The sequence below is a fragment of the Heterodontus francisci genome, chromosome 1 (genome assembly GCF_036365525.1).
Source record: "Heterodontus francisci isolate sHetFra1 chromosome 1, sHetFra1.hap1, whole genome shotgun sequence".
Classification (NCBI taxonomy): Eukaryota; Metazoa; Chordata; class Chondrichthyes; order Heterodontiformes; family Heterodontidae; genus Heterodontus; species Heterodontus francisci.
Window position 1 is genome coordinate 199091929 of NC_090371.1, and position 144179 is coordinate 199236107.

General features: G+C 44.9%; 1 protein-coding gene across 1 annotated transcript; it reads left to right on the forward strand.

Annotated features, from left to right (window-relative positions):
• The first annotated feature begins 58157 nt into the window (after window positions 1-58157).
• On the forward strand, window positions 58158-86896 carry LOC137370235 (uncharacterized). The gene is made up of 5 exons (XM_068032635.1): window positions 58158-58175; window positions 59091-59255; window positions 81576-81737; window positions 83786-84760; window positions 86780-86896. Exons 1-5 carry the CDS (start codon window positions 58158-58160, stop codon window positions 86894-86896), a joined length of 1437 nt encoding a protein of 478 aa, XP_067888736.1.
• The last annotated feature ends 57283 nt before the right edge of the window (window positions 86897-144179 follow it).

Sequence of the window (144179 nt, forward strand, 5' to 3'; positions counted from 1 at the left end):
ATGTTAGGCTGACTGGCCTATAGTTTCCTACTTTTTGTCTCCCGCCCTTCTTGAACAGGGGCGTCACATTAGTGGTTTTCCAATCCGCTGGGACCCTCCCAGATTCCAGTGAGTTCTGGAATATTTCAACCAATGCTTTCACTGTCTCTGCAGCCACTTCCTTTAAAACCCTTGGATGCAGGCCATCAGGTCCTGGCGACTTATCTGCCTTTAGTCCTATTAGTTTGTCAAATATTTTGTCCCTCGTGATAGAGATTGTTACAAGATCTTTCCTCCCATTAGCTCCTTGGTTATCTGATATCTGTGGCATGTTTACAGTGTCCTCCACCATGAAGACTGATGCAAAATATTAGTTTAAATTATCTGCCATTTCCCTGTTTTCCATTATCAATTCTCCAGTCACATCCTCCAAGGGTCCCACGCTCACTTTAGCTACTCTCTTTTTATACACCCATAGAAGATCTTGCTGTTTTTTTAAATATTTCTTGCCAATTTACTTTCATAATCAATTTTCTCCCTCTTTATTAACTTTTTAGTCATCCGTTGCTGGTTCCTAAAAAATTCCCACTCCTCTGGCCTGCCACTAGTTTTTGCCGCTTTGTATGCCTCAGTTTTTGATTGGATACTCTCCTTGACCACTTTTGTTAACCACGGGTGGCTTTTTGACTGGGATAAATTTTTGCTGAGCATTATGAAATATCTGCTTAAATGTCTGCCACTGCTCATCCACTGACCTTCCCCTTAGTCTATTTTGCCAGCCTGCTTTAGACAACTCTTTCTTCATACCTCCGTAATTGCCCTTGTTTAAGTTGAGGACACTGGTTTGAGACCCGAGTTGCTCGCCCTCAAACTGAATTTGAAATTCTACCATGTTGTGATCGTTATCCCCGAGAGGATCCTTAACTACGATATTTCTTATTAATCCTACCTTGGTACACATTACTAGATCTAAAATAGCCTGTTCCCAGGTAGGTTCTGCAATGTATTGCTCTAAGTAACAATCCCTGATGCACTCTACAAATTCGTCTTCCATGTTGCCTCTGCCAATCTGATTTGCCCAGTCAATATGCAGATGAAAATCACCCATGACAATTGTGGCGCCCTTCTTACACACCTCCATTATTTCCCGATTTATACTTTGTCCTACAGTGAGGCAACACTTTGGGGACCTATAGACGACTCCCACTCGTGACTTCTTCCCCTTGCTATTCCTTATTTCAAGCTAAACTGATTCCACATCACGATCTATTGCACCTATATGACTACTCACCACCGCATTGATACCTTCCTTTGTTAACAAAGCTACCCCACCTCCTTTTCCTTTCTGCCTATTTTTCTGGAATGTCGAATACCCTTGAATATTGAGTTCCCAGTCTTGGTCACCCTGCAACCACCTCTCTGTATTAGCTATCAAGTCATATTCATTTATTTCTATTTGTGCCGTCAACTCATCTATCTTGTTACAAATGCTGCTGGCATTCAGATAAAGAGCCTTAAGCTTTGACTTTTTACCATTATTACTCTTTCTGGTTCTAATTTCTGCTGCACTCTTCTGCTTAAATTTTCTGCCTGTCACACTTTGATTCCCATTCGCCTCTTCACTACCCTGCAACTCTGCACTCTTGTTTCTTTTTGATTTTTTAAAATTCCCTTCAATTGAACCCTCCCCCCCACTAATTAGTTTAAAGTCCTATCTACAACCCTAGTTATACGATTCGCCAGGACACTGGTTCCAACATGGTTCAAATGAAGCCTGTTCCAACAGAACAGCTCTCTCTTTCTGCAGTACTGCTGCCAGTGCCCTATGAATGGGAGCCCATTTGTCCCACACCAATCTTTGAGCCACGTGTTTACCTGTCTAATCTTATTTATCCTAAACCAATATTTACGTGGCTCGGGTAGTAATCCGGAGATTATTACCTTTGAGGTTCTGCTTTTTAATTTAGCCCCGAGCTGCTCATAGTCGCTCAGCAGAACCTCTTTCCCAGTCCTACCTATGTCGTTGGTATCTACGTGAACCACGACAACTGGATCCTTCCCCTCCCACTCCAAGTTCTTCTCCAGCCCACAGGAGATGTCCTTAACCTTGGCACCAGGTAGACAAGGCAGCCTTCGGGACTCCCTGTCTTTGCTGCAGAGAACAGTATCTATTCCCCTAACTATGCTATCCCCTCTTACTACTACAATTCTCTTATCTCCCCCCACTTGAATAGCACTCTGAATCACAGTGCTGTGGTTAGTTTGCTCATCCTCCCTACAGTCTGTGCCCTCGTCCACACCAGGTGCAAGAATCTCGTACCTATTGGATAAGGGCATTGCTGAGGCTCCTCCAAAGCTAAATTCTGGATCCCCATACCTGCCTCACTCGCAGTCACACCTTTCTGTCCCTGACCACTGTCCAAATTTGATGTAATTAATCTAAGGGGTGTGACTGTCTCCTGAAACACAGTGTCCAGGTAACTCTCCCCCTCCCTGATGTGTCGCAGTGTCCGCAGCTCGGACTCCAGCTCATCAACTCTGAGCTGAAGTTCCTCGAGCAGCCAACACTTGCTGCAGATGTGGTCACCGTGGATCACACCGGCGTCCACCAGCTCCCACATACTACAGCTACAACACATCGCCTGCCCAGCCATCTCTATTCGATTTAATTAATTAATTTGGATGTTAAATATTTGGATGTTTGATGCTATGTTTGATTTAAATTAAACTAAAAGTACCTGTTTAAAAAATCAATTGTAATTAATACTACTAGTCCTGCTCTGTGTTTATACTCTTATTATAACACTTCCTGTTACACTGCCACGATTAAAAAATTTTAATTACCCAGCTCCTAATTTGAACAATACCTCCCTGCTGGTCCCTCTATATATATATGGTAAATTATAAAATCCGCCTTAGTTTTTAGTTTTTATACCAATGAATCAATCAAGTCTTATTTTATATTTGATTAACTTAGATTAAATTAAAAGCTTTTTGGTATACTCACCCCGGCCTGCTTTCTGTTTCCCCGCACTCTCTGTTGATTGTGACATCAGTTTTTGATTTTTGATTTGCCTTCGGACCTCCCGCTCCTCTCCCGCTGCTTCTCTCCGAATCTCCGAGATTCTGGTGTGCTTTTTGAATGCTTTCCTCTCCCACTACTTCTCTCCATATGCATATGCTGGACAGTCCGCTCCCCCCCCCCCCCCCAATCATGTGGCAGGGGTGGGCTCTGCGATGCCAGCAAAAGTGTCAGCTGCCTCTGCGCAGGCTTGGTGCCATTTTTAAAGGGCTGCCAGACCTGCACAGTTCAAGCCCGTACCCCTGCCCCAATACACAGAAAATAAATGGCTGCCCTGCTCCCCCCACAACAAAACATTTACATTTACTATCTGACCTTCCCCCCTCCAACTGCACAAAGTGCAGAGGTCACTCCTTCCCCCCCCTTCCCCTACATTACACATGCAGATTTGACCCCGTCCCACCCCCTACTGCACTAAAAATCCTAAGCTCCCCCCTTCCCCACCTCGGTGGCACCAGCTTTCCCTGGACAGGAAAGTGAAGGCACACGAGTGCCAGGCGCCACATGCAAGGTTGTGGACAGACGGCAAGATTGCAGTGACAGATATGTTCATTTATTCATGTCCTTTACTTAAATATTTAAAGTTGGGTCCCATCGCCGAGCAGTGGGGGCACTGCCACAGAGCCTCACCACCACTGGGAAGATCAGGCTCAGCAATCCCAGCGTCAGGCTCCGTGGGGGAACCACTGCCTCAGTGATCTTCTGCCTCCCCCCCGCATCCCCCTCAATGGAGCCCGACATCAGGAGCTCAACAAAATTCATCCCCTAGTCTGGATGTTTTCACATCTGTTCCACTACAGTAGTGTACTAGGTCTTTATGTTGAGAAAGATCAGGCATACCAGCCAGCTTATAGGCAGAAGTAGGGACAACCAAAAGGGTCTAGACTTGGGACACAGCCTAGACCCACAAAAAACTCAAGTGAAAACTGAAGTTATTTTGCCCCCCATAAGATAATTCTACGGTGGTGGAGGGGGGGTGGTGGTGGTGCAGGTAGGAATGGCCCCTACAGTCACCGGGATTCCCCACCTTCTTTGTCCGATGGGCAATACAGATGAATTCCGGTGGTACAGATGCTCACCACTAATATCTAGGTTAAAGCTTGATTCCCCTGACTCCATGACCTTTGGCAGGATCAGTGCTGGAGGTCATGAGTGAGCGCTTTCCTGGAACTTATGCAGAGATGTAGGCTTGAGGGGTTTTTAGCCCTAGTACCTTCAATTGAGGAATAAAATCATTGGAGGAAAAATGTTTTCCTGAAATATTTTCCTAATATAAAGAAAATATTACTTGTTCCTCTACTGGCCTGGAAAGAATCTCTTAGCCTCGGGGGCTTATGATTTCCAAGAAAATTTCAAGATATAGATACAGACTTAGATATAGCAGCTCCTGCTGCTAGATCATGTTGGGTGGATGGAATTTCCAATGGTATGGGAAGCTTTGAACTGGAATGGCAGCTCAGCATTGACTTGATATTATTTTTGAGGCTTTTTTCCACACAGATTTGGGACAATTGGGCACTGGACTGCATTACGAAAGTACTTCCATTTTTTGTTAAATTTTGAGGACCTGTGTTTTAAAACTGAAAAAAGAATTCCATAGATGCGGGACTTTGTGTTTTTTAAAAAACGAGTTCGTAATAAGGTCTTTTGGACTTGGTTTGTAAACAACATGTACTGGAAGTCACCTGTCTTCAGATAAATACCCAACAGGGGCTTTTTGACTTGCAGCAGATGTTTACAGAGAAGTGACAGGTCAGGATTTCAGTGTCCGTCCAAGGCCCACCAGCCAACTGAGGGAGTAGTGCTTGGAGGTACAGTGTGAAGCATGCATTCCTGTTCCCTGCTCAACAAGCAGGAGAGAAGTAACATTTAGTTTAGAGATACAGCACTGAAACAGGCCCTTCGGCCCACCGAGTCTGTGCCTACCATCAACCACCCACTTATACTAATCCTACACTAATCCCATATCCCTACCACATCCCCACCTGTTCCTATATTTCCCTACCACCTACCTATACTAGGGGCAATTTATAATGGCCAATTAACCTATCAACCAGCAAGTCTTTGGCATGTGGGAGGAAACCAGAGCACCCGGAGGAAACCCACGCAGACACAGGGAGAACTTGCAAACTCCACACAGGCAGTACCCGGAATTGAACCCGTGTGGCTGGAGCTGTGAGGCTGCGGTGCTAACCACTGCGCCACTGTGCCGCCTTCCTGACCCAAAGCTGGTTACAATCAAGTGGTTATAATTAACTAGAAATGTCCCAATTTCCAAGTCATTTTGGGCTAGCAGTTGAGTTCAATGCTCATCTCGGCAGTGCTGGATGCTACAAAGTTACAGAAACAAAAATTTGCTAAAATGGACTCTTTGTGCTTAGGTTCCCAGCCCAAACCTGAAAAGAAAGAACAAGTACTTGACGGGAATACACAATAATATGGAGACAGAAATTCATTACGTGGCTTCTACCACTCAGGGAGCACGGGAAACCCTGCCGAGGTACTGTATCCTGTGACATGTTTGCTATCTTGTGACATGCTTTCCATTTGAGAGTTCCTGTACAAATCAAGGTCCTGGGAAGTGCTAATGATTTAAGATACTGTGTCATTCAGTGCATCTGTCTCTGTGTGCATCTTGTGACATATCTTGCCCCAACAGAATGATTATTTATATCCTTTACTTGATATTCTGATCCCAAGTAATTGAGCTATAGGAAGTTCTTTGTGAAATTACCAAAGGTCTTAATCGGGCACCACAGTTCCTTACTATACGCTTGATATACGGTAACTGTAAAGCATTTCAATTGACAATTGTTTTCTACCCCTGCACAAGAGCAGTTTTTTCACTGCAATGACCTGTTATGAGTGAGCATCCTCAATAAATTCAGTCGAATTGTTTCTATTACCAACGGTTTTAGCTAACTAGTTTTCTCTTGTATTACCTTACGCAGCCCACATTGTGAGCTGGATTTTATGGCCCTCACCAATGGCGGGGGCGGCTGGAAAATACTTCCGGGAGAGGCCAGCCACGGGCCCTGACACCGAGAAGGCCCAACCCAATATTGCTGGCAGTGGCGAGGCCTCGTGGTGGCAACCCCTGCGCCCCCTGCCGCTCGGCGATGGGACCAAAATTTACATAGGCAAATTTATTAAAATAAATTAATTAATGAGTTACCTGCTTCCGCCAACTGTCCCGGGACGATATTGCTGCCAGTGGCCGGCACTCCCGCGCCTTCGGATACTCGTTCGGAGATCTGATGCGGGAGACTGGTGGGGAGGAGGGAGCAGGTAAGTATTTCAGTGTGGGGTAGGGGGCGGGTGCCAGGGTCAACCTAATCTGATTGGTGTAGGGGATGGTGGAAAGGAGTAAAATTAAAAGTTTGTGAACTTTTGCAGGGAGTAGATCAGGTACACAAGGTATGTATTTTAAGGCAGGCAGGGCAAGGAATGAGTGTATGGTTTTGGGGGCGGGGGGAGAGGGGCTAGAAACATGTATTTAATTTTTTGAATAAATTTAATGCACTATCGCTTTAAAACTTTAAATTGTAATGTAGGGCTCGAAGCCCTTTAAAAATGGGGTCGCGCCTGCGCTGTGGAAACTGATGCCATTGCCAGGGATGGACTGCCCACCCCCTCCACATCATCGATGGGGGGGGGAGGTCGGGGGAAACGGTCCGCCCCGGCCATTTAAGAGAGCCGCTGCACTGAATATCGCAGCGGCTCTGCGATGTCCGGTCTGCATGGGCGGTCTGCCATTTTTGAAACTCGCTGCCAAGATTGGCGTGATTAGATCAAGCCCTGTAAGTGTAATCTGAATATAAATTATTGCACATTTTATTTTATACTTGTTTTTAATTCAAACTATGAAAAAAGTCATCTTCCCTGGTGGATTAGTGGGTAAGTGTGGGTAGTGTGGTAACTGAGCTATCTAGGCCAGAGACCTCCCAGGTTTGATCCTTTGTGCAGAGTCAGCTGATCTCAGCCAGAGGTAACTTTTGGAGCACTCCAATTGGCCACAGTGGCCTTAGTTTAGAGAAATTCTAAAAAACCCAGCAGATTATCCAGTCCTGATCACTGTCCGGTGACCCCCCACCCCCCTCTGTGCACATTACAACATCAGATGAGGAGCTCTGGCCCAACTGTGATGCTGCTGGCATCGAGCATCCTCTGAATTACAGTTCAGTCAAATGTTGGACTGGTTTGTTTACTGCCATTTTGTTTTGATGCGTAAGGTTTGTTTGCCTACATGATGACGCAAACTTTTGGTTGTTTTTTTTTTGATTCGGTCATAATCATAAAAGTAAAAGAAAGCCTTAGCAGTTATATAAGGGTTGATTCCATGCTTCCAGCAGGGGGCAGTGCTCATCACAGGAGAACACTACATTAATCTTCCATCCATTCAAATCTACAGGAGAATGACAGGCTGACCACACACTCATTCCTGTGATATGCTCCTTGGAAGCTCAGGGAGCATGGCACAGAATCTGCCCCTTAGTGCCTTGTCATATTTAAAAACATTTCACATATAATGTATTACTTTGAAGTGCAGGAACTGTCGTTATGTATGGGAAGCAGAAAAACTGTGGCCGGAATTTTGCGGCCCCCCAACGAGCGGGCTGGTGGCTGGGGGAAGGGGGCGTAAAATTGAGTGGGACGTGCGGGGGTGGGGTGGGGGAGTGGGGTGGGGGAGGCGGGTGGTGGGGGGGGGGGGGTCCGCTCCCAACCCCCTCCCACCCCCGCTGCAATTTTACATGAGGTGGTGGCAGCAAGAAATGGCCCGCCCGCCCCAGACCAATCCAGGCCCTTAAGTAGCCAATTAACTGCCACTTAAGGGCCTCCTCTCGCCACCGCGGGTATTTTATCTTCGATGGTCAGAGGCAAAGGCCCCAAGAACCCTGCTTGGTAAAACCAGGCAGCCTTCTTGCGGGCTGGGGGGCCCTCCTGATTGGGCACACTGTGCCCCATAGAGGGCCACCCCTGAAGCCCCAACTACCCCCAACACACAACACTCCCCCCTTGCAACTGATCCCCCCTTGCCTTGCCGGGGCCTGGCCGATTGTCCCTGGTGAGGCCCCAAAACCTTACCTTCGTTCTGGGGAGTTCTTCATCTTGCCTCCGATGGCTGGGCGTTGTCCCAGCAGTGGCCACTGCTCCTGGTGGTGGTGCTGGGACTGAGCTGCCATCTCACTGATTGGCCGGCAGGAGGTGGAAGTCCCGCCCTAGATTAATTAAGGGCCTGGGGAGCGAAAAATCCCCACCTGGCTCCCCTGGCCAGGCGGAGGTGGGCTCGCCACCGACTTTTCGGCCGCTGCACTGCCCAATGTAAAATTCCGGCCTATGTTTCTCTAGTCACAGACAATTTGCACTCACATTATCCCAAGTGTACAATGCAGGCTTTGGGCTAAAAGTTCGATTAAGCATCCTTGCAGGCACAGTGATCATGATGTGTGATTACCTTGTACCTGGTCAAGTTGAGGTAGGCAGCTCCCAAACTTCATGCTGCCTGTTCATTTCGATGATTTTGGTAAAATGTGCTGCTGACTGGCTGCATGTGCAGCAGGGAGCCCAGGAATGTGCCTGGCTAGCACAATGTACAGTTACCCTGCATTTCTTAAAGGCTGCCTGCCCCTCTTAAAGGGGAGGTGTATTCATGCTACAGCAACTACTGGAATTATGCTAGAAAGTCTCTGGAGGAAGGAAGGGGACTCAAATAAAGCAACAAACCAGAGACAGGACTCTCAGATTCTCTGATGTGGCACTGGATGCTATAGTGCAGGAGGTCATGAGAAGGAGAGAGAGGGACAGGAGGCCCTCAAGCCATAGCCTCCAAAGGGAAAGGGAGCAGGTAGCCACAGAAGTCAATTGCTGGCATCTGGTCCTGAGGACATGGCAGCAGTGCCAGAAAAATTTCAATGAGCTCACAAGAGTGGTCAAGGTCAGTGAATGCATCTTCAAATGACATCTGCTACCAACTGTACCACCAACCCCGCACATTGCTCAATTCACTACACCCTCATCACTCAGCCATCAGTATTTAGAACTCATGCTGAACATTCAAATGCTTCACCTAACCCTTTACACAGCCACATCACTCATACTTCTAGCTATTCAGTTTTGGCAGGCACATCACCCAAACACATTGTAACACAATCAATAACATTCTTCCCTCTCTCTTGCAGTACAAGATTGAATATAACCACAGGCAGCACCAGAAAAACTCCATCCAGACATGGTACAGCCACGTTCACCATTGACAGAACCTCCTGGGAGAAGCAAATAAACACAGAAAAAATGGTCAGGCCAGTTTAGGAAAAATTCTGGGGCATTCCCTTCAACTCCCTAACGTAATCCAACAAAACTCCAGGAGACCACAGTAACCCATAAATCTTTTGATTTACAGCTAGCGCACAACTCACAATAATGCTGCAGTGCTATAAAGCAAAAGTACATCCATTTAAAAAAAAATATTCATTGTCTCTATCAGCCAGTAGGAATGATTTTGTTGGTAACAAGTTGCTGACTATTGCTATCTTTATGCTGCTGCATTGTTTAAGGAGCAGTGTGTGCAGTTACCATTACTGGTAATGAAGGGAGACAGAAGCAGAGATCCATGCATATGGAGCACAATTTACCAGTTTCAACTATCGCTGACTTGAAAATAGCTGATAAGACAGTCAGCTCTTTTATGACATTTGAAAATAGAGGGCGGCCTCCAATTAAGAAAATAGTCAAGAGAAAACCTTCATGACAGTTAGTTATACCGTAGCAACTAAAGCAAAATGAATGTAGAACAACTTCTAATTTACAAAATGTAATCTCATTTACATTGATGAGATGTCTATAATTGCTATTACATTTTACTATTATTTTGTAAAGGAAACCAATAAAGAAGGTGGTTAATTGATTCGAATGGGTGGGTTGCAGATAGAGGAGGAGGACCTTTGTTGTTGCACCAAAATGTGCCGGAGTTTGATAAACCTGAGACTGATCATTCAATATAGCTTCAGTCAACACCACTTAGCCCTATTTTTCCACCTCTAGACCTTGATTCTACATTGACTGATTGGACTGCAGTTTAATCAATGAGCTGTCATGTTATCAGGCTAATCCATACATTACTCAGCCAGCAGCTTATCAGCAGAAAATACAAATGCAAACAGAGGTTTGATTGCATTTGTAGTTGTTACATCCTGTCCTCCTAAACATTGCCACAGTGATATGTTTGATGGTTGTTTGTTTTGCCGGTTGATCGATCAAGGATTTATCATATCCAGGTCAAATACTCAATCTGAGCAGAATGGAAACTGCTTGGGATTAAGTGTCTCCCAGAGGTTAGAGCTACTTAGATGTATCACTTGATTTTATTGCTTAATGAAGCTTAAATAGTTTAATATGAGAACTTTGAAAAGCTTATATCATATAAGCAATATAAATTGTGTGAGATTATGTGTAGGATAAGGTATTGCAAGTTGCCACCTTAATATTTAACAAATATCCTAAATTTAATGTAAATCCTATTTTATGTGTAATATCCTTATTTTGTCATATACCTTTCAGCAGGAAAGAAGAAAGACTTGCATTTATATAGCCCCATTCATAACCAGAGGAAATCCCAAAGCACTTTACAGCCAATGAAGAACTTTTGAAGTGTAGTCACTGTTATATGTAGGACATGCAGCAACCAATTTGTGCACAGCAAGCTCCCACAAACAGCAATGTGGTAATGACCAGATAATGTTTTTGTAAGATGTACAATTAATATGGAATATCAAAGGAATTGAATCAGCTATTATTTCATGATTGAAATATCTAAGTGTTATTATAAGTGAAATAGAAATTAGAATTCTTCATCTGATTGTTTTACACATATGTCTTCTTTAGCCTCCTTGTCTCGAGAGACAATGGGTAAGCGCCTAGAGGTGGTCAGTGATTTGTGCAGCAGTGCCTGGAGTGGCTGTAAAGGTCAATTCTAGAGTGACAGACTCTTCCACAGGTGCTACAGATAAAATTGGTTGTCGGGGCTGTTACACAGTTGGCTCTCTCCTTGTGCTTCTATCTTTTATCCTGCCAACTGCTAAGTCTCTTCGACTCGCTACTCTTTAGCCCCGCCTTTACGACTGTCCACCAGCTCTGGCGATCACTGGCAACTGACTCCCACGACTTGTGGTCAATGTTACAGGACTTCATGTCGCGTTTGCAGACGTTTTTAAAGCGGAGACATGGACAGTCGGTGCGTCTGATACCAGTGACGAGCTCGCTGTACAATGTGTCCTTGGGGATCCTGCCATCTTCAATGTAGCTCACATGGCCAAGCCATCTCAAGCGTCGCTGGCTCAATAGGGTGTATAAGCTGGGGATGTTGGCTGCCTCGAGGACTTCTATGTTGGAAATACGGTCCTGCCACCTGATGCCAAGGATTCTCCGGAGGCAGCGAAGATGGAATGAGTTGAGACGTCGCTCTTGGCTGACATACTTTGTCCAGGCCTCACTGCCATAGAGCAAGGTACTGAGGACACAGGCTTGATACACTCGGACTTTTGTGTTCGATGTCAGTGCGCTATTTTCCCACACTCTCTTGGCCAGTCTAGACATAGCAGCGGATACCATTCCCATGCGCTTGTTGATTTCTGCACATATGTGATAAATTATAAAGAGAGAAATGATTATACATGGACAAATATAGATATCCTGACTCTTCTCATCATGAAGTGTTTTTGAGAACAATATTTGCTGTATGAGCAGGTTTTCCTCAAATTCCTGTTCAGTTGGTCTCTATGTCTTATGAATAACATTTTCTATTTTAAATTGAGCACTTAGTTGATCTCAAGTGCTTTCGCAGCCTTTAATGTTGTACTGATGATATTAATTAATATGTGATAAAAATTTCCTTTTACTTCTCGGCCCTGGGATTCCTCAAGGTTTGGAATCCTGTATGAATTCAATGGGATTCATGCCAACCCTCAGTTGGCATCAGTTCTGCTGAGGCCTATGGAAGGGGTAATGGGAATAATGTTCCATAAAAGCACAGGAACTCCCATAGACAAGGCCCCTCTCTGCCGGATATTAAATGGTCACTGAAAATTAGGTGGAATTCTGGTGGAAACCATATTCCTTTTCCACCCAGGCCCTTTTTGTCCCCAAGAAACACCAGGCCATCATATGGAACCTGCACTTGCTGTGATAATGTGTTTCGTGGCACATGGCTCTTCCCTTTCCATTGTAGAAAGCACTTTACTAAAGACATCTAATATTATATTCAATACGTAGTTTATCGAATACAAGGTTCAATATTGTCACTTATGTTTTTGAATGCCAAACACTAAATGCATGCTTATTGAACTTTGATGTCCTACTTCCATGTACTGTACAATATCTGGAGCAGGGGCAGTTCTTCCTTTAAAAGTAAAGGTTATTGCAGCATGAAGCCTTTTTTAAAGGAGAAGGTGGCTTTTAGTTGACAAAGGCTAACCTGTGCACCCATGGCCGGTGACCCCACTAGAAAACTCCGTAAGAGCATCTTGGGCTGGAAGCCTGACTAGCGGTTGGCTGCTCCTGAGCCACCACCTCCATCTGAAAGAAAAATGCACACTTGAGTTTTGGCACAATGAGAGGGTGTGTTCAAAAGGCCAATGGTTGTGCAATAGACTGGAAATGGTTTTTCCTAAAGTGTACTGCACGTCACAACTTAGGTTTGTGTCATGCTTATTGGGCCTCACCAGAAATATATGCCAAAGTGTGCCACTTACCATCCTCCTGAGAGCAAAAAGGTTTACCTCATTTGCAGCCAGGCAGATGGGAATTGGGCTCCTGCATTAACCCAGTTAGCAAACTCCCTCCATGCAGTTTGCATCTGTTTACTTACTGCAGGATGGCCTTCAGCCCATTAAAATCACCCTCCTTTGATGCATCTCCTGAATCAAGACCTCCTGCTCTTTAGTGCCAAAGGAAACAATGTTGGCCGTATGTCTGCTGGTCCATTGTGAACAATTGGTCCACATTTCCAGCATCATATCTTCTCCTTCAATGAGCTGCAGCCCTTTAAGAATAGCTGCCTCATCACATTTTATATTCTTCAGTCAAGTGTACTACATAGCAAACCTATTCATATATTGGACAGGTACTCCCCTTGGAAAATCCAGCACAGCCTGGCCTCCGAGCTGTCGGTGTAGATGAGTTTGTGACATAAGTCATTCCCATCTTTGTCATTTTCAGAAAATAGAGTCTTGTCTATCAGCTGAAATTGATACAATAAAATACAGTGATGTCCATCACCTCTTTTATACAGTATAAGAAACAATGTAAATTGAAAGCTATCAATAATGCACAAGTGGCCCAACTGCGTAGCAAATTGTTGACTATTATTTTCCCTTCAGAAGTGATTTTATTAGATGGTTACATGCACTTTTGCTGTGGAAAGTATCTTGTTGAACTCTTGCAGGCATTGGGCCAGCAGCGTGTTGAAGCTGGGAGAGAAGCTGAGACAGTAAATCTTTGAAACAATCATGTCGCCACCTTGAGGACAATCTAATTCCAGGTACTGTAAACCCACACCTTAATACAGTTTTTAGGGATTACTGCCCTGCGCTATTGTGTCCTGCAGCCCAAAGCATATTCATCTGTTAAAACTTGTTTTTATTCCCCTCTATTTTAGTTAAAAATAGTTTTTATTCAATTGGGGAAATTAATTTTTCAACTGGGGACAAACTCAGCATCAAATCACATCCATGCAATCACCAGAAACTTTTCTTACTATCTGACTATTGAGAGAAAAAGATATATAAGCCCCATTAAACTAATATAAGAGAACTGATGCAATAAAGGTATTTTAAAATTCCAGTGATAATGTAGATATAGGCTAGAATGCATCCTTTTTTGCATTTTTACTGTTACTTATTATGTGGGCATAAGTGTTAAAATCTGGTCTAAATATAACTGCTCAAAGTGATGACTTAAATAAAACTCGATGATAAACTGCAGTTATGCATAATCCACAAAATAACAATATTCATATTATTATTTAAAGAAGGTATGAGTTATAGAATCATTAATGTACTGGTTCCACAGTTAGCATTCAAGGCAAAGAATTCTATCTTTTTTTCAATGTCTTTCAACTCACAAAATCAAAGAAATACTGTTTCCTCTCCGCCAGAACCACCAACTTGGATCCCTGCCAGCTCAGAGTGATGCAGCCTTGTGTTCCAGATCCTCCTGCAGCCTGACCCTGTTTCCAGGACAACACATGGTACAAAGACAGATGCAATATACTCACTATCATGGCTGTCACTGCTCTTGACCCAAGATGACTGCAAAGGATGGCAGAACTGAGCAAATTCACTTCCCTGTATCTTTTTTCAAATTAACTAACTACTTTTTGAACAACATTTTAAAATGAAACTACAGCTAAGCAAGATTACAAGATGTCTGAAAAAAGCACAGCTCTTTTAGATCTCATTCGTTATAGATCTGGAAAGTAAAGGGCCAATTGTAACCCCTGATGGGAGCCAAAGTGGACAGCAAACTAAAAGACTATTGCCGCAAGATTCGGCGCAAAGCACCCGTATTTTCTGTGCTATGGGTGCCTTTTTGGGTCCAAATTGGCATCCACACCTTGTCACACAGTTCTGGTGGGGCTGTGCCAGACGCTATTTTGGGTCAGTCATTAGCACAGGTGCTAGGAGCATGCACTGAAAGTTTGCAGAGGTGACAGATTGTGATGTCAGTCAGTGACAAACACTGATTTGACTCTAATAGTGCCATTTTCAATCTTAATGCTCCAACTAATGGCCTCTCCAAATCTCATGCAGCTGAACATGCATTTAGCAGCAGGAAGTACTCCCTCCCACCCACCAGCACTATTTAAAAGGATCATCAACTACATTCAAGTAGTTACTGATTGATTTCTACTGGTAGCTGCTGAGGTAGTGAAAGTGTTTGGTGGTTTGTACTGCTATTTAAAGTTGCTGAAGTCTACAAGGAGTGGTGTGGCATGTGGTGAAGGCCTTGGCTCTGAATTCAAGGCTTCTGCTTAGATCATTTTCTTCCAGTCTTGGGTGCTGTAGTTTGCCTCCCCCTTGGCCTGAGCATGGCAGGAATTCGAACAGAGGTGGGAAAAAGGAGGCACGCTGCTCGAAGATGGGGGAGTGGGAGAAGGACTCTCAACAGGAGGCCATATCCACCAAGGGTCTTCAGGGAGTAATTCTCCTCTCTCAATCTCAGCAAGGAACAATGTGTACAATGTCTCCACCTCACTGAAGGTGTATACTGATGCAGGTGGAACTGCAGCCTCAGAGCAGGGTGAGGGTGGCATTGTCAGTAGTTGTGTAGGTGACCGTGGCCATCAATTTTTATGCATCAGGTTCCTTCCAGGCTGGAGCTGGAGATATTTGCAACATCTCGCAGTTTGCTATCCACTGTTGTGTATGGGAGGTCAATGACACTCGCTATTCAAAGAGAACGGAGTACATTTCACGCTCTCTTGTCAGAAAGAAGCTGACCCAGCAAACACACGGCTTTGCCAGGATAGCAAGCTTTCCCAACAGACAGGGTGCCATTGACTGCACACATCACTTTGCAAATACTGAATGTAGATTCAGCGATGTACTGCAACGGAAGAGGATTCCACTCCCTCAATGTCCAGCTGGTGTGCGAGCATACTCAGCTCATCTTGCAAAGTCAATGCCCAGTATCCTGGCAGCAGTCATGGTGGCTTTATTCTGCATCAGTCTGCTGTACCATCAGCATTGAGCCATGAAGAGAAACCACAGGGTGGCTATAGGGCAACAAAGGCTATCCACTGACCACATGGCTCATGACTCCAGTGCACAAGCCAGGCATATATGGGCAGTATACATATAACAAAACCCATGCTGCCACATGAAATGTCATCAAGCAGATCATTGGGGTGCTTAAGCAATGCTTCCACTGCGTGGACCACTCTGGAGGAACCCTATAGTACTCACCAGAGCTTGTGTCATGATTCATCATGGTCTGCTGCATCCTGCACAATGTTGCCATCATGAGGGCATGGCCCTTGACACCAGGTATAGGGTAAGCAACTGAGGAGGAGGAAGAGGAGAAAGAAGTAAATGAAGAGGAGGAAAACAGAGGAAGAAACCAACACATTCTCCTTCCAGGTCAGGCAGCATCTGTGGCGAGAGAAGCAGAGTTAACATTTCAGGTCAGTGACCTTTCATCAGAACTCATTTGACCTGAAACGTTAACTCTGCTTCTCTCGCCACAGATGCTGCCAGACCTGCTGAGTATTTCCAGCACTTTTTTATTTCAGATTTCCAGCATCTGCAGTATTTTGCTTTTATTTACATTCCCTTTCCAGCCTGGCTGCATGTGATCGGCTGATCTGACTGTGGTACCAGTAAACACAACCCCAATTCCCCATTCACCAACAGTCCCACACCTTATCTTCCCTCCATCACTGACCATCACTGTGTCCTCTTGGCTAAAATGCTGAAATGAAAGGCAGCACAATGCAAACATTCCAAACCAACTTTTAAATCAAACCATCCAATATTCCATACAAAAGTCAACTAATCACTCGAGTGGATTCATTCGAGCCTATCTTCCATGCACCTTTGCCCATCCTAGTGCTTCCGTGAATTGCTACCCCAATGGCTGCAGCATGGCTGGTGAAAGGCTGCTGATTTTCACTGAAGGAGATGGCAGATGGCCTTTCAGGAGGACCTCAAGTAGCTCTGGCCCTAGAAGACCGTACTGCACCACCTTGGTATGAGTGGCAGCATATGTACATACATACTGCAGCGGTTTAAGAAGGCAGCTCACCACCACTTTCTCACGGGTAATTAGGGATGGGCAATAAATGCTGGCCTAGCCAGCGACGCCCACATCCCATGAATGAATTACAAAAAATGCGAACATACAAACATACGAATTAGGAGCAGGAGTAGGCCACTTGGTCCCTTGAGCCTGCTCCGCCATTCAATAAGATCATGGCTTACCTGATTTTAACCTGAACTCCACATTCCCACCTCCTATTCCCGATAACCTCTACCCCTTGGTTATCAAGAATCTATCTACCTCTGCCTTAAAAATATTTAAAGACTCTGCTTCCACTCCTTTTAAGGAAGAGAGGTCCAAAGACTCACGACCCCCTGAGAGAGCAGTCTGGGGTGTCTGACTGACAGGCAAGTGCAAGGATACTGGTGGAGGAGTAACGCTGTCATCCTGAAAAAGGATAACAGGTTTGTTCTCCATGGAGGCACTGGCACTCCCCGGGGTGATGCCTCAGCAATCCTCGCAATGTATTAGAGGACAGATTGCTGGAATGTTGCGAGATCCTGTAAGACCCTTGTCACATTGGTATCTGCACCAATGATGGCAGCAGTATGAGCTTGTATGGGAATAAGCTGCATTTGCATGATGTCAGTCTGAGTTGCCACTGCAGCACCCAGATGTTGGGTAGCTTCTGTTTGTGCTGCAATGGAAGCTGAGACATTGGCCATCAGGAACTGCATCATGATTGGGTCAACGTGTTGTAGACCTGAGGCCTGCAGCCACTACATTTTGCACCTTTATATCTTTGCATTTTACTTCTGCTTTGCTGATGATTTTCTGATTTTAAAAAACCGTATTAAAACCTGTATTGAATTCTTGAATTTTTAAAGGTTACTTTGTATACATTGATTTAAAACTAAGTGTGGTTGTGCTTTGATTAAGTCAAGTAATTAATCAATTATGTAATCAATTGCAATCAGTAGTAATATTATTAACTGTGAATTTGTTTTTCCCAAGAACGCCTTCGTTTTGTTTTGATCGAAGCATGCCATGTTCACAGCTGTTGTTTTGTCTAAACTACTGTTTTCCTCTTCTTAAAAATAAAGGTTGTTTCCTATTGTTTAAACAGGAGTCAGTTTTTATTGTAATCAATGACCCTTGAACTATGAGGCAGGACAATGGATAACCTTGCTCATGGGGTGGTCAACTATAGTGTGGAGTTTAATTGATGGACAGTATAACCCAATTGATGGCAGGTCAGAGACATCATCAAAGGATGTGTCAACAGCCTGAACAGCCTCATAGTGCCTGTGAGAAGAATTCAATACGGACTCAAGGTTGTCAGATTCTTGTTTCGAGAAAGTCTGATGGAGGCCTCAGAAAGCTGGAATGGAACCAGAAATTGGATTTAAAGCATCCAACATTAAGTGCTGCAGCCGGAGTGGACTAGTCAACCACTGAAGACTGCGGAGGACAGGACGTCAACAGAGTGACTGACCAGAGAGTCCACTCCGAGCAAGGTTTTCCAAAGACTTGGTGGTGCATATACCAAGGGGAAATGGTACCATTTTAGGGAGCTGCCGTGAACAGACTAATTTGGGGTTATAGACGTTGTGCTATAAGTTTGTTGTCTTTCAATACTATTTTCCTTCCCTTTTTAATAAAGTTATCTTTCCTTCTTATTTTCATCATTAATAATCGTTTAATAATTACTTAATAAAAATTGCTGTTGTTGTTGAGTCACTTATTCCTGTTATGTCCAGAGTATGGCTCCAAACCTAACTGAGACTCAGCAAGGGACTTTCATGTTCTACAATGTAAGCTATTGGAGTTGGCCACTACTTCCATGCTGGAAAGAATGGGCTCCAAGTCTATGTAAAGCCCTGTGCAAGGTTGGTGCTAGACTCCTCTATGCTCCTAGACATTGACTGCAGGCTTTCTGAGAAGCCTGCCAATGCACCAAACATTTTAATAAAAGCAAAATACTGCGGATGCTGGAAATCTGAAATAAAAACAAGAAATGTTGGAACCACTCAGCAGGTCTGGCAGCATCTGTGAAAACAGAAGCAGAGTTAACGTTTCGGGTCAGTGACCCTTCTTCGGAACTGACAAATATTAGAAAAGTCACAGGTTATAAGCAAGTGAGGTGGGGGTGGGGCAAGAGATAACAAAGGAGAAGGTGTAGATTGGACAAGGCCACATAGCTGACCAGAAGGTCATGGAGCAAAGGCAAACAATATGTTAATGGTGTGTTGAAAGACAAAGCATTGGTACAGATTAGGTGTTAACGGACTGAACGCACCAAACATTCTGTTGTGCAAACCCATCAGACTTTTTCTGTAGGGCACCCCATCGAAATCATCATCTCAATCCACTGCAGCAGAACTCATGAGCGACCTCACCCTCCAGGGAACTGTCCCAGCCCTGACTGCAGGTCATTCATGCTGGGTGCCTCACCATGTGCAGATCCCACCTCTAAGCTACTCTCTAAGGTAAGCACAATGCCGGTATCTGAGCTCATAGCTGACAGTGTGAGAGTTAGTGATGGTGTTACGTTTATAATCAACATGCTCTTCTTCCACTTCTTTCTCTCCCACCACTGCTTGGCCAAGTTGCAGTTCTTGGGTGTCAGAAAGGAGAAAGGCACAAGGATCGGGTAGTGGTGCAGGGCGGGGAAAAGGAAGAGGTGCATGCTTACACCATCTGCAACTTGTAAATCATAAGAGAGTGTGCAATGAGGGGAAAGTGGGATGTGAGAAGGAGGATTAGGTATGACGATATTTTCATCTTCAATGGTTTCAGCTCCACCACTGGCCACAGCCTCAGTCATGGCCACTTCAATGATGGCTAGCACCCATCTCCTCCATCGGGACAAGGACACACAGCCATGCCTGCCCCTGCCAGCTAGCTGCTGCTGCCTCTGGTAATGCGCTACCTTGTTCTGAAATAGAGAGGGAAGTGTGTCAGTGAGTGTGGTACAATGACTTTGGATGATGTGGCTGTCATGGCTGAATAGCTGGTAGTGCGTGAAAGCTGTGTGATGTGGGTGTGAGGCTTGCAGCAGTGCTTAGTGAGTGAGGATGAGGTGAAGCTATGAATGTGAATATAAATCACGATTGACAGAGATTGTTGGCATGTGGATGAAGTGTGAGTGCTGAATTGAGCAGTGTGAGAGGCTCGTGGTTCATTTGTAAAGATATGGCATTTGAAGGTGAATTCACTGACCTTGACTATTCATTGAACTTCTTGTGGCACTGCATCAAAAAACTTGAGGCTACACTGCTGACATTGACTGTGGAGGTTATCTGCACCCACTGCCTTCACAGTGTCTGTCTGGAGGGCTTCCTGATCTCCTGTGGGTACAGGATCTCTCTCCTCATGTCCACCTCCTGCACCAAAGCCTCCAATGGTATACCAGAGAAACTTGGAGCATGCTGTCTGCCCTGTTGCATCATTTTTCACTGCTTTTCCTGCTTGGACATTCTTCCCCAGCCATTCCCAGCACCTGCAGAAGCCGGAATGTATCTCCCTTTTAAGATGTGCAGGCTGGCTTTAAGTTGTATTAGTCTTACACAAAGTGGGGTTCCCCTGCTGAGGCATGCAGCCAATCAACAGTGTGTTTTATGCTGACTGCACACTACAAACATAGTAATGAGTGGGCAGCATGAAGTTTGCATGTTACCTGCATTGGAAGGAACAAGTGCGCGTTAATCGTGCACCATGATCCCCACACCTGATTTCAGGGGCTATCCAATTCTGCCCCTTTAACCCCTGGGCCTACTCTACATAGGCCATGCCAGACTCCCATGCAAACCCGAGGGGAGCTTGGCTAGCCAGCAGGTGGATTTCAAGTAGCTGGGATCCCGAAGGACTCAGTTCCCAGTAATCAGGCCAAAGGTTGGGAAGTGATCGGGTGGGGGGGTGGGCATCACAGTTGGAGAAATGAGAGGGCAGCCCTGGCTGGGAAAAACCCAAGGTGCCCTTTTGGTACCCAGATGGCTACTTCTCCTGGCCCACAAGTAAACAAACAATAAAATGAACTTTGTTTTCTGGATCTCTTCTGGCCCTGGCTCTTTTTCCATCGGTGGATCTGAAGGAGAAGCCACGACTTCCCCATACAGGTCGCAGGTCTAATTGCAGTCAAGCATCTATAACGTCATTGGAGCCCATTCTGCTTTTTGAAATTGCCTCTTGCCTGCTCAAAAGCCACGGGAAGGCTTGGAATTGTTAGGGGGTAAGTCAATGCAGCTATTTTAATTTTCTATTTGCCAGGCTTCCGCAATGTTAAAATAGTCCCTTAAGTTGTTTTATGGAAACTATCACATGAATCTATACCATTAAATAATGAGTGATTGAAATGAATCTGTCAGCCTGGGCTCAGTGGTAGCACTCTTGTCTCTGAAGCAGAAGATTGTGGGTTCACATCAGACTTAAGTATAAAATCCATGCTGGCACTCTGCTAGAGTACCACACTGTCAGGGGTGGGAGGTGCCATCTTCTGGATGAGACACTAAACTGAGCTGTTCTCTGTGAACAATCTGGTGATGCTATTTTGAAGAAGAGCAGTGGAATTATCCCTGGTGTCATGGCCAATATTTATCCCTAACCCAACATCACCATAAAACAGATCATCAGGTCATTATCACATTGCTGTTTGTGGGAGCTTGCTGTGCGCATAATTGGCTGTTGCATTTCCAACATTATAACAGTGACTACTCTTCAAATCTACTTCATTGGCCATAAAGCATTTTGGGAGGTCCCCAGGTTGTTAAAATGCAAGTATTTCTTTCTTTAAAATAACAATTCTGTGCAAAGTAATGTTAACTAAATACTAACAGCACGACTATAACCAATATGTGAAATCGTACTTTCTTGTCTCTGTTTATTTAATTAGTGCTAATTGGATAATTTAGGAAGGATCCTAATTGCATCTGTCACTTTATCCCTTTCATGCTAATTCTCTGTTAGTAATGTTTTCTGGATGAGCTACTTTTTTCTTCAGGTCAATGAATATGCCAAGATATGATATATTTAACTATTATTCATACAGTTCATTTTATTTGTAATACATGCCACGTTATAATAAGAGCCAGCTCTAAGATAGGATGGTTATTATCAACAAGGAAATTGCTCCTTAAATATTCAAATATACAAAAATAAGAACAAGAAAAGGACATCAGACCGTCAGGTCGCACCCCATTCATGAGATCTTGTGCACCACCCTCATTAACCGATAATATTGTTAACTGCCAGGGGAAGCAAAAACTCAGAGAAAACAATCTGCAGCTAATTCCAGAAAAAACACAGGGAAATCCTTCACCATCTCTCTAAGGTAATCATGCAAGCTCCTTGAAACCATGGTTACCTATGATGCATCAAAGATATATTTAACTAATTCCCTGCAGGTATGTCTTCATGTCCTTAGGAACACATGGTTTAGCAGTACAGTCGGTCCCAGTTGATGCCATTTACTCTGATGTATGCTCCAGGCTTCAATTAATCCTCATTGTTTGCCTCAAACCCTTCAAAAACATTTACTTGTAGAATTAGTAATCTAAAGGATTGTTTGCAAGGTAACAAGCAGGATTACTGACATAGTCAAGAATGGGGGTTTTCAAATCCTTTTCCTCCTGGTGCAAACAAATAATGCATTTAAGAATGTGAGAAGCCACAGAATGAGCATAGGACTTTTGACCAATCGAGGCACTCTTTTATAGACTGTGACCAATCTATTCTATTATGGACTCTACTCAACTTGTTTAATCACCTAACCCAAATGTTTGCATCTTTTACCCTGAATGCAGGTGTTAATCGAGCAAAGCTGCAGAATATTTATCTATTTTGTATGTACATCTCCATTATTGAACCTGACTGGTTCCACAGCTTTCCACAGCTTACATTTCCTTGGTCCCAGCATCATACAGACTATCATCTTGCCGACAGTATTTGACTGACTCTGTCTGTAGACCCTTCAATCCCATTCCTAATGAGATATTTATACCATTCCTTTTTTGAAGAAGTTGCTGGACGTTACATTAATTGCTTTTGGAGGAATCTGTTGTGTATCTCTTTGACTCAGTCGCGGTTCTGGGAATTGCACCAATTAAACACACTAGGATTGATATATAATCCAGTCCAGACAGTACAGTCCTCATAAGAGAATGCATCAGTGCAAAAATGATAGGTATTTCCAGCAGCAAAATTTGGCTGTTAAGGTTTGACAAACGATCCACTGAGGTGAGAGCTAGTTATTTGTTTCTTGTACACTTGCCAGATTATAAGGCTTACAGTCAAAGGAAAGTTGTTTTCTCACAATACAATATAATCAAAACTATTCCAAAGAAGTAAACCAGTTTTTTATTTCACATATATTAATAGCTGGAATTTTAAAAGGGATCACATCCAAATTAATCTCAAGACATGTTCTGTTTTTACCTGAACAGAAATGAAAGAGAATGCACAGAATTTAATTTATCTTTTATATGAAAAACAAATTTGTTTAAATTGAATGGGATTATGTCTTCCAGTTCCATAAGATTTAAATCCAATTCTAAACCCAAATGGAAATTCTGTTTTTAATCTATTGTTCTGTGTAGAACTATAACATTACCCAGGAATGAACTATGCAATACAAGCACAATTGGAAAAAAAGGGGGTTCAATTGGCTAAACCCGCGGTAGGTGATTAACCCACACACATTTGTTGTGCTGCAGGCAGCACATTAAATTAATTTTGCTTGCTCTTTCACATGTTTACTGTGTGCAACCAACATGACACACGCTGTTCATTGGCTGCTTTAATTACATAAAACTTTTGTTAATTAAATATATAAAACAGGTTCAATAGGGATGGCACTGCAAGTGGTATACCCTAACTGCAGCATATTGAAGTTTATAAAGAGCAGAGTGATCTCAGGCAACCACAGCTGCAGTAAGTGTCTGCAATTCGAGGAACTTCAGCTCAGAGTGGTTGAAATAGACACTGAGGTGTAGACATTGCGATGCATCAGGGCGGGAGAGAATTACCTGGAGACTTTGATCCGGGAGGCAGTCATATCTGTTTGTTTTGGTAGTGGTTTAGATTAGGTTAGTGGTCAGGGACAGGAGGATGTGACTGTGACTCAAGCAGGTAAGGGGACCTAAGATACAGTTGTGGACGAACCTTAGCCTTTGCCATTGTCCAAAAGGTACTTGCTACCGGTATAGATGAGAACAAAGACCACAGGGAGATTGGACAAGTTGCACAAGGCACCATGGTACAATTGGGGAAATGAGAAGGCATATGGCAGTTGTAGGGGATAGCACAGTTAGGGGAGTAGGCACTATTTACTGTGAGTGTGATGGAGGCAGATCCAATCATGGCTTTGAAAAGGGAATTGGATAAGTGCCTGAGGAGAAAAAATTTGCAGGATTGTGGAGAAAGGGCTGGGGAGTGGGACTCGCTGCTTTGCTCTTGCAGAGAGCCATCACGGACATGACTGGCTAAATGGCCTCCCTCTGTGCTGTAACCATTCTGTGATTCTATGATTCTATAATTCTGATCTCTTGAGCATCCCTGATTTTAATCACTCCATCATTGGTACCTGTGCCTTCAGTTGCCTGGGCCATAAGCTCTGGGTAATAGGAGCAGCAGCAATAGCACCATCGTACATTGTTCGCTCTCTCCACCTATATACCTCATTTTCTTCCTTTAAGATACTCCTTGAAGCCAACTTTTTGACCAAGCTTTTGGTCATCTGCCCTTATATGTCCTTATGTGACTTGGTGCCATATTTTGTTTTATAATGCTCCTGTGAAGCACCTTGGGAGGTTTTATTATGTTAAAGATGCTGTATACATACAAGTTTGTGTTGTTGTGAATCTTTGGAATTCTCTACCCCAGAGAGCTGTGGATGCTCAGTCGTTGAGTATATTCAAGACTGAGATCGATAGATTTTTCAGCACTATGGGAATCAAGGGATATGGAGATAGGGCAGGAAAGAGGAGTTGATGTAAAAGTTCAGCCCCTGATGGGCCTTATGGCCTACTCTTCCTGCTATTTCTTATGTTCTTACACATGCAGTAGCAGGAGACCCAATATTGCTAGAAACTAGCAATACTTAAAAACAGCCTGCACCTCTTAAAGAGGATCTGCGCTACGGCTGCAAGTAGTGGTGACAATCATTCGAAAATTGAATCTGGTACTTTGATCAATTGTTGAACATGAGAGAGAGCAAGAGAAGGAGAGAAGAAGAGACATCCTGTATCCGTGGGATGGGGAGGGTGGGCGGGGCAGCAGTGGAGCAGGAAGCCCTCCACACATATGCTCAGGAGACAAATGGGAGAAAGTAACATCAGAGGTCAATGCCAGGATTTTAGCTTCAAGGACATGGATCAGGGATCAGTGCAGGAAGAAGTTGAACAATCTCACACAAGTTATCAAGGTGGCATATCCTACCAACTGCACCACTAGCCACATGTACTATTTAATTCATTATATCCCTATCACCACCTACCAATAATCTCTGTCAATCAGTATTCAACCCTTCATTCATATGCTTTACCTCAGCCTCACACACGTACCACTGTTGTAAGCCTCAAGCCAACAACTCACAGTTCACAAGCACTGGCAACTACTCAACATTGACTGCCACATCACCCAAAACACATTGCATGATACTCACTAACACACTTCTGTTAAGGGGTGATTGGATCCAAGATTTCAACATGTAAATGGGAACAAACAGGATAGGTTCAGAATAGCTATTTCCATTGGTTGGGAGCCCAGAACATGGGGGCATACTCTAAAAATTAGAGTTAGACCTTCCAGGAGTGAAATTAGGAAACAATTCTGCACACAAAGGGTAATAGAAGTTTGGAACGCTCTCCCACAAATGACATTTGATGCTAGATCAATTGTTAATTTTAAATTTGAGATTTATAGATTTTTAAGGGATTTGGGACAAAGACAGACATATGGAGTTAGGTAGCAGATCAGCCATGATCTCATTGATTGATGGAACAGGCTTGAGGGGCTAAATGGCCTCCTACTGTTCCTGTTCCTATGTTCCACGTCTCAGCTTCCATTGCAGCACAAACAGAAGGCACCCAAATTCTGGGTGCTGCAGTTGAAGCTCAGACTGAAGTCATGAAAGCTCAGCTTGCTGTCACACAGGCTCAGACTGCCACCATCATAACTGTAGATGTCAATGTGCAAAGGGGCTTGTAGGGTTTCACAGCAGTCCAGCAATCTGTCCTCCAATTGCTAAGATCACTGAGGCGCCGATCCGGAGGAGTGGTAGTGGCTTCATGGAGCACAAGCCGGCTGGTCTGTCTCAGAATGGTAACTTCCCACCACTGCCACTCCACTCATGACCATGCTGTTGCTTGTCAGCCAAATACTGCAGATTGCTGCCTCCTAGGCCGAGATGCCGTATTCCATAGCTGGGCCTTCTAGGACCAGAGCTGTTCAAGATCATCCTGCAAAGCCATCTGCAGTCTCCCCCACTGAAAGTCAGTAGCCTTCCACCAGCCATGCTTCAGCCACTGTGGTAGCACTGCATAGGAATACTAGGACAGGGAACAGCACATGGACAACAGGCAGTAAGAGAATGCACAAGCATGAATAGTTGACTTCTGTATGGAATATTGGATGGCTAGATTTATAACATTGATTTGTAACGTTTGTTTTGTGGACACTGTGATGGTCAGTAACTGAGGGAAGGGAAGGTGTGGAAATGTTGGTGAATGGGGAGTTGAGGTTGTATTCATTGGTAGTTCAGTTGGATGAGCCAATCATGGACGGCCCTGCTATAAAGAGGCTGGTCGCCTCCTCCGTCGTCCTCCTCCTCCCCCCCCTTTGTCCTCCTCCTCCCCCTCAGTTGGTGACAATAGCTGTGCCCTCATGATGGTGAGATTGTGCAGCATGCAACAAACCATGACGAATCTTGACACTTGCTCTGGTGGGTACTGCAGGGCTCCTCCAGAGTGCCCCACAGTGCGGAAGCATTGTTTAAGCACCTAATGGTCAGTTTGATCACATTTTGTGTAATGACTTGGCTTTCATTATGTGCATGCTGCCCACATATGTCTACATACTCACCAGAGTCATTAGCCATGTGGTCAGTGGATAGCCCTTGTCGGTCAGTAGCCACACTCTGGTTTGTCTTGGTGGCCCAAATTTAGACGGTACAGTGGACTGCTGCAGAGTAAAGGCTGGGTGTTGACTGCATAATATGCTGCATATGGTCACACACCAGCTGGATGTTGAGGGATTGGAATTCTTCTGGTTGCAGTACATTTCAGAGTTGGCATGCAGCGCTCACAAAGCGATGTGAGTGCAGTCAATGAAACTCTGCGTCATGAGGAAGCTTGCAATCCTCATGAAGATTCATGCTCACTCCACTTGCTTCTCTTTGAAAAGAGAGAATGAAATGTATTTAATTCTCTACATTGAGAGCCTCAGTGACCTTCCTTATGCAGCAGTCAATGATGAACTAGGAGATGTTGCAAATATTGCCTGCTTCAACCTGGAAGGAGCCAGACACATAAAGTTCATGGTTATGGTCACCTTCACAGCCACTGGCAATGCCATCCTTGCCTTGCTCTTAGCTTGCCGTGTGGCGGCAGCAGGTGACAGATTTCAGTGGACATCCTTAGTGAAGTACAGATATCCTACACACTGTTGCTCACTGAGGTTGAGGTAGGATAATTTCTACCTGAACAATCTGATGGAGAATGACCTTCTGCTGACAGCCTTTCTCTCCCTCCTCCTCTGTCTCTTTCAGCAACTTGTCCTGCTCTGTGTTGCCTCTGTTCATTCTCCCAATCCTGCTATAGTCCAAGGGGGATACAAGCTACTGCACACATATCTGGGAGCACGTTTTTTGTGCAGAATCCTTGAAGTCAGGACAAAGTCCTTCAGCACCTGCCATACCACTCTCTGTGGACTTCAGCAACTTTAAATAACTGTAACTCCTGCAAACTCAGCAAGAGCCAGTAGAAATCAATCAGCAACTAAGCTGAAAGTAATTGATGATCCCTTTACATAACACTGGTAGGGGATGGAGAGTAAAGGCCTGCTACCTGGCCCGAACCCGACAGGACCTGACTACACGGTCATCAGGGTCCAGCCACTGTTCCATATCCTCAACAGTCGACTCTGAAGTCTATGAATTTGAGTCAAAATCTGTGCCGTGACATACGTGGCCTCTTTCCAGTTGCTTTGCCCTCCTAACCTCATACAATTCATCTTGACTGATAGTCTTATCAATGCATAACAGTGCATTATTGCATCAATGGCATAATTCCAAACGAAGGTTCTTGTGAATTGTTTCTTAAAAGGCCATGGACACAAAAGCTGTGGGTTAATTTTGCAACTCTGTGGTATTTGCTGTTAAACCACCATTTTATTTTAAACTTTCAGCAGTTTAAGTTGCAGCACAAACAAGAAATCAAAGCAATTCAGTTAATGTCAGAAAAGGTGACTTGGTATACAATGGATAACAAGAAGCTAGGGATTTCAGAGCGAAAATAAACCACAATCCTTTCGGTCATACTTACTGGGAGGCGTGCACTTGCATGTTTCTGTCAGACTGTCTGCCTCCCATCTGCATTCATTGACATTACCCTTTTGACTGCAGAAATACCTGCAGAAGCTCAAACTACACCCACACCCTGAAAACTTGTTTCTAATTTTTAGCTCCCTCTTATGGAGCAATTCAAACACATCCAGTTTCCATTTATATCCATTCAGTTTGGACATTTCTTAGCAGTGTGTATAGAACCTCTCAAAAAAATGTCTAAATTCAGTGAGCAAATGGAAATCAAATTCCCCTAAACTACTAGCTAGGAGGTAGCTAAAAGCTTAAAATATGATCTCAGGGTTTTCTTATTGTGGATTAATAATAAAAGATTATCTCAAAGTCTAAGTCTTAGCGGTATGAAACAAACATTCTATTAATTATATTTCTTTCCTATTTTGCAACAATGATGACATTTCAGAAGTGCTCAATTGGCTGTAAAGCGCTTTGGCTTGACCTGAGGTTGTGATAGGCACTATATAAATGCAAGTTCTTCATCCATCTTTCTTTCTTTCTTTCTTTCTTTCTTTCTTTCTTTCTTTCTTTCTTTCTTTCTTTCTTTCTTTCTTTCTTTCAAAGAGCTCGTATGGACTGCAAATAGGATTCCCTGAAATTATTCCTTCAGCAGTAGTTGTGCAGTTGTGGCAACAGTTCCAGGAATTATGAATCTTAACTGCTTCCTGCTTGCTGAGTGCCAATTTCAAAATTGTTCCAAGATTTTTTAGTCAATGGTGTTTTTTAGTCAAGAAATGGGGTGAGGTAATATTGACTTAATGGCAGAGTTCTAACGAATGTGCAGGAACTGAGAGACCTGGGGTGCATGTGCATCGATCTTTGAAGATGGCAGCACATATTGAGAGAGTGGTTAGTAAGCATGTGGGATCTTGGGCTTCATAAATAGAGGCATTGAGTACTAAAGCAAGGAAGTTGTACTGAATCCTTATAAAGCTCTGGTAATGCCCCTACTGTCCAGTGCTGGCCACCATGCTTTAGGAAGGATGTGAGAGATCACAGAATCACAGAATAATACAGTGCAGAAGAGGCCCTTCGGCCCATTGAGTCTGCACCGATGCATTAAAACACCTGACCTGTCTACCTAATCTCATTTGCCAGCACTTAGCCCATAGCCTTGAATGTTATGACGTGCCAAGTGCTCATCCAGGTACTTTTTAAAGGATGTGAGGCAACCTGCCGCTACCGCCCTCCCAGGCAGTGCATTCCAGACTGTCACCACCCTCTGGGTAAAAAAGTTCTTCCTCAAATCCCCCTTAAACCTCCCACCGCTCACCTTAAACTTGTGCCCCCTTGTAACTGACCCTTCAACTAAGGGGAGCAGCTGCTCCCTATCCACCCTGTCCATGCCCCTCATAATCTTGTACACCTCGATCAGGTCACCCCTTAGTCTTCTCTGCTCCAGCGAAAACAACCAAAGCCTATCCAACTTCTCTTCATAGCTTAAATGTTCCATCCCAGGCAACATTCTGGTGAATTGCCTCTGCACCCCCTCCAATGCAATCACATCCTTCCTATAATGTGGCGACCAGAATTGCACACAGTACTCCAGCTGTGGCCTTACCAAAGTTCTGTACAACTCGAACATGACCTCCTTGCTTTTGTAATCTATGCCTAGATTGATAAAGGCAAGTGTCCCATATGCCTTTTTCACCACCCTATTAACCTGCCCTTCTGCCTTCAGAGATCTATGGACAAACACGCCAAGGTCCCTTTGTTCCTCGGAACTTCCCAGTGTCAGGCCATTCATTGAATACTTCCGTGTCACATTACTCCTTCCAAAGTGTATCACCTCACACTTTTCAGCGTTAAATTCCATCTGCCACTTTTCTGCCCATTTGACCATCCCGTCTATATCTTCCTGTAACCTAAGACACTCCACCTCACTGTTAACCACTCGGCCAATCTTTGTGTCATCCGCGAACTTACTGATCCTACCCCCCACATAGTCATCTATGTCGTTTATATGAATGACAAACAATAGGGGACCCAGCACAGATCCCTGTGGTATGCCACTGGACACTGGCTTCCAGTCACTAAAATAACCATCTGTTATCACTCTCTGTCTCCTACAGCTAAGCCAATTTTGAATCCACCTTATCAAGTTACCTTGTATCCCATGTGCATTTGCTTTCTTGATCAGTCTCCCATGTGGGACCTTGTCAAAGGCTTTGCTGAAATCCATGTACACTACATCAACTGCACTACCCTCATCTACACACCTGGTCACATGCTCAAAAAATTCAATCAAATTTGTTAGGCATGACCTCCCTCTGACAAAGCCATGCTGACTATTCCTAATCAAATTTTGCCTCTCCAAGTGGAGAGTTCTTGAGGAGTTGCAGAGGGGATTTGCCAGAATGGGTCCAGGGATGGGGGATTTTAGTTACAAGGTTAGGTTGGAAAAGCTGGAGTCATTCTCCTTGGAGCAAAGGAGATTGCAGGGAGATTTGATAGAGGTGTACAAGATTATGACAGGTTTACATAAAGTAGATAAGGAAAATCTGCTCCCCAGTAACTGGTGTTACAAGGATTAGTGGACACAGATTGAAGGTTTTAGGCAAGAGATGCAGGGGGAATGTGAGGAAGAACTTTTTTTTACACAGCAGGTGGTAATGACATGGAACTCACTGCCTGTGAAAGCGGAGACTGTAATGAGTTCTTTTTATGCTGTCTAATGTAACATAAATGAGATACAGGAATCCAGTTAGTTGAAGATCTCAAGCAGATTTATTACAGCTCAATTATTATACAGTACAGAGCTAATTATTTACAGAACCTTACTCTGGATGTTACAGTTGCAGAGTGACACCGGCTCTGAGTCACATGACTGTGTCCTGGTACTTAGCTCATGAGCATACTAAGATCTTAAAGGGACACCATTCTTAAAGGCAATCGCAACAGAGACAATCAATGATTTCAAAAGAATATTGAATGGACACTTGAAGGAAATAAACTTGCAGGGCTGTGGGGATCAAATGGAGGAATGGGACTGACTGGATTGCTCTGTGGAGAGCTGGCACAGACTCAATGGGCCAAATGGCCTCCTCTGTGCCGTAAATGACTCGATGACTCTCTATGATTCTCAAAATAGCAGCACATGCATGTCATCCTGCCCACCCTCTACAATGCCTGCAAATGTGACATTAAGGAGGCAAGGTCAGATTTCCCACGTAGCAGCATTAGTGATCCACCTGTAGCAAATCCATTTGCCTTGAAACAAGGACCACTTCAGTCCAAAAAGGTTCATTTTGACACATAGCAGGTAGGTACCTCACAGATCCTGCCACTCAAGAGGAACCTAGGAGAAGGTTCATATTTCACTTAGTAGTATCAAGGCAAATACCGTGGGAAGAAACAATGGACTGGCACGCACACAGAATATAGGCTGACAATAAAATTATGGTGGCTAAAGTTTGCCAACTTTGTGTTTGGAAAGATGAGAAAGATCCTAAGATGCTGCAGTTATCATTGGCCAAGGCTGAAAAAGATAACCTTGATCTCCCAAGAACAATCCGAGACTTCTTTTTCAGAGTCAAAGAGCAGTGGTATGCTGGATTACCTTACAATTGTTTCATTATGTCAGTTGCCAAGAATGTGAGCATGCACTTGCACATTGTGGTGCTGCTGCTTGTCACAGACAAGCTGCACAATGAAAGAGAGGGATTCTTTCCTATTGACCTAAAAGGTGGTATTGAGTAGGGGAACACATATGGCCACATCAGTGCTACCATGGCTCCCAAGACCGTCACAAGTTTTGTCACTGTGTAACACTGCAGTGCCCTATCATGCTCTTGACAATTGTTCCTGGAGAAATGGCTGGTATTGCTCACTGTAGCTAACAATGCTACGTATTCAGCTGGCCTCCGACACCGGAAACATCAGAGGAGTGTATGATGGCATTAAGAGAGCTTTTGGGCCAATCATCAAGAAGATTGCCCCCTCAAGTCTAAATCAGGGGACACAATCACTGACCAATGCAAGCAAATGGACCGCTGGGTGGAGCACTACCTAGAACTGTACTCCAGGGAAAATGTTGCCACTGAGACCGCCCTCAATGCAGCCCAGTCTCTGCCAGTCATGGATGAGCTGGACGAACAGCCAACAAAATCGGAACTCAGTGATGCCATTGATTCTCTAGCCAGTGGAAAAGCCACTGGGAAGGACAGCATTACCCCTGAAATAATCAAGAGTGCCAAGCCTGCTATACTCTCAGCACTCCATGAACTGCTTTGCTGATGCTGGGATGAGGGAGCAGTACCACAGGACATGCATGATGCCAATATCATCACCCTCTATAAGAACAAGGGTGACCACGGTGACTGCAACAACTACCGTGGAATCTCCCCGCTCAGCATAGTGGGGAAAGTCTTCGCTCGAGTCGCTTTAAACAGGCTCCAGAAGCTGGCTGAGTGTGTCTACCCTGAGGCACAGTGTGGCTTTCGAGCAGAGAGATCCACCATTGACATGCTGTTGTCCCTTCGCCAGCTACAGGGGAAATGCCACAAACAACAGATGCCCCTCTACGCTGCTTTCATAGATCTCACCAAAGCCTTTGACCTCGTCAGCAGACATGGTCTCCAGACTACTAGCAAAGATTGGATGTCCACAAAAGCTACTAAGTATCATCACCTCATTCCATGACAATATGAAAGGCACAATTCATCAGACCCCTTTCCTATCCTGAGTGGTGTGAAACAGGGCTGTGTTCTTGCACCTACACTGTTTGGGATCTTAAATAAAATAAAAGCAAAATACTGCGGATGCTGGAAATCTGAAATAAAAACAAGAAATGTTGGAAATACTCAGCAGGTCTGGCGAGAGAAGCAGAGTTAACATTTCAGGTCAGTGACCCTTCCTCAGAACTGGTAAATATTAGAAATGTGAAAGGTTATAAAGCGGGGTGGGGCAAGAGATAACAAAGGAGAAGGTGTAGATAGGACAAGGTCACAGAATAGCTGACCAGAAGGTCGTGGAGCAAAGGCAAACAATATGTTAGTGGTGTATTGAAAGACAAAGCATTAGTACAGATAGGACTGAAAATTGAACAGCTGCAAGTACAAACATGAAAAAAAACAGTGGGTAAGCAAACTGAACAAACTAAGATGAAATAAAATTAAATTAAACACGCAAAAAATATATAAAAAAAGAAAAAATAAATAAAAAATAACTAAAAATAAAAAGTAAAATGGGGAGCCCGTCATGCTCTGAAATTATTGAACTCAATGTTCAGTCCGGCAGGCTGTAGTGTGCCTAATCGGTAAATGAGATGCTGTTCCTCGAGCTTGCGCTGATGTTCGTTGGAACACTGCAGCAATCCCAGGACAGAGATGTGAGCATGAGAGCAGGGGGGAGTGTTGAAATGGCAAGCAACCGGAAGCTCGGACTGAGCGGAGGTGTTCCGCAAAGCTGTCACCCAGTCTGCATTTGGTCTCCCCAATGTAGAGGAGACCACATTGTGAGCAATGAATACAGTATACTACATTGAAAGAAGTACAAGTGAAAAAATGCTTCACCTGAAAGGAGTGTTTGGGGCCTGGAATAGTGAGGAGAAGGGAGGTAAATGGGCAGGTATTACAGCTCCTGCTATTGCAGGGGAAGGTGCCATGGGAAGGGGACGAGGTGGTGGGGGTAATGGAGGAGTGGATGAAGGTGTCACGGAGGGAATGATCCCTTCAGAATGCTGACAGGGGAAGGGAGGGAAAGATGTGTTTGGTAGTGGCATCACATTGGAGGTGGTGGAAATGGCAGAGGATGATCCTTTGGATATGGAGGCTGATGGGGTGGAAAGTGAGGACAAGGGGAACCCTGTCACGGTTCTGGGAGGGAGGGGCAGGGGTGAGGGTAGAGGTGCAGGAAATGGGCTGGACACGGTTGAGGGCCCTGTCAACCACAGTGGGGGGGAATCCTCGGTTGAGGAAAAAGGAAGACATATCAGAAGCGCTATCATGGAAGGTAGCATCATCAGAGCAGATGCATCGGAGACGAAGAAACTGGAAGAATTGAATGGAGTCCTTACAGGAGGCAGGGAGAGAAGAAGTGTATTCGAGGTAGCTGTGGGAGTCGATGGGCTTATAATGGATATTAGTAGACAGCCTATCCCCAGAGATGGAGACAGAGAAGACGAGGAAGGGAAGGGAAGTGTCGGAGATGGACCATGTAAAGGTGAGAGAAGGGTGGAAATTAGAAGCAAAGTTGATAAAGTTTTCCAGTTTGGGGCAGGAGCAGGAACCGGCACCGATACAGTCATCAATGTACCGGAAAAAGAGTTGGGGGAGGGGACCTGAGTAGGACTGGCACAAGGAATGTTCGACATATCCCACAAAAAGACATTTAGGATCTTCTTGGGATCTGTTTGAGATCTTTTTCTCCCTGCTGCTCTCACATGCGTTCAAGTCTTCAGAAGAAGGAATTTTCCTCCACACAAGATCAGATGGCAGGTTGTTCAACCTTGCCCGTCTAAGAGCGAAGACTAAAGTACTGAAGGTCCTCGTCAGGGAACTCCTTTTTGCTGACGATGCTGCTTTAACATCTCACACTGAAGAGTGTCTGCAGAAAACGAACATCATGGGACAGGATGTCAGAAATGCTCCATCCATCAATATCGGCGACCACGCTCTGGAAGTGGTTCAAGAGTTCACCTACCTAGGCTCAACTATCACCAGTAACCTGTCTCTCGATACAGAAATCAACAAGTGCATGGGAAAGGCTGCCACTGCTATGTCCAGACTGGCCAAGAGAGTGTGGGAAAATGGCGCACTGACATGGAGCACAAAAGTCTGAGTTATCAAGCCTGTGTCCTCAGTGCCTTGCTCTACGGCAGTGAGGCCTGGACAACGTATGTCAGCCAAGAGCGACATCTCAACTCATTCCATCTTCGCTGTCTCTGGAGAATCCTTGGCATCAGGTGGCAGGACCGTATCTCCAATGCAGAAGTCCTCGAGGCGGCCAAACATCCCCAACATATACACCCTACTGAGCCAGCGACACTTGAGATGGCTTGACCATGCGAGCCACATAGAAGATGGCAGGATCCCCAAGGAAACATTGTACAGCAAGCTCGTCACTGGTATCAGACCCACCGGCCGTCCATATCTCCGCTTTAAAGATGTCTGCAAACGTGACACGAAGTCCTGTGACATTGACCACAAGTCGTGGGAGTCAGTTGCCAGTGATCGCCAGAGCTGGCGGACAGCCATAAAGGCGGGGCTGAAGATTGGCGAGTCGAAGAGACTTAGCTGTTGGCAGGAAAAAAGACAGAAGTGCAAGGAGAGAGCCAACTGTGTAACCGCCCCGACAACCAATTTTATCTGCAGCGCCTGTGGAAGAGTCTGTCATTCTAGAATTGGTCTTTATAGCCACTCCAGGCGCTCCTTCACAAACCACTGACCACCTCCAGGCGCTTACCCATTGTTTCTCGAGACAAGGAGGTCAAAGAAGCTAACAATGTATCTATAGCTTGCTTAATTAAACTGTGCACAACTGTTTGGCTAATCCATCTGTGCACAGCCAGCAATAACCCCCATAGCAGAAACGCTCGCGTGATTTTGACCTTTACGGCCACTGGCAGTACAATGCATGTGGTGCAATGGGCTGTTCTTCAGATTATAACATGTAGCAGTGCTCAGCAATTGTTTCCTTTGTAAAACAAAGGCTTGCAAATTTTGCCCTTGGAATATCCGGAGGTAGGAATTTGATTGTCTATTCTGGTATGGGAGTGCTGGCAGAAGTTTGCATACACTTGTTGCATTGCCCGACTGCCTGGCATCGCTCTGTTTCTCCTCTGCTTCTTCCTAAAGCAAAGATAGGGAGGGTGTTCCCTATTTATTGCCCTATCTGCAATGGAGGGATGGAGTAAATGGCAGCTCTACAACATAAGGCACAAATACAGAAGAGTTGGCAGCTGCATAAGTAAACTAAACAAAATCAAAATCAATTCAGAAATATGATATCCATAACTTCAAGAAAGATAGCTGCTGGGCTCTTTATACTCCTTACCATCTTTTCGGTAGTGCTTAGTAACCCATTTTATGGGGGTGAGAGAATTACCTGATGCAAATAAGCTGTAATTGTTGGATAGTGGATGTTTACAATGGAAACATACAATTACCACCTTACTTTCATTGAGCTGACAATAATTAGCTGGGTGCTGCTCCTGAATAGTAGAAATTACTTTGGAAAATGGAGCAGATGGCAAAGTGGGCAGCGTTCCAGTGTGGCAGAACCACTGCCATTTTCAACTAAAGCTGTCCAATTCGCATTACTGCAGTGGACAATCAGGAGTGGGAAATCCACATTTAATTCAAGTATTCATTCCACTCACAGAAACGGGCTAAATAAAAATGAAGGGTTTGTGGAGCATTGTCAAAAGGCAAGTGATGTGGGATGAATGAATCCATATGGCAAGTACCTTTCTAAACCTGCTGGCTATAATCGTGCCCAAAATTTTGCAATCTGAATTGTAGTGTATAGCTATCTAACTGAAGAGATCTTGAATATGCTGTTAAAACAGTTTATCAAGGTCATTGTCCATCGTATCTCTGAAAAAGAATGTTTAAATCAGTGAAATGAAGCATTTTATTATCTTATCGGGCTGTAATGTACATGAGTAAGAGAATCTTTCTTTCCTATGAGTTAGTGTTTAGTTTATCTGCTTAATGACACCCTCAGCAAACCCCCTTCAAACAAAGAAATCTCCAGAAAGAATGGAGCTAATTAATCTTTAAAATTTAACAAAATTCACTGAGAAACCTATCACAGGGACTTTCTCTCACTGTACTGTGACAATGTAAGTAATTCAGTCCCTCTGATAATAAAGGATTATTTAAACCTTTCATCCATTCAGTTGTTAATCTTGTTAAATTGAGGTCGTCTAAAAGAGTTTTTTGTCATCTGGTGTTAATTGACATTCTGTTTAATAAGACAGTAGTTAAAAATACAGCATTAATCACTTGATCCACATTTTAAGGTAATTTATTTTGTACAAGGAAGACATATTTGTAAGATGGCTCTCTATTATAGACATAATGTTGACATCTAAATTGTTGGCTCATTTGTGAAGAATAATCCATTGCCAGGCAGCTGTTATTTTTGGATCACCTCCCAGTTCAGGACAGGATGAGATGTTAGATTAAAACATTTACTGCCGGTATTTGGTGGATTTCAATCATGATCTGCATTTCACCAGCAATATAAACATAGCACTCACACATGCTCGCTTTGTATATTCTTCTTCTTTGGCCTCCTTGTCTCGAGAGACAATGGGTAAGCACCTGGAGGTGGTTAGTGGTTTGTGGAGCAGTGCCTGGAGTGGCTATAAAGGCCAATTCTAGAGTGACAGACTCTTCCACAGGCGCTGCAGATAAAATTGGTTGTCGGGGCGGTTACACAGTTGGCTCTCTCCTTGCGCTTCTGTCTTTTTTCCTGCCAACAGCTAAGTCTCTTTGACTCGCCAATCTTTAGCCCCGTCTTTATGGCTGTCTGCCCGCTCTGGCGATCACTGGCTACTGACTCCCACGACTTGTGATCAATGTCACAGGACTTCATGTCGCGTTTGCAGACATCTTTAAAGCGAAGACATGGACAGCCAGTGGGTCTGATGCCAGTGACGAGCTCGCTGCACAATATGTCCTTGGGGATCTTGCCATCTTCTATGCAGCTCACATGGCCAAGCCATCTCAAGCGCCGCTGGCTCAGTGGCGTGTATATGCTGGGGATGTTGGCCACCTCGAGGACTTCTGCGTTAGAGATACGGTCCTGCCACCTGATGCCAAGGATTCTCCGGAGGCATCGATGGTGGAATGAATTGAGACGTTGCTCTTGGCTGACATACGTTGTCCAGGCCTCGCTGCCGTAGAGCAAGGTACTGAGGACGCAGGCTTGATACACTCAGACTTTTGTGTTCCGTGTCATTGTGCCATTTTTCCACACCCCCTTGGCCAGTCTGGACATAGCAGCGGACGCCTTTCCCATGCACTTGTTGATTTCTGCATCGAGAGACAGGTTACTGGTGATAGTTGAGCCTTGGGAGGTGAACTCTTGAACCACTTCCAGAGCGTGGTCACCGATATTGATGGATGGAGCCTTTCTGATGTCCTGCTCCATGATGTTTGTTTTCTTGAGGCTGATAGGCCAAATTTGTTGCAGGCAGCCGCAATCCTGTCGATGAGTCTCTGCAGACACCCTTCTGTGTGGGATGTTAATGCAGCATCGTCAGCAAAGAGGAGTTCCCTGATGAGGACCTTCCGTTCTTTGGTATATTGTTTTGTATATTTGGTATATTTGCTCTGTATATTGGCTAACGTTAATGACTACAGCATTGCAATCAGAATCATTACAGTAAAGGACCAATTGGTTCCTAACTAGAGGGTAAAAATTAATGTTGGTAAAGTTATAGTATGAACACTTAACGTGCTTGTTTCAAATTCATCATCCCTCTATTTTAATGGAGCATGAAGCCATTTAAAATAAACACACTAATTCCTCTGTTAAATTAAGGACTGAGCAACGTGAGCCAAATCGCATAAAGTGGTCATAGGATAACACTGGCTTGACTTCTGCAGTATTATAATCTAATTGTCTAATTGTCAGAGTTGACTTCAATGGAAGTAAAAGTCAGGAGAAATGTAATATGGACTGCCACCTCATTATCACCCATTTTACACTGTAACACAGTCAAAATTACCCCTATATTGTCCCAATCAGATTACCACAAGGTCCATGAATGTTTAGTTATAATCATTGTCAGGCAAATCCCCATCTGCCAAGACTGAGGCACACGTTATTTCACCACATGAACATTAAAACTTAAAATTGCAAGCCCCGACCGGAAAGACATTTCCAATAGTAACAGACAATGTTGAAATAATGGAGACTCTGCAATTGCTCTCCCAATACACAGAAGTGGGCAGACTAGTTTTAGTCACATGGCAAGCTGACAGGGGTAGAGAAATTTGAGCCTCCAACAAGGGATGTGAAGAGACTATTCCAGATTTAAAAACTAGTCACATAACTAACCTGCTGAGCACCCTGGGAGCTTTTTGAATTTGAACTCCCAAACAAAGGAATTGCCAGACAGAATGCCATGTGCTCTCCTGGAACTAAGAACATCTCCTCTGCCTGTCTGTCTGCCTGCTTATCTGTCAGGGAACTGAAACCATTGAAGACACGTGAAACTCAAAGAGAGAAAGGCTTGCCACGAGAACAAGTTTTAAGAAGATTACTGGGCCCCAACAAAACACAAGTTTATAACTTCAATCAAGGGCTACAGCGAGCTCAAGAAACAGTAACAAGATATTGCCTCAAACTGTTCTACTTATCTCTTCTTCTACTCTTTTCTGTCACTATCTGGCATGTTTATATCAGGTGTGCATGCTAACAAAGAAACATAGAAAATAGCTGGCGTAGGCCATTTGACCCTTCGAGCCTGCTCCGCCATTCATTATGATCATGGCTGATCGTCCAACTCAATAACCTGTTCCCGCTTTCGCCCCATAGCCGTTGATCCCTTTAAACCCAAGAGCTATATCTAACTCCTTCTTGAAAACATATAATGTTTTGGTCTCAACTGTTTTCTGTGGTAGCGAATTCCACAGGTTCACCACTCTCTGGACAAAGAAATTTCTCTTCATCTCAGTCCTGAACGGTTTACCCCATATCCTTAGACTATGACCCCTGGTTCTGGACTCCCCCGCCATCGGGAATATCCTTCCTGCATCTACCCTGTCAAGTCCTGTTAGAATGTCATAGGTTTCTATAAGATCCACCCTCACTCATCTGAACTCCTGCGAATATAATCCTAACCGACTCAATCGCTCCTCATACGTCAGTCCCACCATCCCAGGAATCAGTCTGGTAAACCTTCACTGCACTCCCTCTATTGCAAGGACATCCTTCCTCAGATAAGGAGACCAAAATTGCACACAATATTCCAGGTGTGGCCTCACCAAGGCCCTGTATAATTGTAGCAAGACATCCCTGCTCCTGTACTCGAATCCTCTCGCTATGAAGGCCAACATACCATTTGCCTTTTTACCGCCTGTTGGATCTGCATGCTTACCTTCAGCGACTTGTGTTCGAGAACACCCAGATCTGGTTGCATATTCCCCTCTTTCAGTTTATAGCCATTCAGATAATAATCTGCCTTCCTGTTTTTGCTACCAAAGTGGATAACCTCACATTTAGCCATGTTATACTGCATCTGCCATGTATTTGCCCACTCACTCAACTTGTCCAAATCACACTGAAGCCTTTCTGCATCCTCCTCACAACTCACCCTCCCACCCAGTTTTGTGTCATCTGCAAATTTGGAGATATTACATTTAGTTCCCTCATCTAAATCATTAATATATATTGAGAATAGCTGGGGTCCTAGCACCGACCCCTGCGGTACCCCACTAGTCACTGCCTGCCATCCAGAAAAAGACCCATTTATCCCTACTCTTTGTTTCCTGTCTGCCAACCAATTTTCTATCCATCGCAATACACTACCCCCAATCCCATGCACTTTAATTGTACACGCTAGCGTGAGCACATCATATATCTGCAGGCATGAACCATATTAGAGTTAAGTTTAAGGTTTAATAAATTTAATCTTTCTGCTTTAAACCAAAGAAAGCCTGTTTGTGCTCAGTTATTTGTCTTATAATTGGAAAGTTGTGAACAAGGATTCACAAAGGGAGAGCTCAAAACACAATATGTTTGAAAATTAAACCCTGTTACAATAAGACCAGGTGAATACAGCGAGAGACCCCCTAGACACATTGCTCACCTGGTCATAACATCATACGAATCTAAATATCGCACAATTGACCCTGTCGCACATTTATGAGTTCAGTAATATATCTCACCAATATTTGTCACATGTTCAGCGAATGTCTTGAATGTCCATCCCAGCACAATTTTAACAATAATGATGTTAACTGTTGCATCACCATAGTAGAAAGAACACTGCAGTTTTTGACGATTTCAAAGTCTCCTTAATAATCTCCAAATTCAAATAGTTAATGCAACCAATATGCCATTGGACAAAATGCCTTCAAATGTTTCCTTTTATGCAACCACAGTGAAGCTATTGATTAATTGTTTCTTTAAATAGACTTGCTAAAACAAATTCAGATGTGGAGAATGTAATGAGAACCATGCAAAATAAGATATGTTCAATTCACAAAAACACTTCTGGATGCTGAAACATATTTCTTTCATTGACTGTGTCAGTGTGCATTCAAATGGTTGTGTTGGTGTTTCTGAGTGTCACAACTTGTGACAGTAATAGCAAAGGGAACAAGCCTGCCCAGTTCCACACTGAGAAAATGTGAGCTGGGGCTGATAGCAAAAACATTCTAACCGACTGCTGCCTCTGCTACAATGGTAATTGGGATTTACACCATCTCACAGGTAGCAGAAAAGACTTTAGTTTCTAATTTTTTTTCAGTAGTTTGGATTTGATGCTGCCATAGCCAAAATACTGTGCAGAATTTTCCAGAGCACCAAACCAGTCATCTAGCTGTCTGAGACCAGTGCAGATGACATCCAGAAATCTTTCCTACAACAAAGACCACAGCTCGTTCTCAATCTCAGCCAAACCACCACTCAGTGCTGAATCTACTACAGTCCTGTGTCAGCAAAATTGAAATGAAGTGCAGATTGTGTTTCTGCACTTGGACTATAAATTTAATAGTGAGACGCGGATTGTACACCAACCCTCAAAGCACTTTATAAAAAAACTGCCCATTTGACTGTTAAACTGTACTTCAGTAAACAACATGAAGGAGAAATTGGCTAACCCGCAAAAACGGGCTTGAGGTTGGCAGCATGTGATTAACCTGTGCCCATTCAGTGTGGTGCAGGCAGCATGGTAAATTGTTGCTGCCTGCTGTTTTAAATGATTTCTACTTGCGGCCAACACTAATCGCGCAGTTCAGTGGCTGCACACATTTGCAGGGAGCCCAATATTGTGAGTAACTTGCACTACTGAAAGGAAGCCTGCACCTCTTAAATGGGAGATGCATTGTGGCTGCAGGAAATCATGGGAGTCATCTGAAAGCTGAACCTGTGCTCTGATAATTTGAGCAATGGCAAATGTAGGAGAGTTTGCACGATGCTATTTTAGTCACAGCACTGGAGGTCTTGGTGGAGAGGAGGAAATGAGGAGAGACAGTGGGGGTGGGGGACGGGGGGGGTGGTTGCAGGAGGCACTCCAATCAATTGCTCAGGATGCAGTGGGAAAAAGTAATGGCGGAGGTCAAAGTCATGAGTGCTGTTCCAAGAACATGGATCCAGTGTAGGAAGAAATTTAACAATCTCACGAGTTGTCAAGGTAAGTGAGTTCATCTTCAAATGCCATATTGTACCAACTGCACCACTAACCTCATCCACTGCCCAATTCACTACAGCCCCATCACCCATCTACCACCAATCTCTATCAATCAGTAGTCAACCCGAAAATTCATATGTTTTACTTCACCCCAACACACTTAGCACAGTTGCAAGCCTCAAACCCACAACTCACAGCTCGTACACACTGGCAGTTATTCACCATAACAGCCACATCACCCAAACATGGGGCTGCATTTTCGTTATGGAGGTGGGAAACAGCAGCCAGGTCTGTTTTTGGGTCAGAGACCCGCCTCCAGTGGGAAATTGATTAAAGTTCAGATTTTCACAGGGCTGAGCCCTTAACTGATTTGGAGACAGGTTTCCTGTCCATTTATAGCCAATGGGATGGGAATGGAAGTGGTCTGATGAAATGTGGGGCTTATTTCGACACCCACGGCAGCCATCACTGAAGCTGCTAGTTGGCCTGAGGGATTGATCTGTGGTTTGTGCCAAAGCCTTTCAATGCACCAGAGGGAAGCGAGATGTCACAGGGGAGCTGGAGGTCTGGCACCTGGGGCAGGGCATACACTTGCTTCATCGATGCTACCTGGATCTAATGTTGGAGGCCATGAGGGAGAGGAGGGAGGCCCTCTTCTCCGAGGGTGGCAGTAGGAGGCCAACTCGTCATGCAGCAGGGGCACATCTCTGTTCAGCATCATCTCCCTCCGCATCTAATTCCTCCTCCTCTCTTACCTCCTGCTTCTGCTTATCCCTCGATGAGCTGTCTCCATCCAAGGCCTAAGCATCCTCAAGGTCCATGCCTCTCTGGAGGACCATGTTATGGAGAGTGCAGCTGATCATCACAATGACTGGGAACCTTGCAGGTAGGTATTGGAGGGCGGCACCTGGCCAGTCCAGGCACGAGAATCACACCTTGAGAAACCCGATGGCCAGCTTAATGGTTGTCCTGCTGAGTAGATGGCATTGGTTGTGTTACCTCTGTGCCTCTGTCTGGGGCTCTCATTGAGGGGTGAGTAGCCATCTCTTCAAGGGATATCCCTTGTCTCCCAGGATCCATCCATGCACATTGGGGGTTAGAGTGAATATCTGAGGCAGCCTATACTGGAGGAGGATGAAGGAGACATGGCAGCTGCCAGGAAAGTGAGCACAAACATGGAAGAAGCTTTTGTTGTGGTTGCAGACCAGTGGATGTTGAACGAGAGGAAGCCCTTCCTGTTGATGGATCTCACTGGCTGGTCGCTGGGTGCCTTGATGGCCACATCAGTGCAATCATGCCCTGCATCTGGGGGAATCCAGAATGGAGGCAAAACCCAATGTCCTTTGTCCCTGCAAGCATGTGTCTGTCATCAAATGAATGTGCTGTCCAGCTCTGACAAAGAGGACTTCATTGGCCAGCGAGATGCCATGGTGTGCAGTAATTTGTGAGATGCTGCTAAGATCCACAGATGATCCTTGGAAGGAGCCAGAAGTGAAGACGTTCAGGTCACAGTGACTATGATGGTTACTGGTAGGGCATGACGATCAGTGATGCAAGATGTGAGGTCTTCAGCGATGAGGTCAGAGATGTCTGTGACCATCTCCCTGGAGAGTCGCAGTTCTCCTGAGGCAATGGGTCACAGTCAGCTGCAGGTAGCTCCATCTTCAGCGATGGATCTTGTGTGAGGGTATGGCCTCCGTTGCCTTCCTGCCCCTTTTCAGTGTCCTCCTGATGCCTGGGATTCTGCTCTTCTGTGGAGGGTATTGTCCCTCACCCCACTGGACCCAAAACCTGCATGTCATGTCCCCAATGCCAGTTGCAGCCTTCCTTTTAGACAGCTGGATGACCCATTATGATTGGCAGCCTTGCCCCCTGCTCTTCTGCCCCCATGATGCCGGGGTTGGAGAGGGTAATCCCATTCAATGCCCCAGTGCAAAGTGCCCACTCTCCCTGCCACCAACGCAGCATAAAGGGCACCTACTTACCAAGTACTGAGTCCCCCTTTACCCTGCTGATCCTCTTATGGGGCTGAGTGGTGCCATGGGACAGCCTTGACTGGCTCCCCACTGTGTACCTGCCTCCCTGCAGCTGTTCAGAAAATGACAGCTTCTAAAACCAGTGTGGCTCTTTAAATATTCCAGCCTCCCAGTCCAACAAGCTCTTAATAAGCCTTTTAACTAGTTGAACTGCCCTAAGTTGGGAGGAGAACAGGATTTCTGTCCTGCTCTACACCCGCCCTGGTAATTATTGCCGGTGCCAGGATCGGCACATCGAAAATGACACACAGCCAGCTGCCAGTATTTTCAGGACCCCCCCACACACCTTCCCCACCTCTGTTCCCAACTTCAGGGTCCCAAAAACTCAGCCTTATGTGTACTGCACTCACTGATACACTTCCCTGTTTCTTGAAGGAGAAGGTGACGTAGAACACAAGTCAGCAGCAGAGAAGCATGCCTGCCTGCTTTAACCTCCATGGAGGAGATTGTGTTGGCCACCATGGGAAGGAATATTGCTGAATCCTTGGCCACTGGCAGGGCACTGGCAGGGCAAAAGCAATCAATAATGCAGTTATCCACATACTTAATCCTCTTTCTCTCATCTCCCTTCTTCCTCAGCACCAGCATAGAGTAGAAAAGAGGAATAAGGTGCATAATGTGAGAATGTTAGACAGTACTAGATAGGGGAGTTGCTCCGTATTAAATGGGAGTGAACTGAGAAGGACTGCAAGGAATGCAAAGATTGGATTACAATCATGTGTGTAAACAAGCAAAGTCGCAAAGTGTGGTGCATAAGGTTGGTGAACTACAAGCACAAATAGCAGTGCAGAAATATGATGTAGTGGCAATAACAGAAACATGGCTTAAAAATGATGAGGATTGGATACTTAATATACAAGAATTTAGTGTTCAGAAAAGATAGAGAAGGGAAAAAAGGGAGGTGGGGTGGCAGTCCTGATTAGGGAAGGCATTGCAGTGCTCGAAAGGGAGGATGTCCTTGAAGGGACAAGGACAGAATCCATTTGGTTAGAGTTGAGGAGAAAAAAGGGTAGGATCATGTTACTAGGGGTATTCTATAGTCCTCTAAATAGTGAAATTGATGATATTGGAGGACTTTAATTACCCAAATATCAATTTTAGACTAAAGGATAAGGAGGAGGAGGAATTTCTGAATTGTGTTCAGAAGAACTTCCTTGATCAGTATGTTCTCAGCCCAACTAGAAAAGAGGCATTGCTGGATCTGATGCTGGGAAATTAGATGGGCCAAGTGGAACAAGAGTTTGTTGGAGAGCACTTGGGTAAGAGTGATCATCGTACCATAAGGTTTAGTCGAGTAATGCAGAAAAGCAAGGAACAAGTAAGGTAGAACATCTAGATTGGAAGAGGGTTAATTTCCACACATTGAGAAAGGATCTAGCCAGGGTAAAATGGAACCAAAGGAACAGCTGGATTGGGACAATGGGTTATTTTTAAGGAAGAGATGCTTCAGGTACAGGTTAGGTACATTCCAACAAGGGCAAAAGGTAGGGGAACCAATAACAGGGCTCCTTGGATGACGAGTGAGATAGAGATTATGATGAAACAAAAACAAGGGTGTATAATGCATGTCAGGTAAATTCTTCGGGTGAGAACCAGACCATATACAAGAAGTTGAGAGAGGAGGTAAAGAGGAAAATAAGACTGGCAAAGAGAGAATATGAGAATAGAATAGTAGTCAACATAAAAGGGAACCCAAAAATCTTCTACCAGCATGTAAATAGTAACAGGTGGATGGAGTGCCTGAAAGTGTGGTGGTGGTAGATTAAATTGAGACCTTCAAAAGGGAATTATCTGAAGAGAAAAAATTTTCAGGGCGATGGGGAAAAGGTGGGGGAGTGGGTCTAGGTGAGTTGCTCCTGCAGAGAACTGGCAGAGACATGATGAGCTGAATGGCCTCCTTCTGTGCTGTAACCATTCTATGAGTGGAGCCTATTAGGGACAAAGAGGGTAATATATCCTTAGAGGCATAGGGCAAGGTTAATATACTTAATTAGTACTTTGTATCAGTGTTCACTAAGGATGTGGAATCTGACAAAATATCTCTGGAAGCAGTGAGAGTGAATTGAGAGGGGAAAGGTCCTAAAAAGGTTGGCTAGACTGAGGGTAGATAAGTCACCTGGTCTGGATGGCTCGCATCTCAAGTTGCTAAAAGAAATTCCAATCGTCCCTGGATAGGGGGGAGGTGCCAGAGGATTGGAGAATGGCAAATTTGACACCCTTATTCAAGAAAGGATGTAAGGACTGCCTAGCAACTACAGGCCAGTTAGTTTAACATCAGTGTTGGGTAAAGTTTTAGAAACAATAATCAGGGGGAAAAAAATCAACAGATACTTGGAAAGGTTTGAGTTAATTAAGGATAGGCAGCACTGATTTGTAAATGGCAGATCATGCTTGACTAATCTAATTGATTTTTCTGATGAAGTAACAGAGAAGGTTGATGAGGAGATTGCAGAGAATATTGTTTATATGGATTTTAAGAAAGCATCTGATAAAGTACCATATAAAAGGTTAGTTAACAAAATTGAGACTCATGGAATAGGAGGGTCATTGCCCAATTGGATAAAAAATTGGCTTAAGGACAGAAAGCAGCGTGTCACAGTAAATGGTTGTTTTTCAAACTGGAGGATGGTAGACAGTGGTGTTTCCCAAGGGTCAATGCTAGGATCATTGCTTTTTTTGCTATATATAAATGACTTGAATCTTGGAATATAAAGTAGAATTTCAAACTTTGCCGATGATACCAAACTTGAAGGTGTGGCAAATAGTGAGGATGATAGGAACCACCTGCAACAGGACATATATAGGCTAGCAGAATAGGCAGACAGGTGGCAGATGGAATTTAATACTAACAAGTGTGAGGTGATACATTTTAGCAGAAGGAATAGCGAGAGGCTGTATATATTTAATGGCACAGTTCCAAAGAGCGTGCAGGAACAGAGGGACCTGGGGACACCTGTGCATTGATCTTTGAAGATTTTTTTTTTATTCATTCATGGGATGTGGGCGTCACTGGCCAGGCCAGCATTTATTGCCCATCCCTAATTGCCCTTGAGAAGGTGGTGGTGAGCTGCCTTCTTGAACCGCTGCAGTCCATTTGGGGTAGGTATACCCACAGTGCTGTTAGGAAGGGAGTTCCAGGATTTTGACCCAGCGACAGTGAAGGAACAGCGATATAGTTCCAAGTCAAGATGGTGTGTGACTTGGAGGGGAACTTGAGGGTGGTGGTGTTCCCATGTATTTGCTGCCCTTGTCCTTCTAGTTGGTAGAGGTCGCGGGTTTGGAAGGTGCTATCTAAGGAGCCTTGGTGCATTGCTGCAGTGCATCTTGTAGATGGTACATACTGCTGCCTCTGTGCGTCGGTGGTGGAGGGAGTGAATGTTTGTAGATGGGGTGCCAATCAAGCGGGCTACTTTGTCCTGGATAGTGTCGAGCTTCTGGAGTGTTGTTAGAGCTGCACCCATCCAGGCAAGTGGAGAGTATTCCATCACACTCCTGACTTGTGTCTTGTAGATGGTGGACAGGCTTTGGGGAGTCAGGAGGTGAGTTACTCGCCTCAGGATTCCTAGCCTCTGACCTGCTCTTGCAGCCACAGTATTTATATGGCTACTCCAGTTCAGTGTCTGGTCAATGGTAGCTTTTAGGATGTTGATAGTGAGGGATTCAGCGATGGTAATGCTGTTGAATGTCAAGGGGAGATGGTGAGATTCTCTCATGTTGGAGATGGTCATTGCCTGGCACTTGTGTGGCGCGAATGTTACTTGCCACTTATCAGCCCAAGCATGGATATTGTCCAGCTCTTGCTGCATTTCAACATGGACTGCTTCAGTATCTGAGGAGTCACGAATGGTGCTGAAGATGTCAGGGCATATTGAGAGAGTAGTTAGTAAAGCATATGGGATCTCGGACTACAAAAGCAGGTAAATTATGCTGAACCTTTATAAAGCTCCGGTTAGGCCTCAACTGGAGAATTACATCCAATTCTGTTCACCACACTTTAGGAAGGATGTGAGGATCCTTGACAGGGTGCAGAGGAGATTTACCAGAATGGTTCCAGGGATGGAGAATATTGGTTACAATGTTAAGTTGGAAAAGCTGGGTTTGTTCTCCTTAGAGCAAAGGAGATTGAGGGGAGATTTTTAATAGATGTGTACAAGATTATGACAGGCTTAGATAAGTTAGACAAGGAAATACTGTTCCCAGTAACTAGTGGTACAAGGACTAGAGGACACAGATTGAAGATTTTGGAGAATAGATGCAGGGGAAATGTGAGGAAGAACTTTTTTTACACAGTAAAGCAAGAACAACAGCAATGGGTGGGGGGAGGAGATAAAGCGGGAACAACAGCAATGGGTGGGGGGAGGAGGTAAAGCGGGAACAACAGCAATGGGTGGGGGGGGGAGGTAAAGCAAGAACAACAGCAATGGGTGGGGGGAGGAGGTAAAGCAAGAACAACAGCAATGGGTGGGGGGAGGAGGTAAAGCAAGAACAACAGCAATGGGTGGGGGGAGGAGATAAATCAAAAACATCAGCAGTGGTGGCGGAAGGGTGGGGGGGTGGTGGGCGGGGGGGTGGCAGTGGTCCATCAGTAACAACAGCAATAGGGGGCCAGGAGTAACAGGTGCAGTTGTGGGATGGGGATGACCAGCAGCATCAGTGAAAGGCAGCAGTACAAGCAGGGCTTGCAGTGCTTTCAAGATGGCACCAACATCTGCATTTTCATCAGCTGATGCTACTATCAATGCCTCATAGCCTACCCCACGCCCGTCCTGCAATAGGACAGGCCCTGTGCTTCGGTTATGTTAAGTGGTCGGCCGACACATGATCACAGTTGGTCGGTCACCACATGATCACAGTTGGTTGGCCCTACATGTGACACACAGCGACTGCACCCACTTCTGGTGCTGCCACCTGGACCCACGACGGGCTGATAAAATTCAGCCCAAGTTAATGTGTGTGCAGCCGGTGGTACCTTGCACCATGGGGAGGCCTGAAATCTGTGCAAATCCCTGTGCTCACTCCACTTGTCTCTGGCAAGAGGGAATGAGATTAATCTGTCTCTCCCTCTGTATAGAGGGCCTCAATAACCTCCCTTACACAGCAGTGTACTGCAAACTGTGGGACGTTGCTTCTATCACCAGCAGCAGCCTGAAAGTAGCTGGACACATAAAAGTTCAGAGCCACAGTCACCTTGACTGCTACAGGCAATGTGTGCGCCTAGTCCTGCATTGAGGTTACAGTTGTGGCTACAGCAGTTGGCATATTTCAGTCACAATCTCCTCAGTGAAGCAAAGACATCACAAGCATTGATCCTTGCAAAAGTTGAGGTAAGAGAATTGCTCCATAAAAACCCGCTATGGATATGACCTCCTGCTGAAAACCCTTCTCCCCCTCATCCTCCCTCTTCCTGCAGCTTGTCCTTTCTGTGTGGCCTCCCTTCATTCTCCCAGTCAGGCTCAATTCCAAAAGGCAACCCATGGTAATGACCTGGAACTCGCTGCCCACAAGGATGGTGGAAGCAGAGACAATCAATAACTTCAAGAGGAAGTTGCATGGCTACTTGAGAGAAATAGACTCTCAGGGCAATAGGGATCAAACGGGGGAGTGAGATTGACAACATAGCTCCGTGGAGAGCGGCATAGACTCCTTCTGTCAAATGGTCTCCTTCTGTGCTGTAACTGAATCTGTGAATGACTCTATATTTGGAAGTGACTTGTTTCAGCACAAGATTTTAAATGAACAAAAAGTACTTCAGCACCTGCCAGACCATTCCTTGTAAACTATTCAAACTTCAGCCAACTACAGGAAAACTCCAACACACATGCAACAGAAACCAAAAGAAATAATCCAGTAGATGATCTGTAAGTAGTTCATGATCCCTTCAATTAGCACTGGTGTGGAGTCCTTCATACTGTTGAACCTCATGTTCAGCTGTGCGAAGTTGAGACTGGAGCTGGAGTGGCATCGAAAATGGCAGACCCAGCATCAAATCAGTGTTGCATACTGATTAGCATCATAATCTGCCTGCTCTACATGCTGCCAGTTGTTATTAGATACATGCACAAACCCTTTTTTACCAAGATGGCGTCTGGGCACACTTTCCGTGAGGCACCACAGAGCCAAATTCTACTGTTCCCCAAGTCTATTAAAAAGCTTTGTAAGCCTAATATCTCAACTTGCACATGTAAAAACTAGATCTTTTCAGCATGTCATTTTGCAAGATAGCATGCAGATACTTCATACGGTTATGAAAGTGCTTCTATATTTTTTATTAAGTATATGTTATATTTAAATTGTGAAGATGGATTCATTGGAAGGCTGAAGATTTCATGGAAGATGGACTTCATTTATTGTTGACAGTTCATTGAAAGGACACTTAAATGTTGGTTAAAAACAGCCTTGATGGAAGTCATGTGCTTGAAGCAATAAACAGCAGAAACATTGGTGACCTGGGGAAGATATTTACAGAGAAGTGACAGGTCAAGATTTATAGGGGTCAGGAGGCTTGACTCTTGAGATTTGTTTTTGGTTTCGCTTTGGACAGTGTGTTGGGGTGTGAACTATTTTGAAGACAGTTGGAGAAAACCAGCCAAGAGAGCAGCCACCATCAGCTCACCCTCTTCCATCTCTTTGAGAACTTCTTGAGAATCAAGTGTAAGAAATAGAAACAGTGAAGAGAAAGCACCTGCCTGAAAAGCCTGCCAGAAACCCCTAATGCTGCATTTCTCTTGGAAAGCCTGCCAAACTGATCCTCAGCATCATTTGAAAAGAACAGCTCTAGAAAGATCCCAGTGACAGCCGTCTATGCGTATTTAGGATGCCAAACCAAAAAGGGACAACTGACATCTTTCCATATCTTCTTTTTTTTCTTCAAGAATTAGCAAGTATTTGGCCAAAGTAATCTTTTTATTGTCTTTTTTTTGTAACAGATCTCTGCAGAGAGAATTTCGGTATTTTGTTCAGAAAGTGTGTGAGTGTGTGTGTGTGTGTAGGAGGGGGGTGGAATTTAAAATGGGAACTTTCATATTTCAATCTGTGTGTTAATGCTTTGCTTCATTACTGGATAAATCTTGTTTGATAATAAATAACTAATTTTGTTTTTTTAGAGAAACCTAGTTGGTGTATTTTATTCTGGGATAAAGAGTAGAGTGTATGATTGACTCCATCAGTAACTGGGTAAACATTTTTAAAAATATATATTGTGACCTGTGGAGAAGTGGAACTAGAAGTAGCACTCCTCCCGCCTCAGTCGTAACAATACATTGTTCTGTTGAATCTATGTTTACTTCTCCATTCGGCAATAAAATCATTTCCCTGAAGATAGGCAATTAAAGGATAGGATCTGTGCACAGTCTGTTCTCATCATGTCTCCATAAGTTTTTTTCTCCTGCAATTCTGAAAGGGAAAATGGCACGTGTTTCCTTTTCACTGTCACCACTGGCAAATATTCATTTATCTTTGTAATGCTGCAGGTTCTCCTATGGTGATGTTAATACTGGTATTGCATGCTGATATCTGTAATGGTGATGCTAAGTGATTAGCTTGGCTCAGTTAGGAAAATAGGAACTGGAGTAGGCTATTTAACCCCTCAAGCCTGTTCAATGAGATCATGGCTGATTTGCAACCTAAGTCTACATACCTGCCATTGCTCCATATCCCATTAAGGCCTTTTGGTTAGCAAAAATCTATCAATCTCAGTTTTAAAATTAACAATGGATCAAACATCAATTGCTGTTTGCGGAAGAGAGTTCCAAACTTCTGCCGCTCTTTGTGTATAGAAGTGTTTCCTAATTTCACTCCTGAAAGGTCTGGCTTGAATTTTTAGACTATGGCCTCCTGGTCCTCGACACTGCAACAAGTGGATATAGTTTCTCTCAATCTATTCTATCTGCTCTCCTTCGTATCTTGAAAACTTTGATCAAATCACCCATTAACTTTCTAAATTTCATACAACCTTTGTTTGTTTGATCTCTCCTCATAGCGTGACCCTTAGAATCTAGGTATTATTCTAATAAGGCTACACTGCACTCTCTCCAGTTGCCAGTACTCTCTGGGCCAGTAGGTTGTAGGTCCAAGAACTCTAACTGATTGAGTTATTCGAGAAGGTGACAGTTTGATGGACAGGTGCCTTTGACAAGGTACCACATTGGAAATTATCAGGGATGATCAAAGTAGAGAGTATCAAAGAAAGGGGAGTAAATGGGATGAAAACAATGGGTTAGTAGAAAGGAGTAAGGGGGGAAATTTTTACCTATCCCACTGGCCACTATTTTAACTGTTCATTGCTATTTGGTGGCTGAGCTACCCAGTGTAGGTGACAGCCTCATAAATTTATACAAATCTGGATTCTATTGCATCAATTCAGGTTCTTTCCCAAACATGTTAGCTCGTGTTCCTAGCTAAAAATCAGTTTCCATAAATAATACTGCCCATGACATAAAATTATTTAAAAAGAGAACTTGCAATTATATTGCACCTTTCACAATCTTGGGACATTCCAAAGCTCTTCGCAGTCAATGAAATACTTTTGTAGTCACTGAAAAGCACTATATAAATGCAAGTTCTTTCTTTGATGTAGCGCTCTAACTCAATGATATTCTAGCCATGCACCGTGGTCATTAAAGAAAAGCTGTATGTAGCAGAGAGCTCTTAGGCATGTCAGTTTTTAATGAATGAAGTCATTTGTTTTTAAAACAACCCAAATGTAGTATTTAATGTTTGATGTAGTACAAGGTGAAAAATGTATCTCAGAAAAATTAGACAGCACCTGATCTTTTTACCATAGTATCACTAACCATATTTATAGTCCCTGGCAAAACCACCTGGCTATAACTTAAGATAGCTGCCACGGCAAGCTCAATGCCAGCACAGAAGCAGTTATAAATTTGTGCCATCTGCTGAACAGACAGATTCTGCCACTGGGATGGCACCGCCAATAGCAGTTGAGATCATCAACATCTTCAACTGCTAAACCTCATCTATAATCGTAGCAAATTTGCTACCTACTGATGTAGCAACCCAATAACTAATGCATAGCTTAGCAAGGGTAATATTTTTGCACTGCACAGCACAGCCACAAGTAGCACATAACTGCTAAGCAATGACAATAGCCAATAAGGAAAAACCCACCCACCATCGCTGCAACCTGCACCATCAACATCTTGGAGGTCACCATTGGGCAGCAGCTTAACTGGGCCAGCCACATCAGCACCATGGCTACAACAGGAGGACAGGCTGGATACTGTACAAGAAGTGGCTCAAAGAGAAAGGGTGGGACAGCCAAATTTAGCGCCCCATGGATGTCAAAGAGCTAACAGGGTAAGATAAGGCAGAAAAGAAAAGCTTATGTCAGACACCAAGAACTCAACACTACAAAAAGCCGAGAGGAGTATAGAAAGCGGAGGGAAGAAATCAAAAAGGAAATTAGGAAAGCAAAGAGACGGCGTGAAAGAATATCAGCAAGTAAAATCAAGGAGAACCCAAAGATGTTTTATCAATACATTAAGAGTAAGAGGATAACGAAGGAAAGAGTAGGGCACATAAGAGACCCAAAAGGTAAACTATATGTGGAGGCAGAAGATAGGTGCAGCTGCAACAACACTTAAGAAGCTCAACACCATCCTGGACAGAGCTCTTTGCATGATCAGTGCCCCTGCCACTGAACTCAACTTCTCACCCCTTTACCCACCCTATACACTGTGGCTGCAGTGTGTAATATCTGGACTGGGACAACTCTGATAGCTTATTTCGACAGCACCTGCCAGCCCCGCAATCCATACCAGAAAAGGACAAGAGCAGCAATGTCATGGGAACACCATCACTTTCAAATTCCCCTTCAATCACATACCTTTCTAAATGAGTAGACTGCGGAGACCCAATGTTGAAGCTCGCATATGCAGTATAGCCACTTGGGTGCCTCACTGTGACCCCATTCCATGAAGAAGTTAATGCCATCAGGAGATGAAGGAAGGAGGAAAATGAGTAAGAATTACAAAAAAGCTACTCTAATACTCAAGCTTTGATGTCAGGGTGAGACTGGTCTTCGGTGATAGCACAAAATGGACGAGAGGGAATCAGCAGTTCGTTTTACATACCACCATATTCCTTTTTCCATCGAAGTCAATATGGTTCAAAAATAATTTGGCTCTGAAATGCTTTGAGACATCATAGGCCAGATACTGAAGCAGTCCATGTAGAAATGCAGCAAGACCTGGACAATATCCAGGCTTGTGCTGATCAGTGGCAAGTAACATTCGTGCCACACAAGTGCCAGGCAATAACCATCTCCAACAAGAGAGAAACTAACCATCTCCCCTTGACATTCAATGGCATTACAGTTGCTGAATCCCCCACTATTAAAATTCTGGGGGTTACCATTGACCAGAAGCTGATTTGGAGTAGCCATATAAACACCGTGGCTACAAGAGCAGGTCAGAGGCTGGGAATCCTGAGGCGAGTACGAACATACGAATTAAGAGCAGGAGTAGGCCACTCAGCCCTTCGAGCCTGCTCCACCATTCAATAAGTTCATGGCTAAACTGATTACTCCACATTTCCACCTACCCCGGATAACCTTCCACCCCCTCAAGAATCTACCTAACTCTGCCTTAAAAATATTCAAAGACTCTGCTTTCACGGCCTTTTGAGAAAGAAAATTCCAAAGACTCATGACCCTCTGAGAGAAAAACTTTCTCCTCATCTCTGTCTTAAATGGGCGACCCCTTAATTTTAAAGAGTGATCCCTAGTTCCAGATTCTCCCACAAGGGGAAACATCCTTTCCACATCCACCCTGTCAAGACCCCTCAGGATCTTATATGTTTCAATCAAGTTGCCTCTTACTCTTCCAAATTCCAGCAGATACAAGCCTAGCCTGTCCAATCTTTCCTCCTAAGACAGCCTGCCCATTCCAGGTATTAGTCTAGTAAACCTTCTCTATACTGCCTCCAATGCATTTATATCCTTCCTTAAATAAGGAGACCAGTACTGTGCACAGTACTCCAGATGTGATCTCACCAATGCCCTGTATAGCTGAAGTGTAACCGCCCTACTTTTGTATTCTATTCCCCTTGTGATAAATGATAACATTCTATTGGCTTTCCTAATTATGTACTGTACCTGCATACTAACTTTTTGTGATTCATGCACTAGGACACCCAGATCCCTCTGCATCTCACAGCTCTGCAATCTCTCACCATTTAGATAATATGCTTTTTTAGAAATTCTTCCTGCCAAAGTGGACAATTTTCCACTTTCCCACATTATACTCCATTTGCCAGGTCTTTGCCCACTCACTTAATCTATCTGTATCCCTTTGTAGCCCCCTTATGTCCTCTTCACAACTTACTTTCCTACCTATCTTTGTGTCATCAGCAAATTTAGCAACCATACCTTCGGTCCCTTCATCTAAGTCATTTATATAAATTGTAAAACGTTGAGGCCCCAGCATAGATCCCTGAAGCACACCGTTTTTTACATCTTGCCAACCAAAAATGACCCATTTATGCCTACTCTCTGTTTCCTGTTAGCTAGCCAATCTTCTATCCATGCCAATATGTTACCCCCTACACCATGAGCTTTTATTTTCTGCAGTATTTGATGTGGCACCTTATCAAATGCCTTCTGGAAATCTAAGTACAATACATCCACCAGTTCCCCTTTATCCATAGCACATGTAACGCCCTCAAAGAACTCTAATAAATTGGTTAAACATGATTTCCCTTTCACAAAACCACCTCCTGACTCCCCAAAGCCTGTCCACCATCAGGAGTGTGATGGAATACTCTCCACTTGCCTGGATGGGTGCAGCTCCAACAACACTCAAGAACCTCGACACCATCCAGGATAAAGCAGCCCGCTTGATTGGCACCCCATCCACAAACATTCACTCCCTCCAACACCAATGCACAGTGGTAGCAGTGTGTACCATCTACAAGATGCACTGCAGCAATGCACCAAGGCTCCTTCGACAGCACCTTTCAAACCAGCAACCTCTACCACCGAGAAGGACAAAGACAGCAGATGCATGGGAACATCACCACCTGCAAGTTTTCCTCCAAGTCACACACCATCCTGACTAAGAACTATATCGCCGTTCCTTCACTGTCGCTGGGTCAAAATCCTGGAACTCCCTTCCTAACAGCACTGTGGGTGTACCTACCCCACATGGACTGCAGTGGTTCAAGAAGGCAGCTCACTAACACCTTCTCAAGGGCAATTAGGGATGGGCAATAAATGCTGGCTTTGCCAGCGACACCCACATCACATGAAAAAAACATAAAAAAAAGAAAGGTGGCTTACAAATGTAAATCCTTTCTTCATTTTTTATTTCACCCCATAAATGAAAGTTGTTGTTGTAGTAGATACTTATATCAAAAACTGTAATGATGTCATGAATACTGCAGGCAAAGTGTTTCTTTCCACCAAGATAATGGAATAAAAGCATCAAAAATTCTCAGCCTTGTTCCAATGGTGGGAGAGCAGGTACCTTCGACCTCTGCTCTTCATCCCAAGTTATCCAAGGTTCAGACTAGGCATTCAAATCGCAGCAGTGAACATCTAAGCCATTATGGGTGCATGTTTGATGCCTGCCAGGGTTGGCTATATAGCAAAACTGATTCCAGCAGGCTACTTAATGATCTGTTGGTGCCCCAGGTGAAGACATTTTTGTGTAGGTAACGAATCTGCTCCTTTATAAGGTGACCAACATTGCAAGTGGAGCCAGCATTTTGATTGGGAATTCAGGCCAAGCCCCAGGCCTGGACTTCAAGTTGAACTCGTCCTGGGGTTGAAGTCACTTGACGTTAGGGAGGCTGAGCCAAAGAAATTCCCGGTGTAGAAATTTCCTTACCTCAACATGATCTTCTCAGATGTCATCGACCATGCTTAAGGTTAATGGAACTTCTATCCAAACAGGCCCCACTGGAACCTGACATCAGATTTCCTAGCAAGCCACAACACATTCTCAATCAACCTATCCTGGGAGAAGGCCACTGGCCACTTAGAAATTCATGGCCAAGATGTTTTTCCATTATAAACTTATTTGCTACTTAAATTTGTGTCACATATTCCAACTGTTCAGTTACTTCAAACTATAAAAAATTAAAATACAATGATGCAATTGATGTATTATTTTAACTTATTTTATCTTATCCTGCTCTTTAAGATTCTTTTCACCAGGCACCGGGGCTGGATTTTACCATAGGCGACTTTTACGTCGGTGGCGAATCCGCTTCCGCCTAGCCCGGGGATCCGACCCACATTTTACGGGTACCCGGGCTTTAATTGTCCCGAGGCGGGACTTCCATCCGCTTGAGGGAGGAGGTCCCGCCTCAGTGAGCTGCCTGCCAATCAGCGGGCCGGAGGCTCTTAGTCCCAGCAGTGGCCACCTTTCCCAGTGGCACTGCTGGGACTGCAGCCCAGCTGACACCATGGTGCCAGGACTTCAGGTAAGTTGGGCTTGCCTCGACGGAGGGGGTGATCGGTTGTGGCGGCGAGGCAAGGGTAGTCATTTGGCAGGAGTGGGGGGGACATCTTGTGTCCCGGGTGTGGGTTGGGAGGTGGGGGCGGCCTTCAGTCAGGCACCCTGTGCCCGACTGCCATGGCACCACCCACCCCGGCACGCGGAAAGGCCAGAAGCTATCGCTGGGTGGCCTTTCACGTCCCCAGCACGCCCGCTGACCATGAGTAAAATACCCGTGGAGGTGGGCGAGGGCCCTTAAGTAGCTGTTAAGTGGCCACTTAAGTGCCTTGGTTGGCCTCAGGCAGGCAGGCGGGCCGTTAACCCCCCCCCCCCCCACCCACCCGCTGTAAAGTTGGCCGGAGGCAGGAGTGGAGCAGGAAGGCCTCCAGAGCCTCCCACTTAATTTTACGCCACCCCCACGCCACCATCTGATCCGCTGGGGTGGCATAAAATTCAGTCTCAACTCCCTATAGAGGTGATGGGCTGACAACTTACTCCCAAGCATCTTTTGAACTTGCTCCTGAGGCACATAACAGGGAAATGCCTGGCTACAGTGAAGTTCCTGGCCTCTGGTCAACTTCTTCCCATATGAGAATGCAGCTGAGATTTGGAGTTTACTCATTTCGTAACAGTACACTGTACCACACATATTAGCATTTGTTTTTAATTGGACCATGATTTTCTTTGATCTAAGAAATATGCATCAAATCTAGTCATCAGATTGAATTACCTGTCAGTGATTCCCCGTAATGCCCTGTTCCTCACATTGCTATTGTCTTTGTGCATTTTATTAAACCTACTCTGAATAGTGTCCCTCCCTCTGGATTTTCCTAAAAGTTCTTGCCAACCATGTGTCATTCCACCCACAGTCCTTCATTCCAAAGTTCCTTTTTTCACACAGAACAAAAAATATCAGCCTCCCCAGAAGTGCTGCAGTCTCCACAGTTGCAGTCATAGGTTTCTGTCTCAGTCATTGCTTAAAGTCCCCAGGAAACAGAGAAGAATGTTCGCTATAATATTCTATTCATTCTGGGTGATAAACTGCTTTTGGTTAGCGACATTGTTGGTAAGTTGATTTATTGCTTCCTTTTTATTAGTTAATGTATTATTCAGAATTTTCAACGATTGTACAAAAGTTCTGCTTTCTGGAATTAGGTGGATCAACAAGTTTGGGACTCTCTTGCTTCTGAAGCCAGCGTTCAAGTACAACTGAGACTATTAAAAGTCTCATTTCTCTGCTAGTTGCTATATCTACATTATACTGACTCTGGCATTAACTGGTCGTGGACAATTCTGGTTCCATTCCAGTTCCACTGGAGGCAATTCAAACATTTTCCAGCAATTTTAATGCTCAGACAGTGGAAACTCACTCAAAAAACCCCCAATCCTACTATGGAATAATATATACGTGCAGGTTAGAATAACCCCTCAACAAAAATAACAAGAATGCATTGATTTTCAGGAGTTTTGCTTGATTGCCTTGGACCATGGAGTATTTTTAGAACTTAGCCTCAGGAGATTAAAGAGAGTTGAGGTCGAGTCTATGATCTGTGAAAAGAACAGAGTTTCCTTTAATCTTTCTACACATTACTAAATAGGTACTGAACTGCACCATACTATGCTATTTAGAGGTGCATTCATCTTCATTTGCCATAACAAAATGAATTGAAAGAGCATGGGGTGAAAATTCATGTGCAGTGAAACAGGTTTCATCCACAGCACAAGTGGCTCATAGTTAAGGGTTAAGTGGTACTAAATTATCAATCACTGAAAGAGACTATCAGATTGCCTTGGTAAATGAAAATGGAAATTTTCACACTGGGATTCTGGAGGGTACTCTTCTAAATTTAAGGTACATTATCAGAACACAGTAGAAGAATCATGATCCTGCAGCCAGAAATATTGATAAAGGCAATAAAAATGGAAAAGTGTTCCATTTCCATTGATGCCTCAGAATGCTCCAATTTATAATTCTACTTTAATGTTTTTTTTTGTTCTTTCTAATTCCACTGTGGCTGTTTATAATGAATAAATTAATATCATTAATCAGGCAATCCTTTGTTAAAATAGGGTATGCAGAAGTTTTATATTTTTTGTTGAATATATGTTAAACTTACTGGATGGCATTCATTGATACTAAACAGGTTTCCAAAAGGTAGTTTTCTAGTACATTGTTGTATAAACTTCTTTTGTGGTTAAAAAGTTCCTTTTTATTTTATACCTTTGGTTAGATATGGACTTGACTGTAACTGCTTCCCTCTTTACAACAATAGAAGCCTGATATTCTTGACAGATTCAAAAGGTAATAGAAGAACAAGATTATGGGTAAAATGAATACTTTCCATGATACCAGTTATTTCCTGTGCTGGAAAGGAAGAAAGAAAGAACTGTGCAATTTATATGGCACGTTATCACATCTCTCAGCATATTCTAATACACTTCATATACATTAAAATGGGTTGGATGTTGCAGTAAAAATATCAGTGAAGCTAACAGCATTCATTTTTATGAATTTGCAAATTGACCAGCAGATTTTAGCAACTGCACATGAGTAGTTAAATGCATAAATGAAGAAGTTGCTGTCTGAAATGTCCTGCACTTCCTAAAGCCATACGAAACCGCTACCTTGCCATCTGACACAACATTCAAATACATTGAATGACATGAAGTTGCTGTATTTAGCATATCAATATTAACTAAATATGCCAGGAAAAGATAAGGCTTGTCCATTCTGGTGTAAGTACCCATTTAATGGCATGGGAAGTCTTAGTTATTGCGAAACAACATCTCTGGCACTGAAATTAAAATTTAACAAGTGTGGAGTCTTATTCCTTCAAATTTTAATTGTAGTTGAAGATACTAAATTTTTTTTAACTTTTTCTTTCTGTCTCTTTCTTCCTCTCTCTCTTAATCCAATCTTTTTTCCATTTCTTTATTTTACTTTCTGTACCTGAGTTTACATTGACTTTAATATTCTAACTGATACTTCCTGGTTCATGCGCTGCCCTGCCCATTAATGACTCTTCAATCTGATTGGTTAAGAAGATACACAGTCGCTTGCCCTGTTCACACAGGTCTCAGATCCTCTGTAGATGGCGCTGAGTTTTTGGATATTTGGCTGGCAGGAACTTCAGCTGACAAGAACTTTGAGTGCAAAAGCCCAAAGAAAGTTTATGGCCAAGAGCAAGTCTATCAAATGGCAGCTGCCATTCGTTCGCTGCTGACTGCAAAATCTGGCCCAATAAATTAATTTGAAATTACCATTACCAATTAGGGTAAATGTGGCAATCATCTTACTGATAAGCAATTACTTATACCCCACAAACAGCAATTACAAGAATGTCCAGTTCATCTGTTTTTGGTAGTGTTATTACAAAATGAACAATGTTTGTTGCAGTTGCGATTCATCACAAATAAAATTTTCAGCTGTCTTTATGGAGGTGACGATTAATGTAAAATCATGGCACTTCTGGTATGTGACCCCTAACCCATTCAAAACGTGTGCACAGATCTCACATGCTGTTAGCTTTTTGAGTAATTTACAAAGAGACATTGCATGATCATTAACGATAAAAGGTGGAATTTCACACATACACACACATTCACAATTACGTGTCCATTTCGCTATAAGTTGAGGGGAGGGAGAATTCCATTTCGAAAAGTCTATTCTACTTCTCCTCTTTTGCTTAGTTCAGTGTTCCACACTTCTAAAAATCTAAACCTTTCAACAGAATTAAATATGTAATACAATTGAAATTAATTTGTTTGTCTCATGAATGCTATGATTTGAGAAGAAGTCTACAGTTCAGTAGCTAATTGCACTTCATTTCAAAATTCAAAGGGAGAGTGTTTTGACATTATGGGGCACACGGGGTTTAAAACAGCAATTTCCAAAATAATGTAATTTTTCACTGAAACTAAACTAAACTGAACTCATGTAACCATGACAACATCAGCAAAACTCTTCACTGTTCACTGAGCCTGTGACAATTCTGACGCAATACCACGTCAAGGCAGGCTTGGAGTCCCTTCAGACCTTGCCTGTGGGAATGCCATCTGTTTCCAGGCAGGCAAGTACTTATATAAACTTTTACTAAATGGATTTTTAATTCTACTTGTCAGACTTTTATTTTGTTTTTCCACAATAATTTTCTCCCCTCCTCTCCTGAAGTTTCTGACTCATATTGGAGAAGTTCCACAGGCACTTCGCCCAAATGCCACTTCTTCATGTGTGAGCCCTGACTGAGTTTTAGCAGGCAATTCAATCTGGTGATTCGGTTCTCATCTGACACCTACACTTGTGTACTTTCCAGCAGGTATCATTAGATTGCAATCAGGAACGGGAACTCTGGCCCCCATTTAACCAACTGCTCCACACCGTCTCCAGCCCAACTTGCCCCATACCATCACTGTTTATTGTAGTCTAGGGCTGCTGAGGTTAATTGCAACAACCCAGCTTGATCAACTAACTGGTATACCTGGGGATCTTCCACAAGGGGGAAAGCATTTACAAACTAAGCCATCAGCACAGTCTGCCAGACCATTCTAATTATTCTAGGTCAAGCTGTGCTTGTAACTATCTATGCATATAATTGTGGCTGAGAAAGAACATGGAGTGCGAAGGGAAGAATCCAGTTGTCGTGGTCCATATAGGAACAAGCGACATAGGTAGAACTAAGAATGATGTTCTGCGGAAGGTGTTTGAGGAACTGAGTTCTAAATTAATAAGCAGAACCTCAAGTATAATAATCTCTGGACACTGGCCCCAGTACCGGGGAAAGAGGGAGCTATTCCGTTGGGATGGGCTCCAGTTAAACCAGGCTGGGATCAGCACCTAGCGAACTGTATAAATAGGGCTGTGGAGAGTGCTTTAAAGTACAAAAAATTTTGGGGTGGGGTGATGGTGGTGGTTCAGGAAATTTAGAAACCCAAAGATAAAAGTTGAGTCATAGAAAAGTATATCAATGTGGGTAAAGACAAGCTGACTGGGACAGGAAGAGACAGAGAGTGTAATGGTAATCATGCATCAATGAATAAGGTCCATGCAAAAAACAGTGGTAAAAAAATTAAAATTAAAGGCTCTTTATCTGAATGCAGGAAGCATTTGTAATAAGACAGATAAACTAGTGGCAAAAATAGAAATAAATTGTTTATATCTAATCACCATTACAGAGACATGGGCAGAATTTTGGGTTTTGGGTCAGGACACCAACATCGGGGTTAAAGGGGGGGGGTTACGAACCTGAAATGTGTGGGCAATAGTCTCCCAGCAGTGATTTTTTTTCCTGAATTAGCCAATTAGTGGCCAGAGAGCAGGCTTGCTGTCTAATTAAGGACAGTCAATGGGCTGTCAAAGCTGCAGGGCCAATAGGAGGACCATCTTGAGGTACCCTCTCTTCAACTTTCTCAACCTTTAAATTAAAAAAATGGACTCAGCAGCCAGGACACCATGTTGGAGGGGGTGTCCTGCAGCCACAGCTGTGGCCAGGCATGCACGGAGGGCCTCAAAATCTGCCCGGAGGGCTGACTCCCCTGGTCTGCTGCTAAGCAGCCACCTACAGGCAGCTGACCCAATCCCTGATGCCTTAGGGGGCCCACAGGGTGTGGAAAATTCCAGTTGGCCTCTGATGTCGGCCTTATTAGGCCTTTAATTGCTGTTAATTGGCTACCTTCCGCTTGTGGGTGGGTAGCCCATCCAACCCCCATGCCGCCTCCATAAAAATGGCTTTCTGGGGAAGGAGGATGTATCCCTGAGTGATTTGAGAAACTTAACCAAGGTTAGACTAAAGGATTTGGCAGAACTGTTGGTGTTAGAGTTAAAACTGGGAGCTAAGAAAGCAGACGTAATTGAAGTAATAGCACACCATTTGAAACTGGAAGAAGAAGAAGGCAAACCAGAGGGTAGTGCAGTTGAATTAGCTAAAATTCAGTTACAGAGAAACAGCTTGAGCAGGAACAGGAAATGGAAAAACTTAAGCTTGACGAAGAAAAAGAAATAGAAGTGAGAAAACTTGAGCAGGAAAAAGAATTGACAATAAAAAAAACTTGAACTAGAATTTCAAAGAGACAGTGAAAGAGAAGGAAGGGAATTTGAATTTAAAAAGATGGATCTAAGACAAAGGGGTGGTCTTGGCTCCAGTGAAAGTTCTAGTGGGGAAAGATCTGACTCCAGCCCAGGACCCAGTGGAGAGCTGTTTAAATTTATGCAAGCCCTCCCTAAGTTTGAGGAAACGAGGTAGAGGCATTTTTCATTTCTTTTGCAAAGTTAGCCAGACAGATGAAGTGGCCAAAGGAAAGCTGGATACTGCTTATGCAAAGCAGATTGATGGGCAGAGCTCATGAAGTTTATGCCATGTTCTCTGAGGAGGCTTCTGCAGATTATGAAATGGCACAAAAGGCTATTCTCACTGCATATGAGTTAGTCCCTGAAGCTAACTGACAGAAATGTTGGAACCTCCAGAGATTGTCTGGGCAGACTTATATAGAATTTGAGAGGATAAAGCAAATTAATTTTGATCGTTGAATTCAGGCACTAAAAGTAGAGGCCACGTGTGAGAACCTTAGGAAACTAATTCCCCTGGAAGAATTAAAAAATTTCCTCCCTCCATAAATAAGAACTCATGTAGACAACCAGAAGGTATCAATGGCTAGACAGGCAGCAGAAATTGCTGATGATTACGAGCTTGTTTATAAGCCCAAACCCTTTGTCCATCACCCCCACAAACCCGAGAAGGATAGAGGTGGGAGGCTGAAAGGAAGGCAAGTAGCCAGGGACAAGAAGGGACAGCTGGGAACACCCAGGATCTCCTCATCAGGCCAGGAAGGATGACGCTGAGGGTGGATGTGAGGTCCGCAAGCCTAAATGTTACCAATGTCACAAGATGGGACACCTTCGTGCGGAATACTGGAAGTTGTGGGGTAACCCATGGGACTTATTGGGGTACACAAAGCCAATGTAGAGAAAGGGGCCCTGACCAAGAGTACAACAGATCAGGCTGTAGCTCTGACTGCAGCTGTAAGACTAAATATAAAAACCACTGTGAGTGCGGGGGTTGTGAATAAGATACCTGAGAGTTGTAGGGAATTCTTCTCAAAAGGAAAAGTAACTCCTTATCCCTCAAGTGAGGAAGGTAAACCTATAGTTATACTTGGGGATACAGGAGCCACTCAAACTCTTTTGCTGGGGAATGGCATAACATTTCCACCAGAGAGCGCAGTGAATGTCAAGCTTCTAGTGAATGGTATTGGCGGGGAGTATATACCCTTGCGTTTGTATCGGGTGCACCTAGAGTGTGACCTGATGTCTGGAACGGCAACTGTAGGAATTAGAACATAGAACATAGAACAGTACAGCACATTACAGGCCCTTCGGCCCACAATGTTGTGCCAAACCTTTAACCTACTCTAAGATCAAACTAACTACATACCCTTCATTCTACTATCATCCATGTACCTATCCAAGAGTCGCTTAAATGTCCCTAACGTATCTGCTTCTACTACCACCGCTGGCAGCGCATTCCACGCACCCACCACTCTCTGTGTAAAGAACCTACCTCTGACATCTCCCCGAAACCTTCCTCCAATCACCTTAAAATTATGCCCCCTGGTGATAGCACTTTCCACCCTGGGAAAAAGTCTCTGGCTATCCACTCTATCTATGCCTCTCATCATCTTGTACCCCTCTATCAAGTCACCTCTCATCCTTCTTCGCTCCAATGAGAAAAGCCCTAGCTCCCTCAATCTTTCTTCGTGGGATATGCCCTCCAGTCCAGGCAGCATCCTGGTAAATCTCCTCTGCACCCTCTCTAAAGCTTCCACATCCTTCCTATAATGAGGCGACCAGAACTGAACACAATATTCCAAGTGTGGTTGAACCAGGGCCTTATAGAGCTGCAGCATAACCTCGCGGCTCTTAAACTCAATCCCCCTGTTAATGAAAGCCAACACCCCATACGCCTTCTTAACAACCCTATCAACTTGGGTGGCAACTTTGAGCGATCTATGGAATATTCTGCAGGTGGAAGGGAGTGAGCCAGAAGTTCTGATATGTCAGTATTAATGATATTGAGAGGGCAGGTACTGAGGTCCTACAGTCATGTTTTTAGGAGCCAGGGAGAAAGTTTAAAAAGTAAGACCTTTAAAGTTGTGTTCTCTGGATTACTCCCAGTGCCACACATTAGCGAGGTTAGAAATAGGAAGATAGGGAAGATCAAGGTGTGGTTTGAGACATGGTGCAGGAGGGAGGGCTTCAGATTCTTGGGTCATTGGGACCAATTCTGGATCAGGAGGCACCTATTCAAAAGGGACAGGTTACACCTCAAAAGGACTGGGACAAATGTCCTCGGGGGAGGTTCATTAATGTTGGGTAGAGTTTAAACTAAATTGGCAGGGGGATGGGACCCAGCTAATAGAAGTAGAAAAGAGGAATAAGGTGCCTAAAACATAAGTGTTGGATAGAACTAGAGAAGGAAGTAGTACCATATTAGGTAGGAGCAGCCTAAGAAGGACTAGAAGGAATACAAAGACAGGTTTACAATGCATGTACGTAAACAAACAAAATGTGAGGAATACGGTTGGTGAGCTATAAGCACAAATAGCTGTGGAGGAATATGATGCAGTGGTAATAAGAGAAACGTGGCTTAAAATTAGTGAGGACTGGATGCTAAATATTCAAGGATACAAAATGTTCAGAAAAGATAGGGAAGGAAAAAAAGAGGTGAGGTGGCAGTACTGATTAGGAAAGACACGGGATGCCCTAGAAGGGGCAAAGACAGAATCTATTTTGAGAAACAGAAAAGGGATGATCACGCTACTGAGGGTATCCTATAGGCCTCCAAATAGTGAGAGAAATAGAGGAGCAAATCTGCAGGGAGATCAGAAATGTGCAAGAAATATAGAGTGGTGATAGTAGGGAACTTTAAATTACCCAAATATCAATTGGGATAGTGTTCAATAAGAGAGAAAGGAGGGGGAGAAATTTTTGAAATGTGTTCAGGAGAACTTCCTTGACCAGTATGTTCTCAGCCCAACAAGGAATTGCTGAATCTGGTGCTGGGGAATAAGGTGGACCAAGTGTCTGTGGGGAGCACTTGGGTAAGAGTTGTCCATAGTTTGCCAGTATATGAAGTTGACCCACTCCTGGGGAATGATTTGGCCAGAGCGAAGGTAGTAACTTCTCCAGTAGTCACAGAAAAACTAAGTGAAGTTAAAGACACAGAACAGTTGCAGGAAAATGTTCCTGGAATTTTTCCTTCATGTGTAGTGGCCCAAGCAATAGCTAAACAAATTCCATTGTTGGAGGTAAAATTGGCATTACACTACAGTCAGATAGTCGAACATCTGAAACTTTCTTTGGGGATTTGGATAATCCGAAGGAAATGTTTAATGAGTCTTCTCCGATCAAGGCTCAGCAAGCTGATCCAGAATTAAATAAAGTGGCACAATCAGCTCTAACAGAAGCTGAGACAAAAGAAGTTCCAGAAGGCTACTATATTAAAAATGGGGTTCTGATGAGAAAGTGGAGACCTCCTCACAGACCTGCGGACAAAGAATGGACAGTAGTTCATCAGTTAGTGGTACCCTCAAAGTATGTCCGGGAACTTTTAAGGATAGCCCATGAAATTCCTATAGTGGGACACGCGAGGATCTGGAAGACCCAATCACGTATAAGTTGACATTTTTATTCGCCAAGTCTTTCCAAGGATGTGGTGCAGTTTTGTAAAAGAAGCCATACGTGCCAGATTGTGGGAAAACCGCAACCCCCCTCCACCTCCACCCCGCCCCCCCACGCCCAATAAAACCAGCACCTCTAATCACCATACCAGTTTTTGGGTAACCATTTAGTAGGATATTGGTAGACTGTGTTGGACCTTTACCAAAAAGAAAAGTGGGACACCAATATATACTCACTATCATGGATATGGCTACTCAGTTCCCAGAGGCCATTCCCTTGAGAACAATTTCTGCTAAGGTAGTGGTAGAGAAGTTAAACCAGTTCTTCACTAGATATGGATTACCAATTGAGATTCAGTCAGATCAAGATTCCAATTTTATGTCTAAAATTTTTGAGCAAGTTATGGGTAATTTGGGTATGACACATATGAAGTCATCATCATACCACTCACTGACACAAGGAGCTTTAGAAAGGTACCATCAGACCCTCAAAAGAATGATCAGGGCATGTTGTCATGAATATCCCCATGATTTGGATAAAGGGCTAGAATTTCTTTTGTTTGCCACTAGGGATTCACCTAATGAGTCTACAGGTTTTAGTCTTTTTGAATTAGTTTATGGACATGAGATAAGAGGTCCTCAAAAACTAATCAAAGAAAATTTTTTAGAACAAAGAGGCGAATCTTCTGTGCTAGATTATGTATCCGTGCTCCGGGAACAGCTCATGAGATCTTGCAAAGTGGCTCAGGAACACCTGAAAGCTTCATAAACAACTGTGAAGAAATGGGCAGCCAAGCATGCCAAGACCGGAACATTTCAATCAGGGGATGAGGTGTCAGTATTACTACCTTTATAGGGTGAACTGCTGAAAGCACGGTTCAGTGGTCCATATAAGGTGGACAAGAGAATTGGTAAAGTAAATTATTTGATTGACACCCCAGATTACTGGAAAAAGAATCGACTGCGTCATATCAATATGTTGAAACAATATTATTGCCGGGAGGATGATAAGCAAACACCAGTATGTCAGGTAGTTGGGGCAGTGAAGGATGAAAGGGATAGTGAGGATGAGGCAGAAGGAGGCATAGATAATTCTCAAATTGAACCTCCTACCATCCGGTTAGCTAATACTGAATTGTTAGGGAGATTGGAGACAATGTTTTCATATTTAGATGCACAGCAATGAGAAGACCTAACAACGCTACTCACAGCATTTAAAGGAGTCTGTAGGTTTAAGCCAGGGTGTACAACCTTAGCCACACATGATGTGGATGTAGGAGAATCCTTTCCTATAAAACAGCATCCTTACCACTTAAGTCCAGAGAAACTGACTCAGGTAAAAGCAGAAATCCAACACATGCTGGAAAACCACCTAATTGTACCCAGTCAAAGTAGCTGGAGTTCCTCAGTGGTGCTAATGCCTAAACCTAACGTTTCAACTAGATTCTGCATAGACTACAGAAAGGTTAAGGGAGTAACAAAGGCAGCCTCATACCCAATTCCTCACGAGGAAGACTGTATTGGCAGAGTGGGCAGTGCCACATTTCTTACAAAAATAGATTTGTTAAAGGGATACTGGCAGATTTCTTCAACACCCCGAGCTAAAGAAATATCAGACTTTGGAATATCATACAGTCTTTTCCAATGCTGAGTGAATCCCCAGCAACCTTTCAGAGACTAATAGAACATAGAACATAGAACAGTACAGCACAGTACAGGCCCTTCGGCCCACGATGTTGTGCCGAACCTTTAACCTACTCTAAGATCAAACTACCTACATACCCTTCATTCTACTATCATCCATGTACCTATCCAAGAGTCGCTTAAATGTCCCTAACGTATCTGCTTCTACTACCACCGCTGGCAGTGCATTCCAAGCACCCACTACTCTCTGTGTAAAGAACCTACCTCTGACATCTCCCCGAAACCTTCCTCCAATCACCTTAAAATTATGCCCCCTGGTGATAGCCCTTTCTGCCCTGGGAAATAGTCTGTGGCTATCCACTCTATCTATGCCTCTCATCATCTTGTACCCCTCTATCAAGTCACCTCTCATCCTTCTTCGCTCCAATGAGAAAAGCCCTAGCTCCCTCAATCTTTCTTCGTAAGACATGCCCTCCAGTCCAGGCAGCATCCTGGTAAATCTCCTCTGCACCCTCTCTAAAGCTTCCACATCCTTCCTATAATGAGGCGACCAGAACTGAACACAATATTCCAAGTGTGGTCTAACCAGGGCTTTATAGAGCTGCAGCATAACCTCGCAGCTCTTAAACTCAATCCCCCTGTTAATGAAAGCCAACACACCATACGCCTTAACAACCCTATCAACTTGGGTGGCAACATTGAGCGATCTATGGACATGGACCCCAAGATCCCTCTGTTCCTCCACACTACCAAGAATCCTGTCTTTAAGCCTGTATTCTGCATTCAAATTCGACCTTCCAAAATTAATCATTTCACACTTTTCCAGGTTGAACTCCATCTGCCACTTCTCAGCCCAGCTCTGCATCCTGTCAATGTCCCGTTGCAACCTACAACAGCCTTCCACACTATCCACAACTCCAGCAACCTTCGTGTCATTGGCAAACTTGCTAACCCAGCCTTCCACTTCCTCATCCAAGTCATTTATAAAAATCACAAAGAGCAGAGGTCCCAGAACAGATCCCTGCGGAACACCACTGGTCAATGAGCTCCAGGCTGAGTACTTTCCATCTACTACCACCCACTGTCTTCTATGGGCCAGCCAATTCTGTATCCAGACAGCCAACTTTCCCTGTATCCCATGCCTCCTTACTTTCTGAATGAGCCTACCATGGGGAACCTTATCAAACGCATTGCTAAAATCCATATATACCACTTCCACTGCTCTTCCTTCATCAATGTGTTTTGTCACATCTTCAAAGAATTCAATAAGGCTTGTGAGGCATGACCTGCCCCTCACAAAGCCATGCTGACTGTCTCTAATCAAACTATGCTTTTCCAAATAATCATAAATCCTGTCTCTCAGAATCCTCTCCAATAATTTGCCCACTACCGACGTAAGACTGACTGGTCTATAATTCCCAGGGTTATCCCTATTCCCTTTCTTGAACAAGGGAATAACATTTGCCACCCTCCAATCATCTGGTACTACTCCAGTGGACAGTGAAGACGCAAAGATCATCGCCAAAGGCGCAGCAATCTCTTCCCTCGCTTCCCTTAATATCCTTGGGTATATCCCGTCTGGCCCCGGGGACTTATCTGTCCTCATGTCTTTCAAAATTTCCAGCACATCCTCCCTCTTAACATCAACCTGTTCCAGCATATCAGGCTGTTTCACACTGTCCTCACAAACGACCAGGTCCCTCTCACTAGTGAATACTGAAGCAAAGTATTCATTTAGGACCTCCCCTACCTCCTCCGACTCCAGGCACAAGTTCCCTCCACTATCCCTGTTCGGCCCTACCCTCACTCTGGCCATCCTCTTGTTCCTCACATAAGTGTAGAACGCCTTGGGGCGGCACAGTGGCGCAGTGGTTAGCACCGCAGCCTCACAGTTCCAGCGACCCGGGTTCAATTCTGGGTACTGCCTGTGTGGAGTTTGCAAGTTCTCCCTGTGTCTGCGTGGGTTTTCTCCGGGTGGTCCGGTTTCCTCCCACAGCCAAAAGACTTGCAGGTTGGTAGGTAAATTGGCCATTATAAATTGCCCCTAGTATAGCTAGGTGGCAGGGAAATATAGGGACAGGTGGGGATGTGGTAGGCATATGGGATTAGTGGAGGGTTAGTATAAATGGGTGGTTGATGGTCGGCACAGACTCGGTGGGCCGAAGGGCCTGTTTCAGTGCTGTATCTCTAAACTAAACTACCCGCCAAGACTTTTTCATGTCCCCTTCTAGCTCTCCTAAGTCCATTCTTCAGTTCCTTCCTGGCTACCTTGTAACCCTCTAGAGCCCTGTCTGATCCTTGCTTCCTTAACCTTAAGTAAGCTTCCTTCTTCCTCTTGACTAGCTGTTCCACATCTCTTGTCATCCAAGGTTCCTTCGCCCTACCATCCCTTCCTTGCCTCATCGGGACAAACCTATCCAGCAGTCGCAGCAAGTGCTCCCTAAACAACCTCCACATTTCTGTCGTGCATTTCCCTGAGAACATCTGTTCCCAATTTATGCTCCCCAGTTCCTGCCTAATAACATTGTAATTCCCCCTCCCCCAATTAAATATTTTCCCATCCCGTCTGCTCCTATCCCTCTCCATGACTATAGTAAAGGTCAGGGAGTTGTGATCACTATCACCGAAATGCTCTCCCACCGAGAGATCTGCCACCTGGCCTGGTTCTTTGCCAAGCACCAAATCCAACATAGCCTCCCCTCTAGTCGGCCTATCTACATTTTGAGTCATAAAACCTTCCTGGACACACCTGACAAAAACTGCTCCATCCAAACTATTTTCACTAAGGAGGTTCCAATCAATATTAGGGAAGTTGAAGCCACCCATGACAACAACCCTGTTACTTCTGCACCTTTCAAAAATCTGCCTCCCAATCTGTTCCTCCGTGTCTCTGTTGCCATTGGGGGGTCTATAGAAAACTCCCAATAAAGTGACTGCTCCTTTCCTGTTTCTGACTTCCACCCATAATGACTCAGTAGACAAACCTTCCTCGACGACCTCCCTTTCTGCAGCTGTGATACTATCCCTGATTAGCAATGCCACTCCCCCACCTCTTTTACCTCCCTCTCTATTCCTTTTGAAACATCTAAACCCCGGAACATCCAACATCCATTCCTGCCCCTGTGATATCCAAGTCTCTGTAATGGCCACAACATCGTAGCTCCAAGTACTGATCCATGCTCTAAGTTCATCACCCTTATTCCTGACATATCTTGCGTTAAAATAGACACACTTCAACCCATCATACTGGCTGCAACTTTGCCCTGTCAACTGTCTACCGTTCCTCACAGACTCTCTGCACTCTGTATCTGCCTGTTCAACAGCTACCCCATCCACTGTTCCATAGCTCCGTTTCCCATCCCCCTGCCAAACTAGTTTAAACCCTCCCAAAGAGCTCTCGCAAACCTCCCGCCCAGGATATTGGTGCCCCTCCAGTTCAGATGCAACCCGTCCTTCTTGTACCAAGTGGTAGCCAGTTTTCCAAACTGTGTGGTTTACCTTGATGACGTGCTGGTATACAGTGACACTTGAAAGGACCACTTGAAACAAGTGGAAGCACTGTTTAGAAAATTACAGTTGGCTGATTTGGCAATAAACTTTGCCAAAAATTCAAAAACCAGAATACTAGACTATTCTGATGGGGTTTACTGTTACAGGCCTATCACTTAATGATTATCCACATTGCAGGCAAAATAATGTAATTGCAGATGCTTTATCTAGAATCTAACTTTGCTTTGAGTTATCTGAATGCAGATGGTACAAAGCAAAATTATATTAACTGCAGGTAAAGAGTGAATGAGTATGAGCATGAAAATGTGTTTTAAAATCTTTTCATCTTCTATTTTTGCCACACTTTTTAAGGAAATACATTTAAAAATAACGTTTCGTTCCTCCAAGGGTGGAGATGTTATGAGTGCTTCAATTTTTTTTTTGTTAAATTTTGAAGATTTGTGGTTTAAAACTGAAAAGGAGTCCATGGATTTTTTTTTTTACAAGGGTCACTGAGAGGTCTGGACTGTAAACAGTTACTGGAAGTCACCTGTCTTCAAATAATTACCCAGAATGGGTTGTTTTTGATTTGGCAAAAGATGTTTACAAAGGAGTGGGGGGGTCAAGATGTATGGAGGTGAGGAGGTGTGATTCTTGTGTCATCGGTTTTTCAAAGAGCTGGAACAGACTGAGCTGGGTGTTGTTCCCTTGGCAAGTTTTCTCCAACTGTCTTTTCAAACGATTGTCCATATCCCAACTTTGGACAGTGAGTTGGGATATGGACAATGGTTTGAAAAGACAGTCAGAGAAAACTTGCCAAGGGAACAACACCCAGCTCAGTCTGTTCCAGCTCTTTGAAAAAGCCTGCCAGCTTTCCATCTCTTGAGAAGCTGAGAAGCAAGTGTAAGAAACTGCCTGAAACCCCTGTTACTGCATTTTCCCTGGAAAGCCTGCCCAAATTGATCTTCAATGTCGCCTGTCAAGAACTGTTCTAGGAAGATCCCAGTGAGAGCCATCGATACATAGTTGGGATGCCAAACCAAAAAAAACTTCTTTAATATTTTTTATATCTTCTCTTTTTTCTTCAAGAATTCGCAAGTATTTGGCCAACGTATTCTTTTCCTGTTTTGTTTTGTACGAGAGCTCTAAAGAGGAAATCTCTATTTTTTCGGTTAACCGGTGTATGTGTTTGTTTGTGTGCGTGTGAGGGGCTAAGGTAAAAAGCGTACTTTTATATTTCGATCTGTGTGTTTATGCTTGCTTCGTTATGGGTAAAGACATGTTTGATAATAAATTGATAATTTTGTTGCTTATTAAAGAAACCTGGTTGGTGTGTTTTATTCGGGGATTAAAAAAACGAGTGTATGATTGACCGTATGGGTAAGTGGCAATAAATCTAAACATATGCTGTGACCTGTGGAGAGGTGGAACTCAAATAAACAGTGCACTCCTCCTGCCTCGGTTGTAACACTAAAGAAACTTTTACAATCCACCTTTTTGTTTCTAGCTAGCTTACATTCATAATTTCTTTTCCATTTCTTTATCAGTTTCTTGGTCCTCCTTTGTTGGGCTCTAAATTGCTCCCAATCCTCGAGCTTACTACTTTTTCTGGTGCCCTTATAAGCCACTTCCTTTGACCTAATGCAATCTTTAACTTCTTTTGTTAGCAACAGTTGATTCACCTTTCCTGTTGGGTTTTTGTGTCTTAGAGGAATGTATATTTGTTGTAAACTGTGTAATACTTCTTTAAACACCAGCCACTGCCTGTCTACTGTCAAATCTTGTAATATATTTTCCCAATCCACCATAGCCAACTTACCCCTCATACCTTCATAGTTTCCTTTGTTCAGATTTAAGACCCTAGTTTCAGAATGAACTATATCTCTTTCAAACTTAATGTAGAATTCTAACATATTGTGGTCACTATTTCCTAATGGCTCCTTTACAGCAAGGATATTAATTAGCCCTTTCTCATTGCATACGAACATAGGAGCATACAAATTAGGAGCAGGAGTAGGCCACCCGGCCCCTCGAGCCTGCTCCGCCATTCAATAAGATCATGGTTGAACTGATTACTCCACATTTCCACCTATCCCCGATAACCTTTCACCCCCTTGCTCATTAAGAATCTATCTATTTCTGCTTTAAAAATATTCAAAGACTCTGCTTTCACTGCCTTTTGAGGAAGAGAATTCCAAAGACTCACGACCCTCTGAGAGAAAAACTTTCTCCTCATCTTTGTCTTAAATGGGTGACCCCTTATTTTTAAAGAGTGGTCCCTAGTTCTAGATTCTCCCACAAGGGGAAACATCCTTTCCACATCCACCCTGTCAAGACCCCTCAGGATCTTATATGTTTCAATCAAGTCGCCTCTTACTCTTCTAAATTCCAGCAGATACAAGCTTAGCCTATCCAATCTTTCCTCGTAAGACAGCCCGCCCATTCTAGGTATTAGTCTAGTACTTCTCTGTACTGCCCCCAATGCATTTACATCCTTTCCTTAAATAAAGAGAACAGCACTGTACACAGTACTCCAGATGTGATCTCACCAATACCCTGTATATCTGAAACGTAACCTCCCCACTTTTGTATTCAATTCCCCTTGCGCTAAACGATAATTAGCTTTCCTAATTACGTGCTGTACCTGCATACTAACCTTTTGTGATTCATGCACTAGACACCCAGGTCCCTCTGCATCTCAGAGCTCTGCATACTACTAAATCTGAAATAGCCTGATCCATAGGTGATTCTTCAACATATTGCTCCAGAAAACTATTTCATCCACACTTCAGGAATTCATCCCCCACAATATTATTGCTAAAATTAAATTTACCCAATCTATATGTAAATTAAAATCACCCATTATTACTATTGCCCATGCTAACAAGCAGCTCTAATTTCCTGATTTATACTGTGCCCAACATTACCACAACAGTTTTGTGGCCTATTAACAACTCCCAACAATGTCTGCTGTCCTTTGTTTCTTAGCTCCACCCAAACTGATTCTACATCTTGCTTCTTCGATCTAAGATCCTCTCTCACTAATGTACTGATCTTGTCCCTTATTCACAGCGCTACCCCACCTCCATTTTCCCTCTGTCCATCCCTCCTAAATGACAAATATTCCTGAATATTCAATTGCCAGTCCTGGTCACCCTGTAACCACGTCTCTGTAATGGCAATTAAATCATACCCATTTACCTCTTTTCTGCTTTCAAATCATCTACCTTGTTGCGAATGCTGCGTGCATTCAAATAGAGCGCCCTTAACTTTGTCGTAACATTATTCCTCATTCCAATCCTATTTGATGTTTGCCTTCGTCTCATCTACCTTCCAATTTTGCCTAATAATTTTCTACCTTCTGTTACCAGTTTTGCTTACCTCAGATCTGAGCTTCCTCTTAGGCTCCTGACCCCCTAATCCCCAACAGCAGTAGCAAATCTCCCTCTGAGGCTGTTAGTCCGGGTCCTGCTCAGGTGCAAACCATCCATCTTGTGCAGGTCCCACCTACCCCAGAACAGATCCCAATGCCTCAGAAATCTGTTACCCTCCCTCCTGCACCAATTCTCCAGCCACATGTTAAATCACTTAATCCTCCTATTCCTAGGTTCACTAGCACGTGGCACTGGGAGTAATCCTGAGATTACTGCCCATGAGGTCCTGCTTTTTATTTTCTTTCCTAACTCCATAAGCTCTGCTTTCAGGACCTCAACCTTCTTCTTACCTATGTCGTTGGTACCAATGTAGACCACGACCTCTGGCTGTTCACCCTCCCCCAGAAGAATGTCCTGCAGCTGCTCTGTGACATCCTGACCTGGCACCGGGGAGGCAACATACCATCCTGATGTCACACCTGTGGCCGTAGAAACCCCTGTCTGTTCCTCTAACTAACGAATCCCCTCTTACTATTGTCCTTTCACTCTTCTACCTCCCTTCCTGTGCAGCTGAGCCATCCGTGGTGCCACAGATTTGGCTCTTGCTGCACTTCTCTGAGGAACCATCTCCCTCACCAGTATCCAAAATGGAAAACCGGTTAGCAAGCGAGATCGACTCAGGGGACTCCTACACTACTTGCCTGGTTCTCTTAGACTGCCTGGTGGTCACCCATTCACTCTCTGCCTGCACATTCTTAACCTGTGGTGTGACCACCTCACTGAATGTGCTATCCACATAGTTCTCTGCCTCACGGATGCATCACAGTATCTCCAGCCGCCGCTCAAGTTCCGAAACCCAGAGCTCAAGCTTCTGCACTCGGTGACACTTCCTGCAGATGTGTTTGTCAAGGACTCATGGTGCGTCCACGACTTCCCTCATAGCACAGGAAGCACATTCCACTCAGCTGAGCTGCCCTGCCATACCTTAGCTTTGCAAACTAATTATTGTTAGTGTAATAAGCCAATCAGCTTCTTCCCCTCTGCCGAAGTAAGAAACAAATAGGGGAGGCAACCAATCAGCTTACAGTTTACCTGTGATGTCACTGCTAGGTTTTTTGTTTACTCTTCGAACACAACGCACAACAACCCGACTTCCAGCCACAGCCATAGTCTGCCTCTCTGGTCTGCCAGCTAAGATGTGGGCCTCAGGCTGGATTTATACTCTTCCTCTCCAGTTGCGATTCCTCCCAGGTCTGCTGCCTCTTCAGTCTTCCAGGTATGGGTGGAGAATAGGAATAACCATGGTCAGAAAACACTGGTGGGTGTACTTTATAGGCCCCTAACTAGGCCCCCTAGTTAAATTGTTGGACAGAGCATTAAGCAAGAAATAACTGGAGCTTGTAACAACAGCAATGTAGCATTTGTGAGGGACTTTAACCTTCATATAGACAGGACAAATCAAATTGGCAAAGGTAGCCTGGAACATAAGTTTGTAGAATTCTTTCACATCAGTTTCCTGGAACATTGCATCATGGAACAAAATGAGAATAAAGTTATTGTATATCTAGTATTGTGTAATGAGGCAGGTTTAATTAGTAATCTCATAGTAAAAGATCCTCTGGGAAAAAGTGATCATAATACAACTGAATTCCATATTAAGTTTGAGAATGGCATGCACAGGTCCAAAACAAAATTCTTAAAATAAAACAAAGCCAATTAGACAGGTATGAGTGGCGAATTGGCTAATGTTGATTGTTTAAATAGACTAAAAGGTATGGCAGTAAATAAACAATAGGAAACATTTAACGGAATGATTCAAAATGTTCAACAAAAATACATTCCATTAAAAAACAAAATCTCAGTGAGAAAGATCCATCTGTGGCTTACTAGGGAAGTTAAGGATAATATTAGATTAAAAGATGTTTATAATGTTGTGAAGAATAGCAGTAAGCCTTAGGATTAAGAGAATTTTAGAAACCAGAAAAGGGTGACCGAAAAGTTGATAAAAAGGGAAAGAAATAGAACATGAGAGTAAACTAGCCAGGAATATAAAACTAGATTGTAAGAGCTTTTACAAGTATATTTATAAAAGGAGAGTAGCTAAAGTAAACATTGTTCCCTTAGAGGCAGAGACAGGAGAAATTATCATGAGGAATGAAGAAATCGCAGAGATGTTGAACAAATATTTTGCACCTGTCTTCACAGTAGAAGATTCAAATTACATACCAGAAATAGAGGGTGACCAATGCACTAACAAGAGTGAGTAACTTAAAGTAATTAATGTCAGCAGGGAAAATATATAGAGAAACTTAAGAGACTAAAAGCTGACAAATCCCCAGGACCTGACGTCCTATATCGTAGGGTTCTAAAAGAGATAGCTGCATTGATAGTGGAAGCACTTATTATAATTTTCCAAAATCCTCCAGATTCTGGAAAGGTCCCAGAGGACTGGAAGTTAACAAATGTAGCACCACTATTCAAGAAAGTAGGGAGAGAGAAAACAAGGAACTACAGGTCAGTTGTCTGACATCAGTCAGGAAAATGCTGGAATCTATTATTAAGGAAATCTTAATAATACACATAGAAAATTATAGTATGATCAGACAGAGTCAATATAATTTTATGAAAGGAAAATCATCTATGACAAATTCACTAGAGTTTTTTGAAGATGTAACTAGTAGAATAGATAAATGGGAACCAGTAGATGTAGTATAGTTGGATTTCCAAAAAGCATTCAATATGGTGCCGCACAAAAGATTAATATGCAAGATAAGGGCTCACGGAGTTGGGGTAATATAATAGCATGGATTGAGGATTCATTAACGGACAGGAAGCAGAGAGTAGGGATAAACAGGCATTTTCAAGTTGACAGGCTGTAACTAGTGGAGGGGAGCAAAGATCAGTGCTGGGGCCTCAGCTATTTACAATCTATATTAGACGAAGAGACCTAAAGTAATGTATCCAAGTTTGCTGATGATACAAAGCTAGGTGGGAATGTAATCTGTGAGGAGGACACAAAGAGGCTGCAAAGCGATATAGACATGTTAAGTGAGTGGGCAAGAAGGTGACAGATGGAATATAATGTGGGGGAGTGTGAGGTTAATCACTTTGGTAGCAGGAATAGAAAAGCAGAATATTTTTTCAAAAGCATGACATTTCAAAATGTTGATGTTCAGAGAGACTTGGGTGTATTTGGGGAATGCAGAAATTTAGCATGCAGGTACAGCAAGCAATTAGAAAGGCAAATGGCATGTTGTCCTTTATTGCAGGGGGATTGGAGTACAAGAATAAGAAAATCTTTCTACAATTGTATCGGGTTTTGGTGAGACCATAGCTGGAGTACTGTGCACAGTTTTGGGGCTTGATTTTGTGTTGGAGGCAGGGCTCCAAGCACTGGGCCAAAAAGGCAAGGGAAAGCCATCTCTGCCTTCTCGTGCCTCCCCGGAGCGATCCTCCAGTCATTTTAAATCTAAGCTTCAGGAGCCAGGATCCCCATCCCTTTAAAAATGGGGATCCCGCCTCCAAGAGCTGACAGCCAATCAAAGGGCTGGCAGCTCAGCAGTATTGGCTTCGCCACTGGGAGCGTTGGCCACTGTCGTGAGCGCAGAGGCCTCAGATCCAGGCCCAGCGCTGGAACCCTGGACCTCAGGTAAGTGAGGCGGGGTTGGCATGGCCAGTCCAGAAGGCCCCGGCAAGGAGGTTGGGGAGTCACCATGCAGTCCACGGGGAGGGGGGCTCCCGGGGTTTAAACTGGTTCACAGTGGGGATCCTCCATGGGCCACAGATTTCCCATGGAGGAGGGACCACCCGCCCCAAACCCACAGCAAGGGCACCTTGTGTTACAAGGCATCCTCCCCACATGGCGGAGGCCCCAACACCCACCCCCCCCCCCCCCCCACCAACAGCTGGTAAGATTCCAGCGGTGATGTTAAGAGGCCCTTAATTGGCAGTTTATAGGTGACTTAAGAGCCTCAATTGGCCTCTGGGCAGAAAGGTCTTCATGGGCCGATCTCTTCCCTGGGAACATCGCTGGGCGACAGGGAAGCAACGGGTCCTCCACACCCCCATAACCCGTCGTGATACTCTATGCCACCTCCCCCACTTCTGACCCCGCCTCAGAGCCACATAAAGTCCCAGCCTTGGTCTCCACATCTAAGGAAGGATATACTTGCCTTGGAGGCGATACAGCGAAGGTTCATTAGATTGGTTCCTGGAATGAAAGGGTTGTCCTATGATGAGTGGCTGAGTAAATTGGGCCGATACTCTCTAGAGTTTAGAAGAATGAGAGGTGATCTCATTAAAACATACAAGATTCTGAAGGGGCTTGACAAGGTAGAGAGCTTCTTTCCCCTGGCTGGGGAATCTAGAACATGGGTGCACAGTCTCAGGATAAGGGGTGATCATTCAGGACTGAGATGAAGAGAAATCTCTTTACTCAGAGGGTTGTGAATTTTTGAAATTCTCTACCCCAGAGGGTTGCGGATGCTCCATTGTTGAGTATATTCAAGGCTGCGATAGACAGATTTTTGGTCTCTCAAGGAATCGAGGGATATTGGGAACGGACAGGAAAGTGGAGTTAAGGCAGAAGATCAGCCTGATTTTATTGTTTAGTTTAGTTTAGTTTAGAGATACAGCACTGAAACAGGCCCTTCGGCCCACCGAGTCTGTGCCGACCATCAACCACCCATTTATACTAATCCTACACTAATCCCATTCACCATATTGAATGGTGGAGCAGGCTTGCAGAGAGGCATATGGTCTAATCCTGCTCCTATTTGTTAAGTTCTTATATTCTTATAGACCACTTGAGGTGCTCTGATTGGTTCTTGAGCAAGGTGGTCAGGATGGCAGAGAAGTGCCTAGGCAACTGCCTTCACTCAGCCCTACCACAGACATACAGCAAACTTTCCACTGGCATGGAGCAGGCAAGCACCAAACAAACACCCCAAGAGGAGTAATTGGGCACTCCTGTCACGGTGCAAGGTGAGTTAAATACCAAGTCCCAGAAAGTTAACTTCTATCCCAAAGGTTCTACTTCCCCAAGTGACTTTGTTGTGGATTTCTCAATGCTAATTGATTGTTACAGCTAGGGAGGTAAAATGGTAGAAAAAAGTACAGGTGTTAAAAAAACCTTATTAATGCCCTTCTTTGTTTTCAAGTTGAAATTTAGTTTTCATTCTCTTGTTTTGTCTATTTTCTTATTGTAGGTACCAGTTACTGGGCAGTCAACTGTTGGTGATGAAGAGCAAGAAGTTTCAAATTCTCTTCAGAAATATTTAGTGGCTACTCTTGTCCTGCTGGTTATAGTACTGTTAGTGTGTGTTGCAGCAATCTTTGGAGTAACTTTCATCTACTTTAAACTCAATCAGGTATTCCTCACTTCTTAAAAACAAAAGATAAAATAAAGGTTTGCTTTTCAGTTTTACAGTTGTGGGAAGAACCAACAGGAACACGAGTAGGCCACGCAGCCTCTCAGGCCTGCTCTGCCATTCAGCTAGATCATGGCTGATCTGCATCTCAACCCTATTTACCCCCATAGCTTCATATTCATCAATACTCTTATCTAACAAAAATCTCTCAATCTCAGTCTTGAAAACTCCAATTGACCCAGGGTTCACTGCTTTTTGGGGGAGAGAGTTCCATATTTCCACTACCCTTTGTGTGAAAAGGTGCTTCCTGATTTTACTCCTTGTTTATGAACATAATGAACATAAACAAGTATAAAAGACCCTCAATGTGTGAATTTGCACAAAATCCAAGTTAATTCTGCACTGTTAATGTGACAATATTACATTCACACCCAATGCACAGTTTGACTGAAATTGTAAATTTTAGCTTGGCCCTGAAATTCCAGGGGTTCTCCTCCCCACTAAAATCTTGGTAGAATACATAAGGAAATAACAGAACCCAGTTACATCCGACTATCTGCCACTTCTGCAAGTTTGTAAATGATGGGATTCTCACTCCTGGCTGTGGATGAGTACCTGGAATATCAGTGGTGACCAGTATGATAAGTGAGATGAGATATGCCAGCCTCGTCCAGGATGCACATGGGCCCCACCAGTGGGGTACAGGCCTGACAAGTGACCTGGAACCTGGAACATTTTGTCTCTTTAAAAACAAAATTGCTTAATTGGCCGCTTTGCAAAGGTGTGGGAGTGGGGCAGGGCAGGGTGGTGGGGTGAGATTGCCAGGATGTGGAAGGGCAACCATCTCCACTCCCCAGTGGGCAGGTGGGTAGCTGAATTTCTACTGACATGGGCATCAAAGCAGCACCCCTCCACCTGCTGACCCATGCAAATAAGGAGCTGCCCCACTGACCTCACAAACTCTGCCAGGGGTCAGTGTTGGAGGGCACCAGTAGGCAGTGCCAGCATCACTGTCTGTGGAATGACAGGGCCATGATGTTTGCTCAAGATGGAGAATGAGTCATCTGTTTGACGATGTTTGTTGCATATTGGTAATTTATTCAGCCTTCGGTTCCTCCATTGTGCCAGCAAATATGGGGGTCATTTTTTTGTCTTCATCACCTGGGCAGTGTCTGGTAAATCAGATCATCAGCCCATTGTAAAACCTGCTTGATTTTTCATTTCATTGAGTTAATTGGGATGAAAATTGAGGAGGTTTTACAGTATGCAAGTGATCCCTTCAACTAGATATCTGTCCAAACAGTACAGGTGAAAGTTATCTGCATATCTTAAATGAACAGATCAATTGTAATGAGATTCACTGATGGATTCTTCAAATGTTGCATTAACAATGCATATGGTCATTTCAAAAACTACCTATTTCAGTTGCCTCCAAATGTCCAGTGGAGTTAATAGTAGACTGAATCTGACACTATTGCTGCCTTGATACCTCAGTCTGCACTTACTAAACTTGAGTAATTCAAAACTAATGAAAATATTCAAGAACTCTCTGGGTAAATTCTCCTAGTGGAGTTGCATTGAGATAAGGATGGCCCCAGGTTCAATCCTTGGGCTGTGCTGAGTTTGCTGATCTCTGTGGTGGAGATGCGTTATTTGTTTCAGTGTACATGCGAGTGAACAGTGGGTGAGGGCAGGACTGAGCTCAGCTATGATACTTCCTACAGTCGATACTCACGGCTTAGTTTCCCACATGAAGACAGACCACTTTAGATAAGTTACCAGATGGCTGTAGAAGTCCCTGGAGCCAAAAATCCAAATGGCTTGATTGAGAGATGGATGAGAAAAGGGGAAAAAAATTAACAGGGGAATTATCAAGGTCAGGGTGCTTTGTTAGTTTGTTTTTAAATAAAGCATTGGTGTCTTTTTAAATTGCCTTCTGAAAATGTTTAGGTGTTCTTGTCACAAGTTAAGCCCCTTTCTATTGTTCAATGTCTAAATAAGCCAACTCCTCCCATTTAGAGTGCAAGCAATTACACTTTTTGTTTCAGATCAAGAAAATGTTGACAGAAAAAGATGACGAGACATATGCACAGATTGGCACTAACCTGGCTCACTTTACACAAGTGAGGAAAGATCAGGACTTGACCAATACTAACGGGAATGTGAAAGGAAACAACAGCGTCGGACAAGTGGAAATTGGCAATGAATGTGACACAGAAGAGAGGTCAAGCAGGTGTTCTTATCTCAAGCTTCCTGATGGAACAGTTCAAGCCACCTCATTTAAGCCTCCTAACAAAGCAAAACTTGGCATGGATTCACCAAAAGATTCCAATGCCAATGGAGTCAGAGGGGATAGCCAGTTGATAGAGAATATCCCTAAATATTCCTCACCACCATCTTACAACAACGCGACCAGGAACAGTTCACATAACCCTGTGACACAAATGGAGAAAGCAAATGGGAACCGTGAAAGTGTAACTCAGAGAGAGTTGAATAATTCCCAGGGGAATGTGCTTCAACAATCAACAGAATTGAGAACTTTCAACCATGCTGCAAACAGTGGCTCTGTCATTACCCAAACTAACCAGAAAACTGCAAAAAAGCCTAAAACTGAAGCAGGTCATTTGGCGGCAAATCTCCCAGAGCATTCTTCTCCCGACTCAAGTATTTACGCGATTTATGATGTGCCACGGCCTTGCTTATGTACCTCAATGTGTCGTGGTGTAGTTTGGCCTACGTCAACTTTCCAGCACAACACTCTGAAGCGCTCCTTAAGTGAAATAGGTCCTTCGGCATTTGAACTACCACTTGAAATGCTTCAGGATAACAAGTATGCAGTACCAAGACCTGTGACCTTTCCAAGCCATGTCAACTATGAAGCTGATTTTAAGAATCTGGAGAAATCTTCATCCAAGGACTCCGGCGTGCTGTCATACGTGGATTCCCAGTTGTTAGATTTGATCCCTGAGGGAAATGAACCTCATCTTGACTCAAAAAGTAATCTGCAAAATAAACAAGGACAAGTAGCTGCTAAGGAAACCACTGGAGACAAAAGTTTATTTATTTAAGATAATTGTAAATTCGGAGATGAGTAACCTGACCTTAAAATTCAAAAGAAGGGTTTGCCCTGTGCACTTGCTTAAGACACGAAAGATAGCAATCCACAATCATGAATCCACAAGTATTGTACCTCGTTTATACATCTAATTTATTACTGGTGATAAGTTCAACCAACCAGTGTTAATTAAGTGAAAGTATATTAATTTGCCAACTTCTCTCAATAAGAACTGTCTATCGCAAACAGGCCACGCATCTGTAACAAATCACTTCTAGCCTCCAAATTGCAGGAATGAATGACATATGAAGGGGAAAGAATTACATTCATTGGTCCAACAATTTATGAACAGATTACAAGAGAGTCAAATAGCAAAAAAAAGTTCTTTTGGAGTAAAATAGCTGGATAAGTTAAGACTCTACAGTCTTATTTGTATTCTGACATTTATTCTGTATAAATGATGATTATGCATAATTGATCGAAAGATTATGTTCCATTCCAAAACTATGGTGTCTAATTCTGGGCATCACATTTTGGAAAGATGTTAAAGCCTTTGTGAGGCTACAGAGGCGATTTACCACAACGAAACCCAGGGGTTTCAGTTACCTGGGGAGATTAGAGAATCTGAGGTTGTTCTCCTTAGAGCAGAGAAAATTAAGAGGAGATTTAGTAGAGGTGTTCAAAGTTATGAAGGGTATCGGTGGAGTAGATAGGGAGAAATTGTTTCCACTGGTAGGAAGGTTGGTAGCCGAAGGACACAGATTTAAGATAATTAGGAAAATAGCCAGTGAGTTTTTTTTTTACACAGCGAGCTAGGAAGATCTGGAACATACTGCGTGGAAAGGTGGTGGAGTATCCCTCCCACCCCTGCAACCACCGCCCCCCCCCCCCACCCTCAGTCAGCTTCCCACTCCAATCAGAGAGGAAGTGGTAGCTAGCCGGCACGTGGGTGCATAATCTTCAGCAGCAGGTGGCTATCGATGGGGAGCAAAGAAACAGTCCCCAGCACTCAGGTTATTTGCAGGGAGGGGCTTTGGGGGAGTCTTACGATCAGAGAAGGGGTAGCCGAGGGCAGGGGAGGTTAAACTTCCATTGGTGGCCTGATAAGAGCATGTCTTTTCTGGCCTCTCCACTCATGACATCAGTTAAAATTGCAGTCAGCCTTCCTGCAATTGTATAAAGCCGTGGTGAGACCGCACCTGGAATATTGTGTACAGTTTTGGTCTCCTCATCTAAGGAAGGATATACTTGCCCTAGAGGAAGTGCAATGGAGGTTCACCAGACTAATCCCTGGAATGGTGGAATTGTCTATGAGCAGAGATTGCAGAAACTGGGCCTGTATTCTCTAGAGTTTCGAAGAATGAGAGGTGATCTCATTGCAACTTACAAAATTCTTACAGTGGGTGACAGGGTGGATATAGATAGGATGTTTCCTCTGGCTGGTGAGTCTAATACCAGGGGACATAGTCTCAGAATAAGGGATAGGCCATTTAAGACTGATTTGAGGAGGAAATTCTTCACTCAGAGGATGGTGAATCTTTGGAATTCTCTACCCCAGAGGGCTGTGGAAGCTCAATCATGTTCAAGACAGAAATCGATAGATAGCTGGATACTACTGACATCAAGGGATATGGGGACAACATGGGAAAGTGGCGTTGCGGTAGATGATCAGCTGTGATCTAATTGAATGGTGGAATAGGCTTGATGGGCTGAATGGCCTACTCCTATGTTCCTAAGTCCGATAATGTAATCGCACCCTGATCTGCATATTTAAAGAAGGTCCCTGTTAATTTCAAATAGGCATCTTTCTCATCTGCTCACAAAAGCAAGCTGAAATGAAACAGTGGGAAGTTACGTATATGGCCAATGTTAACCGTCTGCTCTCCAAAGCCTCCCCAACCCCACCTAGTTTCTGCCAGTGGGATAGAGTTAAAATTGTCCCTGCTAAGTTCATTAAACAGTTGGTATCTAAAAATATTTCCTTCAGGTAGTACACAGTACAGACCCAGGCACCCACAGTTGCCATGTTCACATCTGGTCATCTGGTAAAGAACCCATTGTCATCTCTAAGACTGAGGAAGAAAATGGTTCAAATGAAGACTGAAAAAAATCTGCCAGCAATGAAGAGCTAGGATCTGAGGAAGAAATATAAAAATGCCAACAGCTGCATTGCAGGATGCTGTGCCCTCCCCAAGACAGCTTTCATTGTCCGAAGAATGATCTCAGTATGTGCTAATGCTACAGCCATTAGTCTCAGGCCTGGAGCTGCAGTGCAACGTCTAGGCAGTCAGAACTATCTTTACATTTCCTGGCTCCTGACTTGCTGGAACTGGCAGAGATCCTCATAAACAGTTTTAAATTTAAATATTGAGAGAATGGAGAGGGTTGAATTCCTGCTCAATATTTAAATTTAGGCTGGGATTACAAAATGTCCTAGAGAGCCAATGGATTCCTTATGTACTTTATATCTTCTTTACTCAGACAGTAGTTATATGTGGGACTTACTACCACAAGGAGTAGTTGGTCTGAATAGTACAGATACATTTAAGGGGAAACTAGATAAGGACATGAGGGAGAAAGGAATATAGGGATATGCTGATAGGGTTAGATGAAGAGCGATGGAAGGGAGGTTCATGTGTAGCATAAAACCTCGACATAGATCAGTTGGGCTGAATAGTCTGTTTCTGTGACGTAAATTCTATGTAAATCAGATTTAACACTGCACTGGATTTGCACTCCATGCAGTGTCAAACCACAGTGGTGTATGACTGCCATCTACAGGGACCCGCACCCCAATGTGTCCTGAAGCCAGGTAAGACCCTATCTCTAAAATTACATAGCCAGTTTATCATCAGTGCAAAGCTGAAATCACTTTGCACCGACACTCTAAAATGCATGGAAGGATGCATTGTTTGGACAAACATTTATACACAGTGCAGGTGTAATAATTATGAGGCTGTGCAGCCTACCTGAAAATCTCACTGAAAGCGGAACAATTTGCCTCAGTGTCACTCTTGATCATCAGCCAGTGATCTGTTGTGATCGCTGCTGGAACATGTTAGTGTGTGGATGTTGGAAAAGGGATAAAGTTCTGCAATGATATTCCTACGTGTTTATTTTTGAAATCAATAGTTCTATGTGAGGGGTTAAGATCCATAGTACCGAAAGCCACTAACCATGAAAAAGGTAGGCTAAAAGACTTAAGGCAGGATTTTATTCTGCCCTTAGAGTTGGGCACAGAGGCGAGAGGGCAAGCAAAATGGCAGGGGGTGCCATTCCTGATATTGCCTGGTCTCCCTGCCATTTTGTCTGGGCTGGGTAAGGCCAAGGACAGCCTTCCCACTCCAGGCTAATTGAGGCCCTTAAGTGACCACTTAATGGCCACTTAAGGGCCTGTTCCCACCTCCACTCCAATTTTGTGGAGGATGAAGGGGCCTGCCGCTACCAGGTAAAGCCTGGTGATCACCTAGCGAGGTCGGGGGGGGCGGGGTCCCTCCTTTGTGGGCAATCCAGGGCCCCTAGAGGACATCCCCAGTGGTGATGGCTGCACCCCTGACCCCGGAAGACCCCTCCACCCTCACTAACACATCCCCACCAACCCCTCCCCACCCCCCGACCTTCCCACTTTATCACCAGGGCCTGCCTGAATGGCTGTGGTCACCCTGATCCCACTTACCTGTCCTCCATCTTCAGCACTGCAGGGCGTCCTAGAGCACTGGCTATGGCCACTGTTCCCAGTGGCGTGCCAGTACTGCAGCACTACTGGTCTTCCAATTGGCCGACAGCTCTGGAGACAGGAGTTCATCTCTTAAAGGGATGGTATCCCTGATGGCGGGCAGTTAATTGGCTGCCTTCCATAAAATAGCAACGGGGGGGGAGGGGGTCTGCGGGACGGCCAACTTCCAGCCTGCTGCCGGGACCCCCATCGCCAGGATAAAATCCAGCCCTTATTAAATCACATGGTGATTAAGTTAAATGGTCAGATGATTTGTTAGACCTAAGAATCCTCAGGCATGCTTTGCTGGCAAAAGTTCAGCACAACAAGTGCAAGCGATCTTTGCTCCTGAACCCACTGAAGCATTTTGGGATCGAGGAGGTTATATGAGTTAAACGGCAGCGGTAGGCACCTGCGTCACTATAAACACATCTAAAACGTCTGCTTGAGGAGAGTTTGGGGGGCGGGGTCAGGCGAGCAGGGAAAGTGGAGCTTGTTATTTAACTGTCCAATTATAAGTGGCTGTAAAGCATAAAGCTGCCAGGATTTGTAGGGGATCCAGGCCACGACCCAACACTGGACCACTAGGTGGGCCTCACCCAATGGCAGGTTCATCCCGACATCCAGGTCACTCAGCCTCAGAGAGGCTGCAGCTGAGAAAATCCCTGGTATGGTCATTTCTTCCCCTGGCCCTGCCATATCTGACATCATGGGCCATGTTTATGGCAGACAGAGGGTCCACCTCAACAGGGAGCTAAGGGAAAATCACAATGTGTGTCAGCACTCCTGGCCAGTGTACAAAGGAAATGCAACACAAGGCCCAAAGAAATTTCGGGTCTAGAGTCACACTTGAAAAATGGCACATGGGTGAGGTGTCTGAACGTGGGATTCAGCATGAACAGAAGGACAGGGAAAGAAATCTTAGTGGAGGAGCAGCTTCCCAGTGCCATAAATTCCTTATTCATAATCAAATGGATTGACTCACTAGCCAGTCTGGCTACAATGATTTATGAGCAATCCTGCTCTACAGTGTTTATGGAGCTTGACAGCTGGTCTATTTGAACTGAGCAGGCATACACTCAATCAGAACAGAGAGCCATTGTGACTGGTGTCACTTTTTGCTCAGGCTATTGCAATGAAGGCTCCCATCATAGTCCAAAACATACATTGGACCAAATTTTACTGTAACAGGATATCTAATGACATCAGCTGTGTGTTAAACTTGCCTTTGCACGTTAATATTTTCCATTTTTTGCATTGCTGAAAGTGCGAGTTGATAATAGTGCAGTGAGTGAAACAGGGCCCCCAATAATAACTGTGAGGCAGGAAGGGAGGGCAGGGGGGGGGGAAGAGTTAGCAACCAGGAATCCCGGAAGTATGGGTTTTCCAAGGCCCTGCCGTATTTAACAGCAGGCCCTGATTTAAACTTTCTTCCTCTATTTCCTGGCCATAGCCAGCCAGATTGAGATGCTGGCTAGTGGTCGGCAGATAGGCCTGTGGCTCCAGGCCACAGTTAGGGATCCAACACTTTAGATAGTCAGGCATTGGGAGAGGATGGGACATCGGGAAAGGATCAGACTTTGGTAGGAGATCTGACATCAGGACATAGTCGGACATTGGGACGGTTGGGGTTGGGGTTGGGTTTGCCACATTTTTATTTTTATCTCCCATCCGCCATTGGGATTAAATTTCCCCCCACTGCACCTGGGACCATCTGTGTATCTCCTTAACCAATCAAATTGAAGGATTTAAAATTAACAGCTCAAGGACTGAAAAGGAAGTGTAGAGTAGGGTGAATTCAACGTCAAATCAGATATAGAAAGAGAAATACAGAGGGAAACAATGATTGGATTAAGAGAACGAGAAAAAAGAGACAGAAGGAAAATTGAAAAAAAGTTAATTTTAAAGTCGACATTTTCAACATCTCCAACAGCAATTAATACTGAAAGGAATGAGTCTTCATGCTTGTAATAGTTAATTTTCAGTGCTAGAGAGGCTGTTTGGCAGTAATTAACACATCACATTGTTTAAAGGATACTTAGCCTGGCGTGTACAAGGTGTTACTTTGGTGTAAGTTTAGTTCCCATCTACAGCACCTCATGCATTCAATTCAATGTATTTCAATTATATCCATTATACAGCATAGATTGATGTTGGCCTTGGCTCAGTGGTTGTACACTGGTCTCTGTATCAGATGGTCATGTGTTCAAACCCTACTTCAGGACTTGAGCACATAATCTATACTGCAGCTTCAATGCAATACTAAAGGAGTGCTACCTTGTTAGAGGTGTTATCTTTAGGATGAGATATTATCAAACATGCTCTCTTAGCTGGATGTAAAACATCCCAGGGTATTATTCAAAAAGAGCAGGGGATTTCTCCCTAGTGTCCTGAACAATATTTATCCCACAACCAACATAATTAAAAATAGATTATCCGGTCATTTATTTCATTGCTGTTTGTGGAACCTGAATACAAATTGGCAGTCACATTACAACAGTGACTACACTTCATTGGCTGTACAGTGCTTTGGGGCATCCTGAGGTCATACAATGCTCTGTATACATACAAATTGTAAGTGCTTTCTTTCTTTAGATAGGTTTTAAAACAAGATTTTACATAATATTTTTACTGTGTAAAAATTGGAATATAATTCATTCACTTTGGTTTATTGAAGACATGTAAAATTGTTAATTTTTATAATTTCTGCATCAAATCCATTTTGTTTCTATATTGGTATCCTGCGCCCAGCTCAAAGTATATATTTTTTTCAATTGCTTCTCTATGCCCAGTGCAACCTACCCTCTGTCTGGAGTATTCTGGCACATGTTGTGCTCTTTTATTCTCCAGATCCCAATAATATGAAATTTATACACATAAAAGGTGGCTTGGTTACTGCCAGATACATTGTAAATAATTGTAACCTAGTGTAAAAAATACAATTAAAAAATCAACCTTTTCATAATTTTCTGTGCTTCACTTCTTTGTTTGTTGTCCACAGAATTTCCAGGACTGTGCATTTAAACAGTGTGAACCATTATAAAGGCTTCAGCCTATGCATCTGAAGAAAAGCAGAGGGCATCTCTGGTGTCCTGACCAATGTTTCTGCGATCAAAAACAGATTAAGTGTCGATTAATGGACTTTTCGGTGTAAAATGGCTGCTGACTCTCTTTGCTCAGCTCATACATGTCCAAGTGCTCTGACTCTCCGTTTCTGATGATATACTGCAGTAACTTCCCTCCAGCTAATGTTAAATTGATGAGTACAGCAATGCCTCAATTTTAAAACTCTCATCCTTGTTTTCAAATCCCTCCATGGCCTCAGTCCTCCCTAACTGTATTGTCCTTCAACCCTGCAACCCTCTGAGATTGCTGCACTTCTCCAATATTCTTGTACATCCCATATTTTCATCGCTCCACCATTGGCAGCCATGTTTCAGGTGCCCAACCTGAAGCTCTGGAATGCTCTCTCTAAATGTCTCCATCTTGCTACCTCTCTCTCCTCCTTTAAGACATGCCATAAAACCTACCTCTTTGGCCAAGCTTTTAGTCATCTGTCCTAATATCTCCTGATGGAGCATGGTGACAGATTTTCTTTGGTAACACTCCTGTGAAGTCCTTTGGGATGTCTTACTATGTTAAAGGTGCTATATAAATGCAAGTTGTCGTGCTGTCTGTAGTTATTTAGTTTTTCCCTCTCTTCTTACTTAAATAATTGAGTAGCATTTTCAATTTTGTAATTCAAAGGCACAATTCTTCAATCTAGAGAGCTTTGGAAAATAATGACTGATGTATTTACAATTTTATTACTTATTTCTTTTAATACTCTGGGCAGAAAGCATCAGGTCCTGGAGAATTGTTTATCTTAAGTCCCATTATTTTTCCCATTACCATTTTTAACTTATATTGAATCCACTAAGTTTGTACCCTTGACATATTTTGTGAATCCCGTGACCCGCTTATCCATTTAAAGAATCCCAGTCTTGTCATTTATGGAGTTTACACCTTTCCAGGGGCTTCCACAGCTCCCAGGATGAAGTTATGGTGGATGGGCAGGAGAAATCGTGGGCTGGATTTTGTTAAGGAGGCGGGGCTCCCAGCGCCAGGCTGAAAAGGTGGGGGGAACCTGCCTCTGCCTTTTCCTGCTCCTCCACCCCCCCCCACAGAAATGATCTTCCATTCTTTATACATTAAAGTTTCACAAGCTGGGAATCCCCGTCCATCTAAAGACAGGGATCCCTCCTTCATGAGCTGCTGACCAATCAGAGGGCTGGCTGCTCAGCAATATCGGCAGCACTACCGGGACTGGTGGCCACTGACGGTACTGCAGAGAGCTTGGACTCAAGCCCAACGCTGGAACCCCAGATCAGAGGTAGGAGAGGCGGGGTTGCCAGGGCCATCCGGAAGACCATGGCGAGGGGGGACGAGGGGGTGGTCATGCAGTCCAGGGGAAGGGGAGGTCCTCAGGGGTGAATTGGTTCCCGGCTGGGTTCCTCCATGAGCCACAGATTGCTCAGGGAGGAGGAATGTCCCCATGCCCGCAGGGAGGCGCCTCATTTTACACGGCACCCTCCCCACATGGCAGAGGCCCCCCGCAACTGGTAAAATCCCAGCGGTGGTGGGAAGAGGCCCTTAATTGGCTGTTAATTGGCCACTTAAGGGCCTCAATTGGCCTCTGGGTAGGAAGATTGTCGTCGGCCTATTCTGCCCTAGGAAGATCCAGTGGTAACGGGGAGGCAGCGGGCTATTCGGTCCCTGACACCCTTTGCAATTCTCCATGCCCCCCCTATCTCTGACCCCGCCTCGCGGGGTGGGGGTATAAAATCTAGCCCCTTGTGTATTTTCATCCCCTATGTTCTACATCTTTCTATTTTGAATGGTTTTGCTATTGTTTTATTTTATGAGGAGATTGGAAGTCTGTATAGTCAGCAATATTCACCAGATTTGGTCAGTTAATGTTTGCTACTGTTCTGGTGCTCAAAGGGTGCAGTGTTGCAGTTGCTTATTTATGTTTGGCATGAGGAAGAACAGCTCAAAATGCTGCTGTCATTCTGTCCACGTGGCACTCTGCACAATTTTGGAAGCAAAAGTGTCAGCTTCAGAAATAATTCAATGATTCCGATGACCTGTGCAAAAAAGTGGAAAAATTCACATTATGCCGACTGGTTTAAAGCACTTTGAAGGAGCTGAGTGAATGGGTTGTTAGCCTGCACCTAATCCATATTACACCTGGCGTAAGATTTTAACACTGAGGACTAGAAGTTAATTGCATCTGTTTATGCATTAATATCACATATAAAAATTCACAGTCACATTGCAGCCAATAACACTGGTGCATGAACCTGAGAAGAGAGTGTAAAAAAGAAACTAGAAAGTGGGCGATATTTTTTGCTTCTTCAGTTTTCTGTCGTCCCTTCTTCCTGTCCTGTGGGCATTGTTAAGGTAAAACTACCACACCTACCCGTACCTCAGCCAAGCAGCCTTTCTTTGAGGGCTGCACTTTGCTGTCCTGCTGCTGGGAGCAGTGACAGGTGCACGGGAGCTGCGCCGCCGTGATTCTGTGGTGGGCGGCCACATAACATATTGACGGCGGCCGCCCTCCACCCCCCCCCCCCCACCCCCGCAAACATTCGCGAGGCAGGGGAAGCAGTGGCGACGCCGTACACAGTGTCATCTGATGCCAGAGCAGGTGCTGGCGCCAGCTCTGCAAACAGTTCAAAATAATGCAGAGTTGACCCCCCTCCCCTTTCATGCACTAAATAATGCAGAGTTGACCACTTGCCCCTCCCCCCCACAAACACTAAATAATGAAGAGTTGAGGTCCTCCCCCTCATACACTAAAAACTACAGAGTCGTCCCCCTTCCCCCAAACACTAAATAATGCAGGGTTGACCCCCTTCTCCCCATAAACTAAATAATACAGAGTTGACCTCCTTCTGGGCACCACACACCACCGCCCCGCCCCCACTCCCACCACCATACACTAAATAATGCAGAGTTGGCCACTTCCCCCCGAATACACAAAATAATGCAGGGTAGACCCCCTCACCCCCCCATATTTTAAATAATGCAGAGTTGACCCCCTTCCCCGCATGTACTAAATAATGCTGTTGATCAATTCTCCCCCCCATCACATACAATAAATAATGCAGAGTTGACCCCCTTCCCTGCCATACACTAAAAAATTCAGAGTTGACCCCCTTCCCCCATACAAAAAATACTGCAGAGTTGGCCCCTTCCCCCCATACACAAAATACTGCAGAGTTGACCCCTTCCCCCCATTACAACAAATAATATATAAGATAATCAGAGGGTTAGATAGGGTGGATAGTGAGAGTCTTTATCCTCGGATGGTGATGGCAAACACGAGGGGACATAGCTTTAAGTTGAGGGGTGATAGATATAGGACAGATGTCAGAGGTAGTTTCTTTACTCAGAGAGTAGTAGGGGCGTGGAACGCCCTGCCTGCAACAGTAGTAGACTCGCCAACTTTAAGGGCATTTAAGTGGTCATTGGATAAACATATGGATGAAAATGGAATAGTGTAGGTCAGATGGTTTCACAGGTCAGTGCAACATCGAGGGCCGAAGGGCCTGTACTGCGCTGTAATGTTCTAATTCTAATGCAGAGTTGACTCCTTCCCCACATGCACTAAATAATGAAGAGTTGACCCCTTCCCCCATACAATAAATACTGCAGAGTTGACCCCCTACCCCCCATACACTAAATAATGCAGAGTTGACCCCTTCCCCCCACCATACACTAAATAATGCAGAGTTGACCCCCTTCCCCCCATACACTAAATAATGCAGAGTTGACCCCTTCACCCCCCATACAATAAATACTGCAGAGTTGACCCCTTCCCCCCCATACACTAAATAATGCAGAGTTGACCCCCTTCCCCCCATACACTAAATAATGCAGAGTTGACCCCTTCCCCCCCATACACTAAATAATGCAGAGTTGACGCCTTCCCCCCCATACACTAAATGATGCAGAGTTGACCCCCTTCCCCCATACACTAAATAATGAAGAGTTGACCCCTTCCCCCCAAACACTAAATAATGCAGAGTCGACCCCCTTCCCCAAACATTGAATAATGCAGGGTTGACCCCCTTCTCCCCATAAACTAAATAATACAGGGTTGACCTCCTTCTGGGCACCACACACCACCACCACCCCTCCCCCACCCCCCACACTAAGTAATGCAGGGTATACCCCCTCATCCCCCATACATTAAATAATGCAGAGTGGACCCCTTTCCCCCCATACGCGAAAGAATGCAGAGTTGACCCCCTTCCCCCCATACACTAAATAATGCTGAGTTGATCAATTCTCCACCCCCCCCCCCACAACACATACAATAAATAATGCAGAGTTGACCCCCTTCCCTGCCATACACTAAATACTGCAGAGTTGACCCCTTCCCCCCCATACACTAAACAATGCAGAGTTGACCCCTTCCCTGCCCCATACACTAAATAATGCAGAGTTGACCCCTTCCCCCCCATACACTAAATAATGCAGAGTTGACCCCTTCCCCGCCCCATACACTAAATAATGCAGAGTTGACCCCCTTCCCCCCATACACTAAATAATGCAGAGTTGACCCCTTCCCCCATACACTAAATAATGCAAAGTTGACCCCTTCCCCCCCATACACTAAATAATGCAGAGTTGACCCCTTCCCCCCCATACACTAAATAATGCAGAGTTGACCCCTTCCCCCCATACACTAAATAATGCAGAGTTGACCCCCTTCCCCCCATTACAATAAATACTGCAGAGTTGACCCCTTCCCCCCCATGCACTAAATAATGCGGAGTTGACCCCCTTCCCCCCATACACTAAATAATGCAGAGTTGACCCCCTTTCCCCCCATACACTAAATAATGCAGAGTTGATCCCCTTCGCTCATACACTAAATAATGAAGAGATGACCCCTTCCCCCCAAACACTAAATAATGCAGAGTCGACCCCCTTCCCCAAACATTGAATAATGCAGAGTTGACCCCCTTCTCCCCATAATCTAAATAATACAGGGTTGACCTCCTTCTGGGCAGCACACAACACCACCACCCCTCCCCCACCCACCACACTAAATAATGCAGGGTATACCCCCTCATCCCCCATACATTAAATAATGCAGAGTGGACCCCTTTCCCCCCCTGTACGAGAAAGAATGCAGAGTTGACCCCCTTCCCCCCATACACTAAATAATGCTGAGTTGATCTATTCTCCACCCCCCCCCAACACATACAATAAATAATGCAGAGTTGACCCCCTTCCCTCATACACTAAATAATGAAGAGATGACCCCTTCCCCCCAAACACTAAATAATGCAGAGTCGACCCCCTTCCCCAAACATTGAATAATGCAGGGTTGACCCCCTTCTCCCCATAAACTAAATAATACAGGGTTGACCTCCTTCTGGGCACCACACACCACCACCACCCCTCCCCCACCTACCAAACTAAATAATGCAGGGTATGCCCCCTCATCCCCCATACATTAAATAATGCAGAGTGGACCCCTTTCCCGCCTGTACGCGAAAGAATGCAGAGTTGACCCTCTTCCCCCCATACACTAAATAATGCTGAGTTGATCAATTCTCCCCCCCCCCAACACATACAATAAATAATGCAGAGTTGACCCCCTTCCCTGCCATACACTAAAAAATTCAGAGTTGACCCTTTCCCCCCATACACAAAATACTGCAGAGTTGACCCCTTCCCCCCAAACACTGATTAATGCAGAGTTCACCCCTTCCCCCCATACACTAAATAATGCAGAGTTGACCCCTCCGCCCCCATACACTAAATAATGCAGAGTTGACCCCTTCCCCCCATTACAATAAATAATGCAGAGTTGACCCCTTCCCCCATACACTAAATAATGCAGAGTTGACCCCTTCCCCCCATTACAATAAATAATGCAGAGTTGACCCCTTCCCCCCATACACTGAATAATGCAGAGTTGACCCCTTCCCCCATTACAATAAATAATGCAGAGTTGACCCCTTCCCCCCATTACAATAAATAATGCAGAGTTGACCCCTTCCCCCATTACAATAAATAATGCAGAGTTGACCCCTTCCCCCCATACATTAAATAATGCAGAGTTGACCCCTCCGCCCCATGACACTAAATAATGCAGAGTTGACCCCTCCGCCCCCATACACTAAATAATGCAGAGTTGACCCCTTCCTCCCATTACAACAAATAATGCAGAGTTGACCCCTCCGCCCCCATACACTAAATAATGCAGAGTTGACCCCTTCCCCCCATTACAATAAATAATGCAGAGTTGACCCCGTCCCCCCATACACTAAATAATGCAGAGTTGACCCCTTCCCCCCATTACAATAAATAATGCAGAGTTGACCCCTTCCCCCCATACATTAAATAATGCAGAGTTGACCCCTCCGCCCCATGACACTAAATAATGCAGAGTTGACCCCTCCGCCCCCATACACTAAATAATGCAGAGTTGACCCCTTCCTCCCATTACAACAAATAATGCAGAGTTGACCCCTCCGCCCCCATACACTAAATAATGCAGAGTTGACCCCTTCCCCCCATTACAATAAATAATGCAGAGTTGACCCCGTCCCCCCATACACTAAATAATGCAGAGTTGACCCCTTCCCCCCATTACAATAAATAATGCAGAGTTGACCCCTTCCCCCCATACACTAAATAATGCAGAGTTGACCCCTTCCCCCCATACATTAAATAATGCAGAGTTGACCCCTCCGCCCCATTACACTAAATAATGCAGAGTTGACCCCTCCGCCCCCATACACTAAATAATGCAGAGTTGACCCCTTCCCCCCATTACAACAAATAATGCAGAGTTGACCCCTCCGCCCCATACACTAAATAATGCAGAGTTGACCCCTTCCCCCCATTACAATAAATAATGCAGAGTTGACCCCTTCCCCCCATACACTAAATAATGCAGAGTTGACCCCTTCACCCCATACACTAAATAATGCAGAGTTGACCCCCTTCCCGCCATACACTAAATAATGCAGAGTTGACCCCTTCCCCCCATACACTAAATAATACAGAGTTGACCCCTTCCCCCATTACAATAAATAAAGCAGAGTTGACCCCTCCGCCCCCATACACTAAATAATGCAGAGTTGACCCCTGCCCCCATTACAACAAATAATGCAGAGTTGACCCCTCCGCCCCCATACACTAAATAATGCAGAGTTGACCCCTCCGCCCCCATACACTAAATAATGCAGAGTTGACCCCTTCCCCCCATTACAATAAATAATGCAGAGTTGAGCCCTTCCCCCCATACACTAAATAATGCAGAGTTGACCCCTTCACCCCATACACTAAATAATGGAGAGTTGACCCCTTCCCCCCATACACTAAATAATGCAGAGTTGACCCCTTCCCCCATTACAATAAATAATGCAGAGTTGACCCCTCCGCCCCCATACACTAAATAATGCAGAGTTGATCCCTTCCCCCCATACACTAAATAATGCAGAGTTGACCCCCTTCCCCCCATTACAATAAATAATGCAGAGTTGACCCCTGCCCTCCATACACTAAATAATGCAGAGTTGACCCCCTTCCCCCATTACAATAAATAATGCAGAGTTGACCCCTCTGCCCCCATACACTAAATAATACAGAGTTGACCCCTTCCCCCGAAACACTAAATAATACAGAGTTGACCCCTCTGCCCCCATACACTAAATAATGCAGAGTTGACCCCTTCGCCCCCATACACTAAATAATGCAGAGTTGACCCCTTCCCCCCATACACTAAATAATGCAGAGTTTAGCCCTCCGCCCCCATACACTAAATAATGCAGAGTTCACCCCCTTCCCCCATTACAATAAATAATGCAGAGTTGACCCCGTCCCCCCATACACTAAATAATGCAGAGTTGACCCCTTCCCCCCATACACTAAATAATGCAGAGTTGACCCCTTCCCCCCATTACAATAAATAATGCAGAGTTGACCCCTTCCCCCCATACATTAAATAATGCAGAGTTGACCCCTCCGCCCCATGACACTAAATAATGCAGAGTTGACCCCTCCGCCCCCATACACTAAATAATGCAGAGTTGACCCCTTCCTCCCATTACAACAAATAATGCAGAGTTGACCCCTCCGCCCCCATACACTAAATAATGCAGAGTTGACCCCTTCCCCCCATTACAATAAATAATGCAGAGTTGACCCCGTCCCCCCATACACTAAATAATGCAGAGTTGACCCCTTCCCCCCATTACAATAAATAATGCAGAGTTGACCCCTTCCCCCCATACACTAAATAATGCAGAGTTGACCCCTTCCCCCCATACATTAAATAATGCAGAGTTGACCCCTCCGCCCCATTACACTAAATAATGCAGAGTTGACCCCTCCGCCCCCATACACTAAATAATGCAGAGTTGACCCCTTCCCCCCATTACAACAAATAATGCAGAGTTGACCCCTCCGCCCCATACACTAAATAATGCAGAGTTGACCCCTTCCCCCCATTACAATAAATAATGCAGAGTTGACCCCTTCCCCCCATACACTAAATAATGCAGAGTTGACCCCTTCACCCCATACACTAAATAATGCAGAGTTGACCCCCTTCCCGCCATACACTAAATAATGCAGAGTTGACCCCTTCCCCCCATACACTAAATAATACAGAGTTGACCCCTTCCCCCATTACAATAAATAATGCAGAGTTGACCCCTCCGCCCCCATACACTAAATAATGCAGAGTTGACCCCTGCCCCCATTACAACAAATAATGCAGAGTTGACCCCTCCGCCCCCATACACTAAATAATGCAGAGTTGACCCCTCCGCCCCCATACACTAAATAATGCAGAGTTGACCCCTTCCCCCCATTACAATAAATAATGCAGAGTTGAGCCCTTCCCCCCATACACTAAATAATGCAGAGTTGACCCCTTCACCCCATACACTAAATAATGGAGAGTTGACCCCTTCCCCCCATACACTAAATAATGCAGAGTTGACCCCTTCCCCCATTACAATAAATAATGCAGAGTTGACCCCTCCGCCCCCATACACTAAATAATGCAGAGTTGATCCCTTCCCCCCATACACTAAATAATGCAGAGTTGACCCCCTTCCCCCCATTACAATAAATAATGCAGAGTTGACCCCTGCCCCCCATACACTAAATAATGCAGAGTTGACCCCCTTCCCCCATTACAATAAATAATGCAGAGTTGACCCCTCTGCCCCCATACACTAAATAATACAGAGTTGACCCCTTCCCCCGAAACACTAAATAATACAGAGTTGACCCCTCTGCCCCCATACACTAAATAATGCAGAGTTGACCCCTTCGCCCCCATACACTAAATAATGCAGAGTTGACCCCTTCCCCCCATACACTAAATAATGCAGAGTTTAGCCCTCCGCCCCCATACACTAAATAATGCAGAGTTCACCCCCTTCCCCCATTACAATAAATAATGCAGAGTTGACCCCTCCGCCCCCATACACTAAATAATGCAGAGTTGACCCCTTCCCCCCATACACTAAATAATGCAGAGTTGACCCCTTCCCCCCATTACAATAAATAATGCAGAGTTGACCCCTTCCCCCCATACACTAAATAATGCAGAGTTGACCCCTCCGCCCCCATACACTAAATAATGCGGAGTTGACCCCCTTCCCCCCATACACTAAATAATGCAGAGTTGACCCCTTCCCCCCATACACTAAATAATACAGAGTTGACCCCTTCCCCCATTACAATAAATAATGCAGAGTTGACCCCTCCGCCCCCATACACTAAATAATGCAGAGTTGACCCCTTCCCCCATTACAACAAATAATGCAGAGTTGACCCCTCCGCCCCCATACACTAAATAATGCAGAGTTGACCCCTCCGCCCCCATACACTAAATAATGCAGAGTTGACCCCTTCCCCCCATTACAATAAATAATGCAGAGTTGAGCCCTTCCCCCCATACACTAAATAATGCAGAGTTGACCCCTTCACCCCATACACTAAATAATGGAGAGTTGACCCCTTCCCCCCATACACTAAATAATGCAGAGTTGACCCCTTCCCCCATTACAATAAATAATGCAGAGTTGACCCCTCCGCCCCCATACACTAAATAATGCAGAGTTGATCCCTTCCCCCCATACACTAAATAATGCAGAGTTGACCCCCTTCCCCCCTTTACAATAAATAATGCAGAGTTGACCCCTGCCCCCCATGCACTAAATAATGCAGAGTTGACCCCCTTCCCCCATTACAATAAATGATGCAGAGTTGACCCCTCTGCCCCCATACACTAAATAATGCAGAGTTGACCCCTTCCCCCGAAACACTAAATAATAGAGTTGACCCCTCTGCCCCCATACACTAAATAATGCAGAGTTGACCCCTTCGCCCCCATACACTAAATAATGCAGAGTTGACCCCTTCCCCCCATACACTAAATAATGCAGAGTTTAGCCCTCCGCCCCCATACACTAAATAATGCAGAGTTCACCCCCTTCCCCCATTACAATAAATAATGCAGAGTTGACCCCTCCGCCCCCATACACTAAATAATGCAGAGTTGACCCCTTCCCCCCATACACTAAATAATGCAGAGTTGACCCCTTCCCCCCATTACAATAAATAATGCAGAGTTGACCCCTTCCCCCCATACACTAAATAATGCAGAGTTGACCCCTCCGCCCCCATACACTAAATAATGCAGAGTCGACCCCTCCGCCCCCATACACTAAATAATGCAGAGTTGACCCCTTCCCCCATTACAATAAATAATGCAGAGTTGACCCCTTCCCCCCCATACACTAAATAATGCACAGTTGACCCCTCCGCCCCCATCCACTAAATAATGCAGAGTTGACCCCTTCCCCCCATACACTAAATAATGCAGAGTTGACCCCTTCCCCCATTACAATAAATAATGCAGAGTTGACCCCTTCCCCCCATACACTAAATAATGCAGTTTAGCCCTCCGCCCCCATACACTAAATAATGCAGAGTTGACCCCTTCCCCCCATACACTAAATAATGCAGAGTTGACCCCTTCCCCCCATTACAATAAATAATGCAGAGTTGACCCCTTCCCCCCATACAATAAATAATGCAGAGTTGACCCCTTCCCCCCATTACAATAAATAATGCAGAGTTGACCCCTTCCCCTCATACACTAAATAATGCAGAGTTGACCCCTTCCCCCCATTACACTAAATAATGCAGAGTTGACCCCTTCCCCCCATACACTAAATAATGCAGAGTTGACCCCTCCGTCCCCATACACTAAATAATGCAGAGTCGACCCCTCCGCCCCCATACACTAAATAATGCAGAGTTGACCCCTTCCCCCATTACAATAAATAATGCAGAGTTGACCCCTTCCCCCCCATACACTAAATAATGCACAGTTGACCCCTCCGCCCCCATCCACTAAATAATGCAGAGTTGACCCCTTCCCCCCATACACTAAATAATGCAGAGTTGACCCCTTCCCCCATTACAATAAATAATGCAGAGTTGACCCCTTCCCCCCATACACTAAATAATGCAGTTTAGCCCTCCGCCCCCATACACTAAATAATGCAGAGTTGACCCCTTCCCCCCATACACTAAATAATGCAGAGTTGACCCCTTCCCCCCATTACAATAAATAATGCAGAGTTGACCCCTTCCCCCCATACAATAAATAATGCAGAGTTGACCCCTTCCCCCCATTACAATAAATAATGCAGAGTTGACCCCTTCCCCTCATACACTAAATAATGCAGAGTTGACCCCTTCCCCCCATTACACTAAATAATGCAGAGTTGACCCCTCCGCCCCCATATACTAAATAATGCAGAGTTGACCCCTTCCCCCCATACACTAAATAATGCAGAGTTTAGCCCTCCGCCCCCATACACTAAATAATGCAGAGTTGACCCCTTCCCTCCATACACTAAATAATGCAGAGTTGACCCCCTTCCCCCATTACAATAAATAATACAGATTTGACCCCTTCCCCCCAAACGCTAAATAATGCAGAGTTGACCCCTCCGCCCCCATACACTAAATAATGCAGAGTTGACCCCTTCCCCCCATACACTAAATAATGCAGAGTTGACCCCTTCCCCCCATACACTAAATAATGCAGAGTTGACCCCCTTCCCCGATTACAATAAATAATGCAGATTTGACCCCTTCCCCCCAAACGCTAAATAATGCAGAGTTGACCCCTCCGCACCCATACACTAAATAATGCAGAGTTGACCCCCTTCCCCCATTACAATAAATAATGCAGAGTTGACCCCTTCCCCCCATACACTAAATAATGCAGAGTTGACCCCCTTCCCCCATTACAATAAATAATGCAGATTTGACCCCTTCCCCCCAAACGCTAAATAATGCAGAGTTGACCCCTCCGCACCCATGCACTAAATAATGCAGAGTTGACCCCTTTCCCCCATACACTAAATAATGCAGAGTTTAGCCCTCCGCCCCCATACACTAAATAATGCAGAGTTGACCCCCTTACCCCCATTACACTAAATAATGCAGAGTTGACCCCTCCGCCCCCATACACTAAATAATGCAGAGTTGACCCCTTCCCCCCATACACTAAATAATGCAGAGTTGACCCCTTCCCCCCATTACAATAAATAATGTAGAGTTGAACCCTTCCCCCCATACACTTAATAATGCAGAGTTGACCCCTCCTCCCCCATACACTAAATAATGCAGAGTTGACCCCTCCGCCCCCATACACTAAATAATGCAGAGTTGACCCCTTCCCCCCATTAGACTAAATAATGCAGAGTTGACCCCTTCCCCCCCATACACTAAATAATGCACAGTTGACCCCTCCGCCCCCATACACTAAATAATGCAGAGTTGACCCCTTCCCCCCATACACTAAATAATGCAGAGTTGACCCCTTCCCTCCATACACTAAATAATGCAGTTTAGCCTTCCGCCCCCATACACTAAATAATGCAGAGTTGACCCCTTCCCCCCATACACTAAATAATGCAGAGTTGACCCCTTCCCCCCATTACAATAAATAATGCAGAGTTGACCCCTTCCCCCCATACACTAAATAATGCAGAGTTGACCCCTTCCCCCCATTACAATAAATAATGCAGAGTTGACCCCTTCCCCCCATACACTAAATAATGCAGAGTTGACCCCTTCCCCCCATACACTAAATAATGCAGAGTTGACCCCTTCCCCCCATACACTAAATAATGCAGAGTTGACCCCTTCCCCCCATTACAATAAATAATGCAGAGTTGACCCCTTCCCCCCATACACTAAATAATGCAGAGTTGACCCCTTCCCCCATTACAATAAATAATGCAGAGTTGACCCCTTCCCCCATTACAATAAATAATGCAGAGTTGACCCCTTCCCCCCATTACAATAAATAATGCAGAGTTGACCCCTTCCCCCCATACACTAAATAATGCAGAGTTGACCCCTTCCCCCATTACAATACATAATGCAGAGTTGACCCCTTCCCCCCATACACTAAATAATGCAGAGTTCAACCCTTCCCCCATTACAATAAATAATGCAGAGTTGACCCCGCCCCCCATACACTAAATAATGCAGAGTTGACCCCTTCCCCCATACACTAAATAATGCAGAGTTGACCCCTTCCCCCCATTATAATAAATAATGCAGAGTTGACCCGTTCCCCCCATACACTAAATAATGCAGAGTTGACCCCTTCCCCCCATTACAATAAATAATGCAGAGTTGACCCATTCCCCCCATACATCAAATAATGCAGAGTTGCCCCCTCCGCCCCATTACAATAAATAATACAGAGTTGATCCCTTCCCCCCATTTCAATAAATAATGCAGAGTTGACCCCTTCCCCCATACACTAAATAATGCAGAGTTGACCCCTCCGCCCCATACACTAAATAATGCAGAGTTGACCCCTTTCCCCCATTACAACAAATAATGCAGAGTTGACCCCTTCCCCCCATACACTAAATAATACAGAGTTGATCCCTTCCCCCCATTACAATAAATAATGCAGAGTTGACCCCTTCCCCCATACACTAAATAATGCAGAGTTGACCCCTCCGCCCCCATACACTAAATAATGCAGAGTTGACACCTTCCCCCCATTACAATAAATAATGCAGAGTTGACCCCTTCCCCCCATACACTAATAATGCAGAGTTGACCCCTTCACCCCATACACTAAATAATGCAGAGTTGACCCCTTCCCCCATACACTAAATAATGCAGAGTTGACCCCTCCACCCCCATACACTTAATAATGCAGAGTTGACCCCTTCCCCCCATACACTAAATAATGCAGAGTTGACCCCTTCCCCCCATTACAATAAATAATGCAGAGTTGACCCCTTCCCCCCAAACACTAAATAATGCAGAGTTGACCCCTCCGCCCCCATACACTAAATAATGCAGAGTTGACGCCCTTCCCCCATTACAATAAATAATGCAGAGTTGACCCCCTTCCCCCATTACAATAAATAATGCAGATTTGACCCCTTCCCCCCAAACACTAAATAATGCAGAGTTGACCCCTCTGCCCCCATACACTAAATAATGCAGAGTTGACCCCTCCGCCCCCATACACTAAATAATGCAGAGTTGACCCCTTCCCCCCATACACTAAATAATGCAGAGTTTAGCCCTCCGCCCCCATACACTAAATAATGCAGAGTTGACCCCCTTCCAATAATGCAGATTTGACCCCTTCCCCCCAAACACTAAATAATGCAGAGTTGACCCCTCTGCCCCCATACACTAAATAATGCAGAGTTGACCCCTCCGCCGCCATACACTAAATAATGCAGAGTTGACCCCTTCCCCCCATACACTAAATAATGCAGAGTTTAGCCCTCCGCCCCCATACACTAAATAATGCAGAGTTGACCCCTTCCCCCCATTACAATAAATAATGCAGAGTTGACCCCTTCCCCCCATACACTAAATAATGCACAGTTGACCCCTCCGCCCCCATACACTAAATAATGCAGAGTTGACCCCTTCCCCCCATACACTAAATAATGCAGAGTTGACCCCTTCCCCCATTACAATAAATAATGCAGAGTTGACCCCTTCCCCCCATACACTAAATAATGCAGTTTAGCCCTCCGCCCCCATACACTAAATAATGCAGAGTTGACCCCTTCCCCCCATACACTAAATAATGCAGAGTTGACCCCTTCCCCCCATTCCAATAAATAATGCAGAGTTGACCCCTTCCACCCATTACAATAAATAGTGCAGAGTTGACCCCTTCCCCCCATTACACTAAATAATGCAGAGTTGACCCCTTCCCCCCATTACACTAAATAATGCAGAGTTGACCCCTCCGCCCCCATATACTAAATAATGCAGAGTTGACCCCTTCCCCCCATACACTAAATAATGCAGAGTTTAGTCCTCCGCCCCCATACACTAAATAATGCAGAGTTGACCCCTTCCCCCCATACACTAAATAATGCAGAGTTGACCCCCTTCCCCCATTACAATAAATAATGCAGATTTGACTCCTTCCCTCCAAACGCTAAATAATGCAGAGTTGAACCCTCCGCACCCATACACTAAATAATGCAGAGTTGACCCCTTCCCCCCATACACTAAAGAATGCAGAGTTGACCCCTTCCCCCCATACACTGAATAATGCAGAGTTTAGCCCTGCGCCCCCATACACTAAATAATGCAGAGTTGACCCCCTTCCCCCATTACAATAAATAATGCAGAGTTGACCCCTTCCCCCCATACACTAAATAATGCAGAGTTGACCCCTCCGCCCCCATACACTAAATAATGCAGAGTTGACCCCTTCCCCCATACACTAAATAATGCAGAGTTGACCCCTCCGCCCCATACACTAAATAATGCAGAGTTGACCCCTTTCCCCCATTACAACAAATAATGCAGAGTTGACCCCTTCCCCCCATACACTAAATAATACAGAGTTGATCCCTTCCCCCCATTACAATAAATAATGCAGAGTTGACCCCTTCCCCCATACACTAAATAATGCAGAGTTGACCCCTCCGCCCCCATACACTAAATAATGCAGAGTTGACACCTTCCCCCCATTACAATAAATAATGCAGAGTTGACCCCTTCCCCCCATACACTAATAATGCAGAGTTGACCCCTTCACCCCATACACTAAATAATGCAGAGTTGACCCCTTCCCCCATACACTAAATAATGCAGAGTTGACCCCTCCACCCCCATACACTTAATAATGCAGAGTTGACCCCTTCCCCCCATACACTAAATAATGCAGAGTTGACCCCTTCCCCCCATTACAATAAATAATGCAGAGTTGACCCCTTCCCCCCAAACACTAAATAATGCAGAGTTGACCCCTCCGCCCCCATACACTAAATAATGCAGAGTTGACCCCCTTCCCCCATTACAATAAATAATGCAGAGTTGACCCCCTTCCCCCATTACAATAAATAATGCAGATTTGACCCCTTCCCCCCAAACACTAAATAATGCAGAGTTGACCCCTCTGCCCCCATACACTAAATAATGCAGAGTTGACCCCTCCGCCCCCATACACTAAATAATGCAGAGTTGACCCCTTCCCCCCATACACTAAATAATGCAGAGTTTAGCCCTCCGCCCCCATACACTAAATAATGCAGAGTTGACCCCCTTCCAATAATGCAGATTTGACCCCTTCCCCCCAAACACTAAATAATGCAGAGTTGACCCCTCTGCCCCCATACACTAAATAATGCAGAGTTGACCCCTCCGCCGCCATACACTAAATAATGCAGAGTTGACCCCTTCCCCCCATACACTAAATAATGCAGAGTTTAGCCCTCCGCCCCCATACACTAAATAATGCAGAGTTGACCCCTTCCCCCCATTACAATAAATAATGCAGAGTTGACCCCTTCCCCCCATACACTAAATAATGCACAGTTGACCCCTCCGCCCCCATACACTAAATAATGCAGAGTTGACCCCTTCCCCCCATACACTAAATAATGCAGAGTTGACCCCTTCCCCCATTACAATAAATAATGCAGAGTTGACCCCTTCCCCCCATACACTAAATAATGCAGTTTAGCCCTCCGCCCCCATACACTAAATAATGCAGAGTTGACCCCTTCCCCCCATACACTAAATAATGCAGAGTTGACCCCTTCCCCCCATTCCAATAAATAATGCAGAGTTGACCCCTTCCACCCATTACAATAAATAGTGCAGAGTTGACCCCTTCCCCCCATTACACTAAATAATGCAGAGTTGACCCCTTCCCCCCATTACACTAAATAATGCAGAGTTGACCCCTCCGCCCCCATATACTAAATAATGCAGAGTTGACCCCTTCCCCCCATACACTAAATAATGCAGAGTTTAGTCCTCCGCCCCCATACACTAAATAATGCAGAGTTGACCCCTTCCCCCCATACACTAAATAATGCAGAGTTGACCCCCTTCCCCCATTACAATAAATAATGCAGACTTGACTCCTTCCCTCCAAACGCTAAATAATGCAGAGTTGAACCCTCCGCACCCATACACTAAATAATGCAGAGTTGACCCCTTCCCCCCATACACTAAATAATGCAGAGTTGACCCCTCTGCCCCCATACACTAAATAATGCAGAGTTGACCCCTCCGCCCCCATACACTAAATAATGCAGAGTTGACCCCCTTCCCCCATTACAATAAATAATGCAGAGTTGACCCCCTTCCCCCATTACAATAAATAATGCAGATTTGACCCCTTCCCCCCAAACACTAAATAATGCAGAGTTGACCCCTCTGCCCCCATACACTAAATAATGCAGAGTTGACCCCTCCGCCCCCATACACTAAATAATGCAGAGTTGACCCCTTCCCCCCATACACTAAATAATGCAGAGTTTAGCCCTCCGCCCCCATACACTAAATAATGCAGAGTTGACCCCCTTCCAATAATGCAGATTTGACCCCTTCCCCCCAAACACTAAATAATGCAGAGTTGACCCCTCTGCCCCCATACACTAAATAATGCAGAGTTGACCCCTCCGCCGCCATACACTAAATAATGCAGAGTTGACCCCTTCCCCCCATACACTAAATAATGCAGAGTTTAGCCCTCCGCCCCCATACACTAAATAATGCAGAGTTGACCCCTTCCCCCCATTACAATAAATAATGCAGAGTTGACCCCTTCCCCCCATACACTAAATAATGCACAGTTGACCCCTCCGCCCCCATACACTAAATAATGCAGAGTTGACCCCTTCCCCCCATACACTAAATAATGCAGAGTTGACCCCTTCCCCCATTACAATAAATAATGCAGAGTTGACCCCTTCCCCCCATACACTAAATAATGCAGTTTAGCCCTCCGCCCCCATACACTAAATAATGCAGAGTTGACCCCTTCCCCCCATACACTAAATAATGCAGAGTTGACCCCTTCCCCCCATTCCAATAAATAATGCAGAGTTGACCCCTTCCACCCATTACAATAAATAGTGCAGAGTTGACCCCTTCCCCCCATTACACTAAATAATGCAGAGTTGACCCCTTCCCCCCATTACACTAAATAATGCAGAGTTGACCCCTCCGCCCCCATATACTAAATAATGCAGAGTTGACCCCTTCCCCCCATACACTAAATAATGCAGAGTTTAGTCCTCCGCCCCCATACACTAAATAATGCAGAGTTGACCCCTTCCCCCCATACACTAAATAATGCAGAGTTGACCCCCTTCCCCCATTACAATAAATAATGCAGATTTGACTCCTTCCCTCCAAACGCTAAATAATGCAGAGTTGAACCCTCCGCACCCATACACTAAATAATGCAGAGTTGACCCCTTCCCCCCATACACTAAAGAATGCAGAGTTGACCCCTTCCCCCCATACACTGAATAATGCAGAGTTTAGCCCTCCGCCCCCATACACTAAATAATGCAGAGTTGACCCCCTTCCCCCATTACAATAAATAATGCAGAGTTGACCCCTTCCCCCCATACACTAAATAATGCAGAGTTGACCCCTCCGCCCCCATACACTAAATAATGCAGAGTTGACCCCTTCCCCCCATACACTAAATAATGCAGAGTTGACCCCTTCCCCCCATTACACTAAATAATGCAGAGTTGACCCCTTCCCCCCCCCCATACACTAAATAATGCACAGTTGACCCCTCCGCCCCCATACACTAAATAATGCAGAGTTGACCCCTTCCCCCCATACACTAAATAATGCAGAGTTGACCCCTTCCCCCCATTACAATAAATAATGCAGAGTTGACCCCTTCCCCCATACACTAAATAATGCAGAGTTGACCCCTTCCCCCCATTACAATAAATAATGCAGTGTTGACCCCTTCCCCCCATACACTAAATAATGCAGAGTTGACCCCTTCCCCCCATTACAATAAATAATGCAGAGTTGACCCCCTTCCCCCCATCCACTAAATAATGCAGAGTTGACCCCTTCCCCCCATTACAATAAATAATGCAGAGTTGACCCCTTCCCCCCATACACGAAATAATGCAGAGTTGACCCCTCCGCCCCATTACAATAAATAATGCAGAGTTGACCCCTTCCCCTCATACACTAAATAATGCAGAGTTGACCCCTTCCACCCATACACTAAATAATGCAGAGTTTAGCCCTCCGCCCCCATACACTAAATAATGCAGAGTTGACCCCTTCCCCATTACAATAAATAATGCAGAGTTGACCCCTTCCCCCCATACACTAAATAATGCAGAGTTGACCCCTCCGCACCCATACACTAAATAATGCAGAGTTGACCCCTTCCCCCCATACACTAAATAATGCAGAGTTGCCCCTCCGCCCCATAAACTAAATAATGCAGAGTCGACCCCTCCGCCCCCATACACTAAATAATGCAGAGTTGACCCCTTCCCCCCATTACACTAAATAATGCAGAGTTGACCCCGTCCCCCCCATACACTAAATAATGCACAGTTGACCCCTCCGCGCCCATACACTAAATAATGCAGAGTTGACCCCTTCCCCCCATACACTAAATAATGCAGTTTAGCCCACCGACCCCATACACTAAATAATGCAGAGTTGACCCCTTCCCCCCATACACTAAATAATGCAGAGTAGACCCCTTCCCCACATTACAATAAATAATGCAGAGTTGACCCCTTCCCCCCATACACTAAATAATGCAGAGTTGACCCCTTCCCCCCATTACAATAAATAATGCAGAGTTGACCCCTTCCCCCCATACACTAAATAATGCAGAGTTGACCCCTTCCCCCCATTACACTAAATAATGCAGAGTTGACCCCTCCGCCCCCATATACTAAATAATGCAGAGTTTAGCCCTCCGCCCCCATACACTAAATAATGCAGAGTTGACCCCTTCCCCCATTACAATAAATAATGCAGAGTTGACCCCTTCCCCCCATACACTAAATAATGCAGAGTTGCCCCTCCGCCCCATAAACTAAATAATGCAGAGTCGACCTCTCCGCCCCCATACACTAAATAATGCAGAGTTGACCCCTTCCCCCCATTACACTAAATAATGCAGAGTTGACCCCTTCCCCCCAATACACTAAATAATGCACAGTTGACCCCTCTGCGCCCATACACTAAATAATGCAGAGTTGACCCCTTCCCCCCATACACTAAATAATGCAGAGTTGACCCCTTCCCCCCATACACTAAATAATGCAGTTTAGCCCTCCGCCCCCATACACTAAATAATGCAGAGTTGACCCCTTCCCCCCATACACTAAATAATGCAGAGTAGACCCCTTCCCCACATTACAATAAATAATGCAGAGTTGACCCCTTCCCCCCATACACTAAATAATGCAGAGTTGACCCCTTCCCCCCATTACAATAAATAATGCAGAGTTGACCCCTTCCCCCCATACACTAAATAATGCAGAGTTGACCCCTTCCCCCCATTACACTAAATAATGCAGAGTTGACCCCTCCGCCCCCATATACTAAATAATGCAGAGTTGACCCCTTCCCCCCATGCACTAAATAATGCAGAGTTGTCCCCCTTCCCCCATTACAATAAATAATGCAGATTTGACCCCTCCGCCCCCATACACTAAATAATGCAGAGTTGACCCCCTTCCCCCATTACAATAAATAATGCAGAGTTGACCCCTTCCCCCCATACACTAAATAATGCAGAGTTGACCCCTCCGCCCCCATACACTAAATAATGCAGAGTTGACCCCTTCCGCCCATACACTAAATAATGCAGAGTTGACCCCTTCCCCCCATTACAATAAATAATGCAGAGTTGACCCCTTCCCCCCATACACTAAATAATGCAGAGTTGACCACTACTCCCCATACACTAAATAATGCAGTTGACCCCTCCGCCCCCATACACTAAATAATGCAGAGTTGACCCCTTCCCCCCATTACACTAAATAATGCAGAGTTGACCCCTTCCCCCCCGTACACTAAATAATGCAGAGTTGACCCCTTCCCCCCATTACACTAAATAATGCAGAGTTGACCCCTTCCCCCCCATACACTAAATAATGCAGAGTTGACCCCTTCCCCCCATTACACTAAATAATGCAGAGTTGACCCCTCCTCCCCATACACTAAATAATGCACAGTTGACCCATCCGCCCCCATACACTAAATAATGCAAAGTTGACCCCTTCCCCCCATTACAATAAATAATGCACAGTTGACCCCTTCCCCCCATACACTAAATAATGCAGAGTTGACCCCTTCCCCCCATTACACTAAATAATGCAGAGTTGACCCCTTCCCCCCCATACACTAAATAATGCACAGTTGACCCCTTCCCCCATTACAATAAATAATGCACAGTTGACCCTTTCCCCCCATACACTAAATAATGCAGAGTTGACCCCTTCCCCCCATTACAATAAATAATGCAGAGTTGTCCCCTTCCCCCCATACACTAAATAATGCAGTTTAGCCCTCCGCCCCCACACACTAAATAATGCAGAGTTGACCCCTTCCCCCCATACACTAAATAATGCAGAGTTGACCCCTTCCCCCCATTACAATAAATAATGCAGAGTTGACCCCTTCCCCCCATACACTAAATAATGCAGAGTTGACCCCTTCCCCCATTACAATAAATAATGCAGAGTTGACCCCTTCCCCCCATACACTAAATAATGCAGAGTTGACCCCTTCCCCCCATTACAATAAATAATGCAGAGTTGACCCCTTCCCCCCATACACTAAATAATGCAGAGTTGACCCCTTCCCCCCATTAAAATAAATAATGCAGAGTTGACCCCTTCCCCCCATACACTAAATAATGCAGAGTTGACCCCTTCCCCCCATACACTAAATAATGCAGAGTTGACCCCTTCCCCCCATACACTAAATAATGCAGAGTTGACCCCTTCCCCCCATTACAATAAATAATGCAGAGTTGACCCCTTCCCCCCATACACTAAATAATGCAGAGTTGACACCTTCCCCCATTACAATAAATAATGCAGAGTTGACCCCTTCCCCCATTACAATAAATAATGCAGAGTTGACCCCTTCCCCCCATTACAATAAATAATGCAGAGTTGACCCCTTCCCCCCATACACTAAATAATGCAGAGTTGACCCCTTCCCCCATTACAATACATAATGCAGAGTTGACCCCTTCCCCCCCATACACTAAATAATGCAGAGTTGACCCCTTCCCCCATTACAATAAATAATGCAGAGTTGACCCCTTCCCCCATTACACTAAATAATGCAGAGTTGACCCCTTCCCCCCATTACAATAAATAATGCAGAGTTGACCCCTCCACCCCATTACAATAAATAATACAGAGTTGATCCCTTCCCCCCGTTACAATAAATAATGCAGAGTTGACCCCTTCCCCCATACACTAAATAATGCAGAGTTGACCCCTCCGCCCCATACACTAAATAATGCAGAGTAGACCCCTTCCCCACATTACAATAAATAATGCAGAGTTGACCCCTTCCCCCCATACACTAAATAATGCAGAGTTGACCCCTTCCCCCCATTACAATAAATAATGCAGAGTTGACCCCTTCCCCCCATACACTAAATAATGCAGAGTTGACCCCTTCCCCCCATTACACTAAATAATGCAGAGTTGACCCCTCCGCCCCCATATACTAAATAATGCAGAGTTTAGCCCTCCGCCCCCATACACTAAATAATGCAGAGTTGACCCCTTCCCCCATTACAATAAATAATGCAGAGTTGACCCCTTCCCCCCATACACTAAATAATGCAGAGTTGACCCCTCCGCCCCCATACACTAAATAATGCAGAGTTGACCCCTTCCCCCCATACACTAAATAATGCAGAGTTGCCCCTCCGCCCCATAAACTAAATAATGCAGTGTCGACCTCTCCGCCCCCATACACTAAATAATGCAGAGTTGACCCCTTCCCCCCATTACACTAAATAATGCAGAGTTGACCCCTTCCCCCCAATACACTAAATAATGCACAGTTGACCCCTCTGCGCTCATACACTAAATAATGCAGAGTTGACCCCTTCCCCCCATACACTAAATAATGCAGAGTTGACCCCTTCCCCCCATACACTAAATAATGCAGTTTAGCCCTCCGCCCCCATACACTAAATAATGCAGAGTTGACCCCTTCCCCCCATACACTAAATAATGCAGAGTAGACCCCTTCCCCACATTACAATAAATAATGCAGAGTTGACCCCTTCCCCCCATACACTAAATAATGCAGAGTTGACCCCTTCCCCCCATTACAATAAATAATGCAGAGTTGACCCCTTCCCCCCATACACTAAATAATGCAGAGTTGACCCCTTCCCCCCATTACACTAAATAATGCAGAGTTGACCCCTCCGCCCCCATATACTAAATAATGCAGAGTTGACCCCTTCCCCCCATGCACTAAATAATGCAGAGTTGTCCCCCTTCCCCCATTACAATAAATAATGCAGATTTGACCCCTCCGCCCCCATACACTAAATAATGCAGAGTTGACCCCCTTCCCCCATTACAATAAATAATGCAGAGTTGACCCCTTCCCCCCATACACTAAATAATGCAGAGTTGACCCCTCCGCCCCCATACACTAAATAATGCAGAGTTGACCCCTTCCGCCCATACACTAAATAATGCAGAGTTGACCCCTTCCCCCCATTACAATAAATAATGCAGAGTTGACCCCTTCCCCCCATACACTAAATAATGCAGAGTTGACCACTACTCCCCATACACTAAATAATGCAGTTGACCCCTCCGCCCCCATACACTAAATAATGCAGAGTTGACCCCTTCCCCCCATTACACTAAATAATGCAGAGTTGACCCCTTCCCCCCCGTACACTAAATAATGCAGAGTTGACCCCTTCCCCCCATTACACTAAATAATGCAGAGTTGACCCCTTCCCCCCCATACACTAAATAATGCAGAGTTGACCCCTTCCCCCCATTACACTAAATAATGCAGAGTTGACCCCTCCTCCCCATACACTAAATAATGCACAGTTGACCCATCCGCCCCCATACACTAAATAATGCAAAGTTGACCCCTTCCCCCCATTACAATAAATAATGCACAGTTGACCCCTTCCCCCCATACACTAAATAATGCAGAGTTGACCCCTTCCCCCCATTACACTAAATAATGCAGAGTTGACCCCTTCCCCCCCCCATACACTAAATAATGCAGAGTTGACCCCTTCCCCCCATTACAATAAATAATGCACAGTTGACCCTTTCCCCCCATACACTAAATAATGCAGAGTTGACCCCTTCCCCCCATTACAATAAATAATGCAGAGTTGAGCCCTTCCCCCCATACACTAAATAATGCAGAGTTGACCCCTTCCCCCATTACAATAAATAATGCAGAGTTGACCCCTTCCCCCCATACACTAAATAATGCAGAGTTGACCCCTTCCCCCCATTACAATAAATAATGCAGAGTTGACCCCTTCCCCCCATACACTAAATAATGCAGAGTTGACCCCTTCCCCCCATTACAATAAATAATGCAGAGTTGACCCCTTCCCCCCATTACAATAAATAATGCAGAGTTGACCCGTTCCCCCCATACACTAAATAATGCAGAGTTGACCCCTTCCCCCCATTACAATAAATAATGCAGAGTTGACCCCTTCCCCCCATACATTAAATAATGCAGAGTTGACCCCTCCGCACCATTACAATAAATAATACAGAGTTGATCCCTTCCCCCCGTTACAATAAATAATGCAGAGTTGACCCCTTCCCCCATACACTAAATAATGCAGAGTTGACCCCTCCGCCCCATACACTAAATAATGCAGAGTTGAGCCCTTTCGCCCATTACAACAAATAATGCAGAGTTGACCCCTCCGCCCCCATACACTAAATAATGCAGAGTTGACACCTTCCCCCCATTACAATAAATAATGCAGAGTTGACCCCTTCCCCCCATACACTAAATAATGCAGAGTTGACCCCTTCACCCCATACACGAAATAATGCAGAGTTGACCCCTTCCCCCCATTACAATAAATAATGCAGATTTGAACCCTTCCCCCCATACACTAAATAATGCAGAGTTGACCCCTTCCCCCCATTACAATAAATAATGCAGAGTTGACCCCTTCCCCCATACACTAAAAAATGCAGAGTTGACCCCTCCGCCCCCATACACTAAATAATGCAGAGTTGACCCCTTCCCCCCATACACTAAATAATGCAGAGTTGACCCCCTTCCCCCATTACAATAAATAATGCAGATTTGACCCCTTCCCCCCAAACGCTAAATAATGCAGAGTTGACCCCTCCGCACCCATACACTAAATAATGCAGAGTTGACCCCTTTCCCCCATACACTAAATAATGCAGAGTTGACCCCTTTCCCCCATACACTAAATAATGCAGAGTTTAGCCCTCCGCCCCCATACACTAAATAATGCAGAGTTGACCCCCTTACCCCCATTACACTAAATAATGCAGAGTTGACCCCTCCGCCCCCATACACTAAATAATGCAGAGTTGACCCCTTCCCCCCATACACTAAATAATGCAGAGTTGACCTCTTCCCCCCATTACAATAAATAATGCTGAGTTGAACCCTTCCCCCCATACACTAAATAATGCAGAGTTGACCCCTCCTCCCCCATACACTAAATAATGCAGAGTTGACCCCTCCGCCCCCATACACTAAATAATGCAGAGTTGACCCCTTCCCCCCATTAGACTAAATAATGCAGAGTTGACACCCTTACCCCCATTACACTAAATAATGCAGAGTTGACCCCTCCGCCCCCATACACTAAATAATGCAGAGTTGACCCCTTCCCCCCATACACTAAATAATGCAGAGTTGACCCCTTCCCCCCATTACAATAAATATTGCAGAGTTGAACCCTTCCCCCCATACACTAAATAATGCAGAGTTGACCCCTCCTCCCCCATACACTAAATAATGCAGAGTTGACCCCTCCGCCCCCATACACTAAATAATGCAGAGTTGACCCCTTCCCCCCATTAGACTAAATAATGCAGAGTTGACCCCTTCCCCCCCATACACTAAATAATGCACAGTTGACCCCTCCGCCCCCATACACTAAATAATGCAGAGTTGACCCCTTCCCCACATACACTAAATAATGCAGAGTTGACCCCTTCCCTCCATACACTAAATAATGCAGTTTAGCCTTCCGCCCCCATACACTAAATAATGCAGAGTTGACCCCTTCCCCCCCATACACTAAAAAATGCAGAGTTGACCCCTTCCCCCCATTACAATAAATAATGCAGAGTTGACCCCTTCCCCCCATACACTAAATATTGCAGAGTTGACCCCTCCGCCCCCATACACTAAATAATGCAGAGTTGACACCTTCCCCCCATTACAATAAATAATGCAGAGTTGACCCCTTCCCCCCATACACTAAATAATGCAGAGTTGACCCCTTCACCCCATACACTAAATAATGCAGAGTTGACCCCTTCCCCCCATTACAATAAATAATGCAGAGTTGAACCCTTCCCCCCATACACTAAATAATGCAGAGTTGACCCCTTCCCCCCATTACAATAAATAATGCAGAGTTGACCCCTTCCCCCATACACTAAAAAATGCAGAGTTGACCCCTCCGCCCCCATACACTAAATAATGCAGAGTTGACCCCTTCCCCCCATACACTAAATAATGCAGAGTTGACCCCCTTCCCCCATTACAATAAATAATGCAGATTTGACCCCTTCCCCCCAAACGCTAAATAATGCAGAGTTGACCCCTCCGCACCCATACACTAAATAATGCAGAGTTGACCCCTTCCCCCCATACACTAAATAATGCAGAGTTGACCCCTTTCCCCCATACACTAAATAATGCAGAGTTTAGCCCTCCGCCCCCATACACTAAATAATGCAGAGTTGACCCCCTTACCCCCATTACACTAAATAATGCAGAGTTGACCCCTCCGCCCCCATACACTAAATAATGCAGAGTTGACCCCTTCCCCCCATACACTAAATAATGCAGAGTTGACCCCTTCCCCCCATTACAATAAATAATGCAGAGTTGAACCCTTCCCCCCATACACTAAATAATGCAGAGTTGACCCCTCCTCCCCCATACACTAAATAATGCAGAGTTGACCCCTCCGCCCCCATACACTAAATAATGCAGAGTTGACCCCTTCCCCCCATTAGACTAAATAATGCAGAGTTGACCCCTTCCCCCCCATACACTAAATAATGCACAGTTGACCCCTCCGCCCCCATACACTAAATAATGCAGAGTTGACCCCTTCCCCCCATACACTAAATAATGCAGAGTTGACCCCTTCCCTCCATACACTAAATAATGCAGTTTAGCCTTCCGCCCCCATACACTAAATAATGCAGAGTTGACCCCTTCCCCCCCATACACTAAATAATGCAGAGTTGACCCCTTCCCCCCATTACAATAAATAATGCAGAGTTGACCCCTTCCCCCCATACACTAAATATTGCAGAGTTGACCCCTTCCCCCCATTACAATAAATAATGCAGAGTTGACCCCTTCCCCCCATACACTAAATAATGCAGAGTTGACCCCTTCCCCCCATACACTAAATAATGCAGAGTTGACCCCTTCCCCCCATACACTAAATAATGCAGTGTTGACCCCTTCCCCCCATTACAATAAATAATGCAGAGTTGACCCCTTCCCCCCATACACTAAATAATGCAGAGTTGACCCCTTCCCCCATTACAATAAATAATGCAGAGTTGACCCCTTCCCCCATTACAATAAATAATGCAGAGTTGACCCCTTCCCCCCATTACAATAAATAATGCAGAGTTGACCCCTTCCCGCCATACACTAAATAATGCAGAGTTGACCCCTTCCCCCATTACAATACATAATGCAGAGTTGACCCCTTCCCCCCATACACTAAATAATGCAGAGTTCACCCCTTCCCCCATTACAATAAATAATGCAGAGTTGACCCCGCCCCCCATACACTAAATAATGCAGAGTTGACCCCTTCCCCCCATACACTAAATAATGCAGAGTTGACCCCTTCCCCCCATTACAATAAATAATGCAGAGTTGTCCCGTTCCCCCCATACACTAAATAATGCAGAGTTGACCCCTTCCCCCCATTACAATAAATAATGCAGAGTTGACCCCTTCCCCCCATACATTAAATAATGCAGAGTTGACCCCTCCGCCCCATTACAATAAATAATACAGAGTTGATCCCTTCCCCCCATTACAATAAATAATGCAGAGTTGACCCCTTCCCCCATACACTAAATAATGCAGAGTTGACCCCTCCGGCCCATACACTAAATAATGCAGAGTTGACCCCTTTGCCCCATTACAACAAATAATGCAGAGTTGACCCCTCCGCCCCCATACACTAAATAATGCAGAGTTGACACCTTACCCCCATTACAATAAATAATGCAGAGTTGACCCCTTCCCCCCATACACTAAATAATGCAGAGTTGACCCCTTCACCCCATACACTAAATAATGCAGAGTTGACCCCTTCCCCCCATTACAATAAATAATGCAGAGTTGAACCCTTCCCCCCATACACTAAATAATGCAGAGTTGACCCCTTCCCCCCATTACAATAAATAACGCAGAGTTGACCCCTTCCCCCATACACTAAAAAATGCAGAGTTGACCCCTCCGCCCCCATACACTAAATAATGCAGAGTTGACCCCTTCCCCCCATACACTAAATAATGCAGAGTTGACCCCCTTCCCCCATTACAATAAATAATGCAGATTTGACCCCTTCCCCCCAAACGCTAAATAATGCAGAGTTGACCCCTCCGCACCCATACACTAAATAATGCAGAGTTGACCCCTTCCCCCATACACTAAATAATGCAGAGTTGACCCCTTTCCCCCATACACTAAATAATGCAGAGTTTAGCCCTCCGCCCCCATACACTAAATAATGCAGAGTTGACCCCCTTACCCCCATTACACTAAATAATGCAGAGTTGACCCCTCCGCCCCCATACACTAAATAATGCAGAGTTGACCCCTTCCCCCCATACACTAAATAATGCAGAGTTGACCCCTTCCCCCCATTACAATAAATAATGCAGAGTTGAACCCTTCCCCCCATACACTAAATAATGCAGAGTTGACCCCTCCTGCCCCATACACTAAATAATGCAGAGTTGACCCCTCCGCCCCCATACACTAAATAATGCAGAGTTGACCCCTTCCCCCCATTAGACTAAATAATGCAGAGTTGACCCCTTCCCCCCCATACACTAAATAATGCACAGTTGACCACTCCGCCCCCATACACTAAATAATGCAGAGTTGACCCCTTCCCCCCATACACTAAATAATGCAGAGTTGACCCCTTCCCTCCATACACTAAATAATGCAGTTTAGCCTTCCGCCCCCATACACTAAATAATGCAGAGTTGACCCCTTCCCCCCATACACTAAATAATGCAGAGTTGACCCCTTCCCCACATTACAATAAATAATGCAGAGTTGACCCCTTCCCCCCATACACTAAATAATGCAGAGTTGACCCCTTCCCCCCATACACTAAATAATGCAGAGTTGACCCCTTCTCCCCATACACTAAATAATGCAGAGTTGACCCCTTCCCCCCATTACAATAAATAATGCAGAGTTGACCCCTTCCCCCCATACACTAAATAATGCAGAGTTGACCCCTTCCCCCATTACAACAAATAATGCAGAGTTGACCCCTTCCCCCATTACAATAAATAATGCAGAGTTGACCCCTTCCCTCCATTACAATAAATAATGCAGAGTTGACCCCTTCCCCCCATACACTAAATAATGCAGAGCTGACCCCTTCCCCCATTAAAATACATAATGCAGAGTTGACCCCTTCCCCCCATACACTAAATAATGCAGAGTTCACCCCTTCCCCCATTACAATAAATAATGCAGAGTTGACCCCGCCCCCCATACACTAAATAATGCAGAGTTGACCCCTTCCCCCATACACTAAATAATGCAGAGTTGACCCCTCCGCCCCATACACTAAATAATGCAGAGTTGACCCCTTCCCCCCATTACAATAAATAATGCAGAGTTGACCCCTTCCCCCCATACATTAAATAATGCAGAGTTGACCCCTCCGCCCCATTACAATAAATAATACAGAGTTGATCCCTTCCCCCCATTACAATAAATAATGCAGAGTTGACCCCTTCCCCCATACACTAAATAATGCAGAGTTGACCCCTCCGCCCCATACACTAAATAATGCAGAGTTGACCCCTTCCCCCCATTACAATAAATAATGCAGAGTTGACCCCTCCGCCCCCATACACTAAATAATGCAGAGTTGACACCTTCCCCCCATTACAATAAATAATGCAGAGTTGACCCCTTCCCCCCATACACTAAATAATGCAGAGTTGACCCCTTCACCCCATACACTAAATAATGCAGAGTTGACCCCTTCCCCCCATACACTAAATAATGCAGAGTTGACCCCTTCCCCCATTACAATAAATAATGCAGAGTTGACCCCTCCACCCCCATACACTAAATAATGCAGAGTTGACCCCTTCCCCCCATACACTAAATAATGCAGAGTTGACCCCTTCCCCCCATTACAATAAATAATGCAGAGTTGACCCCTTCCCCCCAAACACTAAATAATGCAGAGTTGACCCCTCCGCCCCCATCCACTAAATAATGCAGAGTTGACCCCCTTCCCCCATTACAATAAATAATGCAGAGTTGACCCCCTTCCCCCATTACAATAAATAATGCAGATTTGACCCCTTCCCCCCAAACACTAAATAATGCAGAGTTGACCCCTCTGCCCCCATACACTAAATAATGCACAGCTGACCCCTCCGCCCCCATACACTAAATAATGCAGAGTTGACCCCTTCCCCCCATACACTAAATAATGCAGAGTTTAGCCCTCCGCCCCCATACACTAAATAATGCAGAGTTGACCCCCTTCCAATAATGCAGATTTGACCCCTTCCCCCCAAACACTAAATAATGCAGAGTTGACCCCTCTGCCCCCATACACTAAATAATGCAGAGTTGACCCCTCCGCCCCCATACACTAAATAATGCAGAGTTGACCCCTTCCCCCCATACACTAAATAATGCAGAGTTTAGCCCTCCGCCCCCATACACTAAATAATGCAGAGTTGACCCCTTCCCCCCATTACAATAAATAATGCAGAGTTAACCCCTTCCCCCCATACACTAAATAATGCACAGTTGACCCCTCCGCCCCCATACACTAAATAATGCAGAGTTGACCCCTTCCCCCCATACACTAAATAATGCAGAGTTGACCCCTTCCCCCATTACAATAAATAATGCAGAGTTGACCACTTCCCCCCATACACTAAATAATGCAGTTTAGCCCTCCGCCCCCATACACTAAATAATGCAGAGTTGACCCCTTCCCCCCATACACTAAAGAATGCAGAGTTGACCCCTTCCCCCCATTACAATAAATAATGCAGAGTTGACCCCTTCCCCCCATTACAATAAATAGTGCAGAGTTGACCCCTTCCCCCCATACACTAAATAATGCAGAGTTGACCCCTTCCCCCCATACACTAAATAATGCAGAGTTGACCCCTCCGCCCCCATATACTAAATAATGCAGAGTTGACCCCTTCCCCCCATACACTAAATAATGCAGAGTTTAGTCCTCCGCCCCCATACACTAAATAATGCAGAGTTGACCCCTTCCCCCAATACACTAAATAGTGCAGAGTTGACCCCCTTCCCCCATTACAATAAATAATGCAGATTTGACCCCTTCCCTCCAAACGCTAAATAATGCAGAGTTGACCCCTCCGCCCCCATACACTAAATAATGCAGAGTTGACCCCTTCCCCCCATACACTAAATAATGCAGAGTTGACCCCTTCCCCCCATTACAATAAATAATGCACAGTTGACCCCTTCCCCCCATACACTAAATAATGCAGAGTTGACCCCTTCCCCCCATTACACTAAATAATGCAGAGTTGACCCCTTCCCCCCCCATACACTAAATAATGCACAGTTGACCCCTTCCCCCATTACAATAAATAATGCACAGTTGACCCCTTCCCCCCATACACTAAATAATGCAGAGTTGACCCCTTCCCCCATTACAATAAATAATGCAGAGTTGTCCCCTTCCCCCCATACACTAAATAATGCAGTTTAGCCCTCCGCCCCCACACACTAAATAATGCAGAGTTGACCCCTTCCCCCATTACAATAAATAATGCAGAGTTGACCCCTTCCCCCCATACACTAAATAATGCAGAGTTGATCCCTTCCCCCCATTACAATAAATAATGCAGAGTTGACCCCTTCCCCCCATTCACTAAATAATGCAGAGTTGACCCCTTCCCCCATTACAATAAATAATGCAGAGTTGACCCCTTCCCCCCATACACTAAATAATGCAGAGTTGACCCCTTCCCCCATTACAATAAATAATGCAGAGTTGACCCCTCCGCCCCCATACACTAAATAATGCAGAGTTGACCCCTTCCCCCCATACACTAAATAATGCAGAGTTGACACCCTTCCCCCATTACAATAAATAATGCAGATTTGACCCCTTCCCCCCAAACGCTAAATAATGCAGAGTTGACCCCTCCGCACCCATACACTAAATAATGCAGAGTGGACCCCTTCCCCCCCATACACTAAATAATGCAGAGTTGACCCCTTTCCCCCATACACTAAATAATGCAGAGTTTAGCCCTCCGCCCCCACACACTAAATAATGCAGAGTTGACCCCCTTACCCCCATTACACTAAATAATGCAGAGTTGACCCCTCCGCCCCCATACACTAAATAATGCAGAGTTGACCCCTTCCCCCAATACACTAAATAATGCAGAGTTGACCCCTTCCCCCCATTACAATAAATAATGCACAGTTGAACCCTTCCCCCCATACACTAAATAATGCAGAGTTGACCCCTCCTCCCCCATACACTAAATAATGCAGAGTTGACCCCTCCGCCCCCATACACTAAATAATGCAGAGTTGACCCCTTCCCCCCATTAGACTAAATAATGCAGAGTTGACCCCTTCCGCCCCATACACTAAATAATGCACAGTTGACCCCTCCGCCCCCATACACTAAATAATGCAGAGTTGACCCCTTCCCCCCATACACTAAATAATGCAGAGTTGACCCCTTCCCTCCATACACTAAATAATGCAGTTTAGCCTTCCGCCCCCATACACTAAATAATGCAGAGTTGACCCCCTTCCCCCATTACAATAAATAATGCAGATTTGACCCCTTCCCCCCAAACACTAAATAATGCAGAGTTGACCCCTCTGCCCCCATACACTAAATAATGCACAGCTGACCCCTCCGCCCCCATACACTAAATAATGCAGAGTTGACCCCTTCCCCCCATACACTAAATAATGCAGAGTTTAGCCCTCCGCCCCCATACACTAAATAATGCAGAGTTGACCCCCTTCCAATAATGCAGATTTGACCCCTTCCCCCCAAACACTAAATAATGCAGAGTTGACCCCTCTGCCCCCATACACTAAATAATGCAGAGTTGACCCCTCCGCCCCCATACACTAAATAATGCAGAGTTGACCCCTTCCCCCCATACACTAAATAATGCAGAGTTTAGCCCTCCGCCCCCATACACTAAATAATGCAGAGTTGACCCCTTCCCCCCATTACAATAAATAATGCAGAGTTAACCCCTTCCCCCCATACACTAAATAATGCACAGTTGACCCCTCCGCCCCCATACACTAAATAATGCAGAGTTGACCCCTTCCCCCCATACACTAAATAATGCAGAGTTGACCCCTTCCCCCCATTACAATAAATAATGCAGAGTTGACCCCTTCCCCCCATACACTAAATAATGCAGTTTAGCCCTCCGCCCCCATACACTAAATAATGCAGAGTTGACCCCTTCCCCCCATACACTAAAGAATGCAGAGTTGACCCCTTCCCCCAATTACAATAAATAATGCAGAGTTGACCCCTTCCCCCCATTACATTAAATAGTGCAGAGTTGACCCCTTCCCCCCATACACTAAATAATGCAGAGTTGACCCCTTCCCCCCATTACTCTAAATAATGCAGAGTTGACCCCTCCGCCCCCATATACTAAATAATGCAGAGTTGACCCCTTCCCCCCATACACTAAATAATGCAGAGTTTAGTCCTCCGCCCCCATACACTAAATAATGCAGAGTTGACCCCTTCCCCCAATACACTAAATAGTGCAGAGTTGACCCCCTTCCCCCATTACAATAAATAATGCAGATTTGACCCCTTCCCTCCAAACGCTAAATAATGCAGAGTTGACCCCTCCGCCCCCATACACTAAATAATGCAGAGTTGACCCCTTCCCCCCATACAGTAAATAATGCAGAGTTGACCCCTTCCCCCCATTACAATAAATAATGCACAGTTGACCCCTTCCCCCCATACACTAAATAATGCAGAGTTGACCCCTTCCCCCCATTACACTAAATAATGCAGAGTTGACCCCTTCCCCCCCCCATACACTAAATAATGCACAGTTGACCCCTTCCCCCATTACAATAAATAATGCACAGTTGACCCCTTCCCCCCATACACTAAATAATGCAGAGTTGACCCCTTCCCCCCATTACAATAAATAATGCAGAGTTGTCCCCTTCCCCCCATACACTAAATAATGCAGTTTAGCCCTCCGCCCCCACACACTAAATAATGCAGAGTTGACCCCTTCCCCCATTACAATAAATAATGCAGAGTTGACCCCTTCCCCCCATACACTAAATAATGCAGAGTTGATCCCTTCCCCCCATTACAATAAATAATGCAGAGTTGACCCCTTCCCCCCATTCACTAAATAATGCAGAGTTGACCCCTTCCCCCCATTACAATAAATAATGCAGAGTTGACCCCTTCCCCCCATACACTAAATAATGCAGAGTTGACCCCTTCCCCCATTACGATAAATAATGCAGAGTTGACCCCTTCCCCCATACACTAAAAAATGCAGAGTTGACCCCTCCGCCCCCATACACTAAATAATGCAGAGTTGACCCCTTCCCCCCATACACTAAATAATGCAGAGTTGACCCCCTTCCCCCATTACAATAAATAATGCAGCTTTGACCCCTTCCCCCCAAACGCTAAATAATGCAGAGTTGACCCCTCCGCACCCATACACTAAATAATGCAGAGTGGACCCCTTCCCCCCCATACACTAAATAATGCAGAGTTGACCCCTTTCCCCCATACACTAAATAATGCAGAGTTTAGCCCTCCGCCCCCATACACTAAATAATGCAGAGTTGACCCCCTTACCCCCATTACACTAAATAATGCAGAGTTGACCCCTCCGCCCCCATACACTAAATAATGCAGAGTTGACCCCTTCCCCCCATACACTAAATAATGCAGAGTTGACCCCTTCCCCCCATTACAATAAATAATGCACAGTTGAACCCTTCCCCCCATACACTAAATAATGCAGAGTTGACCCCTCCTCCCCCATACACTAAATAATGCAGAGTTGACCCCTCCGCCCCCATACACTAAATAATGCAGAGTTGACCCCTTCTCCCCATTAGACTAAATAATGCAGAGTTGACCCCTTCCCCCCCATACACTAAATAATGCACAGTTGACCCCTCCGCCCCCATACACTAAATAATGCAGTTTAGCCTTCCGCCCCCATACACTAAATAATGCAGAGTTGACCCCTTTCCCCCATACACTAAATAATGCAGAGTTGACCCCTTCCCCCCATTACAATAAATAATGCAGAGTTGACCCCTTCCCCCCATACACTAAATAATGCAGAGTTGACCCCTTCCCCCCATTACAATAAATAATGCAGAGTTGACCCCTTCCCCCCATACACTAAATAATGCAGAGTTGACCCCTTCCCCCCATACACTAAATAATGCAGAGTTGACCCCTTCCCCCCATACACTAAATAATGCAGAGTTGACCCCTTCCCCCCATTACAATAAATAATGCAGAGTTGACCCCTTCCCCCCATACACTAAATAATGCAGAGTTGACCCCTTCCCCATTACAATAAATAATGCAGAGTTGACCCCTTCCCCCATTACACTAAATAATGCAGAGTTGACCCCCTTCCCCCATTACAATAAATAATGCAGAGTTGACCCCCTTCCCCCATTACAATAAATAATGCAGATTTGACCCCTTCCCCCCAAACACTAAATAATGCAGAGTTGACCCCTCTGCCCCCATACACTAAATAATGCAGAGTTGACCCCTTCCCCCCATTACAATAAATAATGCACAGTTGACCCCTTCCCCCCATACACTAAATAATGCAGAGTTGACCCCTTCCCCCCATTACACTAAATAATGCAGAGTTGACCCCTTCCCCCCCCATACACTAAATAATGCACAGTTGACCCCTTCCCCCATTACAATAAATAATGCACAGTTGACCCCTTCCCCCCATACACTAAATAATGCAGAGTTGACCCCTTCCCCCCATTACAATAAATAATGCAGAGTTGTCCCCTTCCCCCCATACACTAAATAATGCAGTTTAGCCCTCCGCCCCCACACACTAAATAATGCAGAGTTGACCCCTTCCCCCATTACAATAAATAATGCAGAGTTGACCCCTTCCCCCCATACACTAAATAATGCAGAGTTGATCCCTTCCCCCCATTACAATAAATAATGCAGAGTTGACCCCTTCCCCCCATTCACTAAATAATGCAGAGTTGACCCCTTCCCCCCATTACAATAAATAATGCAGAGTTGACCCCTTCCCCCCATACACTAAATAATGCAGAGTTGACCCCTTCCCCCATTACGATAAATAATGCAGAGTTGACCCCTTCCCCCATACACTAAAAAATGCAGAGTTGACCCCTCCGCCCCCATACACTAAATAATGCAGAGTTGACCCCTTCCCCCCATACACTAAATAATGCAGAGTTGACCCCCTTCCCCCATTACAATAAATAATGCAGCTTTGACCCCTTCCCCCCAAACGCTAAATAATGCAGAGTTGACCCCTCCGCACCCATACACTAAATAATGCAGAGTGGACCCCTTCCCCCCCATACACTAAATAATGCAGAGTTGACCCCTTTCCCCCATACACTAAATAATGCAGAGTTTAGCCCTCCGCCCCCATACACTAAATAATGCAGAGTTGACCCCCTTACCCCCATTACACTAAATAATGCAGAGTTGACCCCTTCCCCCCATTACAATAAATAATGCACAGTTGAACCCTTCCCCCCATACACTAAATAATGCAGAGTTGACCCCTCCTCCCCCATACACTAAATAATGCAGAGTTGACCCCTCCGCCCCCATACACTAAATAATGCAGAGTTGACCCCTTCTCCCCATTAGACTAAATAATGCAGAGTTGACCCCTTCCCCCCCATACACTAAATAATGCACAGTTGACCCCTCCGCCCCCATACACTAAATAATGCAGTTTAGCCTTCCGCCCCCATACACTAAATAATGCAGAGTTGACCCCTTTCCCCCATACACTAAATAATGCAGAGTTGACCCCTTCCCCCCATTACAATAAATAATGCAGAGTTGACCCCTTCCCCCCATACACTAAATAATGCAGAGTTGACCCCTTCCCCCCATTACAATAAATAATGCAGAGTTGACCCCTTCCCCCCATACACTAAATAATGCAGAGTTGACCCCTTCCCCCCATACACTAAATAATGCAGAGTTGACCCCTTCCCCCCATACACTAAATAATGCAGAGTTGACCCCTTCCCCCCATTACAATAAATAATGCAGAGTTGACCCCTTCCCCCCATACACTAAATAATGCAGAGTTGACCCCTTCCCCATTACAATAAATAATGCAGAGTTGACCCCTTCCCCCATTACACTAAATAATGCAGAGTTGACCCCCTTCCCCCATTACAATAAATAATGCAGAGTTGACCCCCTTCCCCCATTACAATAAATAATGCAGATTTGACCCCTTCCCCCCAAACACTAAATAATGCAGAGTTGACCCCTCTGCCCCCATACACTAAATAATGCAGAGTTGACCCCTCCGCCCCCATACACTAAATAATGCAGAGTTGACCCCTTTCCCCCATACACTAAATAATGCAGAGTTTAGCCCTCCGCCCCCATACACTAAATAATGCAGAGTTGACCCCCTTACCCCCATTACACTAAATAATGCAGAGTTGACCCCTCCGCCCCCATACACTAAATAATGCAGAGTTGACCCCTTCCCCCCATACACTAAATAATGCAGAGTTGACCCCTTCCCCCCATTACAATAAATAATGCACAGTTGAACCCTTCCCCCCATACACTAAATAATGCAGAGTTGACCCCTCCTCCCCCATACACTAAATAATGCAGAGTTGACCCCTCCGCCCCCATACACTAAATAATGCAGAGTTGACCCCTTCCCCCCATTAGACTAAATAATGCAGAGTTGACCCCTTCCCCCCCATACACTAAATAATGCACAGTTGACCCCTCCGCCCCCATACACTAAATAATGCAGTTTAGCCTTCCGCCCCCATACACTAAATAATGCAGAGTTGACCCCTTTCCCCCATACACTAAATAATGCAGAGTTGACCCCTTCCCCCCATTACAATAAATAATGCAGAGTTGACCCCTTCCCCCCATACACTAAATAATGCAGAGTTGACCCCTTCCCCCCATTACAATAAATAATGCAGAGTTGACCCCTTCCCCCCATACACTAAATAATGCAGAGTTGACCCCTTCCCCCCATACACTAAATAATGCAGAGTTGACCCCTTCCCCCCATACACTAAATAATGCAGAGTTGACCCCTTCCCCCCATTACAATAAATAATGCAGAGTTGACCCCTTCCCCCCATACACTAAATAATGCAGAGTTGACCCCTTCCCCATTACAATAAATAATGCAGAGTTGACCCCTTCCCCCATTACACTAAATAATGCAGAGTTGACCCCCTTCCCCCATTACAATAAATAATGCAGAGTTGACCCCCTTCCCCCATTACAATAAATAATGCAGATTTGACCCCTTCCCCCCAACACTAAATAATGCAGAGTTGACCCCTCTGCCCCCATACACTAAATAATGCAGAGTTGACCCCTCCGCCCCCATACACTAAATAATGCAGAGTTGACCCCTTCCCCCCATACACTAAATAATGCAGAGTTTAGCCCTCCGCCCCCATACACTAAATAATGCAGAGTTGACCCCCTTCCAATAATGCAGATTTGACCACTTCCCCCCAAACACTAAATAATGCAGAGTTGACCCCTCTGCCCCCAAACACTAAATAATGCAGAGTTGACCCCTCCGCCCCATACACTAAATAATGCAGAGTTGACACCTTCCCCCCATTACAATAAATAATGCAGAGTTGACCCCTTCCCCCATTACAATAAATAATGCAGAGCTGACCCCTCCACCCCCATACACTAAATAATGCAGAGTTGACCCCTTCCCCCCATACACTAAATAATGCAGAGTTGACCCCTTCCCCCCATTACAATAAATAATGCAGAGTTGACCCCTTCCCCCCAAACACTAAATAATGCAGAGTTGACCCCTCCGCCCCCATACACTAAATAATGCAGAGTTGACCCCCTTCCCCCATTACAATAAATAATGCAGAGTTGACCCCCTTCCCCCATTACAATAAATAATGCAGATTTGACCCCTTCCCCCCAAACACTAAATAATGCAGAGTTGACCCCTCTGCCCCCATACACTAAATAATGCAGAGTTGACCCCCTTCCCCCATTACACTAAATAATGCAGAGTTGACCCCTTCCCCCCAAACACTAAATAATGCAGAGTTGACCCCTCTGCCCCCATACACTAAATAATGCAGAGTTGACCCCTCCGCCCCCATACACTAAATAATGCAGAGTTGACCCCTTCCCCCCATACACTAAATAATGCAGAGTTTAGCCCTCCGCCCCCATACACTAAATAATGCAGAGTTGACCCCCTTCCAATAATGCAGATTTGACCCCTTCCCCCCAAACACTAAATAATGCAGAGTTGACCCCTCTGCCCCCAAACACTAAATAATGCAGAGTTGACCCCTCCGCCCCATACACTAAATAATGCAGAGTTGACACCTTCCCCCCATTACAATAAATAATGCAGAGTTGACCCCTTCCCCTCATACAATAAATAATGCAGAGTTGACCCCTTCCCCTCATACACTAAATAATGCAGAGTTGACCCCTTCACCCCATACACTAAATAATGCAGAGTTGACCCCTTCCCCCCATACACTAAATAATGCAGAGTTGACCCCTTCCCCCATTACAATAAATAATGCAGAGCTGACCCCTCCACCCCCATACACTAAATAATGCAGAGTTGACCCCTTCCCCCCATACACTAAATAATGCAGAGTTGACCCCTTCCCCCCATTACAATAAATAATGCAGAGTTGACCCCTTCCCCCCAAACACTAAATAATGCAGAGTTGACCCCTCCGCCCCCATACACTAAATAATGCAGAGTTGACCCCCTTCCCCCATTACAATAAATAATGCAGAGTTGACCCCCTTCCCCCATTACAATAAATAATGCAGATTTGACCCCTTCCCCCCAAACACTAAATAATGCAGAGTTGACCCCTCTGCCCCCATACACTAAATAATGCAGAGTTGACCCCTCCGCCCCCATACACTAAATAATGCAGAGTTGACCCCTTCCCCCCATACACTAAATAATGCAGAGTTTAGCCCTCCGCCCCCATACACTAAATAATGCAGAGTTGACCCCCTTCCAATAATGCAGATTTGACCCCTTCCCCCCAAACACTAAATAATGCAGAGTTGACCCCTCTGCCCCCAAACACTAAATAATGCAGAGTTGACCCCTCCGCCCCATACACTAAATAATGCAGAGTTGACCCCTTCCCCCCATACACTAAATAATGCAGAGTTTAGCCGTCCGCCCCCATACACTAAATAATGCAGAGTTGACCCCTTCCCCCCATTACAATAAATAATGCAGAGTTGACCCCTTCCCCCCATACACTAAATAATGCACAGTTGACCCCTCCGCCCCCATACACTAAATAATGCAGAGTTGACCCCTTCCCCCCATACACTAAATAATGCAGAGTTGACCCCTTCCCCCATGACAATAAATAATGCAGAGTTGACCCCTTCCCCCCATACACTAAATAATGCAGTTTAGCCCTCCGCCCCCATACACTAAATAATGCAGAGTTGACCCCTTCCCCCCATACACTAAATAATGCAGAGTTGACCCCTTCCCCCCATTACAATAAATAATGCAGAGTTGACCCCTTCCCCCCATTACAATAAATAGTGCAGAGTTGACCCCTTCCCCCCATACACTAAATAATGCAGAGTTGACCCCTTCCCCCCATTACACTAAATAATGCAGAGTTGACCCCTCCGCCCCCATATACTAAATAATGCAGAGTTGACCCCTTCCCCCCATACACTAAATAATGCAGAGTTTAGTCCTCCGCCCCCATACACTAAATAATGCAGAGTTGACCCCTTCCCCCCATACACTAAATAATGCAGAGTTGACCCCCTTCCCCCATTACAAAAAATAATGCAGATTTGACCCCTTCCCTCCAAACGCTAAATAATGCAGAGTTGACCCCTCCGCCCCCATACACTAAATAATGCAGAGTTGACCCCTTCCCCCCATACACTAAAGAATGCAGAGTTGACCCCTTCCCCCCATACACTAAATAATGCAGAGTTTAGCCCTCCGCCCCCATACACTAAATAATGCAGAGTTGACCCCCTTCCCCCATTACAATAAATAATGCAGAGTTGACCCCTTCCCCCCATACACTAAATAATGCAGAGTTGACCCCTCCGACCCATGCACTAAATAATGCAGAGTTGACCCTTCCCCCCATACACTAAATAATGCAGAGTTGACCCCTTCCCCCCATTACACTAAATAATGCAGAGTTGACCCCTTCCCCCCCCCATACACTAAATAATGCACAGTTGACCCCTCCGCCCCCATACACTAAATAATGCAGAGTTGACCCCTTCCCCCCATACACTAAATAATGCAGAGTTGACCCCTTCCCCCCATTACAATAAATAATGCAGTGTTGACCCCTTCCCCCCATACACTAAATAATGCAGAGTTGACCCCTTCCCCCCATTACAATAAATAATGCAGAGTTGACCCCCTTCCCCCCATACACTAAATAATGCAGAGTTGACCCCTTCCCCCCTTTTACAATAAATAATGCAGAGTTGACCCCTTCCCCCCATACACGAAATAATGCAGAGTTGACCCCTCCGCCCCATTACAATAAATAATGCAGAGTTGACCCCTTCCCCTCATACACTAAATAATGCAGAGTTGACCCCTTCCACCCATACACTAAATAATGCAGAGTTTAGCCCTCCGCCCCCATACACTAAATAATGCAGAGTTGACCCCCTTCCCCCATTACAATAAATAATGCAGAGTTGACCCCCTTCCCCCATTACAATAAATAATGCAGATTTGACCCCTTCCCCCCAAACACTAAATAATGCAGAGTTGACCCCTCTGCCCCCATACACTAAATAATGCAGAGTTGACCCCTCCGCCCCCATACACTAAATAATGCAGAGTTGACCCCTTCCCCCCATACACTAAATAATGCAGAGTTTAGCCCTCCGCCCCCATACACTAAATAATGCAGAGTTGACCCCCTTCCAATAATGCAGATTTGACCCCTTCCCCCCAAACACTAAATAATGCAGAGTTGACCCCTCTGCCCCCAAACACTAAATAATGCAGAGTTGACCCCTCCGCCCCATACACTAAATAATGCAGAGTTGACACCTTCCCCCCATTACAATAAATAATGCAGAGTTGACCCCTTCCCCTCATACAATAAATAATGCAGAGTTGACCCCTTCCCCTCATACACTAAATAATGCAGAGTTGACCCCTTCACCCCATACACTAAATAATGCAGAGTTGACCCCTTCCCCCCATACACTAAATAATGCAGAGTTGACCCCTTCCCCCATTACAATAAATAATGCAGAGCTGACCCCTCCACCCCCATACACTAAATAATGCAGAGTTGACCCCTTCCCCCCATACACTAAATAATGCAGAGTTGACCCCTTCCCCCCATTACAATAAATAATGCAGAGTTGACCCCTTCCCCCCAAACACTAAATAATGCAGAGTTGACCCCTCCGCCCCCATACACTAAATAATGCAGAGTTGACCCCCTTCCCCCATTACAATAAATAATGCAGAGTTGACCCCCTTCCCCCATTACAATAAATAATGCAGATTTGACCCCTTCCCCCCAAACACTAAATAATGCAGAGTTGACCCCTCTGCCCCCATACACTAAATAATGCAGAGTTGACCCCTCCGCCCCCATACACTAAATAATGCAGAGTTGACCCCTTCCCCCCATACACTAAATAATGCAGAGTTTAGCCCTCCGCCCCCATACACTAAATAATGCAGAGTTGACCCCCTTCCAATAATGCAGATTTGACCCCTTCCCCCCAAACACTAAATAATGCAGAGTTGACCCCTCTGCCCCCAAACACTAAATAATGCAGAGTTGACCCCTCCGCCCCATACACTAAATAATGCAGAGTTGACCCCTTCCCCCCATACACTAAATAATGCAGAGTTTAGCCGTCCGCCCCCATACACTAAATAATGCAGAGTTGACCCCTTCCCCCCATTACAATAAATAATGCAGAGTTGACCCCTTCCCCCCATACACTAAATAATGCACAGTTGACCCCTCCGCCCCCATACACTAAATAATGCAGAGTTGACCCCTTCCCCCCATACACTAAATAATGCAGAGTTGACCCCTTCCCCCATGACAATAAATAATGCAGAGTTGACCCCTTCCCCCCATACACTAAATAATGCAGTTTAGCCCTCCGCCCCCATACACTAAATAATGCAGAGTTGACCCCCTTCCAATAATGCAGATTTGACCCCTTCCCCCCAAACACTAAATAATGCAGAGTTGACCCCTCTGCCCCCAAACACTAAATAATGCAGAGTTGACCCCTCCGCCCCATACACTAAATAATGCAGAGTTGACCCCTTCCCCCCATACACTAAATAATGCAGAGTTTAGCCGTCCGCCCCCATACACTAAATAATGCAGAGTTGACCCCTTCCCCCCATTACAATAAATAATGCAGAGTTGACCCCTTCCCCCCATACACTAAATAATGCACAGTTGACCCCTCCGCCCCCATACACTAAATAATGCAGAGTTGACCCCTTCCCCCCATACACTAAATAATGCAGAGTTGACCCCTTCCCCCATGACAATAAATAATGCAGAGTTGACCCCTTCCCCCCATACACTAAATAATGCAGTTTAGCCCTCCGCCCCCATACACTAAATAATGCAGAGTTGACCCCTTCCCCCCATACACTAAATAATGCAGAGTTGACCCCTTCCCCCCATTACAATAAATAATGCAGAGTTGACCCCTTCCCCCCATTACAATAAATAGTGCAGAGTTGACCCCTTCCCCCCATACACTAAATAATGCAGAGTTGACCCCTTCCCCCCATTACACTAAATAATGCAGAGTTGACCCCTCCGCCCCCATATACTAAATAATGCAGAGTTGACCCCTTCCCCCCATACACTAAATAATGCAGAGTTTAGTCCTCCGCCCCCATACACTAAATAATGCAGAGTTGACCCCTTCCCCCCATACACTAAATAATGCAGAGTTGACCCCCTTCCCCCATTACAAAAAATAATGCAGATTTGACCCCTTCCCTCCAAACGCTAAATAATGCAGAGTTGACCCCTCCGCCCCCATACACTAAATAATGCAGAGTTGACCCCTTCCCCCCATACACTAAAGAATGCAGAGTTGACCCCTTCCCCCCATACACTAAATAATGCAGAGTTTAGCCCTCCGCCCCCATACACTAAATAATGCAGAGTTGACCCCCTTCCCCCATTACAATAAATAATGCAGAGTTGACCCCTTCCCCCCATACACTAAATAATGCAGAGTTGACCCCTCCGACCCATGCACTAAATAATGCAGAGTTGACCCTTCCCCCCATACACTAAATAATGCAGAGTTGACCCCTTCCCCCCATTACACTAAATAATGCAGAGTTGACCCCTTCCCCCCCCCATACACTAAATAATGCACAGTTGACCCCTCCGCCCCCATACACTAAATAATGCAGAGTTGACCCCTTCCCCCCATACACTAAATAATGCAGAGTTGACCCCTTCCCCCCATTACAATAAATAATGCAGTGTTGACCCCTTCCCCCCATACACTAAATAATGCAGAGTTGACCCCTTCCCCCCATTACAATAAATAATGCAGAGTTGACCCCCTTCCCCCCATACACTAAATAATGCAGAGTTGACCCCTTCCCCCCTTTTACAATAAATAATGCAGAGTTGACCCCTTCCCCCCATACACGAAATAATGCAGAGTTGACCCCTCCGCCCCATTACAATAAATAATGCAGAGTTGACCCCTTCCCCTCATACACTAAATAATGCAGAGTTGACCCCTTCCACCCATACACTAAATAATGCAGAGTTTAGCCCTCCGCCCCCATACACTAAATAATGCAGAGTTGACCCCCTTCCCCCATTACAATAAATAATGCAGAGTTGACCCCCTTCCCCCATTACAATAAATAATGCAGATTTGACCCCTTCCCCCCAAACACTAAATAATGCAGAGTTGACCCCTCTGCCCCCATACACTAAATAATGCAGAGTTGACCCCTCCGCCCCCATACACTAAATAATGCAGAGTTGACCCCTTCCCCCCATACACTAAATAATGCAGAGTTTAGCCCTCCGCCCCCATACACTAAATAATGCAGAGTTGACCCCCTTCCAATAATGCAGATTTGACCCCTTCCCCCCAAACACTAAATAATGCAGAGTTGACCCCTCTGCCCCCAAACACTAAATAATGCAGAGTTGACCCCTCCGCCCCATACACTAAATAATGCAGAGTTGACACCTTCCCCCCATTACAATAAATAATGCAGAGTTGACCCCTTCCCCTCATACAATAAATAATGCAGAGTTGACCCCTTCCCCTCATACACTAAATAATGCAGAGTTGACCCCTTCACCCCATACACTAAATAATGCAGAGTTGACCCCTTCCCCCCATACACTAAATAATGCAGAGTTGACCCCTTCCCCCATTACAATAAATAATGCAGAGCTGACCCCTCCACCCCCATACACTAAATAATGCAGAGTTGACCCCTTCCCCCCATACACTAAATAATGCAGAGTTGACCCCTTCCCCCCATTACAATAAATAATGCAGAGTTGACCCCTTCCCCCCAAACACTAAATAATGCAGAGTTGACCCCTCCGCCCCCATACACTAAATAATGCAGAGTTGACCCCCTTCCCCCATTACAATAAATAATGCAGAGTTGACCCCCTTCCCCCATTACAATAAATAATGCAGATTTGACCCCTTCCCCCCAAACACTAAATAATGCAGAGTTGACCCCTCTGCCCCCATACACTAAATAATGCAGAGTTGACCCCTCCGCCCCCATACACTAAATAATGCAGAGTTGACCCCTTCCCCCCATACACTAAATAATGCAGAGTTTAGCCCTCCGCCCCCATACACTAAATAATGCAGAGTTGACCCCCTTCCAATAATGCAGATTTGACCCCTTCCCCCCAAACACTAAATAATGCAGAGTTGACCCCTCTGCCCCCAAACACTAAATAATGCAGAGTTGACCCCTCCGCCCCATACACTAAATAATGCAGAGTTGACCCCTTCCCCCCATACACTAAATAATGCAGAGTTTAGCCGTCCGCCCCCATACACTAAATAATGCAGAGTTGACCCCTTCCCCCCATTACAATAAATAATGCAGAGTTGACCCCTTCCCCCCATACACTAAATAATGCACAGTTGACCCCTCCGCCCCCATACACTAAATAATGCAGAGTTGACCCCTTCCCCCCATACACTAAATAATGCAGAGTTGACCCCTTCCCCCATGACAATAAATAATGCAGAGTTGACCCCTTCCCCCCATACACTAAATAATGCAGTTTAGCCCTCCGCCCCCATACACTAAATAATGCAGAGTTGACCCCTTCCCCCCATACACTAAATAATGCAGAGTTGACCCCTTCCCCCCATTACAATAAATAATGCAGAGTTGACCCCTTCCCCCCATTACAATAAATAGTGCAGAGTTGACCCCTTCCCCCCATACACTAAATAATGCAGAGTTGACCCCTTCCCCCCATTACACTAAATAATGCAGAGTTGACCCCTCCGCCCCCATATACTAAATAATGCAGAGTTGACCCCTTCCCCCCATACACTAAATAATGCAGAGTTTAGTCCTCCGCCCCCATACACTAAATAATGCAGAGTTGACCCCTTCCCCCCATACACTAAATAATGCAGAGTTGACCCCCTTCCCCCATTACAAAAAATAATGCAGATTTGACCCCTTCCCTCCAAACGCTAAATAATGCAGAGTTGACCCCTCCGCCCCCATACACTAAATAATGCAGAGTTGACCCCTTCCCCCCATACACTAAAGAATGCAGAGTTGACCCCTTCCCCCCATACACTAAATAATGCAGAGTTTAGCCCTCCGCCCCCATACACTAAATAATGCAGAGTTGACCCCCTTCCCCCATTACAATAAATAATGCAGAGTTGACCCCTTCCCCCCATACACTAAATAATGCAGAGTTGACCCCTCCGACCCATGCACTAAATAATGCAGAGTTGACCCTTCCCCCCATACACTAAATAATGCAGAGTTGACCCCTTCCCCCCATTACACTAAATAATGCAGAGTTGACCCCTTCCCCCCCCCATACACTAAATAATGCACAGTTGACCCCTCCGCCCCCATACACTAAATAATGCAGAGTTGACCCCTTCCCCCCATACACTAAATAATGCAGAGTTGACCCCTTCCCCCCATTACAATAAATAATGCAGTGTTGACCCCTTCCCCCCATACACTAAATAATGCAGAGTTGACCCCTTCCCCCCATTACAATAAATAATGCAGAGTTGACCCCCTTCCCCCCATACACTAAATAATGCAGAGTTGACCCCTTCCCCCCTTTTACAATAAATAATGCAGAGTTGACCCCTTCCCCCCATACACGAAATAATGCAGAGTTGACCCCTCCGCCCCATTACAATAAATAATGCAGAGTTGACCCCTTCCCCTCATACACTAAATAATGCAGAGTTGACCCCTTCCACCCATACACTAAATAATGCAGAGTTTAGCCCTCCGCCCCCATACACTAAATAATGCAGAGTTGACCCCTTCCCCCATTACAATAAATAATGCAGAGTTGACCCCTTCCCCCCATACACTAAATAATGCAGAGTTGACCCCTCCGCCCCCATACACTAAATAATGCAGAGTTGACCCCTTCCCTCCATACACTAAATAATGCAGAGTTGCCCCTCCGCCCCATAAACTAAATAATGCAGAGTCGACCCCTCCGCCCCCATACACTAAATAATGCAGAGTTGACCCCTTCCCCCCATTACACTAAATAATGCAGAGTTGACCCCTTCCCCCCATACACTAAATAATGCACAGTTGACCCCTTCCCCCCATACACTAAATAATGCAGAGTTGACCCCTTCCCCCCATACACTAAATAATGCAGTTTAGCCCTCCGCCCCCATACACTAAATAATGCAGAGTTGACCCCTTCCCCCCATACACTAAATAATGCAGAGTAGACCCCTTCCCCACATTACAATAAATAATGCAGAGTTGACCCCTTCCCCCCATACACTAAATAATGCAGAGTTGACCCCTTCCCCCCATTACAATAAATAATGCAGAGTTGACCCCTTCCCCCCATACACTAAATAATGCAGAGTTGACCCCTTCCCCCCATTACACTAAATAATGCAGAGTTGACCCCTCCGCCCCCATATACTAAATAATGCAGAGTTGACCCCTTCCCCCCATGCACTAAATAATGCAGAGTTGTCCCCCTTCCCCCATTACAATAAATAATGCAGATTTGACCCCTCCGCCCCCATACACTAAATAATGCAGAGTTGACCCCCTTCCCCCCATTACAATAAATAATGCAGAGTTGACCCCTTCCCCCCATTCACTAAATAATGCAGAGTTGACCCCTCCGCCCCCATACACTAAATAATGCAGAGTTGACCCCTTCCCCCCATACACTAAATAATGCAGAGTTGACCCCTTCCCCCCATTACAAGAAATAATGCAGAGTTGACCCATTCCCCCCATACACTAAATAATGCAGAGTTGACCACTCCTCCCCATACACTAAATAATGCAGTTGACCCCTCCGCCCCCATACACTAAATAATGCAGAGTTGACCCCTTCCCCCCATTACACTAAATAATGCAGAGTTGACCCCTTCCCCCCCGTACACTAAATAATGCAGAGTTGACCCCTTCCCCCCATTACACTAAATAATGCAGAGTTGACCCCTTCCCCCCCATACACTAAATAATGCAGAGTTGACCCCTTCCCCCCATTACACTAAATAATGCAGAGTTGACCCCTCCTCCCCATACACTAAATAATGCACAGTTGACCCATCCGCCCCCATACACTAAATAATGCAAAGTTGACCCCTTCCCCCCATTACAATAAATAATGCACAGTTGATCCCTTCCCCCCATACACTAAATAATGCAGAGTTGGCCCCTTCCCCCCATACACTAAATAATGCAGAGTTGACCCCTTCCCCCCATTACAATAAATAATGCGCAGTTGACCCCTTCCCCCCATACACTAAATAATGCAGAGTTGACCCCTTCCCCCCATTACACTAAATAATGCAGAGTTGACCCCTTCCCCCCCATACACTAAATAATGCACAGTTGACCCCTTCCCCCATTACAATAAATAATGCACAGTTGACCCCTTCCCCCCATACACTAAATAATGCAGAGTTGACCCCTTCCCCCCATTACAATAAATAATGCAGAGTTGTCCCCTTCCCCCCATACACTAAATAATGCAGTTTAGCCCTCCGCCCCCACACACTAAATAATGCAGAGTTGACCCCTTCCCCCCATACACTAAATAATGCAGAGTTGACCCCTTCCCCCCATTACAATAAATAATGCAGAGTTGACCCCTTCCCCCCATACACTAAATAATGCAGAGTTGACCCCTTCCCCCATTACAATAAATAATGCAGAGTTGACCCCTTCCCCCCATATACTAAATAATGCAGAGTTGACCCCTTCCCCCCATTACAATAAATAATGCAGAGTTGACCCCTTCCCCCCATTCACTAAATAATGCAGAGTTGACCCCTTCCCCCCATTACAATAAATAATGCAGAGTTGACCCCTTCCCCCCATACACTAAATAATGCAGAGTTGACCCCTTCCCCCCATTACAATAAATAATGCAGAGTTGACCCCTTCCCCCATACACTAAAAAATGCAGAGTTGACCCCTCCGTCCCCATACACTAAATAATGCAGAGTTGACCCCTTCCCCCCATACACTAAATAATGCAGAGTTGACCCCTTCCCCCCATTACAATTAATGATGCAGAGTTGACCCCTTCCCCCATACACTAAATAATGCAGAGTTGACCCCTTCCCCCCCACAGACTAAATAATGCAGAGTTGACCCCATCCCCCAAAAAACTAAATAATGCAGAGTTGACCCCCTACCCCCCGTACACTAAATAATGCACAGTTGACCCCTTCCCCCATACACTAAATAATGAAGAATTGACGCCCATCCCCCCAAACACTAAATAATGCAGAGTTGAGCCTCTTCACCCCCCATACACTAAATAATGCAGAGTTGAGCCTCTTCGCCCCCCATACACTAAATAATGCAGAGTTGAGCCTCTTCGCCCCCCATGCACGAAATAATGCAGAGTTCACCCACTTCCCCCATGCACTAAATAATGCAGAGTTGAGCCTCTTCACCCCCCATATACTAAATAATGCAGAGTTGACCCCTTCCCCCCATACACTAAATAATGCAGAGTAGACTCCCTTCCCCCATATCCTAATTAATGCAGAGTTGACCCCCTTCCCCACCATACAGGAAATAATGCAGAGTAGACCCCCTTCCCCCATATCCTAATTAATGCAGAGTTGACCCCCTTCCCTCACCATACAATAAATAATGCAGATTTGGCCCCCTTCCCCCAATACACTAAATAATGCAGAGTTGACCCCCTTCCCCTCATACACTAAATAATGCAGAGTTGAGCCTCTTCACCCCCCATACATTAAATAATGCAGAGTTGAGCCTCTTCACCCCCCATACACTAAATAATGCAGAGTTGACCCCCTTCCCCACCATCCAGGAAATAATGCAGAGTAGACCCCCTTCCCCCATATCCTAATTAATGCAGAGTTGACCCCCTTCCCTCACCATACAATAAATAATGCAGATTTGGCCCCCTTCCCCCAATACACTAAATAATGCAGAGTTGACCCCATCCCCCAAAAAAATAAATAATGCAGAGTTGACCCCCTACCCCCCATACACTAAATAATGCCCAGTTGACCCCTTCCCCCATACACTAAATAATGCAGAGTTGACCCCTTCCCCCCATACACTAAATAATGCAGAGTTGACCCCTTCCCCCCATTACAATAAATAATGCAGAGTTGACCCCTTCCCCCCATACACTAAATAATGCAGTGTTGACCCCTTCCGCCCATACACTAAATAATGCAGAGTTGACCCCTTCCCCCCATACACTAAATAATGCAGAGTTGACCCCTTCCCCCATTACAATTAATGATGCAGAGTTGACCCCTTCCCCCTACACTAAATAATGCAGAGTTGACCCCTTCCCCCCCACACACTAAATAATGCAGAGTTGACCCCATCCCCCAAAAAACTAAATAATGCAGAGTTGACCCCCTACCCCCCATACACTAAATAATGCACAGTTGACCCCTTCCCCCATACACTAAATAATGCAGAGTTGACCCCTTCCCCCCATACACTAAATAATGCAGAGTTGACCCCTTCCCCCCATTACAATAAATAATGCAGAGTTGACCCCTTCCCCCCATACACTAAATAATGCAGTGTTGACCCCTTCCCCCATATCCTAATTAATGCAGAGTTGACCCCCTTCCCTCACCATACAATAAATAATGCAGATTTGGCCCCCTTCCCCCAATACACTAAATAATGCAGAGTTGACCCCCTTCCCCTCATACACTAAATAA

Coding starts and splice junctions, on each gene's coding strand:
- LOC137370235 (XM_068032635.1), top strand. Junction 59,256..81,575: donor TTTGGTTAGCGACATTGTTG/GTAAGTTGATTT, acceptor TTCTTATTGTAG/GTACCAGTTACTGGGCAGTC. Junction 84,761..86,779: donor TGCAAAATAAACAAGGACAA/GTAGCTGCTAAG, acceptor TATTTCCTTCAG/GTAGTACACAGTACAGACCC.